This window comes from Pyrgilauda ruficollis, unplaced genomic scaffold (assembly GCF_017590135.1).
Source record: "Pyrgilauda ruficollis isolate IOZ18807 unplaced genomic scaffold, ASM1759013v1 scaffold15, whole genome shotgun sequence".
NCBI classification, from domain to species: domain Eukaryota; kingdom Metazoa; phylum Chordata; class Aves; order Passeriformes; family Passeridae; genus Pyrgilauda; species Pyrgilauda ruficollis.
The window spans coordinates 4,096,301-4,240,479 of NW_024513654.1; the positions used below are offsets into that span (position 1 = coordinate 4,096,301).

At 43.3% G+C, this 144,179-nt stretch overlaps 2 protein-coding genes across 5 annotated transcripts; both read right to left on the reverse strand.

Moving 5' to 3' along the window:
- Positions 1-37,589: 37,589 nt before the first annotated feature.
- Positions 37,590-71,139, reverse strand: HTRA1 (HtrA serine peptidase 1). The gene is given in 10 exon segments (XM_041461132.1): positions 37,590-38,318; positions 40,691-40,786; positions 42,208-42,265; positions 43,079-43,193; positions 44,573-44,605; positions 45,289-45,483; positions 55,655-55,859; positions 56,223-56,322; positions 70,213-70,701; positions 70,704-71,139. Coding segments are annotated over 10 exon segments (1,896 nt in total). The 3' UTR covers positions 37,590-38,149.
- A 4,958-nt stretch (positions 71,140-76,097) lies between these two features.
- Positions 76,098-107,261, reverse strand: PLEKHA1 (pleckstrin homology domain containing A1). Of its 4 annotated transcripts, none has more exons than XM_041461324.1 (13): positions 106,896-107,116; positions 93,521-93,681; positions 92,108-92,164; positions 91,314-91,359; positions 89,814-89,911; positions 87,334-87,465; positions 86,334-86,477; positions 85,348-85,416; positions 83,168-83,232; positions 82,328-82,391; positions 81,897-81,986; positions 80,731-80,771; positions 76,098-78,642 (listed from the first exon to the last, which is right to left on the reverse strand). In XM_041461324.1, the coding sequence occupies exons 2-13, from the start codon at positions 93,659-93,661 to the stop codon at positions 78,417-78,419; spliced, it is 1,173 nt and encodes a 390-aa protein (XP_041317258.1). In that variant the 5' UTR covers positions 93,662-93,681; positions 106,896-107,116; the 3' UTR covers positions 76,098-78,416. The 4 variants fall into 4 exon arrangements, with proteins under 4 accessions (XP_041317258.1, XP_041317257.1, XP_041317255.1 ...); XM_041461323.1 differs by having other exon boundaries at positions 80,701-80,771; XM_041461321.1 differs by lacking the exons at positions 80,731-80,771; positions 106,896-107,116 and adding an exon at positions 107,123-107,261.
- Between the last annotated feature and the right edge of the window lie 36,918 nt (positions 107,262-144,179).

Here is a 144,179-nt window from a genome sequence, read left to right on the forward strand (position 1 = left end):
ATAATAGGATTCTGCACTGACAGATTTCCCATGTATATTTAGCGTTCACTTATAGGATCGGAAATGTGCCCAGGAACTGTGGATGCAGTTGAGATTTGGAATTGTTTTATTGCCCAAACAGAAAGTGGTTTACTTACTGAATGTTATCAAACGTGAGCGCAATGAGGAAATTGTTTGTTACATGTATTTGCCATAAACAGTCTGCTTTATCTGAAGGATTCAAAGAAGGACTCTGAAATGTTCCAGAGGTCTTAAAAAGTATATCACCACAAATAATTTTTTGACCTGAAAAAGGAAAGGGAAAAAAAAAAAAAAACCCAAACTGAGGGATAGAAGTGATTAATTTAGATTTTCTTCAGATCAAACAAAAATATGTTCTATATACAGAAACTATGGCAACACAAGTTTAAATCTCAAAAGAAACACAATGATTGTGCTCCTCTCAGTTAGCTACAAGAGTGATGAGCTCTTCAGAGAATTATGACCCATGCCTGCCGTTATTAACTCTGTGGGCTTCAGGCACATGGGTATGAAATAAAGAAAAAATGGTGGCCTAAATACCATAAAATCAGAGAATGAACAAAAGGAAATCTCCCGTGTAATCAGCATACTCTGAAATCCATCCCCAGCCATAGAATCACTCAAACACAAAGGAATAATGAATAGTACATAAAGAATTAAAACCAGAAAGGATTTTTCCCAGTGTATTATACTACGCAAATGAAACAGTTCACACCTGCAAAACAGTAATCATGACACTTCATGACACTTCAAGAGTAATGGATTGGAGAAATGGGAAAAAACAAGTAAAATACAAACCTGGAGGATTTGTAACAGAGGCTGTGCTTGTGGCAGCTGTATGAGACAAGGAAAAGGAAGCAGGTGAGGTGCTGGAGGATGAGGGAGCATGGCAAGGTTTTCTACCACCCCATGGGATGTTGGTGCCACCCTGACTCTGGGCAATGGACAGCCTGGGGGTCTCAGCAGAATGCTCTCCCACGGTGCATCAACCAAACACAAAATCCTGCACTCATCCCAAATGTACATTTCAAGTCCAGTCAGAGCAGACCACAAGCAGGAATCTCCCCTCGAGAGGGCCTTGACAATGCTCTATGAATTTTAGGGTCCCATGACTCTTGGTTTCAACTGCATTCTGCTGTGCTTTTGCCAGCCTCTGCTCTCCCTTGGAGAAGACCAAACCCCAGCCTCTGAGGCACTAATTGTTTCTGCAAAAAGCAGCAGCCAGAAAATGCAGGAGAAATTCAGACCCACCTGAAGGAGCAGAGATGATGGGGCTGGCTGTAGTTGTGCTTGTGGCAGCTGTAGGGGAGGAAAGGAAAGAGGCAGGTGAGGCCTGTTGGATGAAGATCCATGACTGCATTTCTCCCAGGGCTGGGCACATTGCTGCCAGCTTGGCACATGGGCAATGGAGAGCCTGGGGGTGCCAACAGAGTGGTCTCTCATGGTGGGACCAACAAAAAACATAATCCCCAGCACACACCCATATCCAGGCTGATGGTGGCATCTGGGAAAGAAGAAGGTATGGAAAACTGGGGAAGAGATTTTAGCACTAAGGCATTTTCTCTTGCCAGGGCCTTGGCATCAGACTACGAATTTCAGGCCACCAGGTCCCCCAGTCTCAGCTGTGTTAAACTGCTTTTCCTGGGTTCTCCTCTCTCAGGGAGAAGACTAAACACAAACCTCTGCCCCACTAACTATCCAGCCAAGAGATGTCACCAGAAAAACAAATTCAGACTCACCTGGAGGAGTGGCCAACTTGAACTTGGGTGGATCTTTGGCTGTGGCGTCTGTAGGGAAGAAAGAAGAAGTAGCAAGTGAGCTCCTGGTGGATGAAGGAGCATGGCCAGGTTAGTCCCAAGACTGGGATCTGGTGCCCCCATGTAACATGGGAGATGGAGAGCTTGAGGGTGTCAGCAAGTGGTCTTTCATTGTGGGGTCAACCAAAAACCTAATCCCACACTCATTTCCAGCACACACCAAATTCCAGGCAACAAAAACCACAAGCAGGTGCCTTCCCTTGCCAGGGCCTTGGCAATGCTCTATGAATTTCAAGCTACCACAACTTCCAGTCTCAGCTGCATTCTGCTGTGCTTTTCCCTGGCTCTCCTCTGCTTTGGAGAAGACTAAACCCCAAACTCTGAGGGACTAAATGTTTCTGCAGAAAGCAGTAGCCAGAAAACACAGGAGAAACTCAGACTCACCTGGCAGAGCGGAGGCAGTGAGGCTGGTTGTGGCATTGGTGGCATCTGCAGGGGAGGAAAGGAAAGAAGCAAGTAGGGCCCTGTTGGATGAAGTAGGGTGGCCAGGTTTCTCTCAGTTCTGGGCATGGTGCTGCTATCCTGTCACATGGGAGATGGAGAGCTTGGGGGTGTCAGTAGGGTGGTTTTTCATGATGGGATTAACCAGAAACATAACCCTGCTCTCACTGACAGCACACACCAAATTCCAGCCAGCAAAGACCACAAGGAGACACCTTCCCCTGCTGGAACCTTGGCATAGGTCTATAAGTTTCAGGCCACCAGGAGAGCCACCCTTGGCGTCAGTTCTGATGTGCTTTTCCTGGGCTCTGCTGTCCCATGGAGAAAAGTGAACCCCAAACTCTGCAGGTATTACTGGTTCCTCAAAAGCACTGGCCCAAAATTTCAGAGACATTCAGACCCACCTGGGGAAAGGGAGGGCATTAACAGGGATGTATCAGTGATTGTGGCATATGTAGAGATGGAAGATGAAGCAGGTGAGTCCCTGGTGGATGAAGGATCATGACCAGGTTCCTCCCAGTGGAGATGTTGGTCCAGCCCTGTCAAATTGGAGATGGAGAGCAATGTGTCAATCTCAAGGCTGATCTTTTGTGGAAGGAGTAAGGAAACCAAGAATTTTTGGACCTGTGTTCAAAACACTTTTTCCCTATGAGTCCCAATTTTTTTGGTTGTCCTGAGATGTTGTGGATTTCCCTTCACTGGCCACTTTCCAGGTCAGACATGGTTCTGAGCATCTGTTTTAAACTGTCTCTGCTTCTTTTTGGACATTTAAGCCAGAAGATTATTAAAATTGCCTTGTAACCCAAACCATTCTGTAGTTCTGTGACTCCATGAGTCTATTACTTTCGGATTCTTGTTGCACATGGCTGCTTTCAGTGACTTAATTTACAATACATATAATAAACAAATTCGTATCAGGTATGCTTTTCCTAGAGAGCTGCATCTTCTGGGATGCAGGGCAAAGCTCTGGTCTCTGTGAAATAAGACATAATTGGTAATGTCATATTCTACAAGGGCATGGTAGCCTCGCAAAATTATCTTTTCAATTAGTAAAAGGATGCAAACAGAGACAACCGAAGGCAAATCTGCCAATTAGCAAATCTGTTTTTTATACATGCATATTTGGATTAATGTTTGGCCAGACTAAAGAGAATAATTTGCATTTTTGACTAATATTTTAATTTTTTAGTCGCAATTCTTAATGTGTGTTTGCTAGGAATAGACAGAATTTGCTGGGAGGTCAATAAACCAAGAATTAAAGTCTTACTGATAACCTAATAAAGTGAGATACTCAAAGTTTACAGGAAGAGGTGCCTGGGCATAATACAGAATATGTTTGGAACTCCCATAAATCTGTGCTTCTAATTTGAAATACCACAGCACTTTGAGTGGTTTATATACACAGGTTTATCTGTAAAATTAAATGAGTAATAAAAATCCCCAAAACAAGAACAAAGAAAACTTGAATAAATGTATTCATTATTTTAATGCAAAAAGAAATTGGTGACCTGCTTAGTCTGATACAACATTATACAAGTGCTGTGTCTTTCTCAAGCCTTTTTTCTCTGAGTAGCACACACAAAATACTTGGTTATTCCCAGATATATAGAAAGTGACTTTATACAGTGAGACAGATATCAGACCCATTTGGTTTATTTGTTCTACGATTTCATTGTTTTAAATGTCTCTTATTCAGATTTCCAAAGATTAGTTTTCATTTCTCTTTTTCTGTTTTTATAATTCAAGCATTTTGAACTGTCTTTTGAAAACCAGCAGGCAAAATTAGCAATGCACACTCTATCACCAATATTCCCATGGATGTAATGGGTGTTTTTTTCTTATTTATAGCTGCAAAAAGCAGTGAACAAAGAGGTGTCTAAGTCACAAGAAATTCCTAGCAGGAACATAAGACTTCAGACATCTTCTGTGAAAGAGGAGTGAGAGTCATACCTTTTTATTAATTTGTTGTGGTTTTGGTGTTGTAGCTTTTTTTAAAAATACTGATAGTGTTTAGAGATTTTACTCCACCTACCTGAAAGTCCCAAGTTAGTAAAATGCACACACCTGGGACTTCCTGACAGCCTACAACACAGCAACTGTGTCTTTTTGTTGCACTCCCATTAAATTATAAAAAGCTAAATAAGTATTGGGTGGTTCTGTGTGCATTTGCTAGGTGGAATCTGACGTACTATAAAGCTGATATGCATTACAGCCAAAGAAATTATAATCCCTCATAATTCCATATTGAAAGCCATTGATTTATAAGAGCAAGGTCTCTCAGTCTTTCTTGTCAGATTTCTTTTAAAATTTTGTACAAATTCAGCTGCAAGACACTACTGCAAAAAGTTATAATTTCATCACACTAAATTCACTTAAACAAAAACAATACTTAATTGTGATATCAATTGGTTTGTATTTTTAATAAGACAGCCGGATGTTATCTAATTTCAATCTGTCTTCAAATCTTTCCATGGGTTGATTAAACTGGCCTGTGAGTGCCATGTATAGACCCAGAGTAGCAAAGTAAGACACCCTTTTTCCTACCTTTTTGGGAAGACTCTTTTTTGTGTGGATTAGGTGAGATGACATCCAGGAGCGCTGCATTTAGGAGGAATAACCACAGCAAGTCCCTGGTGGCACCCATCTTGTCAAGAGATCCCAGTAAAAGGGAGCATTAGATTTTATACTCTGGTCTAGTAAAAACTGGGGCTCCCAAGGTCAGCCTGACCCGTGCTGTGTCTGATTTATTATGCAATATTTTTTATGATTACCTGATCTTTACAGAAGGATTACATAGGAGTGGTAAAGTTTCCATTTCCTAGATAATTTGTGTTGCTAGGAAGAAAAGTAACTCTATGCCAGCCAAAACCAAGATATTCCTTTATTATAAATTATCTTTAACTGTATGTGCTGGCCCAGAGTTACCTTTGGAACCAGACTGGTGAATATATGTGTTTCTTTGCCTCAACATCTCAATTTTATTCATTTATTCTTAATAGGCAATTGCTTGATTATGCAAACTGTAAGGTACTGCAGGATGAAGCAGCAAAATCACAGCAGGTTTTCTGATAAATTCTTCAGCAGAGAGTCCTGGTCTCATAAATGTTTACATTTTACTTCTCCATTTGAAACTGTAGGTTTGTTTCCTTGCTGTTTGCACACACACACACACAAAACCATAATAAAACATCATAAATGGGATTAAGTCAGGAATCAAAAGTAAATTCCTGCTAATTTTTGTAACATACCCTAAGTGGACCTCGTCTGCAGGCCTCTGTTGAGCTTGCTCAACTTTACCAAGGTCTTCCCTCAATCTACACCTATGGTCCTCAGATGCATCTGCCAGCAGGACTCCCTTCACTCCCTTCAACCACACAGTTTATAAAAAAGAATAGAAGGATGAACTGAAATGAAAAGTCCTGTTGAGCTGGTTTCCTTGGTCTGTGTGAAGTCTTAATGGAGTTGTAGATGACCTGGGGGCACGACAGCCCACAGTTCTGTCTGCTGGGGTCATTTTATTGCATTTCTACTGTTTCTGCTCACCTGATGAGGAGAAAGAGAGGTCAGCTAGGAACAGGCCACTTGTTGGTCTAATATGCTTTTCATTACACCCCATCCAGGCTGTATCTCTCTGTTTATTTTGGCTACCAGACCAACTACAACCAAACTGCAATAGTTTTGTTGGTGTGTTCCAACTCTCCCAAGCACAGCTTGGGTCTAGAACAAGGGGAATAAAGAGTGCTCTTCCTGTAAATGTTCACAGGGCTCAAATTGAGGAAAGAAAGACAAAAGGCCAGAGTCCAGAAACAGAATCAGAAGCTGTTAAAGCTGTTACTGAGAAGAGCAAACAAACTGGAGGACAATGGTAAATACAACCGATTGTACTCACATATTAATAAAGAAATGGAAGCCTGAACATTGCCATTCACAGCTCTACTGCTCCTGACTGCCTGGCAAGAGCAAAAACAATACCATGTGCTCAGTGGAGTGATCACACACTGTCATTGGGAGGGGCTCATGGGGTCAATCCTGCTTGAGGATTCTTGGAAAATGAGCCAGACTTGTCTCAGTGGTGCCTGGTGGCAGGTTGAGAAGCAATGGCATGAACTGAAGTACAATAAACTCAACACAAGGAAAGAGAATTCCACTGTGAAACTGGACAAACACACAAGGGTGCCCAGCAATTTTATAGATTTCTCAGATCTTCAAGCTACTCACACCAACTGGACAGTCCTGAGCAGCTTGTTTTCTTTGACCCTGCTTTGAGCAACGGGGTGGACTTGAGGATCTCCAGATTGTCCAGCCATAGCTGCCTGGAGACACCGTGGACAGAAAATTTATGGATTACATCAAGGAGTTTCAACAACAGAGAAGGACTAAATGCTAAATTTATCCACAGTAATTAAGCCTGCTAGCAAGGTTCATGAACACATGAACATGTCAGGCTACTTCCTGGGTCTCACCAGGTTCAGCTTAGTATTTCTGGCACTTCCAGTAAGTGTTTTCAACTTATATGAGGGCCTATGCCTTAATAACAGGCACCTTTGATTTGTAGAGGCTAAAATTGCAATGTAATCTACAAAACATGCCTCAGATTATCTGTCTTATCTATTGCACCCACTGAGATCAGAGCAGCAGGAAGTTTTATGCAAAAGAAAGTAATATAAAAGTTGCAAAAAATGTGAGTTATGAGACTGCATTCCTGCTAGCAGATCAGATATATATATATACACATATACATATATATATACATGTATATATACATATACATATATCACATCAGGAATAAATAAAACTTTTGCCTTGACTCTTGACCACTGATTAGTGAATTAAATACACGGGATCAAATTTGTCTTACTGTGGTAAAAAGCCTTGAGACACAGGAAACTTTAAGACATTTGTCTAAGAATGTCAGCCTCAATTAGTGCATAACATGTTTTTTCAGAGGTCAGTTGCTTGCTGGAGCAAGTGTTCAATAAATTGTACAGTTATCATTGGATTAAAACCCAAATGTTTTCCATGCAATTTCAATCAAAAATGCAGTTTCAAACTATTGAATTTTTCAATCACAATTGTCATTTTTAGTGGCTCTTAGAGCTGTTAAACACGACAGAAAGCTCTGCTATGTTCATTGATCAATCATTTTATTTCAGTTTCACAAAGGAATAAGAAGACTTATTTACAATAACACTCTGTGCTGGTTTTCTGTCTCATGATTCTTGCCAGGATGGAGCTTGAACAAAATCAGTCTGTCTGTATCTGCCCAGGAATGCTGTGCAGGACTTCAATTCCTGTATCTGTCCCTATTCATTTTGTGTTGTTCCAGATGGGCCATACCCTGCCTGGGGAGCACCCAGCACTCAGACATTTACTCTTAGTCTCCTTTGCTTCGTCCCCACAAAAGGAAAAATGTTCAGTTTTAAGCCTAAGAAGGTGGCAAAAATAAATATCAGATGTTTTATGAAAAGCCAAATGCGGGTGAAATCAATCTGTACATCACCCATGCCTGTGTCTGGTGTTTGGGTGGGGTCCTGGGTCTCCTGGCCTCAAAGCCCCTTGTGTGAACAGACCTGCCCTTCCCTTGTGACATGACACACGTGCATTTTTGTCACATAGTGAATGAGTGTCCCCAGCAGTAAGAACTGCCTGTATTTCAAGGGTTTCTGGGAGAGAGTGCGAGAATAACCTTGGTGGATATTTCTTACTGGGTCATATCTGCTCCTGCCTTGAGTGACCCTGCAGCTGAATTCTTTCTTACTGCATTATGTCTGATCCCAAAACCTGCCTTTTGACCTCCACCCCCATTTTATACTCCTCTGTTCACATCGCCCTTATTTCTTTGAACTGTTTTTAGCCGTAGTGTTCATTTAATGCCATTTTCCTTTCTGAGTTTTACTGAGAGAAAAACCACCTGATCTGGGGGAGTCTGGGGCAAGCGGCTCCTGAAGGAGGTGGTGTGAGCACAGAAAGCTCCTGGAAGAGATGGTGTGAGCACAGAAAGCTCCTGGAAGGGGGGGTGTGAGCACAGAAAGCTCCTAGAAGAGGTGGTGTGAGCACAGAAAGCTCCTGAAGGAGATGGTGTGAGCACAGAAAGCTCCTGAAAGAGGTGGTGTGAGCACAGAAAGCTCCTGGAAGGGGTGGTGTGAGCACAGAAAGCTCCTGAAGGAGATGGTGTGGACATGCTCCAGCTCCTCAATGAATAGTGTGAGCACAGAAAGCTCCTGGAAGGGGTGGTGTGAGCACAGAAGGCAACTTGGCTCCACCACCTCCAACTCTCTCCAGCGTGACCGTCTGCTCCTGCCCTGACCTTGCCTTGAAGCCAGCAGGACCAGCAGGAAGGAAATGATGCTGCCAGTTGCCAAAGGGAGTGGCTCAAGGAAAGTCAGCTCAAAAATGCCTAAATGCAGGAAAAGCCACTGTGCTCAAAAAAAGAGAATCCAGCAGAGGTGCTGTGCTGCTGCTGGGGGCTTTGTGGTGGACATCTGAACCCAAGGGAAGTCTAGAGGAAAGTAAAATGCATTTCTGCCTGCGTGAAAGATCTTTTCAAAGCAAGAAACAGAAAAGGAATCAGTCACTTAGCAGTTCTACAGTAATTACTTCTCATCACCACTCTGTTTATAAGGTCTTGCTCAACTTTTATGATGCTTTAAAGCTGATACAAACTGATAAACATCAAAGTCCTTCTCCAGAAAGATAAAACTGACCTTATATACCATTTTTGTCTAAATGCTTTTACCTGTTCTTTTACCCTTTCGAGAATGTGTTTCTATGTCTGCCTTTAGCCTTGGCCTCATTATTTCTTCCTCACAACTTGACAAGAATTACGTTTTTCTGAAGCCTTTTAATGACCCATGAGCATTGAAAATGTATTTGAAACTAATTCCTTGGCCACAATATTACATCTTTGTCAAGGGTTTCTGTTGATCCTATATACCTCCCAGAAATTATCAACATTAAAAAGAAATTATCTTAAAGCAATATTCCTTCTATAGTTTTTATAATGATAAAAAATTATAATTTTTATAATTCAGTGAATAAAAAGCTGAATTAAACTACTTTCAAATAATAATCTGTGTTTACTTGGAATGTTAGTGGATTAAAAGAAAAATTGTCACTAAACTTATATAGTGTTTAAGGACATTCAAAAGCTAATACAGTAAGAATTCCTTTTTGTACATGACTGTGGTACCATGTCTCACAGTACTTGTGTTTCAAGTCTATTTACCAGCAGAGAAACACCTGTGGTCCTAAAGGAAAGAAAAACCACATTCAATTTAATAATAATAATTCATAATATAGTAATTAATAATATTCTTTATCCCAAATAAGCCAACTGCACTAAAGGTCTTGATTCCCAAACATGTAAGTCCACATTTCTAGCCAAGAGTGGTTTTGATAATTTCCCCACTCAGCCCAGTTTGTGCAAAGCCTTCCCAGAAATTCCCTGGACAGATGTCTACGTGTGCTGCTCCATGCTTTGTCTCTTCTAGGAATTTTTTTTTTCAAAGATAAAAACCAGAAAAAACGCCAAAGAGTCATAAAGAAAAAGGCAGAATTACTGGTTTTGTATTTTTTCTGATCAAGGCCCCAGTAATTGATACTTTTTGTATAAAATATGTGTGCCTTGATTGTCATTTAAAGTAGAACTAGATTTTTGTTTGTATCTGTCACAAATCTTTAAACTTATTAATACTTTTTACATTCTTCCTTGTATTAATCAAAGATGTAAAAGCATCAAGCAGTTTATCTTAGGAATGTGCAGCTCTAGTAATTAAAATCTGCACCAAAGAAAAAATTACCAATGAGCAAAATAAATTTCTTCCTATCTGCAGTCCAGTACTCAGTGCAATAATTTAGTTTTCTGAGCTGCATGTTTTATTTTCTCTGAATCACACAGGTAGCAAGATAGAAAACAAAGTGTAGTATGTGCCATTTCTTTTCACATTTTCCTTTTTTCCCACCTAACTGGGCAGATAATTTTTGCCAGTGTGCTTTTTATGGTGTGAGGGATGCTCCACATCTGACCATGTGAGGCAGCAGTATTTACTGAATGAGTGGGCAATGACAACTGTAAATACATCTCACCTTACCCCACATTACAAGGCACTCTATAACGATTCATAGACAGGGAAGAGAAGTTAGTTAATTTTGCCACAGTAAATGAAACCAGTTTTACACATATATTGCTGTACTAAATATTGCATGATGGCAGATACGCATTGACATTTAACTGTGAGCCAAAAGAAACCATTAAAATAAAATATTTGAATTAGCAAATGTTTAAATAAGTTATGTGCATAACTTTTCTACTATGACTAGTCTCCCAGATTCTTTATAAACCCCTGGGGGAGTTAAGTGTTTGCCTTTAACCTCTGCATGATCAGGCCTCCAACACACGTCTTGAAACCCATCCTGAAGATATTTGCTGAACTACTCACTGCTCGAGTGAGGCTCTCAGTTTATAAATTTCACAATGATGGTGCATATTGAGGGCAAACACACCTCAGCCCCCACACTGGAAAACTCCCCAAAACCAAGCCAGACTGTGCCCCACCCTCCTGCACAGTGCACAGCCTGCACACCAGGGCACGGCCGTGCAGGTTTTGTTCTTTACCATTCAAGGGCAGAGATGAGGTCTGCTCAGTGGGCTCCACGCTGTATTTGCTGTTCTATAAATAACCAAGAATGTGTGTAAAGAGCAGAGCCCAGAATTTGGCTGCACCATCGTTCATGGGCAGGCACTGGCTGCCCAAGGGCTCACAGCCTGCTGGAACGAGCTGGCAAGACTTGCTTGCCTAAGCCAGGCACTTCAGCAAGCATCTCTTTGTTAGAGAAGATGAATTCTGTATTGGTCTATTTATCTAAATACAATGGAAAGAACACAAGGGGAAAAGGTGGTGGACACGTCTTAAAATGAGAGGATATAGAATATCTTTTTATGGCTTTCATTGATATTCAGATATATTAGACTGACTTCAAGCTCAGCAAATATGGTCCCGGAGCAGATCAGATCCACAGAAATGTTCAAAGTTCTCTGAAAAGATTCTGCATTGTGTTTGCAAGTTAGAATTTCATACATCTCATCTCTTGCTATCCTATCCTCATCCCTGACCTATATGCTTTTCTTGAGGATTTCACTGTGCTGCAGCGCTGGCTTTGGTGTTCCCTGGTCCTTGTGAACACAACAACACAATGAATCTACACTGTCCTTCATAAGGACGGGTGAGTCATCCCTTCAAAAAGAAAAAGACAATAGCCATTGACTTATTCCATTGTTCTCTTTGTAGCTGCCACCCTACAGTGTAGCAAGATTGGTGTCATTTTGAACCAAGAACTTGAGATAAAAATAACAATAATGTTGGCTTTTACTGAAGTGGCCAGCAGCCTTGAAAGAGAAATAAATGCTAGTAGAAGCCTTTTCAAATAAGATTTGGTGGAGCACTTCAGGGAAGAGTAGTTAAAAAAAGAAAATTTGAGAGTAGATGCCATTTATTAATAATCATCATTTCCATTTACTAAGAGCACTTTAATGACTACACCATTTAAGTCCTAAACTTAAGATTTTATATAGAACTGGAGAAGACTTATTATACATAGCCAGGGAATGGTGAGGAGGACTTCAGGTCTTAATGCAAATGTGACAGGGCAAATACCTCTTTGGGGACATCGATATATTTTTTATTTATTCACCAGTATTTAATAGAGAGGGGAAACATAGAGACATGTGGGGTTTTGCTGCAATTTTGTAGGTTGCATGATAACAGAAGGTCATAATAAGCCGTTAGCTACTCCACTGACTTAAGTCACAAATATTAAACCCTTGTGTGTCATTAAACTTCCATCCTCAGTCCATGTTATCTCCCAGCCTTCTTCCCCTTCAGGAGCCTTCCACTGAAAAATTTCCTCTGGCTGTGGTGCAATTATTTTATCACTGTGGCACACAATAAGTGAAAGGCACTGAAGTCTGATCTAAGCTTTTTTCCCTTGGGAAGTTTAGGAGCCATTTCCAGCTCCCACCCCTTATGTGGTCCAGACCTTTCCCCAGCTCCTTGCCCTTCTCTGGACATGCTCCAGCTCCTCAATGACATTTTGCAGTGAAGGGCCCAAAACTGAACCCAGGATCTGAGGTGCCACAGCAGCGCTGGTTCCCTGTACATGGCACATGATGGCACTCAGGGTAAGGTGTTACAGGCAGAGGGTGTTATGCTGTGCTGATCTCACAGCAGATCTGGCTGTATTTTTCACTGGCAGAGCCAAGATATCCATCTTGAGAAGATGGATTTTATAGTTCATGTGCTGTGATTAAATAAGAGAGCCTAATATTGCAGGGTGGCAACCAATCTGAGGGTTGTTAAACTTTCCCTGGTCTTTTGGGTTCCTTCAGTGTTGAGTTAGATCAAGCCCACCTCTTTTCATGAAGTGAGCCTCCCCCAAGGAAAGCCAGCCAGGCTTGGATTTTAATCTTGAATCATCAATGAAATTACTCAGCACAAGGAAATTGCTCGATCCACCAAATTACTCAGACACTGTGACCAGGTGTTTAGCAAGGTTTACATAACCTGGTATGGAATCTCTTTCTTCATTTTCTGCTCCAAGAGAAACCCCATCCAGAGTGAGAGCAGTGACTGAGGGGAGCCCTCATTATGGTCTGCAGCTTCTACCTGAGGGCAAGTGAGGGACAGCACCAACCTCTGGTGGCCAGTGGCAGGGCTCAGGGGCATGGCCTGAAGTTGTGTCAGGGGGGTTTAGTTGGATTTAGGGAAAGGTTCTTCCCCAGAGGGTGCTGGCACTGCCCAGGCTCCCCAGGGAATGGGCACAGCCCTGAGGCTGCCAGAGCTCCCGGAGTTTGGACAACATTCCCAGGGATTCCCAGGGTGGGATTGTTGGGGTGTCTGTGCAGGTGCTGGACTCAGTGATCCCTGTGGGACCTTCCAACTCAGGACATTCTGTGATTCCATGAACTGCCAGGGGCTGGCAGCAAAAATTAAATTATGCACAGGAAACATCAGATGGAACAGCAGCTGAATTCACGTTTTCCTGCATGACAAATGAATTCAGCTCTGGGAGAGATGAAAAAACCTGGTCATGCTTTACCCCTCATCGTGTTATGTCATGTCCCAAAACATTAAAAAATGCTGGAAAATATTATTCTAGATTAACAGATTTCTTGCACTCTAATACATCCAGACTCAGGTGTGTATTAATAAAACTTGTTTATAGAACCTAAACTGCAATTTCAACATTCCAGTTTTACCATTAAGAAAGCAAACAACGAACAAAAAGCTTAAAGATCACAAATTTCACTCCCCATAGAACTGCTGAGGTAGCATTTTTGTCATATGGGGATGACTGACAGGAAGTGGGATTAACAAGCAGGAGTCAGTAAGCACATTCCTAATATTTATTCTAGAGCTTCTGGCAACCTAGCAGCATGGTTTCTTCCAGAATTCAATTGGCATTTAAAGATGCTGCCCATCAAAGGAGACAGCTTTACTCAGACCCACTCTCAGAGCCAGGTTCCCAAAGCTGTATTGGGCCAGCAACAACAATCACACTTTCTAGGTCAGAGCTTGCCTCTCTCTTGGACCTTTGAAGACAGCCTTGGTAGCACCTGGAGGAATAGTCATAGGCCCTGCACACCACCAGCTCACACTGCAGGTAAACCTCTGGATTGCTCTGAATGAACTGGAAGGCATTGAATTTAAACCGGAGGATGTGTCTGTAGGGCGAGTAATAAGTAGCATAAGTGGGATCTTTGACACACCTAAAAAGGAACAAAAAAAACCCCCTCATGAATACACACTGCAGTCAGTCATTTACATGCAATAAAACACACAAAATAAGAAGCGATTTTTGGGCATAATGAAAACAGTTCAGAAAGCTGCAAGGTGGAAAACCAAAATGCTTTTCTTTGGCAGAATTGAACAACATTGCCTTTCCTCAGCCTGTCCCGTGTCTGATACTTGGTGTTTGTATGATTCTGTGAAGGTAAATTAACCTTACCTGAGATAATTATTATCATAATAGTTGCATACCTGAGGTATGCAACTATTATGATAATAATGATAATGATGATGATAATAATAATCCACCATGAGCTGGCCATAGCCATTTAGTCTACTTGTTATTTTAAGCTGTGGGGTGTGTGTGTGTGTGCTATATTTTGGGTCAGGCCACCCCCTTTTTCCCACTAAACCCTGAATGCTCATGCCTATTAATTAATTAGAAGTTGTCATTATTGTCTGCTATATTCACACTATTCCACTAAATTTTAAAAAAAATTAATAAGAGATACAGGAGTTTGAAGGTAGTTGTATCTCTAATTGTAATTCACAAGAACTCACCCATTCTTGATTATAGGATAGGATTTTGTTGTAAAATTGTGGCGAGTGGGAGATGCCACACAAGTGTCCAGAAACAGCACCAGCGATGGGTCAGAGCTGTGCAGGGAAGCTTCCAGGAACAAATTCTGGTTGATGCCAACGTGGTAGGGTGAGTCATACACTGGCCTTGAGAAGCTTGAAGAGTCATAAAATGTGAGGTTTACATCGTATCTCTCATACTGAGTTTCGTTGACTTCAAAGTTGTCGTCCGCGACGTACATCGTTTTTGCCCACGTGTTCTGGAGCATCTTGCAGTTGACATGCAAGAGAAGATTTCTGTTTCTTGTGATTAATGTACCAGAAGAGGACCCTCTAATAACGTTGGAATAGCTGATTGTGTTGTTGTTTCCCTGTTTGGCACATAAAATGCAAAATTAATCCCTATAGTCAGGTACCCTATTCTACATTCTGAACTTTGCTTACAGCAATGTGCACTGTAAAAACATTATTTCCCAGAAATTCTGATGTGGAAAAGTCTGAATCTACTAATTTTTGTTCTCAAGATAAAAATCTGTAATTTTCATGTGATATTCAGTGCCCACAATTTTGACCTAGGAAACTACTCACAATAAATGCAGACATAACAGAATTAAATACAATCCGTGCAACATTAAGTACATGAAGGTTCAGGTCCAGCACATTATTTAAGCTGAAATCTGGCTACAAGATTATTAGTCATGTTTAGTGAAAACTTTGAAACCTTTATAGCTATCACACTCAGCCTGGGACCTTGAAAATGCCAAGTATTTGTATCCTTCCACAGCTTATTCCTTTGGAGATGGATAACGGGCTGCAAGGGAATGCTTTGTTAGCAGAAGCAGGAAATGCAAGTGGAAATATCCTTCAGGAGAGAGGGAGACAACCCATAATCACCAGGAGACTCCCAATCCCTGCAGAGCCCAGGTAGCTTTCAATTTGTGCTGGTTTTCAAAGCAAATTCTCCTGTTTGAATTTTTATATCCTCCTGCTTTTGCCCCCTTTGCTGAAACGCTCAGTCCTACCTCTCTGACAGTGCCACAGCGAGTGTATGGAATGTCGAATGACACAGAATTTGATGTGATGTTGGGCGTGCAAAAGGGGTCGTTCAGGGTGAGGTTCCAAGCAGAGTAGCCGTGGGACTGAAGGAAGTATCTGCTCACAACCACGTGCATGTAGCCTGGCAAACACAGCAGTGCTAGTGGATGGCAAACAAAATGTGTTACAAGCTCATGGCAGTGACCAAAAAAGGTTGTAAGTAGTGGGTTTAATAAACACTGTATTTTTGCAGAAGCAGCTGATATGGCAGAAGGAGCTCAGAATCCAAACCATGGACTTGAATCTCCATGAAAACGCTACAGATCTGATTTAAATTTTACAGACTTAATTTAAAACACTAACAAGATTAACAATCAATGAACTGGAAAATAATTGAAAAGCATGTTTCTGCTTTAAAGACAAACTTACTGGTGCTGTCATCAGCTGGAGTGGAATGATAGTTGGCCTGAAACCCCCTGTATGTGTGTCGGGAGTTGCTGTGGAAGCGGACGCTCAGCAGGTTTGAGGACGATGTGTACGTGGGGTAATAACCAGAACAAATCTTCCCAAGGAGAGGAGAGGTGTTCAGGGGCCCATCATAGATTTCCACGTAGTCAGAGAGGCATCTGCCCCCTTCCATCCTGGGAAGCAACGTAGCTATTTAGTTTTATTCTTCATTTTTATGTTCTTTGGTTTTTATTTGCTTGTTGGTTTGGGGTTTTAGTCAGATTATTCTCTTTATAGCAGAAGAATACATTTGATTGATATGACTGTCAAATCTTTGGAACAGAAGCTACAGCTTCCAATTTCTGTCTCAGTAGATGGCAGCCACGTTTTTGACTAAATAAGCAAAAATGAACACATTTTCCCTCTCCAGACGTACTAAAAGCTTTGATAAAAATCCTTGAAATCAAGTTGGCTTTTGCTTAGTAAGTCCAAGTTGTCAGTCCCACACATCCACCTTCCCAAGTAATAAATTCTTACTTACTGAATATCTGTAAATGCAAGTGTGACACGGAAGTTGTTTTTTACTTGTATTTCCCACACACAGTTGGCATTGTTTGGATAATTTCTGGGGTAAAATGGACTCTGTAAGGTACCAGATGAAGAGGAGAGCAAGCCACCACATGAAGAATATTCTGCAGAGAAAAGTACAAGAAGAAAAATATATGTATGCACCTCTAGGGTTGCGTTTGGAGTATGTCTGTGTGAAGTTTATGTCTAAACGTAGAGATGGTGACTTCTGTCAGCTTCAGTAGCCTCTCCAATAGGTTCATATACATCTGAATGCAGGTTAGGAGATGCTAACCACGCTGAATAGATTTTATAATGCTGATCTGCAGTGCCTGCACTAGCAGGACACAAATATTTTCCACAGCACTGGACAGTATTGAGTCTGGAATTATGGAGATCAGCTGTTCATTGAAAGAGGAACCCCCTATTACAATTGCTAACGACCAAAGGGAGGAGGAAAAAAAATCAAATAATTTCTTTTTAAAAAAAACAGAATGCTGATAAATATCCAATTCATAAACTTACCCAGGTCCTCCAAACCTACCTGTGGGTGGTGACAGAGTGGAAGTACTGGGAGCTGTAGGGAGAGAGCAGCAGGTGATAAAAAATACAAAATACACTCAGTATTTTGCCTAAGAGAAACAGCCCTCGGGGGTCCCCCCTCCCCAGAAGGGCTCCTGAAGGGACACTGCAAGCCCAGAGCCACAATCACTGCCCGGACACTGCAGGACCCTGTGTGGCTCCAAGCCCTCCACCCACCAGCCCAGGGGGCAGCTGGTGCTCTGCGTGTGCAGCAGCAGGGCCTTGATCTCCTTTGTTAAAGGCCAGCAGGTGGGATGGAGTGGACCCTCAGCATGATTGCTGGTGACACCAAACTGGGAGGAGGGGATGGCCAAGCAGACGGTGCTGCTGCCGTTCAGAGGGAGCCTGGCACTGCAGGCAGAGCAGCAGCCAGCCTTGCTGCCCCACAGCTCCTCAGCTGCCAAAAGGAGTTCTCTGCACTGTGGCTGAGCACATCAGCTCCCTTTACGTTGGAAAAACAGTAAGTAGCCTTTGGGCTCTGCAGCAATGAGTGTGCCAGGGCTGAGCAACTCCTCTGCCTACAGAATAGAACAGGAAAATTGATGATAGCTCAGCGGCAGCACTGGGGGAGGTGGAGAGAGTCCCATTCCTGCCCACCAGGCAAAGAAACAGTGTCTGGCAGCAGCTTCATGGCCATCCTCTCCTGAAAAACACCCTTGAGCCAGGATCCCTCTGAGTGGGGCCAGAGGGTCTGGATGCCCACAAGGTGTTGAGAGCCTCCAGCAGCTCTTTGTGATTGCAACTGAGCTCCTGCCCTGGCGAGGAGTAAAGGACAGCTCTAGCCTTACCCACGGTGGTGTCGAAGGCAAGAAACGAGGAGTAGTAGGCGTGGAAGCCTCTCCTGGTGACGCTGCCGTCGCTGCGGAACACGACGGTGAGCTGGCTGCCCGAGGAGGTGAAGACACTGTGGTCGTTCCGGCACACGAGGCCGAGCCGCCCGCTCTGGGGGGACCCCCCGTCGTACACCTCGATGGCATCGTAGGGACAGCTGCTGCCCTCCAGCCTGCCGGGGGAAGATGTGGCCTCAGCCCTCTTCACAGAGAGCAGCAGGCACAATTCCCAAGGATTGTTCCTGGGGAAGGCAGCGAGAACCTCAGAGAGGAAGAGAAAGCAATTCGTGTCGCTGTTCACTGCTCCTGCTTTTGCACACGCGGGATGTGTTATGGAGATTGTTTACTGAAAGTGATTTGGTTAATTGGACATGGGTGAAAGTGGTTTTGAGTGGTTAGCCAGTCACTCAAAGCTGCGTGCTGGCTGTCTCAGACAGTCATGGTTTTTTTTAAGTATTCTTTAGTATAGTATCTCTTCAGTATAGTTATAATATACTATTAGTGTAATATAATAAATAAAGCAATTGTTTGTCACCGTGATATTTTCTCAAAAATCCCTTCATGAGGATTTCTTCTCCTGGGAAGTTGAGAAGCCTCAGAGAAAAATGCAAATAATAATTATCTCATTCTCTTCTCCTGTGTTTGCTGCTTTGGAATGTGGCAGGTACATGTTGGATTGGTTCCATGTGAATTGTTTTAACTTAATGACCAATCAAAGGCAGCTGTGAGTGACTCTCTGAAGACTAAAGGGTTTTTATTATTCATTCTTTTCTAGCCTTCTGATATACCCTTTTCTCCATAGTTTCATACAGTTTTAGTATATAACATAACATAACATAATATGATATATATTAGCTTTCTAAGAATATGGAGTCAGATTCATCTCTTCCCTCATCCTGGAGACCTCACAACCACAACAATTGTTCAGCATTCTGAATCATGGAGTCAGAGCACATTATTCCTGGCTGGGGGATCACCTGTTTCTACTATGAGGCGGATCTGTCTGACCAGAGCTGCAGGTCCCAGCAGCCCAGCCCCATTCCCACCTTGCCCCATTGCTCAGGCAGAGGCTGCCAAGGCCCCACAGTGGGGATGAAGCCACCCCAGAGCCCAGCAGGACTCACTCCACGTCCGTAAACTGGAGCTGGATCCTGCGGGCCGGGTCCCGCAGCCGGATGCGCCACACGCAGTAGGAGTTGTCGGGGTAGGGGTTGGGGTATCCCGGGCTCTGGATGGTGCCAGACAATCCCTGAAGTAAGCCACCACAGGAGAAGTTCCCTGAGGAAAAGAGCAGAGCCCGGGCACGGGCAGAGAGATCTTATCCCATCACCAGAATCCGTCAGAGAAGGGCATGGCCCTGCCAAGGAGGAGACTCTGCCACAGCCCCAGAGACCCTCCCTGCCAGGCACCCCAAAACGTCACCCCTGCATCCCCCCAGCCCAGATCATACAGTAACCCAATCCATGGGGTTGGCTGTCCAGTGGGACACCTGGGGAAGGAGATAATCAGACCCCTCAACTCCTCTGGACCTAAATGTGGTCAGTGACAGAAGGGAAGTTGAGCTGGAGGCACCTGGTGCTGCAGGGAGAAATCAGCAGGGTTCACTCCCAGCATTTTTCCTAAGAGATACAACCTGCTGGGAGTCAACCCTCTCCAGAAGCCAGGCTCTTTCCAGTGGTGCTCCACAAGAGACCATGGACACAAACTGAAACACAGGGGATTCCTCTGCACATCAGGAGACACTTTTTCTCTGCAAGGGTGACTGAGCACAGACACAGGCTGTCCACAGAGGTGGCAAATAGCCAAAAGCCCTCTGGATATGGTCTTGGGAAGCCAGCTCTGGCTGATTCTGCTTTTAGCCAGGATGTAGGACCAGATGTACTCCAGAGATCCCTTCCTACCTCCTCATCCTGTGGTTCTGTGATGAATAGTGGGGGGAAGAAGCTAGTCCAGCCCCAAAGCTCCTCTGGACATACCTGTTGCATTCCACGGCGTGGTGGGCATCATTCTGGAGACAGTTGGAGCTGCAAGGAGAGAACAGCAGCTGAGCAAGCAGTGTTTTGCCTAAGAGGATCATCCTGCTGGGAGTCCCCCCTCTCCAACAGGAAAGGAACCCCGCTGAACCCCAATGAAAGCCAAAGCCCACAGTCAGCACTGCAATGTGGCAGGACTGAGATGGCTGTAGTGCCAACTCTGCCAGCACTTGCTCAAGGGCATCCCCACTGCAGTACCATGAAAACCAGTGCCAACCCTCTCCCACAGAAGTGGCTGCTCAATCCCAAATTATCCCAAGCAATCCCACATCTCCCTGAATGTTAGGGACATAAGCCAGGGTCTGTAAGTGCAGCCTACACAGAGCATCCCAGAGAAAGAAAACCCCATGGAAAACCCATATATGAACAGAAATCTCTGGTTACCTGTTGCTGGAGTCACTGTTATTCCCGAGTCTGGAAGGAGAAAATCAGAGGATGTGATTCACTAGAACTGCTTGGCTCCCCTTTGACCATGTATTTAATTTCATGCAAAGTTATGGAGGGACCCACAAGGAGGATGGTCTGACTATAAAACATCCCTCTCCTCACACCCTGCTCTGTGCAGGAGTGATGCCCAAACCCCAGATTTCCCAGGTACAGTCTGCAAACCTGAGATTGATGCTCCCTCTGAAACACCCCCCTCTGAAACACCCACGTGGACTCATGAGCTGCAGCTGCTGTGCTGAACACAGAGCAAGGGCTGGGCAGCCTTCATCCCACCTCAGTCCAGACGGATTTTCTTCAGGAAAATGGCACCAAAAGACAGACACCCACCTGAGCATACGACAGAAGCAATTCCATGGTAACAGGCATTGTGCTGGTATTTGTAGGGGCAGTGCCACAGGAAGTTCTCGTTGCCAGTACAGTTCACCTCAGTAAACACGTATGAGTTCAAGTTGCCCGGAGGGAAGGGGTGCATGATTGCAAGAGGGAAGCCACAGCCCAGCTGCCTGCACACTACCTGGGCGTCTTGCATGTCCCACAGGTAGCCACACACCTTCTCCCAGCCTCCAAAGTAGTAGATCTCCACATTGCCTGCACACCAGTTGGGCCCACCGTTCAGCCTCAGGTGGATCTCTGAGAGACACAAACCCCTTGGTCAAGCCAGTGGTGCTCTGGGTCCAGGGAATGACATCCCACACCTGCTCTGGGCATGGCTGCATCCACCTGCAGCACAGCCCAGGGCTGGAAACACCTGCTCAGCTCCCACACTGTGGGATGGAGAGGTTGGGGCAGCAGGGGCAGGCACTTTGCATCCCTGTGCCCAGGGCTGTGACAAGAACCATGGCAGACAGACTCACCATCAACTATGATTGGAACTGTGGAGAACAAGCAGAGAAAAAAAACACACAGAGAAAAAAAAAACACACAGAGAGCAAGAGACTTAGAACAAATTCTTTGGGAGTTGTGAGTGCTTTCTACCCTTCCTCTAACGAGTCAAGATCCCACTGAAGGGCACAAGTGACAGAAAATCTTTTTCATTCTAGCAAGCAGGAGCATGCTGGAGGGCAAAGCTATCCCCAAATTCCTCCATCCCAGATAATTTACTTTTCATGTACATCCCCATCCAAAAGAAAATGTGAGCTTTTCAATCATACTAATTCCTTCCCAACAATAAATGCTGTGACAAAACCATAACTGTATCACTATTATATAAAGTAACCATCTGATAAATTCTACTTACAAGTTGTGGGGACAGTAGTTGTTGGGGGACGTGTTGTTTCTAGAGAAGAAAAAAATAAGATAGCATATGTGAAGGTCAACAAGGCAAATTTAACATGAAACTTCCTCAAACCCTGTTTCAGTCCCTAGCAATTTGCAGCCAACAAACTTGAGATTCAGGAGATTTCTGACTATTTTAGTCAATCTCAGCAGTGTTTTCTTCCACGAACCATCAACACTCTTTGTGAGCCCACCAAAACCTGCACCTGGCCCAGAGAGTGCCTTGAAGTGGGACCAGTTTTGGACATATCCTCAAGTCATACTGGAGATAAGGGGAAACCTTTTCCTGGAAAGAACAGGCTGCCCGGGGCACTGGTAGAGTCACCATCCCTTGGAGGGATGTAAAAGACATGTAGATGGGGCACATGTAGACATGTAAATGTGTGGGGCTGCTGGGTTAATGGTTGAACTGATGATCTTAAAGGTCGGAACAGTTTTTTGATTCTCTCTGGGGTTTCACCTGACCTGATCAGGAGGTGACAGCTCTGCTACTGATATGAGAATAGGCTGTGAAAAACTGCCTCTTTCTCCAAGCCAAGAAACAAAAAGCTCAACAGAAATGAAGATGACATAAAATATCTGGGGAGGTGCTCAGACAAGGGAGGCTGCACATCTCATTATTTTCATCGAGCACAGCAGGTTAAAAAGGGGGTCTGCCAAAGCTTGCTGTCCCAGGTTCTGCTGACATTGCCACCACATCTAAGCTACCTCTCATTCCCTTCCACCCCCAGCACCACTGATTCCATCAATGCCGCGCAGCTGGCTTCACCAACTGGGTCAAAGAAGGTTTTCCCTGCTAGGGCTGATGGAAAGCCTCCAGGTGGCACTAAGAGATCAGAGGTGTCCCGCAGGACAGGGCTCTGGCACGCCGAGAAAGGTGATCTCTTTCCCGGTGTTTTTGGATGGGGTGACAGCACCAAACCTATAATCAGAATTAATGACGGCATTTCATGTGAGTCCTGCTCTGTCCCTGTGCAGATCTCTGAAAAGCAGTCTACAAACATGTATTCAGCCAAAATTTTTACTATAAACCTGTATTCAGCCAAAATTTGTACTACAAACCTATATCCAGCCAAAATTTGTACTACAAACCTGTATTCAGCCAAAATTTTGTCTGTTTAAGCTGTGGATGACTATGCTGTGGGATTTCAGAGACACTCAGGAACTGCTGCATTTATTCAGCCCACACTTTTAATCTGGCTTTATTACCCTAAGCTTTTAACCCAAGCAGTGATTTAATGAAGCTCTTCATTGCAGTGATGACTCTCATCCTTTCTGTGAGAGGAGCAACAAATATTCAATTATATGCTGTGTTTTCAGTGCACGTATGTGCTGCCATGTGGATTCTGCATGGGTGCATTCAGCATCTGGGACCCCAGCCTGAAGGACACTGACTACCCTGGTGTGTTGGCTACCACTGGACTAGAAGAGTTTTCATCAGCCTGGGAGAGAGAATATTTAGCAAGGCCAACTCTATAAAACAATGCACATTTTTATATAACTTTAAAGTTATCTGTTAGAGGCATTTTTGTTGGAGAATCTGCTAGTGTTAACACAAGAAACAAAAACAAAAAAAAATGTTGAAAGAACATTCCTCCATCCCAGATAATTTTCATGTACATCCCCCATCCCCACCCTTAAGAAAATGTGGGCTTTTTAATCATACTGATTTGTTCCCAACAATAAATGCTGTGACAAAACCATAACTGTATCACTATTATATAAAGTAACCATCTGATAAATTCTACTTACGAGTCGTGGAGTCAGTAGTTGTTGTGGGAACTATTGTTACTAGAGAAGAAATAAATAAGATAGCATATGTGAAGGTCCACAAGGCAAATTTAACATGAAACTTCCTCAAACCCTGTTTCAGTCCCTAGCAATTTGCAGCCAACAAACTTGAGATTCAGGAGATTTCTGACTATTTTAGTCAATCTCAGCAGTGTTTTCTTCCACGAACCATCAACACTCTTTGTGAGCCCACCAAAACCTGCACCTGGCCCAGAGAGTGCCTTGAAGTGGGACCAGTTTTCTCAGCCCCCTGAGCTGGAAGACAAGGACAGGGAGCAGAATGAATCCCCCATAATCAAGGGGGAAACCTGTAGACCACCTGGATTTTCACAGGTGTGTGGGGCTGGATGGCTTTTTACACCTGAAAGAGGAAGGGATGGAAAGACAGCAGCTGTGGCAACACTTTTTGATTTTTTTTTCATCCCTGCATGCTGCTTAAAAGCAGCAGCAGCTGCTTAAAAAGAAAGGTTTTGTCTCTTCCAGCACCAGGCTGACACCCTGCTCAGTCAGGGAGTTCTCACCTGGAAAGGGGGAAAGTGTTTTTGGAATACAAAAAGCCTATTTCACCCTGTTTGAAATATCCCCCTCCCATTAGACACACCAATATTTGGTGTATTGGTCCCCAAAGGGGTGGAAGTGGCTGGGCAGATCATTGACTCTGCAACCAAATTAAATTACCATCCTAACAGGAATTAGCCTCTGGGAAATTAGACTAACAAAAATTACAGTAATTTCCATTATAATCTAATCAAACACAAACCCCACAGTTTGTACACCTCACTTTCTTTAAAATAAACATGTATTTAGTCCAGAAAATACTTATTAGTCTTTAAATCCATTATCCCAATATAAAGGATAGGAAAATGTTATTACTGGCTTTGCAGTATATTAATTTTAATTTCCTTTACTAGGCTCTTTACAAAAAATGGTGGGTAAAAAAATTAAATTCATTAATCAGTTTTGATAACATTGATTTGCTCAGCTCATAGGTTTGACCTGCTCATGGTTTTCAAAAGAGCTGAGCCATGCTGGTAAATTTATTTTTACCATTAAATCCCAACGTTAGCCCAAGGTGAAATAAAGCTGCAAAGGTGATTGGAAGTGAGGCTCTTTACCTGCATCCACCTGAATGTGAAGAAATACCATCACCATCCAAGACAAGATCCTGGTGGCAGCCATCTCCTTGGAGCTCCCAGAGCAGGAGGACACCAGAATTTATAGGCAGAGTCCCCAGAGGGTGCAGCTCAGCAGCCCAATCTCTGGTTTCTGTAGCTCAATACCACATTCCCCTCTGCTGTCACTTCCCCAACTTCCATTGCCACATGTTTGATTTGTAAACCAATATTTACAGCTTCCTGGTTCTACAGCAGGACAGCACCTGGCATCTGATCCAGGGAAAGCAGAGACCAAAAGTGGTTGCAGTGGCTGCTGTTTTTCCATCCCATCCCTCCTTGGCTGTGGAGTTCTCTTGCTGTCACTTATGTAAAGTGTCCCTTTCTTGGGTTTGAGCTGTACCTGAGCCAAAGCTGCTCTTCAGGCTGCTGCAAAATGTGCTTTTCTTTTTGTGACTGGACACGTGGAAGGGTGGGACTGCAGTGGGAAACAGCCCAAGGGCTAAAGGAAACCTTTGTACCCTGTCCTGGTAGATGTCACAAAAACCTGCAGCAAAGTGAGTACATTCTTCTTTTTCTGTTCTCCCCCTGTTCATCCCTCAGTGTGCTCTATCCTCACCAGGGCAGCAAGAGTCAGGATGTTTAAGCTCTGCAAGTTCCTCAAAAGTAATTTTTTGACTTTTGACACAAACCCAACCCAAACTTCAGTGGTCTTATTTAAACTTTTTAAACTGCACAAAACCTTCCCAGAGACCAAGGGCTCTGAGTCTGGGGGTAGGGGCAAATGTAGAAAATAAGTGAAAACTCATCCCAAATTCTCTATTTCTGAAGCTCTTAAGAGCTTGGCAGAACTCTTGGCACAGTTTTCCCCCTGAGATTTACAACAGACTTAAGGTAATAGAAAAGTAAGGGCATCCAATGGAACTCACAATGGATTTTAATGAAAATAAAGTATCTCAGGTCATGATGAAGTTTCAGTGAGTCCAAGTGCTCATCAAGGATCCCACATTTGCACAGCAAATTTGGCAATGTTTGAACACTATTAAAACCTCAGAATCACAGAGCTACTTAGCCTGCAAGAGCCCCTGGTCCAAGCCTCAATTCAAAGCAGGGTTATATTCAAAGCTCAATCAATCTTTAAAAAGTCTCAGGATCTTAGTAAGTTGTGTAACTCAGAACTCTGCATTTTCTTTTCTAGAGAGAACGTGCAGAAACTTCTAGTAGATAAAAATTTGACATCCTGCTTGTTCCTGCTGTTAGTTTTGGATTTATTACTGATTGGCAAACAAATTACCTCTCAGAAAACCAGGGACAGGTTTCTTGTGCCTCCTGAACCATGCAATGCAACGGCCCTGGACAGAAAATGACCAAAGTCAACCTCACACAGCACAGGAGAGCCAAAGGAAGATCAAAAGGAGAAAGGAGGCACAAACTCCACTGTGAGAATGGGGGGAGAAATGAAAGGATTAGTTTGTTAGATATGCAAACAGGTTGTTGACTCTGTAAACACTGGGAGACTTTTATTCTCATGGCTTTGCAAGGCAGGTGGAGGAAGTGGTCTTTTGGAGGGCCTGGAGGAGGTGAGGGTTGTGGCTTGGTAAACAGTGGGGCAACTGTTGCAGACCTGGAGAGATGACAGAAAACTACAACCAGGCTAAAACCATTCAAAAATCAATTTTTGTGTTACTATTGAACACAAAAGGAGAACGTGTGAGACAACCCCACACTCGGGGTGATTGGTCCACACAGATCCCAGTGGCAATCACCACTGCATGGCCATCCCACTCCAGGAGTGGCGTTGTCTGTGTGGAGCCCAGCTTCTCAGTGCCCCAGATAAAAAGGAAGTGTGGTGGATTGCCTTTGGCTGGCTGCAAGACACCCACCCAGCACCTCTCTCATTCCTCCTCCTCCTCAACAGGGCAGGAGGAGAGCATAGGGTGAAGAAGTTAATGGCTTGAGATGAGAATGGGGAAATCACTTATTGTCACATGGAAAACAGATTCAGCCTATAGAAAAATAACTTGATTGCCAGTTAAAATAGACTTGTATGGAGAGAAACACATATAACTTAAACAACACCTTCCCCACTCCCTCTTCTGCCAGGCTCAAGGCCACCTCATTCCCCTGCTGTACCTTCCCCTCTCTGGGTGGCACAGGGGCCGTGGTCAGTCCGTGGCAGTTTGTCTCTGCTGCTCTGTCCTCCTCACCCTTTTCTCTTGCTCATTTGTAGGTACTTCCCCTGTGCTACAGTCCTTCAGCATAAACCAGCAGGTTATCCTTCAGGATAATCCAGCATCAGCTATCCATGGCCACAGCTCTTTCAGGAATTGTCCTCTTGCTCCAGCACAGGGGCCTCTGTGGATTGTGGGGACATCTCAGCTCTGACACAAGGAGAACCTCCTCCTCCTCCATCTCCTCTAACTTTGGTGTTCACAGGGCTGTTCCTCACATTTTCTATCCCAAATCCTAATTTCCTGCATGGCATTTCATACTTTCTTAAATACAGTTTAAAAATTAAATACAACTCAGCCATGCCCTGAGGTGGGACAGCTGCAGAGCTGGCTGGAGCACACCAAAGCACCAGAGTTGCTGGGTCAGTAGTCAAGACATCAGCTGGCACCTGTTGAGCCACCCCCTCCATTTAATTTCATTTGCTTCACTTGCAGTGGTCACTACCTTGACGTTGCAGAAAAAAATTCACAGAATTCACAGAATTTACAGAATCACAGAATGGCTGGGTTGGAAGAAACCTTCAAGATCATCGAGTCCAACCCAGCCCCAACACCTCAACTAAACCCTGGCACCCAGTGCCACATCCAGGCTTTGTTAAACACACCCAGGGATGGGGACTGCAGCACCTCCCCAGGCAGCCATTGCAGAACTTTATCACCCTTTCTGTGAGCAAAAGAGCCAGCAGCAAAATGGTGCCCTAATACTGACCTGGTTTTTTTACACCAAATGACCTTTCTTCCCACCAGGTGGGATGGCTGATGGAGTGGGGCATTTTCTTGACTCTTGGCTCATTTAACCAGAGCTGGAACTTGACGAGAATGTGTGGAAACATTAATTTCAGTTTCGATCCATGCTTCCTTTAAAAGTCAACTATGCAATGAGATGCTTGCCCTTTGGATAGGAGAAAGGATGCAAGTTGTTCACACTTTTTAATTGATTGTTATAAGCAGTCAGCTCCCACCAACTCCTTCAAATTCAATTGATACTGTAATTCTACTGTAGCATCAGTGATGCTTCTCCCCTACAACAGGGCATGGCAAGGGCCAGAAAGCAGGTACCAATCACTCATCCCAAGCTGAAATAGCCCCCATGGCACGCAGTTCCCTGCTCCCTGTCCACTCTCCCCATATGTTCACTTTCCTTGCACCTGTGTGCTAAGCTTTGTTTGCACAAGTGACACCAAAGCAAATTGTAAGGCAGGAATGGTTTCATTGAATCAGGAAATCAAGATTTATGATTGAGCTATGTTTGCTTGGGATGGGGAAGATTAAATGATTTAATCTGACGCTGGACACAGCCTTCCTGCCTGGCCGTGGGAACACCTGATTTATTTTTTTTTCCCCTCCTGATAGGCCTCCTGGCATCCCTCTGCTGCACTTGGTTCCATTTCTCACTGGCCATTAAGTCACAAATGTGTTCCTTAAGTACAGTGGTGCATCTAGCAAGGAGAGAAAACAGGGTCAAACTGACTTTTCCTGTAGAAGGCTTGCTGGCACTGCTCTGTCCCTGTCGTCTCCGGCTGCTTGGCTCAGCCCTACGCCCTCCCACTGACCCTCTAGAGATTCCCTCTGCACCCCTTCAGTTCTCCTGCTGTTCTCCTTGTTATCCAGCTGTGCCTGTGTTCACCATGGACGTCTGAGAGCCCGTGCACAGCTGGAACAGAACCAATGAAAGGTCTCATTTGCAAGGTACCAGCAGAGAAGCCACCCCTGCAGACAGGCACACGGACACTGAGCTCTTTGTGGGGTCTCCTCCCTTCATTCCTCTTGTGCCCTGTCTCTCCTGGCTTGCTGTTCCCTCTGCTCCCCTCGTGTCTCCCTCAGCCCCAAGAGGAAATGCATTTGGATCCACACCAGCAGCTCACAGGAGGGCAGAGAGGGTTTGTCCAAACAACTCGTGCCTGGTGAGTTACGGGTGAGAGCATCCCGTAAAGCGGGTGGGGACTGGTCTCCATGAGAGCCAAGAGCTGTATAAGGAAGTAATTTTATTGTTCTCATGATACTTAGGATCTACGACATTCCAGAGCAGTAACCATACTCCAGCCAGGAGGAGAGTTGAGAAATAGGGAGAAGAAAGGCTCATCACAAATTCAGGCTGGATTCAGCAACGAATTGCATTTGACCAAAATACTAAAGTGTATAAAATTTCAGTTCTGGACCTGTCATAGCAAGATGTTTCAAGTAAAGTCATGGAAAATGGAACCACTCTATTACTTAAAGCTTGAAGAGCCTGAGAGACTGAGACACAGCTCCTTTGAGCCAATGAAAGATTGCAGCTGAAACATTTATTAGGCAACCAGCTCTGCTATGTTGCTCTCCCATGTTTGGAAGAGATGTCAAGCTGTTGAGGAAATTGGGATTATTTGGGAAAAGCACTAGGAAGATGGAAGGACACTTGTGCCTTGTCTCATTTTGTGCTGCTGTTGTTTGCACCTCATCTCCCTCTCCCAGACCTTCACTGGCTCCAACCCACCCCAATTAATGAACACCAACCTCTTGGAATGCAACAAAATTTGTTTACCTAATAAGAGATAAGAGAAATCTTTGACCTTACAGCCAGGGGACATCGTGCAGAACAGGAACTCCTTGATCCCTGTTTGCTTTCTGGTAGCAAATACCCCAATATTTTACACACCATGTCAGAGCACAACATATTCCTTTGTATGAACATAAAGTCACCACTCCTTAAACCAACACGTTCAGGCCTGCAGCTGTGAAGATTGATAAAGGGTCAACGGCAATGGAAAAATCAATAAAAATTATCATTTTCGAGAATATCCTTGTCATTAGGATGTCTTAATACCCAAGATCTACATAAACAGCTGCTGCAACAGAGACAATAATGAGACCTAGAGTAGGGACTAGGACTGAGGTTTCCACACTTTCAAACAACCTTTAAAATTGCAGAGAGGTGCTCCTTACCCTGCAGTTCTGGCACCACAGAGGTAGAGGCAGAGACCTCTCCCACCCTGGGTGCCTGGTAATCAAGTGTTTAGGTTGGTGTTCTGGGATGAGATTGATGGATTTGACCTGGGGCATTTCTTTGCTGAACAGAATAACTCTTAAGCCATTTTAAGATGGGAACCACCCCTGCACAGAGAGAAAATATCTTCTGCTTTCCTCTCTTAGGTACCCTCACCTGGCACTCGCTGATATCTGCCACCATTTCTGATCTTTTTGACAGTTGCTAAATGTCCCAGTCTCAATAATTAAATTTAAATACCTCCAAGGTTTGTGGCAGCTGATGCCAGCAAGAGATAAGGGAAGGGCAGTTCAGCTTCCATCCGTCCCAGATCTCCCCTGGATCTTGCCTCATGTTTGTTGAACAAATTTGATTTGTTACCCAACAAACAGCAGAAACTGAAAAATGCACTGCTGTGATTTTTCCTGAGGAGGAGGGTGGGTCTGAAAGATTTTATTGTTTGCTGAACCAGGAAAGGAAAATAATTAGTGGAACGATCCATTAAACCACAGTCCCATGAAATTTCACTGAAGAATAAAAACATTACCATAAACTTAAGGATAACCAGAAGCACTTGACAGCTATCACAGCTTGAAAATTTATATTTACTTGTAACTAAGAGTTCCAGACCCAAAGTTGGTGCTCATGCTCACAACCTGTCATGAGTTCCTTTACCCCCAAAATGCTAAAACATTTTGTTTTGTCATTAAATAAAGTTTAACGCTGCTATCAAACAAATATTGACAATCTTCCCACGTAGTCACCCCCTGCATAAAGAAACAGTGCTATGTATTATTAACACATACTTTTGCCTATACAGTTTGGCCAGCTTCCTAAACAATCTATCCCACCTTGTTTTGAACTTAGAACAATGGTTTTATTAATTCAGCTGGGCTGATTGCTACTGGTTATAAACCTTGCAGTGCTGCCTCCTATTCCCAATATGGCCTGTAATTGCATCAAACACTTCTGCCACCCTGACAAAATAAATAAGACCACAGCCAGATTAAAAAATTTCAAAGCCAAGGGCACTTGTATTAAAAAGGAGAGATTTTATGGTTGTATCCATAAAATTGTTTAAAAGACAAAAAGGAAAGCACAAAATTATCCTTCATGAGGGGAACAGCTGCTTGACCGGCACAGACGCAAGACTGAGTTCTGCAGTTGTATTTGAAGGCAAAACTGACTTCCAGCACCAAATGCCAGAGATTCAGAGATTCAGACATTTAAGGCTGTATCCTGGGAGCCTCCCACTCAGAGATCCAAGCAGGACCAGGCACGAGCCCCAGCTGCAGCCTGGCACTGATGCTGCCAGGGGAGGCAGCCCCAGCTCTCCCCTCCTGCACTGCCCTTCCACAGGAGGTTTGGGATCACATCAAGGCTCTTTGCCTTAGGTTTCTGTGCCATTTCCCATTCCTTGTTCTTCAGAGCCACTGCCCAGTGTCTGGAAATCATTTTCTGTGGCCATTGTTGTAAATAGAACAATTCTACTTCTTTGCTGAAGCAGATTCTCCTGGAAGCACAATTTCCCTGCTGTGGCTGAGGTTTGGCAAGGATCTGATCCAGAAACAGAAAATGCCCTAAAGCAGATCCCAAACAGATTGCAAGACTGCAAGAATTACAACCTCCACTTTATAAAATACATACAGGCAGCTCATCACAATAATAAAGTGCCAGGCAAAACTTGGAGGCAAAATCCTCTCAGAAAATGGTATTTCCTATCAACAGCCAGCCCTGCCACCTTCCTCAGTGCACCAGCCATCTGTTCAATCCTTACTTCACTTTCAATGACACCTGAAACAACAGGGCACCTTTTCCACATTCCCATTCAGGATCTCTCACAGAATGGCTCAAACAACAGAAAAAGGAAAAATTCCTTTCATAATAAATGCAAGCTCAGCGCTGACTGTCCATCTTGTTGCTTTCTGAGCAGTGCCCACCTCCATAGGAGACCCTAAATACACTTCTCTAGGACATGTGCTCACCTTAGAAATCCTCTATTAACCCTTCTGAGTCTCTGTGGGCCAGGAGAAATGCAGGCAAAGAAAACAGACTTAAGGAAATGAATTGCCACAGATCAGATTTAATGTAGGCAACCTGAAATCCAGAGGCTAACCTCATCTGAAAGACTGCATTTTTATTCAAAACATTAATAATTTTGTTAAGTGCAAATGTTTGGTAGGCTGCTGTAATTTTTCTCCTGTAATGAGTGCAAGTTTCAGCTTTTAGTAATAACAACATCGTTAATGTCATGTAATTTGTGTATGTCATTTTGGATCAAGGGGTTTGCACAGGCAATTGTCGTATTTGAATGTAACAAATAATGGTTGATTCTAACCAGCAGGATTTACAATTACATAACAGGTGGTTAATAGAATGTTATAGTCACAAGACAGTTATATTAAATTTATGCAAAGGTTTGCCTGTGGTGACACCTGGATATGATGACATCTGGATTGGGGTAGATGAAATAATCAACCCTTTAAATTTTGGGAATAAAGCTTCTCCCACTTCTCTTTAAGCAAGTCTGAAGCACTTCAGTGACAAAGATGAGAAAGTACCTGATATTCAATATTCAGGCTGCAATTTCAAACCCTCCCATACTGAAAGCAGAGCTAAAAAATGAATATAATCCTATATAACATCACTCCATGCTAGTTACAGATAGATTAAGTGCTGTATCTTCTGAGTGTCTTTACTTTCTCCATATGCTGCAAGTGATGCCCTGTGGCCAGACTGGGCACCTCTAAAAGGATCTGGACCAGCTGAAAAGATGCTCCCAGTAAGGGGGCCCAGGATAGAAAATGTGACCTGAGATAGAAAGAGAATAAAACAATCCCTGAGGACAATTGTCCTCTGTCTTCAGAGGTGCTGTGCCAAGAGTGGAGCTGCAGCATCCAGTATTTGGGTAAGGAGGCAAATGACACTGTGAACATCTGTGGGCTGGGATTTGCTCTTATTGTTTCTTTTTGTCCTGGGCAGAGACAGTGTTGAGCAGAGACCTTTGGCTTTTAATTGAAAAGGAAGAAAAATACTGCTCTGTTCTCCAGGCAATAAAGCCAGCCCTTTGCAGGAGTGAAAAGGTTTGCACCTTTCAGTGCTCACAGGAACTCACTGTACAGGCTGGAACTGATCCCAGTGGAGCTTTTCCTTTTGCACAGCCCTACCTTCCCTGTGGAAATTCTTCTTCATTTAACAAACAAACATTAAAACCCTTTAGCTGAGGATAAATGAAAGCAAAATTATTGGACTGCAAAACAAACCCAAGATGTGTGTCCTAGCTCCAGTCTATCATTATCCTTTACATAGCTGTTTATGCAAATGCAACATTTTCATGGCTGTAAACCCTTCTCTGTTACATGAATAAAATATTGATCTCTCACTAACCACACTGATGAAATGAAGCATTCTTTTGCCAACTCCTCTTCAAAAGGAAGGTTTCCTTTCAGGATCCCGACCTCCAAGTCAAATGTTGATTGAGATGTGAGGAAATGTACACTTATTCCTCTGTTAATTACACTTGGGTTTTATTACAGTTTGTTTTGTACCAGGGAGTGACAGCTAGAGCTCCTTTTCTGTTATATTTGCCTGTTTCTGGTTGATTTGCAGGTTGGTGGGTTGGTTTCTTTTTCTTACAAGTGCAAAGAACTTTCAAACAGTCACAGCATGCTGAAACATTCTGATTTTCCAAATCAGACAGTCGACTCTCCTTCCTTGCCAGACACACGAACTTACCGGAGATGAGATGCAGACAAAATCTACTTTTTCCTTGCCAGAACTGCCCAGTTCCTTGGAAGATTGGAATAAATTTTTATGAGGACAGCTTTCAGCACTTCTTCTGGGCAGACACTAAGTTCAGGCTTCCATGGACTCCTTCCTCACCCCCTCCTCCTGCAGGTCACCCCCTGAGCACAGCCACGCACAGCACCAGCAGACAGTGCCCAAATCACAGTGACACCTCCAGACTCAGTTCCCACAGAGGCTGGGATGGGTTTTTAGCTTCAATTCGCCCTCTCGTGGATTCACCTGTCCACAGGTTCTTAAGAACAGAAGCTGTGGCTGCCCTGGATCCCTGGCAGTGCCCATCTAGGACGGGAGCAGCCTGGGACAGTGGAAGGTGTCCCAGCCCCTGGGACTAGATGGTCTTTAGGGTCCCTTCCAACCCAAATCATTGTCTAATTCCATGAAAAATACCTAATTTTTTTTGCAGCTGTGGGATCAGGCCCAAGGGCTGCTGCTTCTCTCTCTGCTTTCAGGGATTTTGGGAAAGGGGCTGTCCAGGCAGACACAGCAAATCCTGCAGTCACTGCATGAACACATCCTGGATCACAATCAATAACACCCCACAAATGTACCCTCTGTGGAGGGGTGCTCTGCACCATTAGCTCCATTTCAGAGGGGAAAGGAAGATTACACTGCACTGCTGCTACCACAGTCCATCTCCCTCAAATATCCACATGGCAAACTTTCTGAAAATCACTGTGGTCTCTGCATAAACACTGAACAGAAAAGGAATGAACAGAAAAAATATTTAATTTTCTTCTCCAGCATGTTATGCAGCATTTTCAAGCTCCTAAATTGAATTCTTTACCACATTAAGTAAATTTGACTCGTATGCTTTAGCTCTGACTCATTTTCCTTCTAATCAGTTGCTAATTATTACCCATTTCCTCAGAAAGTTTATGGGGATAGATGCTGCAGTGCCATGACTACTAAACAAAACCCTGAAAATTGGAGGAAAACTTCCCAGCAGATGTAGATAGCTTAAATTGTTATTTCTTTCTTTACTTTCTCTGCCCAAATAGTCAATTTACATATGCACTGGTTTTAGCAGTAGTTTTATGCAATAAACAATCCTTAACTCATCTAGTTGTTGCATATTTACAGAGGAATGGTACAAAGAGGTTGAACTGGATTAAATCCTGGGGCCAGTGTCCAGCTCTGGCTTCTCTGCCAGCATCTTGCACAAGAGATGGGGTTTGGGGGGACCTGAAAAGGACTCACAGTGACCTACCATCACACAGAACTGAATTCTCACTGCTCTCATCGTTCACTGCTCTGGGTGGGTGACTTCTGCCTTTATCACTTCTGTTTTCGCTGGGTATTTGCAGCTGCAGTTTAATCAGTTCAATAGATAATCAGTACAGTTAAGTTCTGCAGTACTTTTCTGACATACAATAAGAACCTGTCTATAATCTAATCATGCCTTACGTCCCTCTCACCATAATTTGGAAAGATGTGGTTTTAAAAATATCCTCAGCTACCTTAACACGAATACAAAATAGTTCTAGGTAAAGAGGGGGAAAATAAAAGAAAAAAAGAAATCCTCTGGCAATGAAATGACAGGATTTTACTTCTTGGCATCTAAGCCACAGAAACCAGACAATTGTTAGTCTTGACCATTTTTTATAGCTCAAGACCTTTCCCGTATGGAATAAGTGAACTTGCATTTTGAAACTACCTCCAAGTGCAGCACACGTAGCCATCTACTCAGCATCACACAGCAACTCCAGTTTCCATTTCAGATGCTCCAAAATACTGAAAATCCAGCCAGAATGTCCAATTTCCCTGATTTGGCATCCAACACTTATAAAACTTCCAGGAAACTGATATTTAAACAAACTGTGCCAAAGGTATTCTGTACAAAGTATTTTCAAGTGCACTTTGGAAAGAACTGTCTGCTGAAATAACAAAGAATAGAAACTATTCCAAATCTGTAACCCCACAATACATCAAAAATACATGGTAATCAATTGTATTTAAAGAAAAACTTTGTTTCCACGTCTCTGCTTATCAGTAATCTTAGTTCAAATACTCAAAAATCATTTGGAGAATACTTTGATTGTAAGAAACCATCTGGGTAGCTGCATGGTTGGATACAAGGAAAGTAAATTCTAAATATTCATCCTTATGATATTCATGTGGTTACCAATATCCACTGCACAGAAATTAATTACAAATTAAGAAAAGGTAAGTCAGAAAACCACTTTCAAAGTGAATGGCTGCGATATGAGACCATCTCACATCCCACTGGATGGAGCTCAGGGCTAGAATTCTGGTCAAATATTTCACTAATCCCAGTGACCCAGGGAAACCATTTACAGAATTTCATTTGCTTCTTTCCTAATGCCCACACAAAGAAAATTAATGAGTTTGCATATTAAGAGGCCACAACAACAAGCAACAGCAACAAAAAGAATCAATCAGCTCTGCAAATTGTGCAAGCGCTTGTTTTGAAATAAAGAGGCAGATGAAAAATAACTTTGGTTTTAAATACAATTTCCTGGCTTTGAGGCTTTAGTTTAATTTTTGCTAGTTGGGGTAGGTGGAGTACTAGAGAAGGCAGGTGATTTTTAAACTCATTTTTGCTGAGAGCTGTGTATCACCACTCTGTGCTACACGGGGCACAAACAGATTCCAAAACATATCACCACTTCACCAGCAAGCTGGAACATTAATCAACATCAGCAGGATGAACTTGCAGTGCAAAGATGCTACAAAACACTTCTGCAAGATCATGCTTTGAGTTTTTGGGGCTGGAAAGGATTGCAGCCTGGCAGTGCTTGGCACGGCAGTGTTTTGGCAGATTTTCACACGTGTGATTTTCCACAGCCCAGGCACAAGGTGGTAATGAGGTGCTCCATCCTGCCAGGAGTCAATACTACACTGAAAGGCACACTGCAATAATTAATGCTACACAGTCTGCACATTTACAGTGATCCAGGTGAGCAAGGGCAGGCACTGGCAGCTGGGGATACAGAGGCCCCTCAGACTGGGATAAACTGAACCAGAAAACACAGCTGGGAGGAGAAGGAGCACTGTCAGGAATCCAGCTCTCGAGGATTTATTGCTGCATTTGGGTGGAATACAGCCCTTTCTTTAAAAATCATAAACTGCCAGCTACCCAGCTGGAGAGGTTTACTAAAACATTCTTTTTCCAAAAGAAGAGCCTGTTGAGGAATGAGAGTCACCAAAACTTGTCTACAGCCCTTGGATTTATTCTCTGAAATACATGTTACAACAGATCAAAGAAAAGGCTGCTTAGCCTAATATTCACCCAATGTAATTACCTTGTAATTAGGTGTAGCAGATTGTTCTCCTTCACAGCAAGACAAACCCACTCACCACCCCCAAGCTTCAAGGGCATCAATAAACATATGTATGAAGATTAATGCCCATTAGAGGAATGCCCAATTTCCCAGAGACAAAACCAGGTCCATATACACACCAGCACTCCAGATTTGGATAAACCAGGCCTGTTTTAAAGAGCTTAAGGCCAGGTCTAAATGGTTACAGACACCCTGATATCTGAACCAGAATGGTATGAGATCTGTGATCCACCATGTGGCAATCTCTACAGTGGGCAAACAGATTCCAGGCATTGGTGGAGCTGTAATTAAAACAGTAAGGAAAATGCATCAACATCTGGAAGACATAGGCAATATGACAAATTCAACCCAGCCTTGCTGAGGGGAACAGATGCACAAAAGCACAAACAAAAGGAACATACTGAAAAAATAAGTCATGTGATTAAATGATGATTAAAAGGAGACCACCAGGACATCTTCCCAGGCAGATATGCCATGCAAAGAAAACCACTCCGTAAGGGGAAGCAAAATGAGTCACTCACAAGAAATACTGTTGAATTCTTTTAATAACACTAGGAAAATATCATAGTATTAAAGTCCTGCACGGGATCCTTGGGAGGTTATTTGGGTTGGGATTCCTTTTGTGTTTATAAACCAAACTTTATTTCCCAATTGTGTTTTCTTTTAGGCTGACTACTCCTTTACAATGGCATTTCCAGTTAAAACACAGCTAACCTATAAATACCTGAATGCCACAGCACACATTGTGTGCGTGGGTTTTGTTTTGTTTAAGTCTTAGAGGAAATGACAGGAAATCTACTCAACACAGGGAAGCAAACGTCGATTTGTTAAGCGGGGGATGTAAAAGCCAGTAAAGAATACATTGCATACATAATACAGAAGGAAAAAAAGTTATCATCTGGAGTATGTGAAATTACACTGATTTTGCACCTTAAACCTAGTAGAAGTTATTCTGTTGGCCAATACTAATCCACTGAACAAGCAGAATGTTGGTCAGAAGTCTAACGTTTTCCTGTACCAGCACAGAGAGAATATAAGCAGTCCATTGCTGTTAAAAGAAAACATGAAATCCAGCTCATGTTTCTGGTTAGGGGTCGATTTCCTCGGGAACTATTGTTAACATCACATCTTCGTTGCCCCTGCGCACGACCATGTGCAACGTACTGTCCTTTTTAATAATGTCACTGACATCACTGGCTGAGCTTATCGACTGTCCATTGATGCTTATAATCACATCGTTGTCCTTCAGGCCACCACTGGAAACACAAAGCAGCAATGTGTTATTATAATTGCAGTTTTACTATTAGGGGGGGAGAAAAGAAAGAGCGCTGGATTATTTCTATTTCCCACCCAACAGCAGCTGTGCAGACATGGCAGCCATGAGGAAAGCAATCAGAATTTAGGAAGCAGTGAAGGTTACAATAAAGTGCAGAAACCTCAGGATCTGATGGATGTACAAGTTTGATGAATCCCGTATTTCACTGTATTCAAAGGAATTCGCTGTTACAAATGGCAGTTAATTCTGCAATAAAGATCCTAGGTGTTGATATCTGTCTTCTAAAATAATTGCAACAAAGCAGATTCATTTTAGAGGGGAGATTCCCCAAGCTTTTGTTCCTGAATGCATAGAAGCAACCTGAAGCATAGAGAAGCAACCTGAGTGGCACTGTGTGCTAACAAGCAGTTCCAGCCCCTGTTCTGCATACAGGTTACTGGCAGCCACTTCACCCATCCTTCATGTTTTAAACCTGAGCAAAGTAACACATGTTAGTGTGTTACATCTTGTTTGGTCACCAAAAATCAAATGTGTCCTTCCTCTGCTGCTCATAGCAGCCAAAATCCATTTTTCTGACCTCAAAATCTGAACCTTTCTGATTCAAAGCAAGACAGGGCAGAAGCAGGGCTGTGTCTCTCCCCAGGCTGGCTGGAGCTGCTGCCAGCACCAAGAAATGGCTGGTGAGGGATGCCACAGACCACAACATCTTGCCCAGTCTTGCACAACGATCTGGCTCCAAGTTATGGAAAAATTACCCGACACAGATCAGACATGATTCAACCCTTCACAAGCATAATCCTTCACAAAACCACAGACCACTCATTGGCCCCTTCCACCCACAGAAGGCGCCTGACACGAGTGTCTCCTGCAAGCAGGGTGCCCTTGGCCAATGTTTGCAACAAATCTGGTTGCCTACAGAAGGCATGGCTCAAAACGTGTCCGTGGAGGGAGTCACTGCATGGTTTTTCATGCAGCCTCTGCATGTGGCTAAAAGGACAGGTCACTGCAGCTCTGCACATCCACAAAAGTGCTGGGCAGATCAGCAGAAGGAAACCCCTGAGGCAGGGATGGGAGTGGGGGAGAGCCAACATGGGCTGCATTTTGACTGCCAGGCCAGCCTTTGGATGGAGCACCTTGGTTTGGGTCTTCCTTCACGTTAGGTTACATTGCCTCATTTCTTCTCCCTCACAAAGTCCCTCTCCACTCTCTGCTATCACCCACACTCCTAAATGACTGTTCTGCACCTTCAGACTGAACCTGAACACCAAGGCAGCAATTCCAGCCCCACACTGAAGCAGCCCAATCATTCCTGCACATTCCTTCACACTGCAGACACTCAGCAGTGCTCTGCCTGACAAGCACTGCCAACAGGGATCATCTACAAACACAGCAGCAGTTCAGAGAGCATGCTGGACAGCTATCACTATTTATCTTACACCCAAACTGCCTAAAAACACACCATCCAACCATCCTTGCAGTCTTCCCAAAAGGCAATGTATGCCTGCCCCAAGCAGCTTTCTGCCTACATCCCTTTGGTGCCACATAAACCTCTTTGTTGCCACTAAGATTTACTCCTCTCTTAAATGGTCCCTAGCTTCAGAAAATGAATAAGGTTTCCCATTTCCTGCCCTGGATTACTGAGCAGTTTCCTATCAGGCAAACCCTGAGAGAAAAGTGTCTCCAGCAAAAGCCAGCCAGTGACCACAGCCCAGCTGCCAGGCTTCAGCCAGACGTGGTACCAACCAGCAGGGCCAGCTTCTGAGCAAATACTGAGTAATAGGAGCAAAAAAAGTCAGTTGTCCAAGCCCAAACGCTCTTCCAGTAATGTGACTGCTGACAAAGCTCTCACATGGAAGAGTCTCTGCTGCCAAGAGAGGATTTCAGCCCCACGGTGTGCCAGGGGAGCTGGGTTTGGCCAGTGCTGAGATGGACATTTCTTCCAAAGTGGACCCAAAAGCTTCTCACTTGCTCTCCTGCAGTGACCAGCAGGGCCATGGAGAGTGTGCAGGAACAAAAGTCTTTATTCAGCACTGGCACTGGTACAGCAGATGCCTTGGAAGCAACTGCTGAGAAAAACGAAAAAGGAGTTTTCACACCCCCTGAATCCCTTCCCTTTGGGCCTGGAAGGCTGACAGGGCTTCCCTGCAATACCCTGATACAGTTACAGTATTGCCCATCAGGGACCAGAATAAAACCACAAACCCATTTCCAGCAGACAACCTAACAGCAATCAGATGGTCACAGCCTTGTTAATTTAGCCTAATGAAGAAAGCCAGTTAAGCAGGAACAGTCTCCATCGTTACCCCCTTAAGTCAGTGGCAGTGGTTTTGAGAAAAAAGCACTTCAACCTACGCTTCAGCTGGTGTTTCTGGAATGACTTCAATGACATAGGCCCCAGAGACAACATCAGGGAAGTCTTTATGGCGATCCTTCAGCTCTCTAGCTTTGCTGAAAAATGAAGAAATAGCAAAGAAAATATTTTGTCAAGACAGGAAAAAAACCCCCCACGCATTTTGCTGAAGTCACTTAACACGAGTTGAGGTGTTTTACACACACTGGTATGTCACCTCAGCATTCATTTTAACCCTTAGATGTGTATTTCAGGAATTATTACATTTTTTTGCATGCATACAGCTTTTTAATGTCTATTTCTGGTAAAGGCAGCCATTTCAATAGACACAGACAACCAGAGTTCAAACATTTCAAAGCTTTAGAATGAATGCGCAGATTGTTGAATCACAAAATGGTTTGGGCTGGAAGGGACCTTAAACCCCATCCAGTCCCCATGCCTACCATGGCAGGGACACCTTCCACTATCCCAGGGTGCTCCAAGCCCCATCCACCCTGGCCTTGGGAACTTCCAGAGATCCAGGGGCAGCCACAGTTTCTCTGGGCACCCTGTGCCAGGGCCTGCCCACCTTCACAGGGAAGATTTTTTTCCTAATATCTCATCTAAACCCACTCTCTCAGTTTGCAGCCATTCCCCCTTGTCCTTTGTAAATAGTCCCTGCCCATTTTTCTTTCAGGCTCCTTTCAGGTACTGAAAGGTCACAATTAGGTAAAGCCCAAAGCTTCTCTACTCCAGGCTGAACAATCCCAATTCTCTCAGCCTTTCCTCATGGGAGAGGTGCTCAACCCCTCTGATCATCTTTGGGACCTCCTCTGGACTGGCTCCAACAGGTCCATGACCTTCCTGTGCTGGGGACCCCAGAGCTGGATGCAGAACTCCAGGTGGGGTCCCCTCAGAGCAGATTAGAGGGACAGAATCACCTCCTGCAATCCTGAACACCTAAAAAACCCCAGCCCCTTGTGTTTCAATGCTCTGCTCTACCTGTGGATCCTGCCCAAGGGAAAACTTCTGGTTATTTTTACAGGACATGGCATTACCTGCTCATGAGTCTCTTGTAGTCTGAGCATGAATAAGCAAGTCCACACAAAAGCTTCATTTGACATTAAGTGAATTGTTTAATGAAAATAACTTTATAGGAATGGAAGAACGCACGTAGCTGACGTAAGCCATGAAAACATACAACAACATGGATATAACCCAGGACAGAGCCACAGGCACTAGCTACTCTCTTCTGAAGCATTAAGGAGAAGAAAAAGCCAGGAGCTGTTTAAGAACTAGCTCATAGAAGAGTCTAGAGGAGAGTCCCACCAGGTGGCAGATGCAGAGGAGAAGGTGGCCAGGGTTTGTCACCAGGGCTGGCTGGGTTTGTCACCAGGGCTGGCTGGCTTTGTCACCAGCACGCACAGAGACCCTCGGTGCTGGCTCCAACCTCCCGGGCGCTGCTGCACGTCCCCAGCTGGATCCAAATGCATGCAGAGACCACGCTGGGGAAGGGTCAGGAGCCACCCTGGTTACTTACCTGGGGCTTAGTGACATCATGCGTATGCCAATGTATTTCTTTTTGGTTACAGCTTTTCCTGCAAAAAGGAAAACGAGTTGTGATCAGTTGTTCTGACCTAAAGAGCCTCACGGGCTGCTGGCTTTCAAAACTTTATCTTTCACTTCTTCAGACTTTTGATATTTATATGTTTTTTTTTCTATTTTTTACTTGCTTTATGGTAGCACACATTTTATAGTTATGGATAACTTGAGGAATACCGTTTATGGTTAAATTTACTTTTTGGTTTTGTGTTTATTTATAGGTGGCATTTTTATTTTGATCATCTGAGGTTCAGGAATAATTTCTGAGGTTTGATCATCTGAGTTAGGAATAATTTTTTTTATGTTTTTAATTTAGGTCTATTTTTGACAGTCTTATTTTTGCGGCTTGGTTTATTTGCTTATTGTTTTGGTGCTTGTTATTGGTTGTATTTTTGGAGATATGAGCATTTATATGGCAGACTTTTATAAGTAGTTTTTTTATATTTTGGTAGCAATGTTCTTTTACTCTTCAGCAGTTTAAATTGGTTTGGTTTTTTTTGTTTGTTTGTTTTTGTTTTTGTTTTTATTTTTTACGCTGCTAGTTAGCTTTTTTTTACTTTCTTAGCCATTCTTACAGAGTGTTGGCTACTATTTATGAATTAGTGTAGAGGTAGAGTTTTGGCTACTTTTTTTTTTTTAATCTTAATGCCAGCCAGGCTGCTGACTTTCTGGTTTATCACTGTTTTCACAGAATGGTTTGTGTTGGAAGGAACCTTAAAGGTCACTTATTTCCAACCCCCTGCCATGGGCAGTGATGCCACCCACTAGACCAGGTTATTTTCTGGTTTTCCTCTTCCCAAGTACAGTACCTTTAGCTTGTCTGTCATGGGATTCAGTTAGGAACTTCTTTATTTTATCCGATGGGATAGCAAATGAGATGCCTGCTGTGACTTTTAATGTGTTGATTCCAATGACTTCACCATCCTGGAGGAAAAAAAAAAAAAAAAACAAAATAACAAACCACCTTATTAGCAAATATGGAGCGCCTCAAAGAGGAATGGATTATTTCTTCCAAGCAGTCACAAAGACAAATTCACATTTTGTAGCTGGTCTTCTATTTTCTATGTTTTAAGCATAATGTTTTGAGTCTATTGATAAAACACTACTTAGGAATTTTGAAAAATCAATGTGATTATTCATCTTGATGCAGAAGAGATCCAAACTGGGCAATTCTCATGCTTGCAGCAGATGAGCAACACATTCTGCAGCTATTCTGTGTTTATTTCAGCATGGCACCGACTGCTCCTGAGCCACTATTACATAACAACATAAAGAAAAATACAGTTTGCCAAAATCAAAAGTTTTCCTGGCAATATAACTCCAAGAGCTTTGGATGAAACATCTCTGATGTCATCTCTTTTGAAACCTCACCAGTTTCATTCTCTGGTTCATTCCAGACAAAAATTGTCTAACTACAGGTGTTTTTAAGTGAAGATTAAGTGTGACTGAATGTGTGCTGTGAATTGGGTGGGAAAAAAAAAATTGCCAAATCTCCTCCAAGGCAGAAACTCTGAGTAGTTCTGAGTTTCAGTCTGTGCCATACCTCCTGAGGACTCAACCCCATGTACCCTCAGGAGACCTGAGAGCTCTCACACAGTTTTGCAACCTGCTTCAGTTCATTCTACAATATTGGCAAATAAACCCTAATATCCTGAAAACATGTGGAGTTTTTTGGTGTGATTCAAAATGGAAGGGTAGATACGTTTTAGAAATATTTAGCTGAGCTTCTGTGTGAAAAGAATTTTTTTTTTAGTGTGATTCAAAACGGAAGGGTAGATACGTTTTAGAAATATTTAGCTGAGCTTCTGTGTGAAAAGAAAATAATTGCCAGCTTCATCCTGAAAACATGTGGATTTTTTTTGTGTGATTCAAAATGGAAGGGTAGATACGTTTTAGAAATATTTAGCTGAGCTTCTGTGTGAAAAGAAAATAATTGCCAGCTTCAGGGTAAACAGCAAGGGCAGACACCTCACTGTAAAATGTGTTTTTCCCTTTTTGAAAGGCTTGAGCAAAAAAAACATTACACTTGTTTGAAAATATGCAAACCATAAACATCTTAAATATTGAAATCCAAATGTAGCTTTTTGCCAACAAAAACAGAGACAACTGATTAGTAAGAGCCATGTGAATTTTGTGTAGTCAGCCAGATATCGAAAGCTGCAAATCCCACATCTGGTGGGGGGAGTTTGCTTTTTTTTTTTTGTTGGTTTGGGTGGGGTATATTGTTTGGTTTTGTTTTTTTTTTTTTTTTTTAATTAAACAGCAATAAGCTTGACACTAAGCAAACTTAGAGAAACTCTTACCAGATTTACTAGGGGTCCTCCAGAGTTCCCATACTGAAAATAAACATAAGTTAAACACATTTTAGTATTTACCTCCCAATTTTTTGCAAGCAAGATATAAAAGAAATTTTTGCAATATTTCTGTAGTATTGTTTCCATTGTCTATTAAATCCATGCAATAGAACTGTCTTAAACAGCAAACCCATAAAACTATACTTTAACATCACCCATTTTAGCTGAGCTTTGCAAATACTTAGTTTTTCTTCTCCTGCCAGAGTAAGTTAAGACAGCCAAGGTTTTCCTTTTGTTTTCTTAGTGCCACACTAGAAACTGAGAAGATTTTAAGACAGCTCTGGGAGCTGTTAGTGAAGATTTCTTACAAGGACAAGATCTGAAGTACAAAAACTATTGTTTTGCCTTAATGCAGAAACAAACTTGAACCCTAAATGAAGCTTGGCTTCTTTTTCAGAAAACAAGCTGGATTTCCAAAAGATATTTATTTGCCAGAGCATACTGCCTCCTCCCTTGCAATCTGCAAGGATTTTGAAGTGAAGGCAGATATTGTGCCTGGTGTGGCTCCTTGGGGGGGTTTCTAAGTAACAACCAAGTGATGCTGCGGTGCAGATGTCCAGATTTACAGGGAGGGAAATGCTCCCTGCTCCTAAGAACAGCATCCCAGGAGGGGTTTCTGCTGGGGAAACATCAGGGCTGAGGGCAGCAGCCCAGAGGGGACGTACATTGATGATGGCATCTGTCTGGATGTAGTCCATGTCGGAGTTGCGCAGCCCCAGCTCCTTCCCGCCGCGCTGTGTGGTGCTGACAATGCCCGTGGTCACCGTGTTCTGCAGGGAAAAGGGACTTCCAATGGCCACCACAAACTCCCCTGGCCTCAGGTCTGCAGACTGACCAAGCAGAAGGACTGGCAATTTACCCTGAAAAAAAAAAAAAGAAAAGAAAAAAAAAAAGAAAATTCAAATGTTAAGACCCTGCTCCGCTGGCAGAACAAATGTTACAGAAGGATGAATACATTCACAGGGTAGAGGAAAAGAGAGAGGCTTTTATCCCTCAGGGATTTTGTTCTGTTTTCTTTGAGTATTTTTTTGTGTGGGTTGGTACAGAAACATCCAGTGTGGGCTCTTTACACTGGAGAACTTTTTCCACAACAGGTACCCATTAAATCAAGAACAATTAAAAGACCAAAGGAATATTTATGCTCTGCTGTACAAAGCAAACATCTGATGATACTAGAAATAAGCCACTTCCAACAGTTCTTGAAATAATTAGCAAACAGCTGCTGAAGTAAAAATATGATATTGTTGGAGAGTGAACACTAAAGAATCATGAAAGCAACAGCCCAAGAGTTTTAAGCATGCATGTGTACAGTTAAAAGTATTTTATATTCTCACAAGACACCAGCCAATGATTCATCTTACTTTCTTTTAATGAAGTATCTCTTGTAAATAATTATATTTCCTCCTACATACAGTGATGTCTTCCTCTGAAGATGTTACGATTTAAGGACCTGATGTGATTTTTCTGTTATGACAGTAGGATACCATTATACTTTCCTTTCAAGATCTTATCTCTAAACATATTAAATATCACATAGTTGAAGACATTCCCACTAAAACATTCTTAAAATCCAGCAAACACTGCATTGTACAGCAATTAAAAATAAAAAAGGGGAGGGAAGGTTGTATCCACACTTGCCAATGAATCAAGGGTGTTCTGAAACAGATCATACTTCAAATAAATGCTTTTTTTTTTGATTCATCACCTGCCTGTACAATACACATTGAGTGCCATTTCTCCCTTTCCTCACACTTTTAAAAGTCAATCTCTACGCTTATAGTGATGTGACATGTTTTTAAATATTTTTTTTTTATCTGTTGTCTAAATGATCCTGGTCCTCCCCAGGTAATTTAACCATGTATTTAATCATGTCACTAGACTATTTCTATTAGCAGCAATGAACCTGGACACGTATAAGTGCAGGTTTAGACTTAAGGATTTGGAGGGTTAGGTTACTGAACCCAAAAATCAAAACAGAATTCTGGAGGCATTTATCTTTTGCTTGGCAAAGCTAACTTGAACCTAGCTTTCCTCCAGCTTGACCTACTTCAAGTTTTGGCAAAAAGAGAAAATATTGCATGTTTAATTTGGAAGCTCACTGCTGGCTCTGAAGGGGTTTTTTACCAGCAGTTTGAAAGCCTGACTCAATAAGTCATCCATAGGGACAAAAATTCAGCATTATAAACTAACCCTAATTCCCATCACTTTGTACTTTTCACCTACAGTTTATATCTAATATCCTAAGAGACAATGCCTGCAAAGTAGAAAGCAAAAAATAATGGCATCAGTTATCTCTATATGCTGCTGCAAATACAGAAGTTATGGTTTTAATGTTTAACAAGACTGGTCTTGTGTATCCTTTATCCAGCTTTGTTCCAATCCCACCAGGGAAGTTTCATTCAGATGAGCAGATTGGTTCAATAAAATTCATTACCAGCTCCCAGACAGGGTAAGATGCTTTATGGAAACTTATCTTGCAGCCTCCAGCAGAAAGAAAATAATTAAACCAACTGCTTGTTCAACAGAGGGAGCTGGAAGAGCAGCAGAACAGGCAGCACAGAAAACAGAAAGCATTTCCATGTCTATTTGCTTTCAGAGGGAAGTTATCACAACCAGCAATGCCCTAGTAATGACTATTAATAATAATGATAAAATACAGCCCTTATCAGTGCCACAGCCACAGATAAACCCAGCTGTGGCTTAGCTCTGGGAAGGATGCAGCAGCTGTGCCCTGTTTCCCCATCACTGCTGCAGCACTGCAGAGAAGCAGCAGCAGCATCCCAGGGCAGTCCCTGCTCCAGGCACAGCCAGGGGAGGTGTCCAGGCCAGGGAATCAGGCAGTTGTGATCAGCTAGCACAAACAGCCCCATCTGGGTCATGTTTGGACACAGGGAGCACCCTGGCCCTTCCTCCTCTCACCAGATGCTATTGAGCTTACGTAGCACGTGTTTGCAAGATGTCATTGGTCAAAACCAGCATCTTCTTTTGGCACTGCTTTCCAAAAAAAACAAAACCAAAAAAAACCCCAAAACCCACACAAAAGACAAAAAGTGGTGTTTGTTTATATCCCAGTGCACTGAACACAGACACTTTGCAGAGAAAGAGGACATTTATCAGCAAATGAAACAGAGACAAGCAAAAGAAAACAGAATACTTTTTATGTTTCATTACCAGGAAAAAAAAAAAAATAAAGGCTGGTCATGTACAAAGTTAAAATATTTATACAAAGTTCCTGAGTTGTAACAACAGTCACAAAGCCAAAATTGCATCTGGCAGCAGAGGGAAAGTACAGGAACGGCCTGTGACTAATACAATTCTGATTGTGCTGAGTTTTCAGGGCTGTGCCTATACTAGCCAGGCTCCAGTTCAAGCTCTGATGCTGTATGGATTGGCTGCAGGTCACCCCTGTGATTCAACACTCCTTCTGGAAAGTCTGGCTAACCTTTCCCTTGCTAGAAACAAAAATCCATTGCAAAAACCTCCTGGTCCTGCACACATTATGAAACACAGCTTTGGAAAACGTGTCCTCTCTTCCTTGTGATTTCCTGGTGTGGGCAGAACTGACACACGGACAGCACTGCATGTAAATGTGTTAGTGCCCCTACAAAACAATGCCATGAAGAATTGGTTATGATGAATATATGTGTTGTCATGGCTGTAAATTTGGGGAGTTCTCTAAAATAGCTTAAAACATTGGCACGCTCAGCATTAAATTTTCTATTATAAAAAAACCAAAACTCAAGTATTTTTTTTACATTGTGCAAGTGGTTTTGAAATGAAACCAGTATAAAACCTATGAAAATCCCGTGATGGAGTGGGAAAAACATCCTTTTTCAGCCCAGGAGGAGCCCTGGCAATGGCAGGCAGGCAGTGCTGTAACCAGGATCGTGTCAGAACAGCCTCTCTGTGCCCTCACACCCTGCCACTGGTCAGCTCATCCCCAGGAAGTTAAGGAATCCTGGTAAACTGAGGGTGAGCTCAGGGCTCTTAATAACTGTACTTAATAAATGTGCATTCTTCAATCTTTACATAATGTCTGATGGCCGTCAGGATGACATGAGCACCACTCCAACTCGTGATTCTCCTGCTTTAACTACAGATTTGCCACAGCAGTTAATTAAAAGTGCCAGGCAAAGGACCATGCCTTGCAGCACCAGCAGCAGGGAGCCAGGAACACCCGAACCCAGCTCTCCCAGTGACTCACTGCACGGCCTTGGGCAACATATAATACCTTTTCTACCCCTGTCTTTTCTAACTCCTCCTTTGATGAAGCCTTGGGGCTCTGCTGGATCCGTGTTTACTCAGTAAAACAAATCTGCAGGCAGGCATTCTGCAAGCCCACAGAAATAGGACTAAACATGCAAAGCCCTAAGTGGCACATGACTCACTGTTTACACCCAGCCAGAGAAGGAGCCATTAATTAGGGTTAATATTTTAAGGCTTTTGCATCCCAAAGGGCTTCAGACATTTTTATATATGGATTTGACTCGAACCCTGGATAAACACAACTCCCACGACATGGAGAGGTGCACACCACCACAAGAAATGTCTCCAGCCACAACAGGACACAGCTATTGTGGCATGAGGAGAGGTAGAGATCAGCATCACCAGCCAGAGGGACTCGGAGAAACATGGAACCATTTAGGTTGGAAAACACCTCTGAGATTATGGAGTCCAAACGCTAACCCAGCACTGCCAAGGCCACCAGTAACCCATGTCCCCAGGTGCTGCATCCTGCTTTTAATTCCCTCCAGGAATGGGGATTCCAACACTGCCCTTCTGTGAGGAAATTTGTCCCAATATCCACCCTGAGCTGCCCTGGCCCAGCCTGAGGCCGTTCCCTCTGCTCCTGTCCCTGTTCCCTGGAGCACAGCCCGACCCCCCCGGCTGTCCCCTCCTGGCAGGAGCTGTGCAGAGCCACAAGGGCCCCCTGAGCCTCCTGTGCTCCAGGCTGAGCCCCTTCCCAGCTCCCTCAGCCCCTCCTGGGGCTCCAGAGCCTTCCCAGCTCTGTTCTCTTCCCTGGACACGCTCCAGCCCCTCCATGTCCTTCTTGCAGTGAAGGGCCCAAAACAGACCCCAGGATTCAAGGTGCAGGGACAGCACAGATGTTCACCTGGTGTCCTCTAACAGCACAACTTGAGTCAGATAAAGTAAGTGAAATCTGGACAAAACAGCTAAAAAAGAGGAGGAAGCACAAACCCACCACCAGGCACAGCCACTGCCATGGAGAAATGGAAGCCCAGAGACAGACGGCCATAAGCAGGAGGTGTTTTGGTTTGAACTTTTTCATCCATGAAATAAGTGAATGTGTCTCTGTGCTGGCACAGAAAGCAAGTAAATCCCTCCTCTGTTCTGTAATCCCCTTCATTTGTGGATGGAAAGTCAGGAATTTGCAGGAAGCACTTTGCAGTTCAATAAACGGATGAAGAGGAGACAAAAGTTCTGAGTTCAGTCTGTGTTAGCCAGCGACAGATCTCCTTCATGCTTCTTATTTTTAGGTGGGAAAGGCACAGATGCTGGTATGGAACACTAATGCAGCTGTTAGTGTAACTCTGGCAAAACATGTAACTGCCCTGGGAATTGCATTTGTGTTCTGACTAATTCAGCTTTCAGAATACGTTATGGCAAAATAAAAACACCAGTCATGAGCGTATAAAAATATAGAATATCATCTACAATCTAGAAACTGCTTGACAGAGAGTCAAAGAAAACAAAAAACTCAGGCTGAACACATTACAAGCCTCCAGAAGTATTTCATCTATAGTTAGAAAAGCAAAACTGAGTCTCCTTATCTAAATATGGAGCATGGGAAGCTTGCAGAAAAAAAAAGAAGAGGATGAAGTGTTGTTTTGATATGTCACCAGGTTTTCAACTGCCTGGCAAGGGTGCTGCATCCTGCTTTTAATTCCCTCCAGGAATGGGGATTCCAACACTGCCCTTCTGTGAGGAAATTTGTCCCAATATCCACCCTGAGCTGCCCTGGCCCAGCCTGAGGCCGTTCCCTCTGCTCCTGTCCCTGTTCCCTGGAGCACAGCCCGACCCCCCCGGCTGTCCCCTCCTGGCAGGAGCTGTGCAGAGCCACAAGGGCCCCCTGAGCCTCCTGTGCTCCAGGCTGAGCCCCTTCCCAGCTCCCTCAGCCCCTCCTGGGGCTCCAGAGCCTTCCCAGCTCTGTTCTCTTCCCTGGACACGCTCCAGCCCCTCCATGTCCTTCTTGCAGTGAAGGGCCCAAAACAGACCCCAGGATTCAAGGTGCAGGGACAGCACAGATGTTCACCTGGTGCCCTCTAACAGCACAACTTGAGTCAGATAAAGTAAGTGAAATCTGGACAAAACAGCTAAAAAAGAGGAGGAAGCACAAACCCACCACCAGGCACAGCCACTGCCATGGAGAAATGGAAGCCCAGAGACAGACGGCCATAAGCAGGAGGTGTTTTGGTTTGAACTTTTTCATCCATGAAATAAGTGAATGTGTCTCTGTGCTGGCACAGAAAGCAAGTAAATCCCTCCTCTGTTCTGTAATCCCCTTCATTTGTGGATGGAAAGTCAGGAATTTGCAGGAAGCACTTTGCAGTTCAATAAACGGATGAAGAGGAGACAAAAGTTCTGAGTTCAGTCTGTGTTAGCCAGCGACAGATCTCCTTCATGCTTCTTATTTTTAGGTGGGAAAGGCACAGATGCTGGTATGGAACACTAATGCAGCTGTTAGTGTAACTCTGGCAAAACATGTAACTGCCCTGGGAATTGCATTTGTGTTCTGACTAATTCAGCTTTCAGAATACGTTATGGCAAAATAAAAACACCAGTCATGAGCGTATAAAAATATAGAATATCATCTACAATCTAGAAACTGCTTGACAGAGAGTCAAAGAAAACAAAAAACTCAGGCTGAACACATTACAAGCCTCCAGAAGTATTTCATCTATAGTTAGAAAAGCAAAACTGAGTCTCCTTATCTAAATATGGAGCATGGGAAGCTTGCAGAAAAAAAAAGAAGAGGATGAAGTGTTGTTTTGATATGTCACCAGGTTTTCAACTGCCTGGCAAGAGATTACTGTTCTCCCTTAAAAATAAAATAAAAATGAAATTACAATAAAATAAAATAAAATAAAAATAGTAATAAAAAATATGCTGGTGCTGGCAGACCCACCCTGGAGATGTGTTTTGCTGCATGGGAAGCTGGAGCAGCACATTGTCCCCACAGTGAGGGCTACTAGAAGCAGAAGATGGCAGGAAACCACTGCTGCCTAAACTGATGAATAAACTGGAGTTAAGATCCAAGCTTTTTACAAGCTATTTCATTCCTATGGGTCCTGAAGGCTTCTGGAAGCAATATGTGGGCTTCCTCAGGCTCTCAAGAGGAAGCAACGTATTACAGATTTCAAAGTGAAATAGCATTTTAGTAAAGCCACTTACATCTGGTGTCCAAGTGGTTTGTTTCTTCAAAATGTGGGCTATTAAAATATTGATGCATAAACAGAGAAGTTTGCTTTCCTGCCTCCTCCAGTTTGTACACACAGGGGAAAATCAAATCCCCTCTGACCACAAAGATACAGACACTCATTGCCTCAGGAAACCACCAGGGGAACGAGGGCAGAAGGTCTTGTTGGTTTAAAAGTGTCAAACAAAGTGTTTATTAACAAGATGCAGGAGAAACCTTAAGCTGAAGGGTTCAGCTGAAGGGCTGAAATGTCACCACAAATTAGAGACGGGTCACAGCCCCACTGCTGCTGCACCATGCAGGTGCCAAATCCTCTCTGGGGAAAAGAGCCGGGAACTGGCCACACTGAGGAACAAAAACCTTCAGGACCTGGCCTGTGTTCCCTGTGTGATTTCAGGGTCAGTGTCTCATGGCTGGTTTTTAAGCATGTAGAAAGAAGGAACACCTCAAAATAAAGCCATTCACCCTGCTCCTCCCTTCAGTGCCAAACCACAGGCATCATTTTTGTGGACAGAGCTCGATTTCCAGGGCTGAAAAGGGTCTCCAGGCAAAAGCCACCTCCACCTTCCATTGCTTTGGGCATTCAGTTTCCATTTGGGTTGGGTTCTTTTATAATTCTGCCCCCACCTTAACCCTGATGTTGTCCATTAAACCGGCCTGAAATTTCCTCCCCTTCTGCTGGTGTTTATTTTTCAGCAGCTGTATCACACATTCTGATTTAACAAGGTAGTTATTTGCCTTGAGATGAATTCCACAATGCAGCTCTGCCAGCAAAAAAGCATCTGCTCCCTTTGGAGTGTTGTGCAACAGTTTTGATGGGTTTCACACTCGCCGCAGCATCACACGTGCCACGCAGGACAGATTATTTATTTCACCAGTCCCTGCCTATGCTGCCAAAATCCAACTTTTTCTAGGGAAGTCGTATAAATTTTGCATGCTCATATCCAAACTGTCTGCAACTGCACTGCTCCTTTCTAGTGATGTGGTCTCCTCCTTGCATTTGGAAGGATATTTAGATTGGATTCATGGCTAGCACACTGATTCCAATCTTACTTCCTACTTTCAACACTCCAGCAAACTGCTCTGTGTCACCACAGACATGAGAAACACTGGTGCTCTCTTTTATAGTCTGTAAAAACAAGCACATTTTAGGACTGGCACAACTGCTCCAAGGTTTCTGTTCCTCACTGACTGCAAGATGTTTTTCCACGGAGAAGAATTTAATCAGGGACATGGTTCATCCTCACTGCTGCCCAGATTTTACCACCCTCTTTCATTTCCTACTGCACTCAGCAAAGCCAAATTAGTTCTAGTAATGTCTTTGGCCAGATGTTCACACCTTAGAGGAAAACAGCATGCAGGCTGCTGCAAAATCTGAACAGCTGTAGGAATACCAGCTGACAGCCTGAGCCCACACTGCAAGACCAGCTCTGTTCCTAATCACAGAGCATTCTTCACCCTTCAGATCATGCCTTAACATGCCACACATAAAAAAGAAGAAAAAAACCCTTCTGCATCTTTGATGTCACCTTCAAATAATTTATTCCAATTTAGGAACTTTGCCTCTTACTTCAGAAAAATTCTTAGGGATGGTTTTCATGCCCTATCCAGATTTTTAAGGGGTTATTTGTACCACCCCATTGACTTCTTTAGCCAGCAAATACATTTCAAATTCAACAAATTATTACCCCAGTGATTTTGAAGTCTTTTATGCATCTGAATGACTGCAAGGCATTCCAGTACAAAAAGGAAAGCTCAAACACTGAACTTGAAAGGGTATATAAAAATGCCCCATAAAAGTTCAGTCTGAGAATCAATTTCTCAGCTGACCATGTTTCCATTTTAACTTTTTTTTGTGAACACGTAGAACATTGTTTTTAATTCTCAAATGCAAAGCAACACCTGCCCTGTGAGCAGAGGTGCCTCAGGCCTCACCTTGCACTGGGGTTTCCCAGTGCCACGTTACCAGAGCTGGCTGGGAATCTGGGTCTCCCATCCCTTTACATTTCCCCCCAGTCTTCTCAAAATTATCCTGAGGGGCTGGAGGAGGCCAGGAGGAGAGCACCACCCAAGGTACTGCCTTGTACAGCTGATAAGATGCTTCCAAGGGCAGCTCAGACCAGTTCCAGCCCTGCTGAGCAGTGGTTTCCACCACATGCCCATCTGGATGAATTATCTTTTTCCCAAGCTGCTTCCAGGTTCCCCCTTCCCACAAGCAGCTTCCCAGGACAACTAGGAGCCATTTCCTCGGGGTATCAAATGCCATTCAAGCCATGGCTGCTCTTTTCCTGAGTCCCCAAACTGACCATCACAGCAGTTCAGTGTCTCCTCTCTGACTGCCACCTCTCTGCTCTGAGTTCTGCTTCCTGCTGCTCCAAGGCCTCTCCTTCTCACCCTGTCTGCTCTCTCCTCCACGTTGTATTTCCAATTTTAAAGCACTTCTCCAGCTGCCCTTCAACCCCTGCCCCATCCTAATGCCGCCAGGGCTCATGCTGTGGACATTTCCCTTTGTTTCTTACTGCTTTTTCTTACTTTAAGATAAAAAACGAGAAAACAAGCGATGCCATGAAAACAGAGAAAAAAAACAACATGGCAGAAACATTATTGGTACCATTAATTTTTCTGTCTGGTTGCTGTTCAGAAGCTTTTAAAAAACAAAAAGATTTGAAGTTTAAAGGTGGTAAGGGAGCAGCAGGAGCACTCCATACCTCGGGTCATCCAAGAGCTCTGCCTTAGGCGCCTGGCTTAGTCATGAACTCTGGCACAAACACTTCTGACCTCGCTGGGGAATAGCTCTGAACTAAAACAACGCTGCAAGATCTACACATTTCTGAGTCATGCGTTTCAAATGAAGCATTCCTGCCCGTTAAACTTGGAGGTCATCGACTGACAGACCAAAGGAGGGGAGCCAGCGTGAGCAGCACCCCAAGCAGCCGCGTCCAGCTCACTGCAGCTCCATTACACAGCATTTCCACACAATATCCTTCCTGCTACGTGTGCAGAACCTCCTGACAGCTTTTCTGCTGTGGCAGGAGGCACAGTAACGCTGACAGAGGAACATTTGATATGGAGGGACATCACAGATGGGAAGCTGCTCAGAAAACCCTTGCAGTGTGAGAACATCTTTCCAAGCTGGCTTTGATTTCCATGCTCAAGACGCTCCCTAAGGTATTTTCCACTTTAGCATCTACATCAGCGAGGGACAAATGTATCCTCTAAAAGCCATTTGTGATTTCAGTGTAGCCACTTGAGACAGAGTAGCACAAGAAAAACACCCCCATTTCTTCTCTGAGACAGAGTTATGCCAGATAAAGTATGTGCAAACCAGCCAGCAAACTGGGGTGTTGTTTTTTATTTTGAGGATGCCTAAAAAAGTGCTATGTAAGACTTTCACTACACCGAGAGGTGACAAAATTACCACTGCCACCCACAAACTTGGCTTCTAAAAACATGTATCCGCCTAGTGCATATATTCTCAACAACCCAGCCCAACAAACAACTTGTTTTTCCTTCAAACCTGAAAATCAGCAACAGTTTTTGGAAAGGAGTACGCTCAATTAGAGGAACAAAATGTGTCTTGTTTAACAACTCACCTGAGAATCTATTTTAATTAGTGCAATGTCTGATTTTTCATCAACATCTTTAATTTTGGCTTCGTAAGTCTCCCCGTTCTTCAGCTCCACCTTCACCCTGTTCTTGTTGGTGACCACGTGGGCGTTGGTGACTATCAGCCCATCCTCAGAGACAATGAACCCCGAGCCACTGGCAACAGGAACTTCCCTCTTGGAAAAAGGAAGTCTAAAAGACAAGGGAAAAAAAAAACTTTTATTGCCGCAAAAAAGCTGAAAGGTCACAAATCATTCCAAATTACACACAGCCAAAAGGAGTTTGGTGAGTTCTTAATGTTTTAAGGTATCTCTTGTTACTCTCATTAAGAAGATAAAGCACATCCATTACTTTAGCTAATTATTTTTCCCTGACTCTTAAATTATTCTTAATTCTTAAGCATGACAAATATTTATTATCTCAAAACCTCTTTGCTATTTCATACCATCAATCAACATGTCTGCCACACTGGCAGCTGTTTTCAAGAATTAAATTAAAAATTTTTAAAAAAACAAACAAAAAACAAAAAAACCCAAGACTGGGCATCTTGTTTACTTGCGAAATAATTCAATGTGAACCACAGCAGGAGCGATCTTCTCCACCACATCTGCAATAAAGTTGTATTTGTGCCTCAGGCTGTTCGGATGTTCTTGGCCTGAAATAGAAACAGAGGACGTGTCATGAGTTCTTCAAGTGACTGCAGGAGGGTCATTGCAAAACACCTGAATTAAAAAAAGCTCTGAGTGGGTATCTTTCCCTTCCTTAAAAGTCATCTGCAGCATGACCCTCGGCCCTGGATTTCCTCCCTGCTTCTCTGCACAGAGGTGGAGTGCTTTATCCTCAGGGAAAGTGACCCAGGAAAGCTCCTGGTGGGCAGTGCACCCCACTGGGCCGTGGGGCAGCGTGGGCTCGTCCCGCTGTGGTGCCCAGGGATGGGGCACAGGAGGAGCACAGGGTTTATTCCCTGCCTGCACCACCCACTCTCCCTCTGTCAGAGGCATTTTGTACTCAGATGCCTCCATCACTGCCCTCCTTTTCTGGATGGTCTACTTAGCCTGCATGGTCTTCCCAGATTAAACAAACCAGCTCTGTTCCTCTGCCAAAATACGCCTTCTTGGAGGGTTCTGAAGTCTCAGGCTGCTGCTTTTGAAAAATGCCGAGGACACAGAGGTCCTGACCCCAGAGCGAGCCCTCAGCAGCTGCTGAGAAAGTTTAACTTGGGTACAAAGTTGGGCTTCCTTTCCCACCAGTGTCCCCACACAGCCTGGCCCAGCAGCCCCTGCCTGGCACCTGGATGTGGAAGAACCTTCCACACACTCACTCAGCCCCACTCCAGGCATCCTTCCCACCCGTGCCCCCTGAGGTCCATCAGCTGCACCCAGGGGTGGATCCCCCCCTGCTTTGGAGCCACTGAGCCACCCCCAGGGCCATGGAATACATGTGACAACACCATGGGACCACAAAGCTCTGCATGCCTGGGCAGTGCTGCAATAGAAGCTCATGGGCACTGAGCATTCAGCAGGGGCCAGTGGGGTTTTCAAAAGCCACTGGATACTCAACTCCCATTGTGGCCAACAGAAAACCTGTCTGCACCAAGAGAAGTTTGAAAATTTCTGGGAAAAACTCACAATTCTGTCACAGCTTCTCCTTCTCAAGCCGTTCAGGGGCAAAGCATTGCTTTTTAAAACTGGGAGCAGCTATGCAAATTGGGTTATTTTGTATTCCTCCAGAGGAGAGAAACACCTTTGTTTTCATTTCAGTTTTATCTGGTGCATCCATCTCCTGTTATACAGGCACAAGCCAAGCCTGTAACAGACTTTCAGAGGAGTATTAATGGGTTGTGCTGCTCCCATCCATCTTTGCCATTTGGCTTCTAAATCCATGCAGAGATTAAAGCAATAAGCAGCTTGTGGATGCTGTAAGTGCCTTTGACGGTGTAAGAGGACGATTTATTTGCAGAATCATAGCAGGACTATCCCATAAAACCATCCCAATACCAAAACCCCAAATGCCCTTTGCTATTGGAAAAACCAGAGAGGAAAACCATGCAAATCTTTAAGTACACACTGGAGGCAATAATGATTTGGGAACAAGATGCCCCTGGCTTTTAACACTAACCAGACACTGCTTTGGGTGAACACGTGCCAGGTGACTTCCCAATGCCAACAGCACACACTGTCCCTCAGGAGAGCGCTGCATGCTCCACCCTAACACCATCTGTCACTCAAGAACGGGTTTTTTTCTTATTTATACCCTGTGAGACATCCCAGGGGCTTTTAAAGGCAGCCAGTCACAAGCAGCAGCCGCAGCAGTAACCACAAAATCCGCTGTGCTGTTTCAGAAATGTTTATCTGCTTTAGGGAGCAGCAACATCGACCAGGAAACTTTTCTCCTCACCTCAGTTTTTTTTAAGAGTATTCAGTGCTTTCTGGTTTACACATGAGCTGTTGCCCTTGGGCTTTCACCCCACAGAGGCATAAGGGCTTGCTATTGAGAAATATCAATTTACCAAACGAGTTATATTCCCTACTAGAAATATTCCATATCAAACGAGTCATGTCATTGCTGTAAAGCTGACAATTATAACAAGGAGAGTTTTGGGAGACTGCTGCAATAAGAAACGCAGTTTGGAATTATTCACTTGCATTAAATAGGTTCTTGGACAGATTATCAGTTGGGATTAAGGTGGTGCTGGGCTAAAACTCCACAGGGCACTGCTGCAGCCATGGATATGCTTTTTGATCAGTGCTTATAAAATGATTTCATCTCAGCTGCAATGCTGTAGACATCCAAAGGTCACATCCTGCCCTTGGGAAAAAAAAAAAACCTCCACGGATGAGGGAACTACAGAGGCAAAGCACAGCTTTTTTTCATGCATTCAATCTTTTTTGCTTTTAGCTATTGAAGAAGAAAAAAGGATGCCCAGGCTGTACATGGTGAGACTGCTAATACCTCACCTCAGAGCTGCCTTCCCTTGGAACTGGAGCCTACAAAAGCCAGGATTTCAGAGGCAACAGTATTTTGTCCATGATCCACCCCCTCATGCAGTCCCAAACTAAACTGCAGAACAAAAAAAAAAAAAAAGTTCAGAATTTCCTACTTTTGAAAAAGTTAGATAATAAATACTAATTCATGGCATACTGACCCAAAAAGCTCCCAGCAGCTGGCCACTCCTGCCTATTGCTTATGTATTAGGAATTCCTGCATTGTGTAACACAGTTTTGCAACTGCTCTTGAACCGCTGCCCATTTAAATGGAAAACATACCTTTTAAAGCAAAAAAACAACAGTCAAAGCACTGATTTGATGGATTCATCCATGCATGTTAAATGTTAAAATTCCTGTAAACTGGTCTTTATCATCAACATGAAATCTCAAGGCTGTAGTAAAAGTATTGATGTAACTGAAAATTCTTTTATCACTGAAATAAAGAATATTGGAGGGCAAAAAAAAAAAAAAGCTGATTTCTCTTTGGGATTACTGAGCTGCACAGATCTTTGCTATAAGAAACCACCTCTGTGTGAAATGTTATCTAACATTTGAACCTAGGCACAAAGGACCACGTGGAAGTTTAAATGGCCATAAAAACACCAACATTACAAATTTAATATGGGCAGGTGCTCATTCCTCAACCACCACAGGGCAGTTTCCAGCCACTGCAGAAGACAGCAGTGAAACTGAGAACTTCACCAGGTATACTTTCCTCTTCTCTCTGACACATCTATTTTCCAGCTGTACCAATAGCTCAGGGCCTTTTAGTAACAAAGATATGTTTTTGGTTTTGGTTTGGGGGGATTTTTTTTTTTTTTTGTGGGGGTGGTGTTGTTTTGGTTTGCTTCTAAATCGTTGAAAGCTGGGCTTGAATAAAGCTCTAGTTCCTAAATACCTTCAGGCTCTGATGTTCAAATCTTCCCAGACTGCTCCTCTTTCTATTTATATGCTGTGATTATTGTGTTTTGTAATGTTTTCATTGAACTATTGCACAATGCCCTAAATGCCCACGAGCACGGCTAAGAAACCTTTATTAATTACATTATAAAGATGATTGCAGGTTATAGCATGAAAAATTCCCAAGGCAACTAATTCTTCAAGGACTTCAAAGGTGTGCTGGCTGCCAGCCCTGAAATGAGAAGGCAAATCTCTGCCAACTGGCATTAACAGGGCTAATAATCAGTAAACAGACTGCTAGGAGAGCAAGACAGAGTACCAAGCCATGAAAAAAAGCACACCCAGCTGTAAACAACTGAAGTAATTTGGTTTCATAAAGAGGAGCCAAAAAGCAAATTAAGATCTGGGTTCTGGTTAGGTCATTACTCAAAGTGGCATCGATGCAATGATGCTCACAGCTCACACATGCTGCTTTTGGTGGTTATTTTGAGCTGAACTGAAGAGATGCTTTTGGAGATAGAAATCTCACCAAAGTAACCTCTCCCCTTCTGCTGGGAGAGCTGCCTGCTGCTCTGGAAGGGCTGCTCTTGGCACACAGAAGAGAGCAGGTCCCCCAACAAAGCTTTGGGCACATCTCAGTCAGACGTGGGGCTTTTCCCCACCCAGTTTTCACCCCTTTTCAAAAAGGGGGTTCAACTCTCCTTCCCACTGACTGAAGGGAGGAGCAAAGTAATTATCCCATTTAATGGGACTTTTTGTCTTGGACATGGTGAAAGGGGGAAAAGGCACATCCCAGCAGCTCTCTGTGCCACCCTCACTGAAGAGCTGCAGCTTCTGGGGTAACTAAGGATGTTAAACTACCCAGGCTGCTGGAAATAGGTGAGATGATTTCCTCCTGCACTCAGCCACTTGTTTAGACACACACAAGGGTTTGAAAGCATGGCTTGGGCTTGGGATTCTCTGCAGAACGAAACCAAAAGAGCTGCAGCACTCACGAAACCTCTGGGCTGCCAGAACCGGTGACTACTGACACAAACCACAAACCAAGTTTTGCTTGGAGAACTTCCACCCTCCCAAATAAAACTCCAGCCGCTGGTGTTTGTACAAACTTCCATTCATGCCATAAAATCCTCTGAACCTCTGACTATGGAGACAAAAAAACTCCAGCAAAGGTGCTCAGCTCACTGCAAACAGGGGGATCAGCAAGCCCTGCTGGAGAGAGACAAGGAAAAAGTGTGGGAATCTGCTGGCACACTTTCTTTTTTTAAATTACAGAAAGCTGCAAGCCTAAATATTCCACTTCCTATTCAAGGATAAGTTGTGTAATTCACCAAAAAAAGGGTATTACGCAATGAAAACACTAAGAAAATAAGGAACAACACTCTACGTGTCACAGGCAATTTGCTCAAGAGCAACTCTTAGGTCATTGGAGTGAATTTTGAGAGGTCTAAACCACAGCACCTTGTTAATACAGATCCTATTGCATCAGTTATTTTTCCCCCTGTATAATCCACGCAGAAACTCAAGACACCTCACAGATTTCTGGGAGGAAAGTCTGCATTACTGTGACGTCCCTAAAAGCAAAAATACTTTCATAGCCCTAAATAATGGTAGAATAAAATGCTTGAAATCTCTCCAAACAGTAAACTGCACAAATCTGGTCTTCACTTAAAATATTTCCTGCAGCAAGAACCACTGCAAGATTAAAGTGAGGATTTTAAGTGAAATTGCTATTTGGCATGAATGCACACGTGCAAAGGGAAACTGAATCCATTTTCATCACCATAATATTTAGATGATCAATTCCTTCTTGGCAGTCTTCAACAAGGACTTTGTATTTTCCCTGCTAATCCAAAAGCAGAAACTCATTCATTTTAATCAGTGATTTTAAACAAACCCCAAAGATCTGCCAAGCTAAACAAAACAGGGAATCTACAAAAAGTTCATAGAACAGAACAGCTCCCAAATTAATGGTAACACAGGACAGATTTCAGACCAGTGTGTGGTCGCTCATAGAACAAAAGCACGTTTGAGTAACAGAGGTGAAAAACTTTCACGTTTTAATTGATATTCTACTCATTCACTACTGGTCACAGATTAATGCTTGCCCTGAGAAGAGCTTGGAAGGGAAAGGTATTGAGAATCCAGTTGCAGGAATAAGTAAAAGCAGATGTTGGCAACACAAGAATGTTACAAGAATACCTGATGTCCCATCCCTGGAAGTGTCCAAGGCCAGGTTGAACAGGACTTGGAGCACCCTGGGTCAGTGACATGCCATCAAGAGTTCTTGTGTATTTATAAAGCAACAACAAAAAGTATTTGAAGATAATGAAATTGCAAAGCAAAACCTTCAGAGAACTTTGCTCCAACCTCTTTAGTTCAGCTTCTTTCTTAGTGGGAATCAGACCTCTTTGGCATCCAGTACCAAGTTTGTTCAGGATGTTCTTGCCACTGAAAATGGTCGGTGGGCAAACTCCTTATGTAACATGCCCACAGCTTTCTTCTAGGAAGTTCCTATATAATTTCAGATTTACACTTTCATTTTTAGCCAGACAGGAACTTTTCCTACCACTTATCTACAAGGCAGAGTAAGTGGGAAGTTAACCAGATACAGAACACCTTTGTTACAGCTCAGCTGCTGAATTACTGCAGATCACAGGACTGGAAGGTTCTGCAGAGAAGGAAGGAATGCCCTGGATGTGTGCATCTTGGTCCAGGCTGTGTTACTCAGTCTCCATGCAACTTGTAAAAAGCAATTTGTGCTTTACTGTCTTAGATTTAGCTCTAAAATGGGCATAACCCTATTTTATCTGATTGGAACAATCTCAGCCCTTAGCAACCCTTGCAGAACCTCACAGGGAGAAAATATGTATATAAAAACTCTCAGGAATGCCAGAAATTCCTTTATAAACCAAGTGCACTGGCTTGAGTGCAAAACAGACTCACAGTTACAGCAGCAAGGAACAAAAACCATCAGACTTTTGAGCTGATGAGGCTCAAGAGCAACTGGGTGTCAGGCAGGAATCCAGAGAGGAGCGACAGCTCCATCTAAAACAACAGGAAACTGCAATTCCTTCTGTAAACAGCAGCGGTGAGGTGGGAGGAAACCCAGCTTGGGCATAAACAGACAGCCCTGGGAAAGGAAAGGAAAGGAAAGGAAAGGAAAGGAAAAGAAAGGAAAGGAAAGGAAAGGAAAGGAAAGGAAAGGAAAGGAAAGGGTGCAGCCCTGGGGGCAGGAACGTTCCTGCAGCAGCATTGCCATATTCTTACAGTGCTGAGGGGGGCTTGGCCAGGATGACAAATTTTTTGGGAGCCAGAAGCCCTGTGACAAAGGCACAGAGCGCTGGTGGCCGTGCCAGCAGTGCCCTGCACAGGCAGCAGGAGCAGCAGGAGCAGGAAGATGCTCAGACACACGGAACAAAGGTGAAGAACAATTCAGGGCAAGGGCAAAGAGTGCTGAGCTAGAAAATATCATTAAAAAACATTCCAGCAGCACTGTCTGAGCTGGAAGCACTAAGAAATATAAGTCAGGTAGTTATGGAAAAGAGTCTGCCTTATTTCCTGCAGACAGAGGAACAGAATATTTCAGCCAACAGGTTAAAGCAGACATTTCTCTTCTCTGCAGAAGGCTGAAAATACAACAGATGAGTCAGGAATAATTTCTCCTCTTCTTTTTTTTCAGCCCTGCTCAGTTTGTGTCCCTTCCAAGTTGGGTCATCACCCTGCTTTACCTCCCAGCTCCAACTCACTGCAGGCAGAGAACCAGCAAAACAACCTCAAAACTCCCAAAAATTAAGTACCAAGGACGTGGTAATTCCTGTATCCCACATGCAACCAGCAGCTGCCTCCTGAGAGAGAGAGCTCTTGAGAGCTCTGATCTTGAGAGCTCCTCCTGAAATTAAAAACCCATTAAGATCTCATTTTAAGTATGTGAGAAACTTTCACACTGCATCTTCAGAAGAAATCCCTGCTTGAGAGAGACTTAGCTCCAATTTCCAGGAACCCTGGTATGAGGACACCAGGGAATAAAAACAAGTTCTTGTTTTCATGCTTCTTAAACTTCTCTCTGGCCTAAAAAAAAACCTCTTAAGGGGAAAGCCTATAAAAAAGCTTCCTAAGATGCTGCTTTTCTGCAGCTGGAGAAGGCATTGATTTCACCACTTCTCTGTGGCAGGACTTAGAAGTGACATGGAGCTGACACAAATAAGGGTCAAATCTATAGGAAAAAATAGATAGAAACCCCTCAGAACAGTAACAAAACAGACATCACTCCTACTCTGGGGTGTTGTAATTGTGCAACACATGAACCCAGCATAATTACATTGCAAAGCCTCAATAGCCTGAAAAATCTGTCAGCCTTTGGCAGTGTTTTCTACATCTGTCTCAAGAATCACTCCAAGACCACCCAGATTTGTGTTAATGTGGACATCAGAAATCACTGAGTGGCTGGGAATTGAACGTGGAGAGATGTGGATGTTCCTGGAGAGCTGCAGTAAGGGGGTGGCACTGCCACTGGCGAGGCAGCCACTGTCACACAGCCCTGCTGCTCCTTAGTCCCTCATGAAAGGTTTAGAGGACAGCAGCTCTCAATTTCACTCTCAAATATGTATTTTCCGAAGACATTTAGAGTCCTAATTATTATATTCACTGCTCCCCTATCAACAGCAGTTATTGATGTTCTTATCCCCACACCTGTCCTGCTTTATTTTATGGATCATCTGAGTATTTTTCATATTTACAAGTGGCTTCTGCTTGCAAACTTTCAGTGTGTGAATACAAAAAAAAACCCCAAGGTAAAGCCAAGCTTTACCTTCATAGATTGAGGTCTACACAGAGATAGAGAAAGGGCAGACACTCCAAACAGTGCCTGTGCTGTCCTGGAAAAAGGAGTGAATCATCCCTCTACCACCACAAACGTTGAAGCATGAGATTCCTGGGGGGGTTGTGTTTATTTTGGGGGTGGGATGCTGGGAGGGGAGAGACTTGTTTGGGTTTCTCTTCCTTCCTAGTGCTTGGGCCACCCACTCCTTCCCTCCTCCAAGGGGACTCTGCGGATGCAGATCGACAGATCATCGATGCTGCTAGCAGGGCAAAGCCAAAGCTGCAGCCTGAAAGTTTGAGAAATAGAGTAATGGAAAAGAAAAGTAATGGAAAACGGAGCAGCAATGCTGGCAAGGTGCAGAAAACTGAGCAGGGACTCGTGAAAGCTCAGTTTGCTCTCAGCTCTGCTGCTGGCTGACCTTGAGCAAAGCTCTTTATCTTTCCCTGCCCTAGATTCACTATCTGTGACATGGGGCAATGACAGCGGCCTCTGGAAAAATATTGAGAGCTCTTCCTCATGTTACCCTCTGCTACAGAAAATATTTCAAATTTTAGGCCACTGGGTAACTTCTGTGCATGGCTACCAGTTTTACTAAGCATTATTTTATCCATCTGCTGTCTGGCAAGAAAAATCCCAGTGCTACCAGAAAGATCTGAAGCACCACAGCTCTGTCTCACTGGGATTTCTAGCAGCAGGTCTGCAAAAGGGGATGCAGGAATTATTCACTGCACATCCCTCTCCCATGTCTCACCAAAAAAAGGCTTTACAACAGCGAGGAGATGGAAAGGCTGAGAAACCCTGATGGGGAAAAAGTGACAGAGACAAGAATGAGGTTTGGTTAACCAATACCACAGAGTTTTAATAGCACTGCTTGCAGTGACAGGGCCAGGTACCAGCCTGGTGCCAGCCTGCAGGAAAGGCAGAGGAAAATGCATCTGCTCACACATGAAACACATATTTGCTTTGTTTTTCCACTTTTTTCCTCCAGAAACAAGCTCCTGGCAGAGGACTTGTAGCAAATTGCATAACACAGCTGACCTCCAACCTTGTGCTTCCCCTTATCAGTGCACCAGGGTGCCTGATATTAACCCAGAAATTCAAGAGCTGCTCTGCATAATTCACCTCCAGTACTAAAATGTGGTAGCAAAACATTAAACTTTAAAATAACTGCTCCCTGTGTCCTGTCTCACAAGCTTAAGATATCATAACTCTCCTGTTACCTACAGATATAAGGTCAACATCCATTAGTAAAAGATCAATTATTTTATAGCCCTTTGATATAAGGGAGTGGAGGCTTATTTTTCAGTTATATTCTTCTCTTTGAAGCAGGACAACCAATATGGGAATCACAATGACCTGAATTCAGAAGGGAAAATAAAGTCTTTTATTTTACATCCTGAACACAGACTCCAAAATAATGTCAGGTATTCACTTGGGCCCGGTGACAAAGGCAGTGGGACTCAGTGCCAAGTCCAGCCAGGGATCCTAGAGGCCCCAGCAGCTCCTGGCAGTGAGGAATGGCTGTATTTACAATACAAGTTCCACAGTACCCCAGTTTCTATTTCTGACGTTGCTTTCTTTCACTCCAAGCACACGTAAATTCACATTTGAAAAATATTTTCCAGCTTCTCCTATTTCTTGGACGGCAGAGCCCGAGAGCTGCTCAGGATCTGCTGCCTCCCTCACATCCTAACAACACTCCTGCTGCTTACTCATGGCCTCAAGTATTCCTGCCCAGTCCACAGGTACCTTTAAATTTCAAAGCCCAGAAGATGAAAGGATTGAATCTTTCCTGGTTCCAAATCTGTATTTACAGACTTGACTGTTTGAAGTTTGGAGACTGCAAAATTACTGCCTGCTCCTCGGGAAGGAAATCTAGATGTGGAGAGGAGGAAAGGTGAGCTGCTTCTGACAAACCACTTCTTACAGTTGCCTCCTCTCCGAGCTGAATACTTGGCTTTGGAAAAGCTTTTTAATCCCACACTTGGGAATTGGTTCTCTTCTGGAAAGATGTTGCTATTTATTTCCATTGCCTTCAGCTGCCTCTTCATTTCCTCCCTCCCTTCTCCTGCTGCTGCTGCAAAATAGACTTGAGGAAAAGTTGGAAAAGAATGATCTTCAGACCACCCAAACAGCAGCTGAGGGAGGAGATGACATTTAGCAGCACTGGAATGCTCATTTGTGCACTCAGACCCTAAAAACCTGCTGCTCCTGGGTCGTTTTTAATAGACTTGGCACGTGCCAAGTAACCTGCCAAAGTCTCCCAACACTTCTTCAGCACACAAATAACAATAATAAAACCACCACCGTGTGCCTGTTATTATCTTCGGGGAAGCAGCTGAGAGCCTTGTTCATAACAACAGTATCAACTTCCCTCTTGATAAATCTCTGGCCGAGTTCCCAACCTTCACAGCAGATTTCCCAGCTGAGTTTCTCTCCCTGCCCTGGTTGTTCCTCCCTGCCAGGCTCAGCACTGCCAGCCCATCCCACTGCCAGGCACAGGAATGCAGGCAGGTCCCTCTGCTGCCCATCCTCACTCTCAGGCTGCTCTGGAAGGACTCAGTTAATGACAAATGGGTTATTGACCACAGAGGTTCTTTTCTCCTGCCAGGTAATGACACTGAGACCCTTGGATGCAGTTGTGCCTGGTGCATTTCAAAACACAAAGTCAACCACTTTGCAAGAAACTGATTTTTTTTTTTTTTTTGCTTCCACCTTGCTGTCTGTAGAACTGTGAAATCAGATGATGGAGTAGCAAAGCCTGTATCTCAGTGACACACAGCTTTCTAGACTGAAAACCCCTCACCTCTGCCTTCTCCCCAGGCAGTCCAGCTGTAATATCCTGCTCAATCCAAGCCATAAGAGCTCCCATCAAACCCCAGATGTGACATCATGGTGTGAGCATGCCTGGGACCGTAGTGAGAGCCACCTGTGGCAGATGCCAGCAAGCTGAGGACTGCTGAGCTCACTGAGATACCACATTAGACATGGCAAACCTAATAAAAATACGAAAACATAGAAAACCAGCTCAAAACCAGGCAGAAAATAGTTAGAAATGGAGAGCAACCACAAGGAATGCTCTCCTTCCTTGGGTTGATGAGGAAAGGACAAATCCAGGTTAGTTTACATTTTACAGTGTGAGGAGCACAACGTGGAGACAAGGGCACAGTGTCCCAAAATGCCTGCCAACACTTGTGGGAAAAACGAGGAAGGGAATAAAGCCTGGTTTAAGTCGTGTGCTGAGCCCTCTTCCCTTGGTCAGCAGGAGGGATTTAAGGCCACCAAAAACATATTTGCAGAAGAAAAAGAAAACATCCTCCCAGCAGGCTGAACCTCACCACTGAACACCGAGGTCTCGTGGCAGCGACCTCGCTCCTGGGTGTGGGATGCTCCCACACAGCCACAGCTCCTGCCCAGGGGACATTCACCTCTCTCTGTGCCTCTGCATTTTGTGTCAGCACACAGAGAGCTGCAGCAGGCCTGAGCACCCTCTGGCAGCTCTGATGGAAAGGGATTTCTTTAGCGGCAGCTGCAGCTCAGGAGCCCTGCCCGGGCTGGGGGACAGCAGGAGGGGTGGCACTGCTCCTGCTGCCACAGCACAGCTGGACACTGCTGGGACGGGCTGGGGTCTTTTAAGGCTCATTTTGCACAGGGAATCATCCTCCTTCTGCACACAGACCCACAGCAACCTGCTCCTGCCTCTACTGCATCCTCTGAAACACTGCTGGTATTAGAAGAGATTCCCTGGAATCACTGATGGACAAAAACCAGCACTGGGAGTGAACTGTAGGAAATGAAATTTGAAAATGACAGAAAGTTTTGCTGTATGTTTTAAGAAATATACACACCATTGTACTTTACCAGCTACTGAAATAGTGTGAAGTTTAAAAACAACAATAAAAAGTGCCTTCCAAACCCTTTCTCTGTGTTCCCATTCCTTTGTTTCCCAAGGCTGTTGCGTTGTATCGACCAAATTATTAATGTGGGTGTGTTACTATGAAAAAAATGGCTAGAGATAACTCAATCTTTAGGTAGAAAAAGCACTCCTGATGATGAACTCAAAATAAAATTAAAAATTAATTACTTTAAGGGGCCAAATATTAGGCAATGCTTTTTCAAAACATCGATTCAAGCACTTTACAGCCTACGCTCCATCCCGTTTTATTTCAGGTTCTGTACATATGAAAAAAAAAGCTTTGCTGGTAGCAATGTTTGCTCTCATCCAGAAATAAACATGTGCTACTGGTTGGCTTCTCCAGCACTTTCTTTTTGTTCCAGAGGTGCAACAGGGCAAAATGATTGTCTGGAATTGCTCCTGATGGATCTACAACAGCAGAGCTCTCCCAGACAGGGACTCTGTGCAGCCCGTGCATTTTCTGTACCCCCCAGCAGAGGCACGTATTGCTCCCAGCTCAAACACAGCTCCAATTCTGCAAACGTTCAGCAGAAAAGGCTGAGAAAACAATATTGGTTTCATGAATCGAGAATAAAAATCACAAGGCATTGTCTTACACTGGGCATCAGGAAGCTGTGGGGTGAAAAGTTTGATTGTCTCCAGTGACAGCAAATGGCAGCAACGTGCCATGGAGCACAACACAGCTCTGACACCGAGGGGACAACCAGGGCTACAAAAATTTGATTGTGTTCACACCATAGCTGTGAGCTGGATCTGTAGGCTGAACACACAGCCACTATACATCAGACTGTTTTTCTGCTGGGGAGATGATGGCCAAGTGTAGAAAAAGATGTGTTTTAAAAGAAAGGAAGTCCAGAAATGACACAACTTAGACCAAAAGAATTAATCCTCACTAAAACAGCGCCGACTTACTAAAAAGTGACTACCGCTCCAGAAATAAAGTCTTAATTCATGCTAATTTTTACACGTTATCCCCTAATGGTGCAGAACGGCTTGGAAGGGATACAGAGCCTCGGCTTACGGGGTTTAATCCAGCCCGTATTAGGGGCTGCATCTTGTGACGATCATCCCCTGCTTATCCCAGCACGGCTTTGCTCCTCTCTGTGTCACCTCCTGCACACACCGCTCCTGCCACACCAAACGCTCCTCCGGGCTGCTCAGCCGCCGTTTCGTAACCCGGCAATGCCCCTTCACACCGTTTACAGATGATTTGCATCCGTCCTGCACTCTGAGTACTCGCATTACATTCGGCCCGACTACGCTGACAGCTAAAGAATGCAGGAGAAACGCCACGCATTGTTACTTATCGGCGTCCATCTCCATCCTCAAAAAACCTCAACAAAAACAAACACAAAGTTCTAAGCTGAGTTTAACACGCTGTTAACAGGCTTCTCCCTTTCCAGCAAGTCTTTTATTAATCAGAGCACATCCGCTAAACCGGGCCAAGGCAGGTAGCAGCCTGCTCTGCGCACCCCTTTGCTCCATCACATCTGAACGGCTCCTGCATTCCTGGCTTTATTCCCCGGGGCATTTCGCTGTGACAAAGCGCCGGGACGGGAGCGCGCTCGAGTTCTTTCTCCAAACTTTGCTGGAGCCGCATCGCCGGCCCCGGCTCCGCAGCCGCACCCGCTTCTGAGGGTTTGCACCAGTTTCCCCCAGTTTCGAGCCGGGTATCACCCCTCTGGTGGGGGTGGGAGACAAGTTTAAATCGGATACAGTGTTTTTCACCCCCCTGCCGCTGCCAAACCTCATTCCTGCTCCGGTTTCTCGCCGAGCCGGAGGAGCGGCCGGCTTGAGCCGCGGCCAAGCCCCGTCTCCGGCTCCTCCCGGGGAACCGCATCCCGACCCGGCATGAGGATGCTGGGGCCGAACCTCCGCGTTTCCCCCCGCACCCCGGGCCATCCCCCCGCGCATCCTCACCCTGCCCGCAGGCTCCGCGCTGGATGGCGATGATGGGCGGCTGCCGGAGGCGCTCTGCGCGGCGGCTGGCGGCCCGCAGCTGGCAGTGACTGGCGTAGGTGACCGCATCGCTGCCGCACACGGGCTCGCTGCTGGTGCACTGGCAGCGCCCCGCGGCCGCCCGCTTGCGCACGGTGGCCGAGGCGGGGACGGCTCCGGGCGGCAGCACACACTGCAGCCCCTCTCCGCAGGGCGGCCCCGCGCCCCCGCACGCCTCGCCCTCCTCCGCACCGCACACGCGGCAGCAGCCGCAGGCGTCCAGCACCGGCCCGCCGGGACACGCCGCGGGCAGCGCCGGGCAGCGCGACCGATCGCAGCGCTCGGGGCAGGCGGCCGGCGGAGCGGCCAGCAGCGAGGGCAGCGCGGAGGGCAGCAGGGCCGCCAGCAGCAGCGTCCAGCCCCGCAGCGGCATCGCGGCGGCTCCGCGGCGGCGAGCGCGGTGAGCGCGCCGGGGCCGGGCGGCCGCTTTAAGGGAGAGGCGGCGGGGCGGGGCGGGACCGCGGGCACGGCCCCCCCCGGGCTGGGACACCCCCACACCGCCCCCTCGGGACAGCGACAGCCCCTCGGGATAGCGATACCTCCCGGGATAGTGACACGCCCCGGGATAGCGACACCCCCCGGGACAGCGACAGCCCCTCGGGATAGCGACACCCCCCGGGACAGCGACACCCCCTCGGGATAGCGACACCCCCTCGGGATAGCGACAGCCCCCGGTACAGCGACAGCCCCTCGGGACAGCGACAGCCCCTCGGGATAGCGACACGCCCCGGGATAGCGACAGCCCCCGGGACAGCGACACCCCCCGGGATAGCGATACCTCCCGGGATAGCGACACCCCCTCGGGATAGCGACACGACCCGGGACAGCGACAGCCTCCGGGACAGCCATACCCACCCCCCCGCCACAGGTCCGCGGAGAAACTCGGCGGTGAAAGCACCGAAATCGCGACCGGCGATTAAGATAGGGGGAAAGGCTGATGAGGCGCTCCTGCGAACAGGAGGAGGGGGATGTGAACGCTTCCCCGGCTCTGGAATTACGGGAAAGCAACCCAGAGGAAGCGCCGATAAAGCTTCCAGCTGATAAGGGGATGGGGGGAGCGCGGGGCCGGTGCCGTGGTGGAAGGAGTGAAGGGATACATCCATTCTATGTAAATGTACGCAAATATCTGGCAATTTATATCGACTCCCCGCCGGGAATGGCCGGTATTCCAGAGATCCCCTGCTCGGGAGGCGCTGGCCGGGGGATGGGAGGAAGGATGCTCCCGAGCCTTCTGCTCGGCCCCGCGCTTCCCCCGGCACGCTCAGGCCGCAGGGCGAGGTGGATACCAGCAATTAGCAAAAGGTTAATCAACCGGAATAATAATAGGGGGGGGGGCAAAAAAAGGAAAAAGGAGTTTTCCACCATCTCGGGCAGGCTAATCCCATTTATCCGGCAGCTGGGCACCGGCCAGAGCCCATGGACAGCGGCCTCTGCCATCTGCTCTTCGGGCACATCCAAGGTGCCCTCCGAGGGACAGGGCATCCCTGCCAAAGCTGAGAGGGAACGCTTTAACCGAGCTGGAAACTAAGCAAAGCCTTTTTTTTTTTTATTTTTTTTTTTATTATTATTATTACAAGCCGATTAAACTTTTGAACTGACTCCCAATCTATAATTATTTCAGTGTACCTTTATCAGGCGCCGATAACCAAGCAGCTAATGAAATTTACAACTCATTAGGCAAGAGGAAATGCTGTTAACTGTTAGATGAGCTGCGACCAAGGAGTTGAACTTGTCAGCAACTACAATAATGCAAAATAATTCAAAATATTTTCTCCCAGGAAAAGTTTAACAACGAGCCATTTGAGCGTCCCGAGCACCAGAATTCCAATTGTTCCAGGGAACACCATAAAAACTTACCAAACTGTGTGCAAAACTTACTAAACTGTTGGTTAGTACTTGAAGCTTGGAAACCAAGTATATTCCAGTGTTCCCAGTTAAAGTTACAGTGTGAACTCTTTATATCTGCAGTTTTCCAATGACTTCTGTGCTCTGCAAAAGAGATTTCGGGAGAATCACCCGATTTCAGAAGCGACCCAAGCAGAAAAATTGAACAATTTACAGAAAATTGTTTTAATATTAAAATCATTTGTACTAACAAGTCCAAGAAAAAGCTCGAAAATATTTACAAGTTAAAAATATTTTAAATGTTTGCATATCCTTATACATACATATACCCCCCGGTATATATGGGGGATATATATATATCTCCATGTATGTATATATGGATAGATATAATGGCAAAATGTTCCCAAGTAATTAATTATCCACTGCTTATCGACTGCTTTTAATAGGCTTTGTGGCTTTATAAGCTTGGGGGGTTTTTTGTTTTGTTTAGGCTTTGCCCCTTTTTAAATAAAGATAAGTCTTTAAGGAAAGGTGATGAGCTTTTAGCAAGAAAGAAACAAACAACAACCCCCACCAAACAAAAAAAAACCCAAAAAAAACCCAAAAAAACCCAACCAAACCCATTAAAAAGAAACAAACAGCAACCCCCACCAAACAAAAAAAAACTCAAAAAAACAAAAAACCCAACCAAACCCATTAAAAAAAAAAAAAAATTCAAAACACATCCAAAAAAAAACCCAAAAAAACCCCCCCAACCCCATAAAAAAAAAAAAAAATTCAAACCACATCCAAAAAGAACCCCAAACACAGAAACGGGTTCGGTCAGATAACTTACTGCCCGGAGCCACTGGAGCCTTATCTCCACAGGCAGGAAAAAACTACCCGCAGTGGGAAAGCTCCAGGTTCTGTCATCCTCTCTCCATGGATGGTTGTGTCTCTTTTTATCTTCACCTTTGATAGTGGTTGTAGAGAACAAAGGTGTACGGTTGTTTTTTTAACATGTCAGCCAGCACTATCAGCTCCAGACTCTTTTTGGTAAGAATGTAAATCTTCTATTGAGTATTAAAAATATAATATTTTATTATGCTAATTTTATAGTCGTCATGTTAGTACATAAAATCTGAATATAAACGTCTTGCTTTCCAGAATAACCGAGCTAAGGCTTTGGGGAGGTTAATAAATTAGCTCACTGAAAAACAGATTTGTTAATTGTCTATCTGATCTGTGCAGAAGTGCCTTAGACCTGAGATGGGCTGCAATTATTATTTCTCCTCCACCTGTCACAGAACAGTTCCCCAAGCCAGCAGACATTAACCACCAGAAAAGCCAAAAAAAAAAAAAAAAAAAAAAAAAAAAAAAAAAAAAAAGACTGAAAAAAACCATTCCAGAGTCTCAGAGGTAAAATATCTCATATATATCTCATACATGAATAATTTAATATGAAAAAAATCTCACATATGAATAATTTTCACACGGAACTGGGTGATAGGAGGCTCCACCTAGAGATCACACAGTAGAAATTCCCCTAGAGGTATGGAAGTGTGGGCACAGCCGCCAGGGATCCAGGGATGCTGTGCCAGCCTGCCCAGCAATGAGACCCTCGGAGCACCTGGGCACACACGGAAAGGGAGGAGAAAGGAAAGGATGAAAAAGGGGCACACTTGGGCAGAGAAAAAAGGGTAAAGTCTGAGTCTTGAAGGGTCCCGGCCAGAAAAGAAGATGAAAGAGGTTTGGGAAGTTTGGAATGCTGATAGTCTGAGCAAACTCCAACATCTTGGATTTTGCAGAAAGCTTTTCCAGCTTTGTTCTGTTTGCTTCGTTATTATAATTTTGATTCATGCTTTAATGGCTTCCTCTCAGATTTTTTGGGGGAAAAGTGTAACAACCCTACTCCCACCTCCCAAAAGCCCAGGACTTCTCCACTTTAACATAACAAGAGAAATCTTACAAAAACTGAAAGGAAAAAACCCAAACCTTTATAAAAACTACATTCATTGCTACATACAGAAAAAAAAAATGCCACTGCCTTGAAAGAGAATGGCTTCAAACCAGGGAATTTAAAACTCCACGTTCTTTTCCTGATACAATCTAGCCCTGGTGCTTGACAAGCATTAACTGCTGGCATAATTTACAAACGAAACGAACCATCGGGGTGTCTTTTGTAAAGGCTGACACGAAGCCAAGCGACCTGCCCCAAGAAACAATTGCTAATCTGCTCCCAGCGTGTCTTTGTGGTCAGGTGGCATTTCCTTCCTGGCGGAGGGCAGAGCTACCAGCAGGAGCGCACGTAGGACACTGCAGGCTGTAGAACAACCCTGAAACTTTGTCGTTTACAGAAAAATACCCACTGCCCCGCCAAATGCCACCCCTCTGAAGGGTCACAGTGCACAGCCAGGTGGGGACAGTGGAATCTGGGTAATTGGGGCCAGGCTGGATTTCAGGAGAGCATCTCTGAGAGATGCCATCCGTGTAAAGAGAGAAAAATCCATGTTACGTTTCCTTCCCCTGGGATGTTTTTTTTTATCAGTACCCTTTGAGAGCAGAGGTGACTCAGGTGTGCCTGGCTGCCATCAGAACACAGAGTGGTTTAAATTCCTGCAAGATGCGTTCACTGTGCATCCTGATAGGCAAAATTCCCCTCGTTTGAAATGCAAATCCCAAATTACAGTGTCAAAAGTGACACTTTGAAGGGCAGCGTTCAACAGCTGCTAGGCCATTAGTAGTGCCTTCACAAATGAGCACCAGTTTCTTTTCCTCAGAGGTTGCACCGAAAATCTCAAGTGAAAAATCCAGGCAGACACAAGTCCCAGGGCAGGATTCAGGTGTCAGTTCTCCAGAGAGCTGCCTTCAGTATTTCACTGTTTCACTTCACCTCAGAAGGGCTGCAGCAGCTCACTGGCTTGGAGCATCAAATAATTTGTAGGCTGTTCTAGAAAGTTCAGATGACTATTAAGACATTAAATGAAACTGTTAAAAGGTAGAATTACACATAGCACAGAGGGCTTCACTGCTTTAGTTTCAACTTATAGACTGAAATTCCCTATCCAGTATTTCCCTTCTTTCATTTCTTCCCTCTCTCTCACATGTATTTAAAATGGAATTGTTAAAAAGACAGTAATGTTTCTGTTCCACACCTTCAGAGTGTACATATTAGGTGCACTCTGTAATTTCTCCATCCATTATAATACTTACTACAAAACCGAAAAAAAAATTAGCCTAAAAAAAGAGCAAAAATAAAAACAACAGCAGCAAAAAAACCCAACCTGGAACAGTCCAGTGACTTAACAATCACAGTCTCTAGATCAGTTTTTAAGTAGGAAATACACTTTAAAAGCAAATTAGTACTAGACTTGACTGATTTTTAAAGCTAGAGTGTGACCCCTAGGTGGTGCTGACATCCTGATATTCCACGAAGTTCAGGAATATTCCACTTTTTTAAACTGTATCCAAACACATCACCCCTCAGCAGCTGCCCCCGGGAATGTGCACTGCAGTCAGCAGCTCCATTTTCTGTAAGTATTTTATTTTAACACAGTGAGTTTAAGCCTGTGGCCATACAGAATAATTTCATTTCCTCTTCAGCGAAGGGGCAGAGTGCACAGCCAGGTGGTGGCAGTGGAATCTGGGTAGCTGTGGCCAGTCTGGGTTTCAGGAAAGCATCTCTGAGAGAGAACCCTCCTGATCCACCCGTGTAAAGACAGAAAAATCCATGTTACAATGTGGTTATGTCAACATCCCTTGCCTAACATGTAAAACTTCCACAGAAGAAACTGAGATTAGCACAAAAAAAATCAGCTCAGTCTGTTCAATTTCATTCTTAGGCTACACAACCTGATGAGATTTGAAGAATTAAGAGATGCTATGGCTGGATAAAGGAGAATCTGATCTCTTACCTGCTGAAAAATAATATATTGCTCTGATCAAATACTTGTCATGGTGCAAAGAAACTCAACCAGATGTTATTTTAAGTTACCCAAACTGATTTATTGACAATTTAAATGTGACATATTTACAGCACTGTTTCTAAAATAATTTAACAATTTTCATAGATTTATAAAAGTACTGATAAATAGGAGACCCTGACAGTGACCAACCACAAATATTTCCCTATGCTACTGAACTACAACAGTAGTTCATTTTTTTTTTCGTTTTTCTCTTTTTCCCTCTTTTTTTAAAGTCCCATAATGGAGCTGCTTTACCTCCACCCATTGTGTAAAATTGCCAATACCAAAATACAATAAAATGACCATGCAGTGTGAAAGCTGTACCAGAGCAAGTGATTTCAGATGTTAGACTACAGTAAAAATATTACAATGCAAAGTGTCTTCCACACAGAATGTACTTGTGAAAAAAATAAGCTTTTAAAGAGCTAATGGTTTATTTTTATAGAAATTAAAACCTACAATACTAGTACAGACATTTACAGTAATTTCCAATTTGTGCTAGTTTTCACATATATCTAAAGTCAAACAAAACCAGTAATTTACAGACACCACTGCCTTAAGACAGTGGTTAGTTAGCTTATGGATAAAAAAAAAAAAAAAAAACCAAAACCAAAAGAAGGTGCTGATATAATTTAAGGTTTTGAAATCATTATATTCCATTCTTATATGATACCAATTACTCTGTCCTGGGATCAACAAATTGCTGTGGTAAAGCCATCCACATCTCTCAAGCAGGAAGTCAGTTTGGAAGTTGGAGAGAAGATGGACTTGCCTGATATGTATCTTAGGTTCCAGCAGACCAAGTCTCACAAAGCTGGACAATCAGGATCACAGTAAGCAGCAGCATGAAATATTTGTGGGGTTGGGATTAAAGCAAATGGTTTTTTTTCCAAAAATGATGAAGAGTACACACCACCTAATCCAATACTTGAAATGTAAAGGTTCTCCTCGCTGGCATCACTGATGCCCCATAACACAATGTACACAAACAACAAATACTCACTTTTTAAGAACACATATTGCACAGCAGTGGGTGCAACACCAGAACACTGGTACCCCTGGCATAAATCTTGTTTTAAAGAGCTGTTTCAAGCTATGCTATCCAGAGCAACTCCAAGCCAACACTCAAATCCAGTAAGAATGGTCTGTGTACATCACTAACCCAAAAGTGTTTCAACAATGTGAGAGAAAACACAGGCACTTCAGATTCTTAGTGCACCAAAAGTTATAGGCCACGATTGCAGGACTAGGAACAGTTCAGTACCAATAACAACACAACTAAAGGAGCTCTTCCATTGATCAATACAGAAACAAGAACTGCTCACAAAGCGCTGGGAAGGAAATCATTCTCAAAACAGTAACCAAACAATACATTTAAACATTTAAGAAAACGTAATTGCTGCAAAGCCTAATGTAACACAACATAAACTCTACTTGGTTAAAAAGATCTAAAGTGTCCAAATTCCAAAGTCCAAATTCTCTTCTCCCCCCCTCCAAAACACCAATACATGCAGTCCATGAAAATCCAAATGTGCAAAAGGTTATAACCCACCTTTAGGAGTGCATCAAAAATAGGCTGACTATTCAAAATATTATTTTAGTGGAAATTTTACAGCACCATAACTAGAATTCCAAGGGAGTTCAGAATTCTTGTTCTGATAACTAATCAGTTGACACTGTTGATCTTAAAGAACAGAAGAAACGTTTTGTGCATTTCCTGGTATCTGAAAGTCACGGAGAGAAAAAATTCTCATATATACCTAAAATCTTACTGTAGTTTAAGATTAAATTAAATCATCACATTTGTTGGCAACAAGTTCTCCAAAATAGAGCATTAGTTGCAAATTTAGTAAACCTGCCAGATTAGGAATTAGAAGTTGCTGGTACCTTGCTTACTTGCAGAAGTATTTTTTTTATTTGTTTAATGCGTTTTGGGTTGGTTTTTTTTTCCTAAGCTGTGCAGTTTGGCCCCTCCCTAGTAAGTGATTTACTATCAGGCTTTGAGAAAATGCCTAAGGTCCATCTCTGACCCTCAGCTGAAAGGCAACACACAAACACATTATATATACCCATGTGTGCACAGAACACACACACACATATATATAACAGCAGTGCTCCGGTTTGTAGTTTTTTGTTTTTTTGTTCTCATTTCCTGGAATTTTCTTTGGTTCAAAGTCCCAGCAAGGAAATTAAAGGACCGAACAAATGGATCATTCTCCAAACGCTTCCATCCCTACACATCACTAACTGGAAGGCTTGCATCATCCAGATCCACAAGGCCAGGATCCTGTTCCTGAGTGCCATTTTTGCTCCGGGGTTCCCAAGGGCCCCGTTCAGTCACTTTGGAAGTTGATTCTCTTGGAGCGACAGCCTGGATCTTGTAGCTCCTTGGCCTGGCCTTGGTAAAAGACTCGTGAAATCCTCGCTTCTCCAAGGCAGGGGGTTTGGGGTGAGGGGCTGGGGCCAGAGGGCTGCCGTGAGGGGCTGTGGAATGTGAGCAGGCTGCGGCTGCGCCGGCAGGACGGACAGCATGGCCGGGTTCGGAAGAAGGCTCGGGATGCTCCTGGAAAAAGAAGGGAATGCGTCAAATGAAGTGGCTGACGTCACGTTGGAAAGACGCAGTTTCAGATTTCACACTCACAAAAAAACCCAAAAAATAAAAATATCGAGACAGAAAATACACAAAGCGAAGCATCAGCCACGGCAGCAGGAGGCAGGTGCTTTGTGAGGCACTGCTTTACTGAGTGCGAGCTCACAGCAGCGTGTGACAGCAACATCAGCTGCTGCATTCTAGGAAATTCAATTCTTAAATCAAGCACAGCAGCTCTGTAGACTTTAGTCCAGCAATTTAGGCTCCTCATTTTACTGAGATGTTAAATAACCTCTCAAAGATGCACACTTTAAAGGCCATTGAAAGTCACATCTTTCCAAAAGAAAAATGTATTCAGACCTATTCATATAAATCAAGCACTCATATCCTGGATCCTGAAGCAATGCACATTTTACTGTTCCCTGTTCTTGGAGCACCAAATCTTCCCAATTTCTCACAAGGACCAAACAAAAATTTTAAGGTATCAAGGCTATCTAAAAATTTTCAAAGTTAATGACCTAGAAAAGAAACTGATACTTAAGCTACTCCTTCCATGCAAGTTATTGTTTTGTGTTTATTATCATTATTCTGCTGGCCTTTACATAACTATCAAAATATCTTCCACCATTTACTTACTGACAAAAACAAGTCCCCAGACTACCCAGGAATGATTTAGTTGTCTGAAGAACAGGCATGGAATGCCATTTGGATGTCCTGGGATAGCCTGACCTCCTGAACAGGAACAAGAAGTTCCTTGGGCTCTGCACTGCATCCATCAGTTCTGTCAGGATGTCTCAAATCCCTGAGCAGTGCTGGGTTTGAAATGCTCTGATCCAAATGCTGTGTAATGTTGCAGTGAACTGTGTGTGCATTAGGAGCTGCAGCTGCTGCCAGGTCTGCCATCACCAGTGTTAGTCCAGGAACTAAAGGAATCTGCCAGCCCATGTGCACACACAAATCAAGGCATTTCTCAAGCATATTTGTTAGCCAAAAAAAAACCCCAAACCCATCACAGATGTGTGTCCAAGATGCAAATATAAATCCTAAATTAAATACTTCTTTTTCCACTGTAGTTTTTCAAGTTTCTTTTAGAATGTTATGACATTCTCATGACATATGAATTAATAAATTTAATCAACATGGATTCTGCCAAGTACTACCATATTTCTTTTTATAAATGAGCTTAATGTTATTGGATGAACCTGTGCAACTTTTTTTTGGACTTCAGTTTGGTATTTCACATCATTTACATTGCCTTATTTCATACCTGACTTGATACTCCTCTTAAGGAAAAAAGCTTGCTTTAGCAGAACTTATGATTCACTGATTTACCTACTGTTCTTATTAATAATTTTACTTCACCAAATAGGACAAAAGGGATATTAGGACAAGACCTCTGAATTTTTGCTAAGCTGCCCTGAAGGATATCCAGATTTTACTACCCACACTGGCTGTAATTTCACGGTTAAGAGACTGTGCTGCTGCACTGCTCCTAAGGTGCCCTGCTTTGAACAGGGTATGGGTTACACATGATTATATAATGCTTCTATGCTTGAACTAATCATTTCATGCAGAGATTTCATAAGCCATGCAGATCAGGCTACTTTAGACCCTTCCAAATGCTAGTTACAATGTGCATGTTCTGTGTGCACTCATCTGTATTAGTTTGTGGGCAGCTTCCATTTAATGTCACTTTGGCGCAGTTTCAAAACAAATGTAAAGTAAAATGGAAATATGAACTCTCATGCAAATTAGTTTTAGTGCTTTCCTATTAAAGTGACATCACTTATGGTTAAATATTTACTGTGCTTTAACATATAAGCAGTGGTTTTGGTGTTTTTCATTTCCAATCATTTTAAAAGCAAGAAAAAACAGTGCAAACCTGTGAGTGAACGATATTATTGATGAGTTAGTTTTCAGTAATGATAATGACAACAGGCAGCATTATTTTTTAGTTTGTTTTATAGTGCAAATTAGTGTCTAGTCCTAGCCCTCTGTTAAGAAGGCGAGTTTCCATGAGAGCCCACATACGTGCTGCATTCACCAGTTCTTGATGTATACCTCTGTATACAAGGATTCGACAGCCTTCTGGCCTGCCGCATCTGGAACACAGTGCAAAGCTAAGATTAGAGTCACCTGGACTTGGGAGAGAGGACAACAGAGGGAACAAGAAGTGATGCAGACAGTCATAGCTACATTGCTCAGTTAGCCCCACACGAAAAAAAAAAAAAAAAAACCACAGGGAAAAAAGCATACAGAAAGAAAAGTTACCTGCTGTTTTCATTGCCCCCACAAAGAGAAAATTTGTATCAGGAAGTTTTATTTAAAACCATAAAGCAGATACCAAAAACTGGTTGAGAACTTAGGCTGAGTTATCAGAAACACGGCATCAATGCAAATTTGTAGTCAAAAGCCAGGTTTGAATGATTAGATTTCAGATTATGGGGGTAATGATGTATCCAGTTTATTACAAAACATCCCAGAGACAGAAAATGAAAAACACAGCATGCAATACCTGAACTGTGAAGTATTCCTGGTGCTACATCTGGACATACTTGGAGACACTGTGACACCAGAGTAACTCCCACTACTTTTCACAAGTTAATGACCTTTGTGCTAAACACCTAATACAGTTGAAATGCTAGTAGGTATGAAATGCTGGCATCCACGTGGCTACAGGAATATTAACACTTGTCACAGTGCCCCAGTTGAGTGCTGCAAGATGCTGTTCTCACTGCATTTCCAACAGCAAGAACTCATTCATGTGAGCACAGATCTTAGTTTAAATTGTCATCTGTATCTGCATATACAATAAACTATCAGCAATAGAGAATGACAATTTAGCAGTGAGAGTTGTTACAAAGAAATTAGGATATTGTCATCTGATTGCAAAACACAGCAATTAGCAGAAACACCTCACAAGAATTAGAAAGTTTTAATTTAACTCCCAAAGTAGTAATAGTGACAAATCCTACTGGATTTCTCTAGGTTAGCACTGCATTATCCACGTGTTCAAGACAAACAATGCACAGAAAGTCACAGGTACGACTAAAAAAGTGCTCCATTAAAAACACAAAGTATTTGATGTTTGAAAGTTCATGCAAAGAGGCCACGTTACTACAGGACAGGAGAGAGGAAGGGCAGAAGGAAGAGCCAGGACTGAATGGCACAAGTGAACAGGAGCTAGTGGCATCCCCTCTGAGGTGCAGGGTGACAGGGTGACGTACGGAAGCCGCTGATCTGCCCGGTCCCCGCTGTGCTACGATGGCCCCAGAAATGGCCTTGATCCAGCTGTGCATGTCCTCGGGGCTGTCTGCCTGCAAACAACAACACCACCACGGTCAGCAGCAGCCCTCAGCCTGCCCACTGCCCCAGCACCTGCAGCACAACCTAACCCTGCTGCTCAGTGTGCTACTGAAACCCAGGGGGACCTTATTTCTTACAGGCGGACTTTATTTCTTAACCCAGACGTTTCTTACTTTGAAGTTACTACAGAATGTATACAGCTATATAAAGCAGTAAATGAAATATCCTGAAGATCACATTTCCCCTGAAAATCATGCCACCGTTAAAGTGAAGAAGCGCTGCTTTCACTTTTAAAGTGTATTTAACTCTGGCAGTCTCTTGGGTTTGCCCGAAGTTAAAAAAAAGAAATTACCTGCACATAAAAGGTTCGAGAAGTTGTTACAATTTCAAAGAGATTGTCTCTCATCATTATATCACTGCAAATGAAATACAAAAATACTTCAAAAGCAAGTACTACTTTCCTACTGTATTTTAACAAGACTGTAGAACTGGCAGAGAATCAGAGCATTTGCTGTCTGACTTTTGCATTCCTTTATCACTCTACTATTGTTTTTTTTTACTAATTTTAGCCCCAAGATTCTTTAGTTTACCAGTGGCACATGTGCTACTACATGTATTTTTAATTGGAACATTTAAAATCACATAACATTAAGGCTAAAAATATTTACCATACATTTTTAATTGTAACATTCTAAATCATATGTTAAGTTTAAAAATATTTATCATTCTAGTCAAATTCTGTAAGTAGTCTGCTAGAGAAAAAACAGAAAAATCAGTATCTCTCAAGTGCTACAAAAGCAATTGTTCTTTAGTATATTGCCATTTGGTAGGAGGGTGAAGAGTGTTCTCAGCCAGATTCATCCATCTAAGATGAGTTAAAGTTAAGGTTTAGAGATTATGTAAGCAGAGTAGAGACTCCTGAAATTGCTGCCTCAGACAGCACCCACACATCTCTAACTCTTGGTTTCATGATATTCTTTTGTTCTCCCCTGGTGCAAATTTGCAAGTTTGAAACACACAATACAGAACCCTCAAACCCCATTTAATGCACAAAACAGTGTGCTGCCCCATAAAGAACACCCCACATGCACACATCAAGTGAAGTTATTGAACAGTTCTCCAAGGAGCAGCCTGGCCATGACCCAGCAGGGAATTCCATCCCATGTAATGACATCAGTGCTTCCCTCCTCACCTCTGTTTGCATTCCTGAACTTTATGGACCTCCTTAAGTGGTATAACCCTGAGGGGTTCCTTTTCCTGAAAAAAGAAACATGTTTTAGTACAGTGCATCTAACAACTAGAACAGAAAGCCAGAAGCCAGGACAGCAGCAGTCTTCCTTAAATGAGACTTTCAAGGCAATCACTATGAAAAAAGTGGTGTCAACCAAAATTTCATTTGCTTTTTTAAGTATTAAACCAACCATGGCACTTGCAATGAAGAGGAGGACAAACCAAGAAGCAAAACCTCCCAAAACATTAATTCCATACTACAATGAAGACAACCATGCTGTCCTCTTCCCCTAACCAGATCAGACAACTGACCCTGGCCTCAAGCAGCCCATTTCATTAAAATTTTGATTACATTAATTTGCTATGAAATGCTACCATAGAAGATGCTATGTTAATGGGACTGCATGACATGGTTTTAAGTAAGATTTAATTGTATTACGTATAGGATATAGTTAAAGTGCTACGAAGAAACCAGTCCTTAACACCTGCAAAAGAACAAGCACTCTCAAAGCATTCAGAAATTCTGTTACCATGGCAAAAATAAGTGTTAAAGTTTCACACAACAGGAAAAAAGTGAGAACATTCAAACAGAAACACTTTCACTTTTCCCATGACAACATAATGTCACACATACTATTATTTTCCAGTGGCTGTTGCACTAAACTACAAACAAACAACAACTTCTTTTACCTCCTACTGTGATTTCTTTAAACCAAGTTACAATGGATTGCTTCAGTTGGCTACAACTTACAGACAAAACAAAAGCTTTCAGCTCTGGAACGACTTCCCCTACCATTTCTGTGACAGATACTTAAGAGATTTATGCTGAGCAAGCAGCAAATGTCACCCAAATGTAATCATGCTCCAAGAGCAGTTTCCATTAGATCATTTTGCTTTTCAGCAGATCAAATGTAGAAAGTTTAAAACCCAATGTTTGCAGTTATTGTGCTCCTCGTACCTCTGCTATTCTTAGAGTCAATCATCCACTAAAATGCATTTTCAAAGTAATACATCAACTGTGGAGATCATCTCTGGAGTACAGACACCTCTTGGAGGGAAAAGCCCAGCTCAGAAATGATAATTTTCTGAGTTTCACATTGCCTGTATTCCACTGTGCTCCTGTGGCCTGGCACAGGCTCAATGAACACGACGAAACACTGAAAGTGAGACTATTTCCACCATCCTTCCCTTATACTGTCCCACAGTATAATTCTTCACTGGGTTAGAACTTGTTTGTGAGCAATCTGAGCTCAGATTTGTTTTTAAAACAAAAATAGAGGGTTTCTTATAGGCAATGAGTCAGAATTGTTCTGCTGACAGCTTAACAAAGATAATGGTGCAAGATCAAACCCCTGCTACTGTTGCAGATGCCCTCATTAGAAATGAAATCAAAGTTAACTTCAGAAACAGCCTGAAATTTGGGTTCTTGACATTTTACATCTTATGTTTGGCCTGTAAACTCAATTCTCCTTAATTTATAGCACTTTACAACTCAGGTTTCATTCGTTAGGCACAGATTTTCTTACATTTAGTCTGTTTTCCCAAAAAAGGAATCCCACACTTTACTGTCTTCAGAACCAGCCATTTAATTTTAAATGAAGCCCAAAGGCACTTCATATCTGGCCAAAATCAGCCAAAAACTTAAGAGCAACAGGGGAAGAAGAAAGGTCATGAAACTAAAAGGAACTCTGCAAATATTGCTGTTGAACAGAAAATCAAAAGGTTTTTGTCCATCTTGGCTGCCCTGGTGAAACAAATGTGTGGGAGAAGATTCCATCATCTGGATGATAAAGCATAATTCTAACTTTAAATGACAAATTGCAAGATTACAGTTTTGTCTTTCTCACAGTGATCAGCTATTTCAACAACACAATTAATTATATGAGAGTGCAAAATGACAAAGTACTAATACAAGAATCAGGGTGACTGCAGAGGAGCTTTTATTACTGTTCTTCAGTGCCCTACAGGCAGGCTTCTCAAACAGATTGAACAGTTGCCCCATTAATTTTTTTGTTCACCCCAATCATGAAAAGTTATTACAGTACAGAATCAAGAGCTGCAGGAGCAGCAGAGCACATTTCTCAAACACAAGGATATTCCTTGCAACTGTCACTGGAAAATAACACAGAATTGGAAACTTACCAGTTCAGACTTGAAATATCCTATTGTGTTTTCATCTAATTGAAAGTATCTTCTCTTCCAGTTCTTCATCTGTTAAGGGAAAAGAAATAAATATTTATATATTTTACATATAAAATAAAATAGACTTACATGTCATGAATTATGAATGTATTAAATTATATTTACCATTCTAGTTTTTATTTATAGTGTATGGTACTTTGTAATTCCTATTTATTCATAACTATTAATTTTGAATAATGTTTTCATTACAGTTTATTATAATTACAAATTCTGCATCTTTAGTGTCCCCAAGACAATTATGGATGACTTTGCACAATTAATAAGTTTTTCGGGAAATATTTTAAAAATTAAAAATTCTTAAAGCTACTATTTTCTGAGATTTAGTCACACTGTAGAAACTTAGCAGCAGAACTACTCTATGGGAAAAATTGAAAGACAATACATCACAGGTTTCTAGTTTATTTTTAACTAAAAAAGGGATGTCACAAAAAGAAACTTCATAATCCAAGATAAAAAGAGTCTGAGAACTCAAAGATGTGTATCTTGCTTAATCTGAACTATCTGTTCCTTCTTCTAGCAAGGCATCACATGAACAGCTCCACTTGTGTTAATCAGTCTGATAAGATGTACAATTCTTCCTCTGAACTGAAAAATCAGCTTTTTCTAAACATTTGACTGATTTAAAAAGCAGGCGCTGAACTTCTGTCCCAATTTAGATGTTTTTAGTAAGCAAAATAAGGATCTCTACAGAATGCAGAACAGGAGAATTCCCAGCTGCATGCACCAACCATCACATGGAAGTCTGGGCACACGATTTGCCTCTCTAAAATATCTTCAACAGCACAACACTAAAGAAAGTCATGAAAAGAAGTAACACAGATCAAAATTAAATGCTACTGGAGGATAAATTTTATCTTTAATTAATCCTTATTACTGTCAGTAGTAATAAAATCAGTCAACTACCTTTTGTTTTTAATAACACTTACCACTGCTCCTTGTTTGACACAGTAACCAGCTTTGATAATGGCATTATCTGGGGGATGCTTAGCAGCAAAATAAGGAAGGTGACTTTGTGACCGCTTCAAATAATTCCTGTCAGCCCCTTCACTGCCCTCACTGACCTCTTCTTTCTAGAAAAAACATGAGAAAGAATACTCTCAAAGAAGAAAAACAAAAAGAATACTCTCAAGTTTTTGGGTTTTTTTTTCTAAAGGTCAAGGAATAGCTACAGTAGTTACAACAGGAAATAACTTTATCATCCCATGCTCACAAATCTCATTTCCAATTTGAAAGAACAAAATATTTTAACTGATTTCCAGAGACAACTGAGATTCCTCAAGGGCTGAGTGCTTGTAAGCTGCTCTTAGATACTAAACCAAGAATGTGCTGAGTACTTTCAAATAATATTGACAAACACTCAGTAAAAAAAAAGGTACAGATTTAAACTCATGCATGTATTTAGTGCAAACTTTTAACATGGGCAAAACACTAGAGGTGGCTACAGCGAACAAAAAGTTATTTCTAAAACTACAGGACATCAGAATTCACCAAATTTTTAAAGCATTTTGGGAGCATACATATAATTTACATGATATTCATCTAATCTGTAACTATTTTCATCTCAGGAAACTTTCAGCAACAGATTCAGTTCTATCTTTAGCACTGCACAGATTCTACTTCCATAAGCTTGTTCAGCCTCTCAAACTTTTTTCCCCACTTTTCCTTACAACTTTTTGTCCTTTTTTCTGTTAAAGGGACAAAACTTCATCACTGTTACCACCAACAATTAATTTCACACAGACAAAAATACTATTATTATACTAACAGGTATTTGTGAGCAAAAAAAATCAGTACTCAAGCAATTCTTTAAAATCTTGTATAAAGGGAATAAAATCCTCAGAACCCCCAATCAGGATGAATAAAAGGTGCATATAAAAGTACAGCTTTGTGTGTAAAATAATAACCCACTCGTTTGGAGGGTATTACCTGGGTGGGTGTAATGATGGGAACACCACCAACAATTTCTGTCCTGTAAGAGACTTGCTTCTTTCCACCTGGGCTTTCAGCCTGACGATTTGCATTATCCATTTGGCAGAGAGGATCAGACTGCTTTGGTACCTGCAGTTGGAATGTGAGAATTGACATCAGTTTCATGAGAAAAAGCCCTGGCATTACTCAAGAATTTTGAGGCATTTTCAGTAGGATTTAACAAATGGTCACTAACTGTAAAAGGCTAAAAATGGCTTACACAAAAAAAATTGTTGTAATGACTATGCTTTAGGGCTCAAGAGGAAAGTGGTGCCAATAAAGACATTTCAGTGCATGAAATCAGTTGCAAGCTTTGCAATAAAATTGACATTACTCAATCTTCACAAAGCACTGCTAATTTATAGAACTGGTTCTTTATTTTTCAGCTGCTTTCAGTTTTAGTAAGAAAGTGGAGACACCCCAGTGCTTGCAGAGCCAGCACAGCAAGGCCATAAACACTGGGACTTTGGTCACACAGGGTGTCTGACCAGTGTGACATTTGTCCTCACATGTACTAGGCATGAAGATTGTGTTACTGCCCCCATTAATCATACATATATTGCTAAATTCTGGCCAAAGTGACCCTGCCTACCTAACTATCAGTAACTATTAGATAATTCAAACGTGGAACTAAGGCCATCAAAACTCCACAGGAATTTGATTTCCCCATAAGTGTTTTGATCTAAAAAGTTTACTCAGCTTCCTGAGTAAATTTCTTTAACCTAAGAAATGCACTGACTACAAGACCTTTTTAATTTCTAATCTCCTTCACCTTTAATATTAATATAGCACATCTGAAATGACTTCAACAAGAAGAGATCAAGTGTCACACCCAAATACCCCACCCAGCAACCTACTGGCTATTTACAGAAGACATCCAAACTCCAGAAAGAAGGACACACAAATTGTCCATCCAAGACTGTGACACATTCAAAACTTGGAACTGAACTGATCTAGACAAGAAACCAAAGCTACTTTATAGTCTGTGATTCAAGTTCCTGTGCCCAGCAGCGCTCATTTTACAAAATGCAGCCTGCAGAGAAGAACAGACAGTGCTGAGAGCAATGTCAGCCTAGGACAGTGTCCTGCTGGCCACCCCTCTGCCAGGGACTCCCTCCCCAGCCAAGTCCAGCACTGAAGGATAAGCCACTCGTGAGCCTCAGCCTTCCACGAGCAGAGACTTGTAGATACAGTTTTGTGGGCAAGTGCTTCAGCTGTCACAAACTCCTACTGAAAATGCTGCAGCCAAGCCCACAACCACCTCCTCACACAAAGGCATTTTCAAACAGCACTTGAAAACGGGTACACAGTGTGCTAGGCTGCAGAGGTTCACAGTCATTCTGACATTATCAGCACTCAACAGGACTAAAACATGCAATGAATCTTGGAGGATTACAATCTGCAGCAAGTAATGCTCCTATTAAAATTAATAATTGAGTGATCTTAATTATTTGATTCAATAATTGGCTGTACTTGAGCTGTTCAAAGGCTTGTTCCTTCAAAGACAAAATACTAATGATTTCACCAGCCACTTAAAATGCAAGCTAAACAGATAATAAACAGTATTCACTCTAAATTGATGCAATCATTTATTTATTTATTCACTTAATTTCTTCAACTGGGAACAGCTCAGGCCTGGTTGTGCTGCATCCTCCTTATGAAGAACACAAGTGAGAAGGCTTTGTGCTTCTGGTTTTTTACAATTTATTAATAGCAGTAGCATTTTTATAACTCCAAAGAATGGGCTATATTAAAACAGTGCAAAGAACTCATGTGAACATCCTTAGATAACCCAAAAATGAGAAAGTCACTGACAAAAACCACAAAAAAGTGCACCCATGCTCAGAACCCCATCTTTGCTGCAGTGTGCTCTCAGAAGTGTTCACTGTCATCACTTCCCCAAAACTGGAGAAAACAAAACCATAACTTCTGCCTCCTGAAAAGACTGAGATAACATGTGGGGGTTTCTGTCATGAGATAACAACTTGTCCTGGTACAACCCAGAAAGGTAATTTAACATTTACCAGAAGAACCATCAATGTTTCTTTGCATGGATGTTACTCAAAATCAAGCTTTAGGGCTTGATCAATATTTTAGTGATACTTTAAGAAATACCAACTTTTGACAGCAGGTAAAGTATGTGTATTTTTCATTGTTTGCTAGTGTCTTCTGTATATTTAAAATAATATCAAGTATGCACAGTTAATTTTAAATTATTAGAAAAAATCCTAAGCTGTAATTAAAAAGATTATCTTTTGTTCAATTTCCACAAAGTTAGTTAAACTCAAATTTAGGAGTTCTGTATAGTTTCTCCAAGTACTGCAAAGTCAAGCCAAGACTTGTTTGTGGTGATAGAAATGGGAGGCAAAGGTTACATTTAAGCACCTTGAGACAGTCACCATTTGAAAGCACTGCTAAATATCAACTCAACCACTTACTGTGATTTTGGTAGCTTTGTTCAGAACATTTACCCATTCAACTAGGTCCTGCTGATCATTGGCTTGTAGAAAGTATTTTCTCATCCCTGCATTCATAACTGTTAAAAACCATTATGAAAAGTTAACAACACTGAAATTTAAGAGCAAACTTAATATCATTATGAAAAGATTTGATTTCAGATGAGAATTCCATTTAAAGTATTTAAGTGCTCTGTTGTGTTTCATTTTAGAAAGTCATCTTAAGGCACATAAATCCACTTGATTGCTTAATTCTAAAAAAAAAAAAAAGTAATTTAAGCTCTCCACTTAAATAGCATGATACCAACTTTGAAAATTGATTTTCCGACATAGAAATGAGGTCTTGAATGTTATCAAAATATTCTACAGTTCCATTTCCTCTTTCTCAATTTCCCCATGCAACAAGTTTTATACCTGGGGACTTCTACAATTCCTCCTTTTAATCCTCTGCCCAGAATCTGTTATCCTTTGTGACATTATGAACATGACTATGATCACTGATTTACTTTTTAAAAAAATTTTTAAATTTCTGGGAAAATCAGTATTAATTACAAAGTATATCATGCACAGGACCAAACAACTTTAAGACAGCTACAACACAAATATTATTTTACTTTAGTGACTTGGCAGAGAAACATATTTTAATGAGTTTATATCTCTACCTCACAACCCCTGGCATTCCTTTATCAAAAAAGGACAAACTCAGCGTTAACAGCAAAAAAACCCCAAAGAAAACCACATGGCTAATTCTTGAAATAGGTTTTATGGTGATTAAAACCATCTGAATATAAAGATAGTAAATTTGTATTTTTCCTCTACAAAGTATTAAAACTCTTTAATAAATTAGAGATATTTAAGCCAGCGTCTTGGATCATTTTAGAGGTGACCAACTGACAGGAGAAACTTTACAAGTGCTGAGGACAAAGCCCTCCACAGATGTGCAGAGGAATCTGTAATCTGTAGATGGCACTGAACTGACACACCAGGTACTTGCCTAAAACCAGGAAGAGCTTTAGGATTATCTAAAGCTTCAGTAAATTTTGAACAAATTTAAACCTAGAAGGCCCCAAGAATTGTTTTTTTGTGCAGCAACAGAAGCTGAAATTTGACTTAAGAGCATTGGCTGACAGTATTTTTAGATCAATGAAATCAACTCTTTCATCAGTAAAACAGATTTCAATAGTTAAATTTCTTGTCTTCCCAGCTGACAGGCAGACCACATTTCTGAAAACAACTGTCATTACTTATTAATGCCTCAAAAATTTCAGACATCTGAAAAAACAGCTCTCACCTACTCCTCATTAAGCTGCAGTATGAAAAAACACAAAAACACCTTACGAGGAAGCCAACATTTCCATCATACTAAAGAAGAAAGTGAATACAAGCTGTTTTTCAAACGCTCCCAGCTGTAGCTGGTACCAGAACTGCAGAATATTATCCTTGTTCCAAATGCCTGAAAAACACAGCACAAGCCAAACTTACCAAAACAGAACTCTGCCTTTGGCCTCAGCTTAGTTGCATCGCTAACCTAGAAGGGAAATTAAGATTATAAATGTCACAAAATACACAGCAGATATCACAAGTTTTATTCTGTTTCAAGGGGGTAAATTCAAAGATTAGCAGAACAGCAAGGTGGTTAGGCACAATGATAAAGAGAACTAAAAACAAACAAAAATGAAAGACAAAAAAGGAAGGTGGGAAAATGCAGTACTGACAACAAAGAATGCAAAGGAAGAATGAGAAATGAGCAGAAAGACAAGAAAAGGTCAAGTATTTTTCTCCATTTATTTGTTAATGCAGTATCTGTTACAAATTTAACCACAGAAACTTTCTTAGTTCACAGTTCCCTTTCAGACATATTTAGAACTAACTGTATACACAGTGTAAGGACTAAATATTTTTTAGAAATTTTTCTGTCCTGTCTATTACAAGTCATTATTATTTGCAAGTTATGACATCCAAAGACATCTTCCCCTTCATAAATGACCTGTCTTTTCTCCAAGACTAATGGGAATTCAAATACTCATAAAGAACTGAAATGTCAATTTTATGAGCACAAAGAACTGCTGTTTGAAATCACTAAACAAACTCAGACAACACAGTAATTAGTCTGTTCTTATTTTAACATGAACCTATTGAAGTGTTTTAACACTTCTCTAATTCAGGAGTATCACAGAAGCAAAAGGAGTAAGTGGCATTTAAATTTGTCTGAAGTTAAGGCCCTCAGTAGTTACCACCAAGAATTTAATGAGTGTCTCACATATTAATTATCTTACCTTTGAAATATAGGTAAGTTTAATGGCCCCAACAGGTGGAGATCCAGAGGGAAGATTCTGAAACAAATCACATATGTTACAAAGTTAAACTAGTTTATTCTCATGCCACAGTCAGTGTTTATGCATAAAAAGCAAGTAATTCCACAAACAAAAAGAAAACCCTACATATTTTTATAGACAATGCACAATGTATGCTTGAAACAGGATCTAAACTACTTGTTTATTATACACACATCTGTTAACTAAAAACAGAAAGACTGCTAGAAACAATACAAATAGTAATTGTTTCAGAGGTTTATGTATTTTACTAGAGGAAAAAGGATTCTTGTGGGTCTGCATCCAGGAAATCCGGAAAGAATACTTTTTCCTTAACAGATGTTGGAGTCTCATGTACTTTGACCAGGGCAGGAGGAAGGGACAAGAAGTGACATTCATCTATTATGTCAGACACTTCAAAGGCCATCTCACATATTTTCCAATCACTTCAGGGATTCAGAAAGGCCTTCACATAGTTACAAGAACTCTGAAGTTCTTCAAAATTACAGCAGTGGCAGAAAATCAAGAAGTTTCAATTTGTCTCTTGCAAGAAACCCTTTCATTTGTGCAAGTAAAATAAAAGGCCTAACCTAGGCCTGGGTGTGCACTGCAAATATCATTAAGTCTTAAAACTTCTAAGGAACTGCAATTTCTACAGCACTTCAAGATTTTGTCCACATGCCCTGAATTGCTTCTTTTCACTCAGATCAAATGTTTGAAGTCTGTGTTACTTGCAGAAATTCTTTTTCTCCTCAGTGAGAACTGCTAAACGCTTCAGTCACAAGTCACATCCATCGAGCTGCACTTCATTTACATTTTGTTTTTGCTGGTTCCTTTGATCAGCAGACTGCTGGTTTTTAACTCTGCTGCTCCTGGCAGAAGGGTACATGGATATTCTTCTGGCAGGCAGCTGTCAGCTGACCTGAATCCTATGGTCTCACTGTCTCTGTGCCCAAACCTTGAGCAATTATCTGTTCTTTCCTCTGCTAGGAAACACAGGGATGCAGGCACATTGTAAAAGTAGCTTTTATCTAAAGGCTGCTCTCCATTCCAATGCATACAAGCTGCCCTCATTCATACACCATCCATGCCGGACTGCAATGCAGGTTTCATTAAAAACTGCTTTTCAGTCACTGATTCTGTTGAGGGAAAGGAATATGTAATGCAAGGAAAACCACACGCTGCCACGTAAGGTTAAAGGTGAATTAAACACCAGGGTGTGTGATTTGCCTCATCTGGTTATACCAAACTGATATACAATTATTTTTTTCCTCCAGCTTCCAGGTCCATAATACTAAACCCCACTTTTCTTTTGCAAATTCGTTAGAAAATCCAAAATTGAGACAAAGCAGGAAACTCCTGCCAGGAGCAGCTCACCTGTGGGTTATCCATGTACCACACCAGGTTGTCCTCCTGTGTGTCCAGGATGAAGTAGCGCCGCAGGAATTTCCCACTATTCTCATTTTCCTCAATGTCTAAGAAACCACAGATGCGATTCTGGCGATCCACATAAGGCATTTCTGACCCTGGACATCACACTGCACAACAAAAAGCGCAGGAGGTAAGCAAAGTTCCTTGTTGCTAATTTTAAGGCTGCTCAGTGCATGACATTTTGGGCAGTTTCAATCAGTAGCTTCAAGAAGTTTCTACGGAAGGGTAAGTGAAGCGCAGCTGCTCCCCACACCCCCACCACTGCATTTTCAGACAGGACTTTCACACTTTGTAGTGTGTGTTTAGCAGATCCAACAGCCTAAGTGTAAAGTTACAAGTGGTAAGCAGCAGAGCATCAAGACTTTGACAAGATCACTGAAAAATAAAGGTTGTCCTTCACAAAATTGAGACAGCAGTGGGGTTACACTTCCTCCTTTGACAATGCTCTCACAGCCAAGAATCTCGGTCAGGAGCGCCACTGCCCAATGCAATTTTTCATATCTAGCTTATGCAAATGCAATAAAAAAGCGTTTAGAAACATTGTTCTCATTTTTCTTCTCTCCTACAAAAAGCACTTCATGTCCAGCTGTGTCTAAGAAGGCATCTTTTCATTCTTATACATTAAATAGGGAAAATGAAGCTGTATGTGCACCAACAGAGACGTGAGCACCCTCTGCTCTTAGTACTGAGGTCTGAGTACACCAGGCTTTTATTTTGGCTTTTGGGATATTTTTTTAGCTTTTAAATTTTTTTTGCATTAAAAAAATTCAATTAAAAGCTGCATTATGCCCACCTATTACCATTTTACCATTCACCTTTTATGGCTCTGCCTTTTGCACCACGAGTTTTGCTTCCTTTTGTTTTGTGGGACAGTCATTTTATTTTAAGAGCCAACCTTGTTAAGACCAAAGATAAATTTGCATACTCATCTAAAAATGATAAAAATCAGGTTGATGCCAATCTTTCCCAAGGCAGGAAAGAAATGATTCAGTTTTCACATTTTGTTACAAATTTCAGAAATAGTACATATCCAAAAATACTAATGTAAGACATAGGAACGTTGAAGCACTTCACATTTTTAATAATTTTCCAACTTTTCCAGCTTTAACCGTGTAATATGGAAGTTTCATTTCAGTATTTCTTTAAATTCTTTACCTTTAATACGTTTTTAATGCTACTCGATTTAAACACATTTACATACACATACAATGAGCCAGACACCTGATAATTATTTGTAATTAGATACTGATATACCACACCAAAAAATGAGACAGTTTTTCAAGTGTTGTTTTGGGGAGAGAATCGGTGTTTATTTTAGGGACTCAGATATCCACTTTTTTTTTTTTTTTGGGGGGGGTCCATATACAAATATGGAAATGTATAATTGTATTACAGCTGTCGTTTTATGACTAATTAGAACACAAGCAAGTTTTTGACTCAATTACTTTGAGAAATAGTTTTTAAATAGTCTATCACCAGCAACAACAGTTTAAATATGCAAAGGTTTATTCTTCAATAAAGTAAGAAAATTTACTAAAGTAATCTCAATTTTCTTGGTGTGTGCCTCACAATATAAATATCACAGATCTAAGTCATGTTCTGTAACCAAGTTATATTTATAAGGACCATGAAAATAAACACTTGAGCACTCAGGACAATACCATTATTTTAACAAAGTTTCATCAGTAATTCAATTGAGACTCTTGGGATCACTTCATTCTGTAACAACATTTCCCTATAAACACTGAGGGCAAGCTCAAGGGTAGCTGTTCTCTACACCTCTAATCTGGCACAACTTGGCATCACACCTTGTTTGCATTTAAATGAATATAAAAATTGCCATTTACCAGTATTGCCCTAATTTGTGCCAGGTGGTCCCTCAACAAAATCATCCAGCATTTCCAGAACACCCTTTAGGCTTCTTATCAACAGTTTATGAAGCCCAGAAAAGCCCTGTGCCTAAAAAAAAGCAAATATTGGTGGCTGGTTTCCTGTCTGAGCAGACTTAAAGCTGTGTTCTCTGCAGATGTGAGGAAAACGAAACAAGGAAAACTTGTTTTTCAAACAAGATACGGATTGATCAAGAATCCTTGAATAAAACCAACTGAATTTTCAAAGCACTTTTCCCTCATAAGAGAATCTATGTTTCAGAAAACCTTTCAAGGAAAATGAAAGGAGGATGCTCACAATGCTCCATTATGAACATACAATTAGCTAAAGCTGAACTACTCCAATACTTGAAATTTTTTTTTCCACGGCAAAAGACAAAACTCAGAAGCTTTTTCTTATTTGTCAGTAAACTAATTCTCACAGAAGAAAAAAAAAAAACCCCAAACATAAATCAATAAAGATTCTCTATTTCTGAGTACTACCAGCTAATTTCTAGCCTACAAAATGATACTATTTGCATCTACTCTATGCTCTAACGAAATACAGCATAAAGTAACACTAATGCTAAAATGTAAGTTGTATAACTGCTGTTTTCCTCAAATTAGTTTAAAATTCCTCATGGGATTACAGACCTCTACAGGACTGATGGTCTTAAAGAAGAAGAGACAAAAAACCCAAACCCTTTAACTTCATAATAAATTGAAATCTGACACAGTATCATGTAACTGTTTCCCATTTTTAAAGCCTGCTTCCGCCCATTACACCCTGGCAAGATTCCCCTGTAAATTAATAGCAATTCTATTCAACCTTCATTAATGAACCACAATTTGCAATGCACATTGAAAAAGAAATCAGTTTGCGCCTTTCTTCCAGTTACTAAAGGGACTGAACACATGACAAAACCACCACCACGATGATCCCTTTCCTGACAACTCTAGACAGAGCCAGAAAGCATTGATGGAATTGCCATGATTCATACAGGGAATTGCAGAAATCCAATTCCTCAGCATAGGAAATCTGGCTGGAAGACCACCAGCCTAAGAATTCATCAGAATTTCAACTTAAAAATGTCTTCAGAACACAGATCATGTCTTGCAGAGATGAGATTTTTCATTAAATTATTTGAAGCAATTAGAAAACAAAAATCTCCAAGTCTGCACCCTTAGTTATTTTCTGCAGCAGAACCTGCAGCACAGAACAGTGCATTAAATATTCTAGAATCAAGCATTATAAAAAGATGATGAGTTCTTAGGAAGGCTGAAGGCATCAAACCTGTTACAGACCACATACAATTTCATTTTATTTTGCCTTCCCTCCCTGCAGTGGAGATGTGGGTCAATGACATTGTGCTACTTCAGGAAAAACATCCCAGTGGCCCATTTCCTCCTGGTTCTTGCCACAATCCTCCAGAAACAAAGATGTTCTTGAAAACCCATTTTGTGGTGTATAGTAACACCCTGTAAGAACTCCCAGCTCCTTAAAATTCTTTCCTGGAGGGCTGTGTTATAATGCAAACAGGAGGTGTCACTTATTTTTGAAGCCTTACATCCCTCTTTCCAGCAGCAGGGTACTAATTTAGGAGGTCCATACCTCACCAGCCCAGCTTCTCTCAGATTTCCCCTCTCCCTGCTCTTTTCCTCTGAGGTACAACACACACTGACATTCCCCAACATTTATATCCCACACTGAGGGCTGCCTGGCCTCCTGGGCACCACTATAAATAAAAATCCCAGATCACCTTCCCCAGTCTCACTGTAAATGCATGACTGCACAAGCAGGACCTGCAGAGGCACACGAGCATCTCCTCTGCACCATTTATAACATACAGCTCAAACTCTCCCACATTAATTCCTATTTTTAGCTTCCCACCAGCACCTGTTCTTCAGTTCACCTCCATTACAGATTGCTTGCAGCTTTTGTATCTTCAAGTACAAAGTCTAGACAAGACTGAACTGAGGTGCTAGATAACATTTCTGTGGCCCAGTCTCTCCCTTGACTTGATTTCCACAGGTAGGTACAAACCATGGACCACTGGCTGACTAAAGCAAGTGGAAATTGGTCTTCATAAAAAAAATCAGGCTTTGCACTACGACAGGAGAGCTTGATTAAAAAATACAAGAAAGGCACTTAATACCTCTTTATTTTACATGTATTTTCCCCAAGCTTTGGGTAATACTTGATTACTTTTATTTTATTACTTGGGTAATATTGTATTACTTTTATTTCTTTAATTTAGAGGAACCGTTCTACTTCCTGCTCTTTAACATTTGGAACTTTGGATTTAACTCACCCCAGGAGATGACTTTGGGGTTCTTTTTCTATCAGCTAGGAAGATTCAGAAACATCCATTACCTACTTACTCATCCCTATGAAATGAAGAACAACATTCATACACCTCCACTTGATAAATATAAAATGATGCCATGAGTCATGCCCACCCCTCCTCCCCAGCTCCCTTTTTAAGCTCTGCTGTTTACAGCAGCTCCAGCAGCACAAAGGGAAGGTAAAGCAGCATCCCCAGCGATCTCCAGTCTTTCCTGCAGTTCCAGGGACAGCTTCATTAGTGAGGGCTCCTGGCTTTTGCCTAGGCAATTACTCTCAGCTTCCTGCTGTAAATCAGCTGCTCTCCAGCTGGTCATCTCTTTTACTGACCATTTAGTGCCTCCCGAGGGGAAGGGATGAGTTCAGACTGTCCTGCTTATCCCCTGAAGAACACAGCAATGAAAGCTTTCCTTCTCTTGTGTACATCCAGGACAAGGAAAGGGAGCAGGGAGGGGGAAATTCCAACCCTAAGACAAGCAGCTCAGAGCAGCCTCTGAAAACAAGTCACATAAATCTTCCAGAGACAGTAGTTCAAACTTCTTTTCATTTCCTTGAAAACATTCCAGCACAGGCAGCCCACCAGAGAGATACCTTATACTATGAGACAATACTGTAAATCCCTGCTCAGCTTTCATACAGCTTCCAAAGTAACAAAAACATAACAAAAAACCCCCACAAACAGCTAATCCAGGAGTTGGAGAGCTTGACTTGGCTGCAATTCTTTTGACAACAAAAGATAATTTAGGATTGATGGATTTAAAATTACAAGCCCAGCTTTTCAATTTCCCAAAGATCCTCCACTGCCTCATTTTTGTCCTGGAGGGTACAGCAGACACTGGATAACAGGAAAGACATGACAGATTTGTGAGCAGCCTATGACACTATGATCAACTTTTTAACTACATCTAAAAATGAGAACTGCAAGTCTCCAGAATAAACTGCCCCCTAAATTCAGATTCCCATTCTAAAGTAGTCAAAAAGAAGGAAAAACCAGCTGCAAAAGGCTGGAAAGAAACTGGAAAGAAATTCCTAAGCAGAAATCAATTTTCCAAATTAAAAAAATATTTAGCACAAGTGGCATTGACCTCTCCTATCCCTGACCAAACTATGAGGAATGTCAAAAGATACATGCCTCCCCCAGCACCTAATCCAACTTCCAAGCAGACCACAATATAGCAAAAAAATCATGGTTGCAGTGATGAATCACCTAACAAAACCAGCAGCCTTATCTTGAACTTCAGTCTTATCCAGTGGTGATTCTGTGTTCAAAATGCTGAGCTGCTGTTTTCCAGGAACACTCGTTAAATCAGGGTAAGCCAACCACTCCCATCTCTACCAGTGCACCTCAGCAAGTCAAATGATTCATTTTATTCAATACCATCCTCTAATGTTACCTTCACCTCAGGAAAAAAAAAAAAATCAGTATGTTCTAAAGGAAATCTGGACTTCTATGGAAAACATTCTGGAGTTATCTGAATCCATCATCCTCTGGTCTATTTCAAATACTGATCTACAAATTCCACCATGGGACAGGCTGGTACCTCCTCAAAAATCTCTGCAGAAATGTCTCTAAGTGATGTTTCCTGTTCTTAACTGAACTATTTTCCTCCATTTTAAGGTATTTGCAATAGCAGCCAAAAGCTTTGGGATATGATGGAATGAGGAAATGCACTGCACAGGATGCAAAACTCCTCTCTATCACTGATCTTGCAAGTCAAAACAACAAAAAAACCCAACCTCACCTATTAATGGTTTTTGCCCAGCTAAAGCAATTATTTTAATTGTCCTTCTAAATGCACTCAGCTAACACAAATAAAGGGAAGCATCCTGTGCAACAAGGCCATTATAAAAAAAACACTCTTTAAATTAATCCATTAATAACTTCTGAGTGATGACCAGCTTACAAGGCAATGAAGTAAAATAACAAAGCTGAAAGACAGTGACAGAGTATGTTCAATAACACAAAATCTTTACGACAGCCAGATGTAATTTTCATCACTTTATATTAAGCCTCTAGATAATATAGTTATTCAAAATGAGATATAACCAGAAATAAATGCAATAAAACAAAATATAGTTACTCTAATTCACTTTGACTTATATCTCACACAAGCCTCCACACATGTTTTTTAATGCTAATTAATTTCAGTTACATGCTAGTTAAAATTCTGAAAAATGCAAGTTCAGAGTTGATTCATATTTACAATTATTTTAATTTTTTTTTATTGGCCTTTTAAAAATTTTTAAATAAGTGCCACCTACAAAACTCCAAAAATGAAAATTAGATCCTTGTTCTTGAAGGTGCTTACATGCTTAGTCTATAGAAAGTGTCCATTCACGACAACCAAAACAATTAAAAATTAAGCAGGAAATAACCACATTACTTACTAGAATTACTTATTATTACTAGTTAGTCATTAGAAAAAACCCTGTTTAATTTCAATAATAAACTAATAACTGCTTCATCCAGGCCAACCACTCCAAGCACTTGAATTCCACACACTCCCAGCTATTTCAAATTCCCTTCTGAATCAAACTACAAATCCTGGTGAAGCTTATTTGACTTTAGGGAGTCCAATCCAAAAAGAAGGTGAGGCTTGTTGAATAATGAATTTTGCCATTTTTGAGCCAGTTTTGCTGATTTTCACTCAGAATCCTGGCTATAAACTCAGTACAAATAAACACAGACCTTCTTCCTGGGAAGCATGTAAGAAATGAAAAGGCCAGCTGCTAGGAAATCAGCAATACCTTCAGTTTTCACAGAATACTCTTATGCTGTTAAAGAAAGGACTACAAATAACTGATTTTCCAGTTCATTTCAATATCAAATAATCAAAAGAACATTTTCAGGTGAATATTTGGTTTGACCTCTTTTACAGATATAAAAGGATTTAATGAAATCAAAGCACATAAAGCAAGTAACTGTTTATCAATTTTGATTTTATAGATCTAATTTAGCAAATTCAATGCAGAATAAAGAAAAATGCAACGGTTCACCTACATTCAATCTTTGGAAAGGAAAAAATCATTGCTGCTCAATTTTAATCTAATTTATTTTAATATTTATAGAACAGACTGTATTCATTTCACTGTATAATTAACTATGCGGGCCAAAATTTCCTCTGCTGCAAAGATTTGATATTTCCTCCAGAATCCAGCTCACTTGTCAGTTATATCAGAACTACACAAGGATTTCCAGAGATGAGGACTAATCTCAGAGCTCTCCAGTAAGTGCAAGTGCAGTGAAAGCTCTTTAGGAAGAACAGGGCTTTGCCTGTCTCATGTAACAGACAGACAAATGTGCATTTACAGATGCACAGCTCCTGTTTACCAAGGTGGGAGGAGAAAATTAAGCTCATCAAATGGCATTACCCTCCCCCTCTCGTTTTTTATACACCTTAAATTAAGAAAATCAAAAGCCACTCTGGCATATTTAATAGAAGTCTCACCCGACACACAGATAAACCCCACGAAGTGAAAGTTGCTCTGTTTGTAGCACAGTGCCATTTCACTCAAAGCACATCACTCACTGTAACTTCTCACAGAATTCATTTCCAGCAGCCTTCCTCCTTGGAACCAAGCCCTAAACACAGGGAATCATCCTCATGGCAGGTACAGCCCATGCCTGGTTGTGGCTTTCTGCCTCACCCTCCTTGTTTGTGGGATGACACAAATACCAGTTACTGCCCAGCTGCTGCTCTGCACTGACAAAGGTGTTTCTCAAAACCTCACTTATGCTGTGTAGGGACAATAACAGCCCTCCACCCACAGAATAACCCCAAAAGTACCAAGCAGGCTCCTGGCATTTTGTGGGATTGCTGTCAGATCTACACACAGCGAGGCAGAAACACTCCAGAAGAATCCCAAGTCCTGTACACATCCAGCAGCCTGGAAATCCTGGATGGACCATGAGCATGCAACAGGCTGCTTTTCAACACCCTGTACTGCTGCCTCCCACAAAAAGGCAGCAAATAGACCTCCTGAAGGAGCCATTCTCCTCCACCCAAAAATCAGGGCATCAGCACAAAGTAGGAAGACAGTATAGATAAATTACAGCATCTCCAGTGAACTTAAGGAAGAAACACAAGAAAAAGGTTAATGATAAAAAAAAATCAAGATAACCAAACCCCAAAGTCCTGAATCAGCAGACACACTTTCAACATCCTTTAAGTGACCCAGCCTTCCCTCACTGCTGCACACACAGGCATGGCCTCCTAGATATAGGAATAACTTGCCAGCTGAATTATTAGCCTAGCCTAAGTTCCCATTTGTCATTTTCAGGCTCCCTAAAGAGTTAATGAACATATTGAACAACACCTTTTGAAGTGCAGTTTTAAGAGGACTGCTCACTCTTACAACAAACCTGGCATGTAACTGTTTTAGTGCTTAACAGAAGAACACTTAATTAAGTCACTAGTCTGAAACAAGTCCCAACACATTTTCTTGGACATGGGATGTAAATGTGGTGGGTACCAAAGCACCCAGGCAGAGCATACACATCAAAACAATTACATATTAAATGCATTAATTTATCACCTATCTGTCAGTATACAGAGACTGTTCCTGGGAGTGTTGACTCTCAACAATGAAAACATGTTTGCAAAGCTTGGTAATTGCTGTCTAGTCTACACTTTCAATTTACAGCAATGACAGTGCCCTGTTTTCACCAGGAAGATTTTAAATTCAAAATACTTTTAACTCTGCAACATTAATAAAGACACTCCTCACTAGAGGTGGCTGCAAATTCTTTTTCCCTTTAGGGGAGTGGAGAGGTAGAAAAGCTCAGCCTCTTTCACATGAAAAGTCAGTAAATCAGGCCAAATTTAAGGGATTCTGCCTACCATGCCAGCAGAAAAAAATGAGCTAAATTGATATCCAAAACATCTGGATGCAATGTCTAGCTAGAATTAAAAGCATCTTCAAGAAGAGAACAGCCAACAAAGGAACAGAAAGAGCTTTGCTACTGTCCCCTGTGTGGCAGAACCATAACATAAAAGATTTACATGTTTGTGTGGGTATTTTAAGCATTGTTTTAAAATTCTGTTAAACAAACAAGGCCATGCAGTGCTCCTTAAAGTTTTAAGGATTTGCTTTCTCTAAGTGACACCAGAGATTTCCAGTCAAAACCTTGTTTCCACTGTATTTTTCTGGTTTTCTTCCTCCTGCCTGGAGCTCACCCCTAGTTTTTTTAACTTGGGCAGTGTCTTCAGCCTCTCCCCCCCAGCACTAGGGAGCTCCCCTGGCCACATCCAGCCTGACTTACCCTGACCACTCCTGTGATGCAGAGCTGCTGCTGCTCAGCACTCTCAGCATGAGAATGGAGGGACACAGCAGCAGCTTGTCCCAGGCCACACAGGAAGCTTTTTGGCAACACACTGAGCTGAACCTGTTTCCCAAGTCCCAGAGCAGCAACCTCACTATTGAACCACCTTTCTTCTACATAAAATACCTGAAACTATTCAGATTTTAAGGCAAAGGCATATGTTCAAACCTGAAAACTGTTTAAACTGTTGAATGCCACAAATGTCTACCAGACCTGCAACTCCCTACTTGTGCAGATAACATCTGTTAAGAGTAAGTGGCTCATACAGTTCTGCACCAGAAAGCTTAATAAGTTCCTTCTCCAAGATTAAAGAAACACCTACACATTCTAGATGCTTCTGCAAGTCCCTGGAGGGAGAAAATGCTGCTTAGTGCTGAGACAATGAACCAGCTTCCTTCCTCAACAGCAACAAAACCCTGCTGCTTTACCTAGCACTGAGAGGAAAGTGTTATTTATAGAACCGAGCCCTATACTAACACGTACCTAAATACTTCTCACAGTTGGGGTACAGCATGCATCATGATGACCTTAGACCTATATATTTTCAAAGTCCTCATTTGAAAGACCAGTGTAAGAGCAGAAAAAAATTGGAAGCAGCTCAGCCATATCCCCCATTCCAATTCATTTCAGTGATTCTCTGCATTGAAGTGTAACTTCAAAACCTGAACCATTCTTGTCACTCAGAGCTCTTCAGCAGGTGACTTTTTAAAAGCAGTTACATTATTTTCATATGTCAAATAAGCTCACTAGGATTATCATATTTAGGTTCCTTATATAATTTTATAAATCATTGACAGCAATGCTTCTAGCCATGTCCCATTGCATTTAGTTTCAAAACCAAAAGAATACATGCACTGACTCTTGTGTTTCTTTATATAATTTCCTGATGACTTCTTAAGCACTTGTTCCACACTGCAAAAATGTTTTATGCTAAAGCCAGTTAACTAAATTCCCATTTTAGCACTGAAATAACTTACTATTCTGTATTTTCATGCAATTATACAACTGCACAAAGGTTCACTTGGCTGCAAACCCCAGTATTTTCTAAGACTGTTCCTATTCTTCATAATTATCAGTGAAAAAAAAAAACAAACCTGCCAAAACCCATCTTGCAAGACAGATACATGCTCTCACATCACAAATTTTAATATTGTTTGTCTAAACACTGATGCAGAGCTGGATACATCCAAAAGCACTGTAGAGCATGCAAGGAAAATTCTCATTAGACCATGTACTCACTCCCCAACACTGCTGGTTTGCTGCACTTTGGAGGAACTGCATTTACTATGATAACTGTCAGCTTAAATAACCAGGAACAGTCAGTAATAAAGACATCGATGGAATTCTAAATCTACTAAAATAGATTAAGAATTTTGCAGGCCTGGCAGTTTGGGCTACATCCAACCCTGCACTGGAGACTGTGTTACAAGCAGAGACCTGTTCTCATTTCAGTAATGTCCTCAAGTTCTTTCTAATCTGTTACAGTCAATAAAAACTGACTTCTGCACTTCCTCTCTTCTACACCAACTCTCTGACACGCCGTCAGCCTTTATTTGAGCTGAGATAGCTCTGCTGCCTTCTGGAACAAGTCCCAGCTACCTGCAAAAAATGCCTTTTCCTGCATTCAGGTCTCTTCCTCCTGCACATGCCTTCTGTACTCCCCATGCGTGTGTCTGTCTTCTGTCACTCAGCTACTACTCCTGAGGAAAATAAACACAGGAGGAGAGGAGGAGGAGGAGGGAAAGCATGAAGACGCTGCCTGCCTATTTTCTTTACACAATGGTTCTTTTTTGCCTGTTCTCTAATTTGTGTGAAAGCATCTGCTCTCCTGAAACATCTCAGCACTGCACTACACCTGCCAGTGACCCACTCTGCATCTTCTGCTTTAATTTCACCCCTGAAATGCAGAGCTGTGCAATGGAACATGAGGCCAAATGTAGTTTTAAAGCAGAGAAATAGCTCAAGAAAATAGATTTCTTTAGAATTTATGAATTTGGAATTAAATCTTCTACAATCACAAAATCAAATCACAACGTTTGATAACTGCAGACAGAACTCACTGAGTCACACAAAGGTTTATATTTTATGCAAAGCTGACTCCAGCAGTGTAGCACCCAGTGATACCCAGGACACATCAAACCCCCAGGTATTATTTCTTGAATTATCACTTTCTGCATCAGTGCTTATCTATCCCTGAATTGAAAGACTCTCCTCCAAATATCAGCCAGGCTCAATATCTCTCCCTACCACAAAGGGATTTCAGCCCACTTTTAACACTTCCTCATGTGACAAAGGGGAAAACTGCACTTCTACACTTCTGTGCTTCACAAACCTGACAGCTCCATGTATTGTTACTGCTGAGACTCTCTCAACTAAAAATAGCAAGCAGGAGGAAACAAGACTGAATGGACCTAAAATGCAAGTTCACTGTTCCACAAGGCAGAGTAACTCATGAGAGAGCAACCACTCAAAGTAACCACACACACTTCCAGCTCAGTTAGGATTGCGTTTGTGCTGCATCAAAATGAATGCAGCTCAAATACAAAAATAAAACCAAAACAACAGAACAACAAAAAAGCCAAAAAATCCAAAAAAATCCTGTTGCTTTGGTTTCAACAGTGAAAAGCCACTCCTCACACATCACAGGCCCCGAAACTGTAGGAGCAAATACGGCTCTGTCCTGCAGGGTCATGTATGGGATTGGGTAAGGAGAAGAGAAAATTTATCTTTACAGACATTACAGCCTCTGTCAGGAAAGCAAGGAATTCGTCAGAAGGCGTCAAAAAGGTGATGCTGTTCAGCTTGCTCTATGCCTAGCAGTCTCTTTAAATGTACTCTGCTGTGAGAAGGAGAAGCATGGAGGGATGGAGCTCTTAAGAATCTAAAAAAATTTCTTAAGATTCTACCTCTCAGCTTTACTCAGGTAACACCACTCTGCTAATGCCTAATTCAGGTGCTCAGTGGAACAAAAAACTGTTTCCCCACGCAAAGACTGTTCGTTCTGCTCGATTATAAGCACAATACACTGCCTGGTGAAAACCAGACATTTTTCTTGCAGAAAGCCTCAAAGCAGCAGGCTGCCAAAGAGAAAACTGCTGTCCTCTCGCTGCTACTTTGAGAACATTTGATGCAACAACATAATGCCTTTTACGAAGGTCATGCATTAGATCCTCCCAAGGGAGCTGCACAACACGTATAGAATTTAAATCTTCACACTACTTATAGAATTTAAATCTGCACAACACGCACAGAATTTTAAATCTTCACAACACGTATAGAATTTAAGTCCGCACAACACGTATAGAATTTAAGTCCGCACAACACGTATAGAATTTAAGTCTGCACAACACGTATAGAATTTAAGTCCGTGTTAAGTTCAGCAGCATGTCAAATGCCTATCTGGAATTTTACAGGTGATAAAACCCGCGCATATACCAACAGTGGTTACAGTTTAACATTCATTTATAGTCAAGTTACCCATTGAAAGCCACTCTGGCTCAGTAAATAACCAGCCCCGGTTACAGCTAAGCCAGACCACGGCTCGGAGCGTGCCAAGAGCCCCCCCGCACATCCCTCTCCAAGCCAAAGCGGGCACCACCCGCTGGGTCCCCAGCCCCCCGAGCTCTGCCGGGGATCCCAAGGGCACAGCCGGGGAGCCCCGAGGCACCGGGGCTGTGTCTCTGCCCGCTGCCCCCGCCGCTGCCCGGCGTGCCCGCAGCGCAGAGCCGAGCGGCGGAGCGGAGCGGAGCGCACCGTGACGAGCCGTGAGATCACCTCTCCTCTTACCTCCGGGGCCGTGACAGCGCCCTGCCCGCGCCACCGGGGCAGCCCGCACCGCGCCGGCCCCACGGGCAGAGCCCCCGCGCCGCCGAGCGCCTTCCAGGGAAAGCGGAAAGGAAAAAAGGAGGGAGCGGGAGCAGGACAGTGCCCTGCGCGGTCACACACCGGGCAGGCGCGGAAGGAAGGGCATCACCCGGGGCGGGCCGAGCCCCGCCCCGGCCTGAGGCACTTACTGGAGTGGTGGCAGTGCGGGAGCCCCGTGAGGAGAGCCGGGCGCTCCCCGGGCGCGCTCCCGGCCCCGCTCCCGCGCCCCGCACCGGGAACGGGCTGCTCCCGCCGCCTCCGTCCGCACCGCCGGCACCGCACTGCGCGTGCGCCGCCACACCACCACCCGCGCCGCCCCGCTGCCTGCCGGGACATGTAGTGCAGCGCGGGTGGGCAGGGGCGGGACTCGGGGCATGATGGGAGTTGTAGTTCAATTGCTGGGGTTTTAATCGTGTATTTGACGGGGAGGCCGCAGCAGGGAGGGAAATGTTGAATATTGTGGAGAAATTTTTCCCTCTGAGGGTGGGGAGGCCCTGGCCCGGAGAAGCTGTGGCTGCCCCATCCTTGGAAGTATCCAAGGCCAGGTGGGACAGGGCTTGGAGCAGCCTGGGATGGTGGAAGGTGTCACTATCCATGGCTGGAGTGACACTGGATGGGCTTTGCGTCCCTTCCAACCCAAACTGATTTGTGATCTGTGATTCTATGAACTGCCATTCACCAGCCACACGATATCTAGCAGGCCAAGTGCCAGATTCTGCACCTGGGACAGATCAACCCTGCGTGTCTGGAGAGATTCTGGAATGGCCCTGGAGAGCGAGGCCCTGGAAAAGCACGGGGGGTCCTGGCTGGTGGCAAATGGCATATGAGGCAGCAGTGCCCCAGAACACAGCACTGCTGCCTTCCCCTACTCGAGGACAAGCTTTAAGGATGTAGCAAATCAAGATGTTGATATATGTCTGCGTACACTTTGCTAATGTGGCAAAAAAACTCGAGGTCTGTGTACCCCACAGCTGAGCTGCCTTCACCTGGAGGCCCAGGTGCTGCCTCACAGCCTTTTGCCATCAGTCTGAGCGGCAAATGACAATTTCCTGAAATGACGTTTAACCAGTTTTACCAGGAAGTTGCTTCTTTCCCAAGCAGATATTAAATTTATACTGAAAAACTTTGTGTTTTCTGAAATAGCAACACAGATTTTTTTTTTTTCCCTTGCTTAAAGCAGTGATATCTCTAATTATGGAAATCATTTGAACTCTGCTGCTGCCTGTAAATGCATCTTTGTTTCAAGCTGGCATGTAACAGCCCTACTTCACAGTGAGACAAAAGCTGTAATCAGAGCACAACAATAAAAGCTGAAGTCAGCCACAAACAATGCTGCACCATCCCCATGGCAACTTTTCCCTATCAAACCCGGAGAGGTCACACACTCTGCAGCTGCACCAGCCAGAAGCTTTTCAGTTTGCACTTCATTCACGATTATTCCTACATTTTTTTGGTGGTTTTTCACTTAGCAGTGTTTTACTGGAGTTAATACAAGACAATTAGCAGTGGGCAGCGCCACGTCTCTCCCCCATTAGAGTTCAAAAATGACATTTCTCATCCTAACAGAACCATCGTGGCTGTGGCAGCTATTAAAGGAGTGCAGGATGTGTCCTGCCATCACACTGCACGTGGAAGAGCCTTTTACAAAATCGTGCACCCTTTCTGCTCCCAAAAATCCATGCAGTCAAAAGCCATTCCACAACACACGAAAGCTACAGCAGCCTGAAGTCTGATATGCCTTAACTTGCAAATATTTTCCCCAGCCTCCCACACAAGGTTTGAATAACCATGGATTCTGACAGTGGGACTCAGGAAGGGCTAAATAGATGATGATTACATTGAAAAGGAGTGTATTTTATTGGAATTTGGTAGCAAACCTCATATTGTACTCTTCCATAGTTTCTATCATGGAACACTACTGCAACTTTGCTTTTAGGGCGGCCTAATTCTCCTAATTTAGTGAGGAGACAATCAGGTATGTAAGGAACTATCTTTACTTAAACTGAGACACAAACACTTTAAAATAGCCACATTCTGTCAGCTGTGATGTTCACAAAAGCATTTTCACGAAATTCACATGTGGAGAACCAAAAGATGAAGAGTTCTGAATCTTTGATGTCCAAGACATAAACAGAGTTATTCCTAATGCCACAACTTAAAGCAAAACTTGCTTTCAGTAGAAAGCTTCTCATAGTTCTGGTGTTATGAACTGTGGTGGTGCGGAGGCTACTTAAAGCTCAGCTGAGCTCCCTGGCTTCAAAACAACTCAATATTTTCAGTATTCCTCTCTGTGGAATGTGCAAATGCAACAGTTGAAAGTGACTGTGATGACAAACAGGTAAACTTTGGGTGTGAAGTGACTGGGTGGCCCAGGGACTCTCCTATCCTGCGCTACAAAGTAGGCACACAGAGATTGCAAAGGACAGAATCTATCTTTTACCCCCTGTCTAAAAATATTCAAGCACAAGATCTGCACTGGCTTCTTCTCCATGCAATGCCACTTGACTTCAGAGCAGGAATTGGTTCAGAGCCCGGTATATTCCAGCAGGATGATGAGACAGACACTGATTTCCTCTCCAGTTGTCTCTATTCATAGTTTTCAAACGCTGGCAGGTATCCCCACAGAAGTCTTTGTGGCTGGCAAAAAGTGTTGGCAGAGCCCTGCTGTGCCAGTCCTTTACTCAGAACCTGCTTGTGATTCTCTTCACTGAAACAGCCAGGAGGGTTTGGACATCAATTCCTGCTGGGATTTCAGTTACTCAGAATACAGATTATAATAAATAGCATTTGGTGAGTGACCTGCAGCAATATGCACCATTAAGAAGTGTTTATTTCACAAGGTGTAGAAACTCCCAGAGGAACAGTAGTGCCAGAGGAGCAGCATGTATCTATCCATATAAATCCAAACACTCAAATGGAAATATGCAAATCACATACATATCTTGTAAATATAAATACACAACTTGCAAAGAAGCAGAAATATCCAAAAATTCCAAAATACAACTTTCTAGTTGTATTTTCATGATGGATAATTTTCCCCAGCAGAGGAAGTTCAGCAACTTTATAGACATGCAGAAATAAAGAGCTATGAACAAAACTTCACTTCATTGCTCTAAAGAAATTAATTCGGCCTGGGACAAAAAGGTTTTGTGAAAACTAACAGTTATGTTGCCGTGGAAAACAGGAAAAAAAGCCTGGCCAGTGAATTACTGAGTGCAGAGCAAAATGCTGTCACTATATTCTGTTTTTATGGGTTCAATATTGCAAATTCCATCCACATGCAGTATGCCTCCTGTGCACTATTTTAAGAGGGGTGTTGCTGACCTTAATGGGACTGCTTTTCATAGAGGCTGTGGCCAGGCAAGGTCATTACTCTGCTGACACCTTCAGTGTTAGCATCCAAGGAAAGCCTTTCAGTCATTAAACTCCATGCCAGAGGATGAATGTCTGAGTTTACTGCAGTGGCATGGGGCTAATTAGGTAGTATTTATTACCTAATTAAATTATTTGCCATAATGGAGAGAGAGAGAGACCAAAAATTCTCCAAGGCTGCAGCCAGGTGACCTGGGGAAGAACAACCCTTGCTGTTTCAGGGTTTCCAGTTCTGAGCAAGACAATCTCTGAGAAACGAGGTTGTCCTGTCCACCTCAGGAGCAAACCCTTGTTTGTGGCCAGCTGCTGAAGCTGGAGAAGGTGACACTGATTCCTGAGCGAGCCTAACAGGTGATGTAGGAAAAACATCCTCTCCAGCCCTGCAGGTAATCAGCTAAAGCCTGCAGAAGGTTTCCCTCCCTCCTTTCAGCAGAGCTCTGCATGTCATGGGCACCTTGAAGGCAACACAGGAAAAACCTCCCTGTGCCTCCCACGGGGAGGAAAGGAGCAGCAGATTTAAAATCCCTGCACGTATCAGCAGACAGTTTCATTCAAAAGCTGCTTTAAAGCATATTTGCAATATGCATTTTAAGGCTAAAACTTCATCTCTTCTGATGAAATGATGTTGACAGAGCTTGGAAATTTAATCTCACGTGGAGGTTGAATCCGTTCAGCTTCAGCTGCCAGTTGCTGGGTCTTGTTATTAATTTGATGTTGAAATAGAAAAGCATCCTGATGTAGCTGCTGTGGATATGCACTGATATACAGTGATGAAGTAATTTCCCAGCCCTTTAAATATTCTGTTTCCCTGAGAGCCATATTTAAACACTTTGAGTTCGTTAGGAGTTTAATATTCTTATGTTGCAGTTGTTTTCCTCATTCCTATGTGCATAGCATTATACTAAAATGCATATGGTGATTCCTCATATTCCACCAAACAGTGAATTTTTATTTTGCTTCCATCTTTCTAGATATAAAGTTTATTAGCAAAAAAACCCCAAAAACCCCACCTTTCCCCCCTTTTGTCTATTTTAATCTAAAACCATTCCACACTAAAAAAAAAAAAAAGTGAATTGTCTTTAAAATACAGTGTCCCTGCAATAAAAAAGATTGAAATGCTTTCATTTCATTTCATTTCAAAGCTTAAAAGATGAGAGCTTAATCTTCCTCAGAAAAGGGCGTATTCTGCACTGAAATGTATGCAAAGCGCCTGGGGGAATTTCAGCTCACCCTGCTGCTGCAGTCAGGTCAGGACAGTGCCTTGCTGCTGTCATGGGGCAGGATGGGAGGCAGAGGCTCACTATTTTGTGTGTTTTATTTGTTTAATATTTCACTATGCACTGTGTTACAAAGGTAATTTACATTTATATTAGCCAGTACAGTGCAGAGTAAAGCTGGGGGTTGAAGCTGCTCTCATTTGTGCTTTTACCAGCAGCTATAACATTATACTTTGCTGCAAGTCCCAGTCCTCAAAGGGCTGGAGATTGTACTGGATGTGCCTTTTAAATTGTTATAAGCCACGATTTGAGTTGTATTTCACAGGAACTACTACAGCAGGAACAACCTGAACCAGGGGAAGAGAAGCAGTTGCAGGGCAGCAGTGGCCTGGCCTGAGCTGGCTTTGGGGCACAGGAACTCCCTGCAGCCTCTCCTGTCCTCAGTGACCCCCAGCAGAGATGGAACCCAAAGTCCTGCACTAAATCAATTAAACAGACTTGCTTTTACCCTTTGGATTCCCTCCCCTGTCTCTCTGCTGGGGAGTGAGCTGTGTGGGGCTTGGTTGGTGGCTGGGGTTAAACCACGACAGAGAGAAAGGAAGAAAAGTTTTATTCAGTTATAGCAAGATCCCAAATATCCCAAAGGTCCTTGCCCTTGGCACACCCTTCTGCCTTAGCTGTGGCTGGTATTGCCCAGGGTGGGAAATCCCTCGGTGATGGCACTCTGGGTTTCTCCACCTGGTCACAGCAGTGTCCCACATGGTGACAGTCTCACTGCTGGTGCCACCAGCCCTCAACCCCTCTCTGGTACCCCCCTGTGGATGTTCCCCATGGGGATGGCCACACAGGTGGCCTGTTTTTCAGGGTTTTTCATAGGAAGAACAGCTCTGCAGGTGAAGATCCAAGCAGAAATGTGATGTTTTACATCAGAGGAGGAATTTCAGGGACTCTCAGTGCAAGGTAAAAGCTGCCACAGGTCTGTAACACACAGGACAGCACCAGCACAGCCTCAGCTGATAATTTCAGATGGGGTTAACATTTTTCCCAGCCCACTCTTGCCCTGGCAGGTGCTGTGCCAGTTCAGGTATCACCTGGAACTCTGAGCTGGCACAGAGGCAGCGTTCAAGCCCAAAACTGGCACAAGCTCCAGAGAAAACACCTTGGCTCATCCACTGGCATGTGATTGTGTTACCCACACAGCCATCAAAAAAATGTTCAAGAGCTGGAGTGTATGGAGGCTCTGGTTAACAGCTAGCATTGCAACTTTTAAGCTCATAAAATAAAGTAAGCTATTAATAAATATTTATTAAAAAGATAAGAACATCCCTATAAAATCCACCACGTTACATTACACAACTTGAAGGAGATAGCAAAAAAAAAAAAAACCAAAAAAACCCAAAAAATCCAAACCCCAACTCTGTGCCTACATTTAAAAAGGAAAATAGAAATACTTTTTATAATTTCAGAGTATGTATAAGGAATGCAAAAACCTTTGAATGTTTAGATTTAGGAAATATGTGAAACAATGAGGCTCTGGAGACATTCCCAAATGACTTTTTAGCCTGTTGGTGTTCTCTTCCCAGGTTGTTCCTTGAGTGCTCTTCTACATCTGCTTCAGAGAAATTATTTTGTAATCTCTATCTCTTAGATTGGTTTCTGATCAGAAAAAACTGAGCAAATTTCAGCCCTAATAATTCCTGTTTCTTGGGTGAAATGCCTGTCACCCTTTTTGGGCAATCCCCATTTCTCCTGTCTCATGGTTTCTGAAGAGCTCCCAGGAACTCCCAGCATTATTTTCTTTTTATACCTCCCTTGGTGCCATCCCAAAAACTCTGCTGCCTTCAGTAACGTTCTTTTTTATTTACGTTGGAGAAAAGATTAAAACTGACCATTGGAATTAAAACAGCTCAAAATCTGATCCCACACTCGACCAAATTTTGGTGCTTGTAACTTCCAGCTGCTCTGGTTTTTAGTGTGGGAAGCCACAGCCTTTGCACATGGTGCACATTGCACAGTGGGTTGCTGCTTGTAAATCCATTGAGAATATTTTGTCATCAAAAGCTACCCAAATTGGGTCTTACCAATTTAATTTATTTTTTGTCTTTATTACATTCTCTCTTGTATTGATACTTTTTAAAGCCAGTGTAAGAATGAGGCTCTCTTGGTATGTTCTTATAGCAATAGATGCAGTTACGACATGATCTGTAAAATCCCCTGCTGCCAACAGTTCCTATCCAGAATGCACCCTGGATTTATCACTGATGGGGACAAACCTGGAGCCAGAACCAGGAAATTCCCAGGAAAATACAGAACCAGCTCCAGGCCTGCTGAGGTGGGCATTTTACAGGATTTTACATGGAGATAGCAGCCCCTGTGGCTGGGGCACAGCCAGGGCCTGCCCCAGGGCATGAAGGCAACCCTGGCCTCTCCTTTTGGTCCCCAAGGATGTTTTAGGAGACAGCGTTTCCTCTGGACCCCTTTTTCCAAGCCATGTTGTCATCAAGGAGTACACTCAGCGCTGACCATGGCTGAAATTGAACTGCTGCTGAAAATTATTTCACTGACAATGCGCTCCAGATATTGCTCCAGCTTGTCTGGCTTTTCAGCATTTCCTTGCTCTCCACAGAGTTTCCACTCCTGCTGAAACCAGCTCCACAGGTTGTGGCAGTAGCTCGGAGGGGTTGTGTAAACAGCAGCACTGCCAGGTCAGCTGCACCTCTGCTCCCTGCCATCTGGCATCCCAAGGGACACAGATGTTGACAGCTGTTCCCGTGCCAAATGCTGCCTTTGCCACCCAGCTACTGTGCTCATCCAGCCATAAAATTTATCTCTGTTAGCCTGGTGGCTTTATATTTCAAAGGTAGAGATATATATTATATCCATATGTTTCCATGGCAAGGGCGTTGGGTTTTTGTTTCTCCTGATTCCTGGAATGACAACACTTCTGGAAGGTGCATTGGGCTGTTCTGTGGCATTTCAGGGTTTTTTATTATTATTCTGTAGGTAGCTAAGCTATGAAATGCATAATTTGTCTTTTTTAGTGCAATTCTGATATTAATGATTAAAAGATTGCTGCTTATGTCAATCTTGCTTTGTCTTGGGAAATAAAAAACCCCAGAACTGACTTTTCCATTAGATCATTCTTTAGGTTCATCACACCTTAGAAACCTTTACAAGTGCCTATAGTGGCATGAGGCATGTGCCTGACTGGGAATGACTTCACTTCTAGGAAAAATACCTCTGCAGATGTTAAATAATGTCTTTGGACCTCTAACACAAGGATTAATTAAGTTTAGAAAGGACAGACATAGAACTGATTCAGTGTTAAAAAAAATGAAATAAATATTTGATGGCAATTAAGAGGCATAGCTTCCTTTTTACAGGGATTAATTGAGCTACAGTTTTGTTAAAAGCATCCTTCAGTTTTGTTAAAAGCAATACAAACCCAATAGAAGTATCTTATGGTCCTGTTTTAATTAATTATTAACCAGCAAGAGTAATCAAAATCATCAAATAACTTTGTCTCTCTCCATTAAAAGCATATCAGTGTGGTTTGTAGTGACAAACCACAGCTAGATCTGACATTTCTAAGGGAAAAAAGAGTGGCCAAAAGAAGGACAAAACAGAGCAGCTGTTTTTTGTGGCTGGGAGAGAGCAGAGGAGAACCTTTGGTGGGGAAAGCCCCAAGCTGTGCTGGGCACAAACCTGCCCTTTAGGGAAGAGCCCTGCAGGGTTCCCTCATGTAGTTGCAAGTTTATCTCTGGGTCCATACATTGTTTTACAGCTTTAGGGATATATTTTGTTTTATTTGTAGGATATAGGTTTTGGATTAAAAAAATCCCAAAATCTTAACAACAAACAGTTCCCTTGTTTGGAGTTTGGAGTTAAACTATATTTTTTTTTTCCTTTGAGAAATCAGGAACTGTTTTTTTCTGGAATTTCAGTGCTGCTTCTCCTGGGTGAGGGCTGGGAGCAGGTTGTGGAGTTGGCTCCTGGATCTGCAGGAGTGGTGGAACCCACAGTGAGGGGAACCCCCTGGACCAGTGCCTGTCTGCTGGGGAAGCATCCTCCTCCTGTGGGGTTATGGAGCCACCCAAGCACTTCCTGACTCCTGTGTCCTTAATTTGAGTTCTTTAAATGAAGAGGTTCCTGTGAATGTTATAAAACTGCGGTTTGAGAAATCAAGGGCCAGTGGGCCGTGATAGGGAGCCAATTCAGTCCACAAAATGCAATAAGGAAGAACAAAGGACAAAAGGAAAAAAAGGCAGAAATCACGGCTAACAATTCCATGAGTAACCCACTCGCTCCTCTGCAATGATTAAACATTAAACTCCCACAAGCTAAGCAAACAACAAAAAAAAAATATCCTCTAAATTCCCCCAAGGCTTTTGTCTTTGTAGCAAGGTTTGAACTTAAGGGTAAGTGCAGCTGCATCCTGAGTTGAGCTGAGCTGCCTCTGCCCTGGAGGTGCTCTCTGGGTGAGGTGTCTGCACAGGGGGATCTGTACAGGGGTGTCTGTACAGGGGTGTCTGTTTTGGGGTGTCCCTGGCCAGGCTGGCCTCAGGTTAGGGTGATGAGCACTCTGTGCATAAAGCTCCTACACCATCCCTACAGATGCAGCAGTGTCAGACTTTCTGTCCTCCTGCCTCACCTTACCTGCCTGAGTTCAAGTCCAAGGAGGCAGAATTGCACCTCTTTACTTTCCCTACAAAGGAATAATCTGTGTTTGCCTCCCCTTAGCTGTTATAACCCCAGCAGCTTGTCCTCCTTTGGCTTTGCTTCATTCACCAGGCAAATCCCAGGCACATGCAGCCCAAAATTTGCCTTTTGCTACTTATCACCTCTCTGCAACTTTAATTGTCCCAACTAACTTCAAAAAGCAGAAGGAGATTTTAAAATCATCCCAGCTTACACAGCAGGGAACTCAATTTACTTTTGCAGAGCCGCCTTGCCAAAACAAAGACCGCAAAAGCTGCGCTCTCCTAGGTGGACTCAACCACCGCTTTATCAAAGACAGGAACGGAGCAGCAGCTTCCCACACGGCTCCCTGGAGCCCAGCTTCCCTGGGGAATGCAGCACAAACGTGCACAGGCACGCCAGGGCGAGCAGCACACAAACAAATCTTCCTTTGCAGGGTCCCACAGCGTTCTTGCTTAACGCAAAGCTCGGCTTTCCACCTCCGCTCTGCTCCGTGTTTGCCTTGCTGGAGGCAAATGGGGTCAGCAGAAGCTGCTGGGGTTGGGATTCAGGGGGCTTTTATCCTGTGGGCAGCACAGGATGGTAGGGGGTGAGTTTGAGGTGGTGTTATCCCAGGGGGCAGCTGGAGAAAAGGGATTGAAATCCCCAGTTGCTGACAATGGGATTTTCCCACTGGAGCATCTCCCCCAGCAGTGAATGCCAGGAGGGTCTGGGGCCACAGTGAGAGGCTGTGAAGGAGCTGTGATATGATTCCAAGAGCTACAATATGATTTTGGGCATGTAAAGTAGGCAAACAGAGGTGCCCTGGCTGCACACTTGTTCACAAACACCAGCTTTGTGAAAACACCAGGATTCATCCAGACACGCCAAAGGTCAGATGTGCAAAAAGGATTCCTGTTTGCTAAATTTGAAAACAACCCTCTCCTGCAGCTCAACTCTGTACTCATCTCTTGGAAGGGAGTGAGGCATCTGAAATCAAAATTGGAAGTATGCTATCCTAGATGATTATTTATTCAAAGCTCTGGCCAAAACAATAAGACACTCACAGTCTATGCCTGGCTGAAATAAATGGGGCTTTATCCTGGTGGGGCTGTTCCTCAGCAGAACTAAAGGTAAGGCTAGGAAATTGCATCTGGTTTTGTCATCACGTCTAATATATTAATTCAACCATGTGAAAGGCTGAAAGACTTAAAATACATGTGAGGGGATTTTTTTTTATATTTGCAATAGGCTATGTTTGTAACTGGGGAATATGATACAGTGAATGAGAAGTGGCATATTAAACTCAGCTGCTTCAACAAATGCACGTGTAAGTAACACTGGTGGATTAAGGACTTAGTTTTAAGAAGTACAAATGTAGCGCTCTAAGGGAGTTAAAGAATTTAACAGAGAAAAATTAAATGAAAATGATAAAATTGGAGGGGAAAGGAGGAGAAAGGAGAAGGAAAAACAAAACAACAAAAAAAAAAAAAAGGAAATGATGGAGTAGACATAAAAACAGAGGAGATCACCAGGAAGAAAACAAAAACAGAGACTGGCCTGTCCCCTTTCAGATGGTGATTGTGAAATGAAAAAGCTTCACTGGAACCCAGAGCGGTCACTTGGGTTCGTCTCCCCTGGAGAAGCCTGCAAAGCCAGCACAGCGTACCCAGAGATACGGAAAACCGTGAGTGCTGCTGCTGCTGCTGCTGCTGCTGCTGCTGGGTAATCTGTTTGCTTTCATCTGATGAAGGTCATGACTTTGATATTTTCCACCAGACTGGCCCGATTTGGGTGTCGGGCTGTTTGTTTGTTTACAGATGGAGAAATGTTTCCGACATCTGTCTGCATTCTCCCAGCAGCTACCTCATGTTTCTTGCAACTTCCCAGCCTTGCCCACGGCCTGTTCTTGGAAGGTTAGTTTAGTTTGTGTTGGTTAAAACACTCTTTAGCTGAACTCACTTAACACAACACCACACTGAGGACTGTCTTAGCCTTTATGTAATGTTTTGCTAATTTTAACAAACAGGCTGAGTGGTAGGAGCCGCTGGGGTTGCTGAAGAGCCATGGAGAGATTACTCAGTCAGATATTTCTGGAAACGTCTAGATTTCTAGAAATACAGATGAAATCATACCGAGATCAGAGCACAGCTGTGCACAGAAGAGGCAAGTCATTTATCACCTCCATTGTCAAGCCCAAATTAGTCCAACACTGCTTGGAGAAGTGATGTGGTCACTTGGTTTTACAGCAGCTTGAGCAGAGAGCTGTGAGATGGGCACAAGCTGAAATCCCCTGGAGCTGGGGATTAACGAGTCCCCTGAGCTCTTGGAGCAGCTCTTGTGTGCATCACACAGCAGGGTCAACCTGCATCTCATTTCCTGGGACATCCCTTGGGCTTACCTGGTGCAGGAAACCAAAATAGTTCTGGAAATACACAGAAACCACAAAGTCAATGCCTCAAGTGGAAATCTTGTGAAAAGCCAAGCTGTTCTCTGCACAGCCAAGTAATCAGGCTTACAGAGTTGTGTCTGGCCCTTATTCCCACCCCCTGTGGGGCTCCCAGCTCCTTCCCACGTCCTCTTGGCCATCCCCTGGGGCGAGCCAGGGCTGGGGTCAGCTGCCCAGTGGGCAGGACGGCAGCCAAGGACCACGTGTCCTCTCCACCAGTGTCCCCACATGTCCCTCCTTCCCTACCCCTGCTGATTTTTATCATATGGGCAGGCACATCCTTGGGTTTCTTAGGCTCTTTCAGATTTGATTTTAATTAGCCAGCAGGCTCTGAATTCTGACAAAATGCACTTTAGCCTTAACTCTGCTTTAAAATTGACTTCTGTGTAAGAAGATGTGAAAAATCAATGTTTGGGAACTTGGAGCTTATTACCTGTGCAGTTTATCCACTAATGGCTATCCCTAAATGTTTTACACTTCCTACAGTATATCAATGTTATAACTGTGCAACTAATTGAACAGGGCTTTCATTGAATTATCCCTAGGAACAGTTTACAGTTAAACACTCAACCAACCATTACCTAAAGCTTTTACAGAAATGATTACCATAAATTTCCTTTCAAAATGGTGATTTAGTGCAAGCATACTGCCATTTTTTTTAACAAGCAGAAAAAATAAACTTTATGCTGTAGAAATGGTCGTTGGCAGACTGGCTCCTGACCTCAGAATTACTATGAAACATGTATTTTAAATACTGAGAAACTAGAGAGTAAATGTATTTACAGGAATGAAAGGCTGACCAGAATGATAAATGAATCAGGCTTAATCAGAAACAAACAGTGACCTATTCATAGCTCTTTCAAAAAGGCAAGAATTTTGCAGATGTTGTTGGGTCAAGTTATATAAAAAGACAGTTTATAATGAGCAGAATGTGTGTGCTAAAGTCAAGGCAAGTCTTCACAGACACATGTTTTTCCCATAGCTACGTGACTTTATTCCCCAGCGGCGTGGTTTCATTTTGATACATGCTCCTTTTCATCTCTGACCAGGGCTCCATCCCCGTGGTGGAGGGATTGCTGAAGAGTGTAGTGAGAGCTTGGAGAGACATCAGAAACTGGAGTTTTAGGCTTAATTCCCTTGAGACATCCCAATCCATGCTGGTGGGAGCCGTGCCCAGCACCAAGTAAAACCTGTGCCGGGAACCTGGGCCGTGGGCAGCACTGCCCAGATCTTGGGCAAGGTCAGACATTGCTGTGACCTGTCCATCAGTGCCCCTGGGGTGCTCACAAGTGTGTGGGAAACACTTTCTTGGACAGCAGCTCGAGCTCCCATGGGCCAGGCTTCTCCTGGCTGCGAGTGAGGTTTGGAGAGCCTGGTGTTTAGAGCAGGACTAAGGAGCTCATCAAGAGCTGGAACCCATTTTTGTCCCGTCTCAAGTGGTGGGAGAGTCAGGCAAAGGGCTGCAATTCAGCCAGCAGAGGAGCTGGGGGAGAGCCAAGATGAGCTTTTAAAGGGTTCATGAGTTGACACTGATTTGCCTTTGAAAACCCTGAGAATCTGCACTGAAGCCCAGAAGACCAGAACCCATTCACTGGCCTGGAGCCCAACACACGCTCCATTAAACCATATTTCATTTCTTCTAAATAAATAATCAGCCTCCTTTATGGCACCATAATATATCTGAGGTAGTGTCTCTGCTGCTATTGAAGTAGAAGAACAGGGGAAGGAGATTGATAGCCAACGTTTCATGTGATGAAAGGCAGAATTAATCATAACCCTAGTACAGGATGGCACTGCTGCATCAGTTCTGGCCTGAGCCTGTCTCTCTGTGTATCACCTTGTTGCACAATATTTCATAAAACACAGAAATGTTGAAATAGAGTCATCCTGGAAAGAACTGTTTATACCTAAATTGTGGATCTGGTGGCATTAAACAAGATCCCTTGCCTTGAATCAGTCTGTGTTTTGTCCCCTCTGTGACTGAAGAAGTCAAACCCACAGGGTCCAGAGGCTGCCAAAAGTTGTGCACTGAAATTTAAAGTGCAGAAGTGGGGTAGGACAAAGGAACATAGGCTGGAGGGTCAGAAAGAGCAGAGTAGTGTGTAAGCCCAGAAGGATTTAAAAAAAAAAACATTTGTGCAACTGATCTAAAATAAGCTCATTCATGAATTGTGTAAAATTAGAACCCATTCGGAAAATACTATTCAATCAAACAGAAATTAGAAAATGTATGTGAATATGCTGGAAATTTGAGAGGTGAACACCCCCAAACTTTCTCTTCCTATAATCTAAAGCCAGGTTTTGCCATCTAAGCCCATGCCTTAATGCAGTGGAAATTGCCAATTTTAAGCAAGAACTGTGGGTAATGGAAACAAGCTGCTGATTGAATTTACCCTTCCAATGAGCATGACAGGAGGAGAGGCTGCAGTTGCTTATTTTCATTCTGTGACAAACATGATTAATGGGCTAAATGGGTCAGTCCTGGTCCAGTTTCATGACCTCCCCCAGGTGCTAAAATCGAGGGAGGAAACACCAGGACTGACTCAAGGAAGAAGAAGAGCATGTGTGGCATGACGTGGAAGGAGTGCTAGCCATGTTTCACCACCTACACCCAGACCTGAACCAGGATCCATATTGGAGGAGTCAATCTGATTTTTAGTAATTTAAGATTCTCAGATGACTTTTGGCCAAGGTATGGCTTGGAGAATCATCTGCAATTTCATTGTTGTGAACTTTTAGCAAGAAAGACATTTTCTTCTTAAATGAGGAGGGGTAGCTCTAAGTACTTTGTTTTCCTGCTGTGAAGCAGACAGTTTTTATCTCTACCTGCAATCTAAGCTTTGCAGACGAGGTGAAAAGAGACATGTTTGACTCCTGTGTAACTATTCAAAAGTCCCAGACGCACAGAGAACCACAGACATCGTCTCTTAAATAACTTCTTGCAAAAGCTGTGCAGGCGATTCACAGGTCTTCACAGGAACTCGGTATTTTGCTGGGGAGCATAGTCTTTTCTAATAGTGTTAATTTTAATAAGCCCTTTCTTGTCTGGTGGTTAAACCACAGGTCTACAAGTCACAACACAGGCGTGTCGTTCCTGCTCTTCCTTGGCCTTGTGTCTCACCTCCAGCGAGACACAATTGCATTGTTACATTTTTCTGAACCTTGAGCCCTAAAACGGCGAGATATTTGCCCATCCATGTTGCTTCACTGAAATAACATTTGCAGAACACTTTGGGTTGTCAGAGGACAGACATTATTTATTAGTGTAATTTCTGATTTCGGCTACGCCCACGCAACCTGCTTGTTCATGTGGAACGGCGTCATTTCTCTGACTTCCTTTCTGTGCAAAGGCTTGGTGTTATCTGCATTAGGAAGTGTGATTAAGGAAAGAACTATGCTTCTTTTTAAAGGCTTTTTTTTTAGATAGATCAACTTAACATGTGCTTTTCCCTTCACAGGAGCAATTTTACTTTTTGTTCTCTGAGCTGAAAACCCTGCGACAGCGAGCTACGATCCTGAGATAACAATGAGCATTTTCTGTGATGGCTTGAGTCCACGTGCCACCAATATTTTCCTTGAGGTGCTAAGCCTCTCCTTTCAACACCAACGTCAGTAAAATTCAAGGGAACTCCAGCAGTTCAGAACTGAACCTTGGCTGGAACAATTCTTGTGGAGGCTGTGCATGCTCAGGCATCACTTATAGGAGGGGCTGGCACTGATGAACGAATATTTTATTTACAGAATCTGTGCTAATGAACTCTCTAGCTAGCTGTGACCCTTGAAACACTCTGCAGCTTCCAGAAAGTGCAAACTGAGTTAATGCTCATGTGTGGACGTGAAGATCAGTGGGTAAAGGCTGAAGAAATCTAGCAAAACCCCATGTCAGCAGCCTGTTGAATCAGCTCTTTAAACAAGCTGCTGGATGTTGATGTAGGGTTTTGAAGTCTTATGTGCTGACAGGCCCTTGTATTTGCTTACTGATGGCAAAGGCATTATATTTCTCATCAGCTGCACAGCAATAGTTGGAGACAGCATTTTTGTCACAGACTCAATAGGTGTTGCAACAAGCCTGGTGTGTTGCCTCTGTGTCTGTCGCCACATTTTAAAATTCATGGACTATGCCTAAATTTTTTGTTTTCCTGATATGTCATATCAGAGTCCAAGCTGTTTCATGAGCAGTAAGCATTTACTTACCAGAAATACCACATCAGCATCTAGACATAGCAGGAATAACTGTGGTTGAGCTCATCCTTTCCCAAATGCCCATTGCAGGAGGACTATGTCACTCCGGATTTTGGGTGAGCTGGTCAGCACCCATAAGAGATAACTAATAAAATTCAGGCAAAAACCTGTGATTTATGTGGGAAAACCAATGGCCAGATATTGCTTGTGTCAACTGGTAATTGCAAGTCAGGTTGGGAGACTGTAGCCCTTGGTTGTGTGCAGCCTTTTTCACGTATAAACAGAGATAAAGTTCTCTGAGATTTTCAGGAGGAGTGAAAATACCGAGTCTCATGTCAAGGTTTGCACAATGCATTTGATTTCCCTCCCATTTTTGCTGTTAGTTCAAATGAATGGGATGCTCTGGAGTTTTCACCCAGAATCATGGAGTTCTGTGAAATTGCTTGATGCAGCTTAAAGCAGGCTGTGTTTCTGTGAAAGTAAAGAGATCCCATGTAGGGGTGGCCATCCCTACAGCAGCAGTGGAAAACAGGCAGGAGAGGACCAGGCAAACACTTTCTCTGACATCCCAAATGAGAGCTGCCTGCTCCAAAGCTGGACCTGGTGGTTCCAGTGCTCACACCCCACCCAGGCTTGGCCCTGCAAACTCAAATTATTAATTGTTTGGGTGAGAAGAAAGATCAATTCTGCTTCAAAATCTCCTCCACACTGCCTTGGTGTACAGTTCTGAGGGCACTTTCCAAGCTGCTCCTGGGCCAGCCCAGCCCTGGAAGCACAGCTTTTGTCTGAGAGCTGAGGCTGAGCCTGGTGAAGCACCAGCAGTTCTGGAAACCCCCAAGCAGCAGCAGCAGCAGCAGCTAGGCAGCACAACCTGTGTGCTGCAAAAAAACCCCTCTTCACCACCATCCCAAATATTATTAATCAGCCCACAGTTTGCTCAGACAGGAAATTGTTACCGACCACTTTAATTTTACTAAACAAATGAAACCACCCCATTACTCATTCAAATCTAATAAACCGCAGCACACAGAGGAGGAAGTGAGCACTTCAAAATGGCTTGGAGAAAAGTTCTCACTTTGTTTTGCCATTTAATTAAAGCCAGGCTCTTTACAGGAAAGGCCATAATTAAATGGCAGCATGTGTACCATGATAACTTCTTCATTGGCATCTCAACATGCAGCTTGCTGCTGAAGGCAGACAGACTCTTTGTGCTGCTCTTCACACTCCCAGAGCCTCACCTGCTCCTCAGGAAGAAAATACACTGGGTACCAGCACAGCTCTCCTCTTCATTCCTTGCTGGATGATACAGGGCTTCATTAGGAAGGTGCCAATGAAATAAATTTCCTTATTGCCTAATGTCTGCAGATGTTCAGAAAGCAACTTCCTGAAGATGGGCCCTGCAAATCACCTGGCAGCCGTCGGTTCTATCAATGCCTTGGCATTTCCCGATCATCAGGTCTTTAAAACATAAACAAAATAGTCCAGCTTTAATATTTGCAGTCCTAGCACTAGTTCAATATGTGATGTGATTTGTGTGCATATGTAAATATTGTCTTTGCAGGCAGAAGGCAGACAAAGCATGAATGTACTTGTACCACAGAGAGGGATTGCTGTAATTGTTTGCCTTTCTTCTCAACATCAAATTACTGCTTTAAATGAAGGGAATTTCACAAACAGGCAGAAATGCCATTTTTGCTATGGGAATTCTACTTACTGCAGCTGCATGATGAAGTTTCACCTGAGAGAAGAGCTCATAAATGGGAATTATTCCTTTGCTGTGTTTTGGCTCCCAAAAGATGATTAAAGAAGAAAAACACAGATAATCTCAATAAAGGGCAAATATCACAAAGAAACTTAACACCCAATGTGTTTTTGTAGCACTGCAAAGGCCATGAAGGCGTTTTCAAGCACCCACGAGTTTGTTCCTGTCTGTACAACACCCCCTCCTTGGGACTGTTGGCGTTTGGTACCTTCACACTCAGGGGATGGACAGTGTTTGCTGGAAGGTCCTTGCCAATTTCTTTGGTGTCTCACCTGGTTTGCCCTAGACAATCCTTAATCCAGTGCAAACAGGACTAAAGTCAACAGGAAGATGTATTAAAGCAGCCTGCATACTTCATAAATCCCCTATCAGTCACCATCAGAATGAACTGGTGTGTGATAAATCCTTTTTGTTACCGTGCTCCAGTCCCATGCATGGACCACATGAAACCAGCCTCTCTTCCCTTCCCCATCACAGATGTGCTGCAAAATCTGCAGCAATCAACGTGCTCTCCTTCCCATTCTTCAAAATGTTCTCCCTACCACTCTCATTAGTCTTACTTAATTTGTTTTGCTCTATGGAAGGAATTACAGATTTGCCATCCTAGAGAACAGCTGACATTTTTACAGGAAAAGAAGTACGTGATTCATAATTTTCCAGAAATCTGCACATTACATATGAAGCACATTAGGACCTTCTGAGAAGCAGGAAAAATTCTGAGACTTGTACTATATTGTTGCTGTTTGTCTGCTTTATGTACCTGTTCAAGCACCACAACAAATCTCCCAGGCAGCAAGGAAAAATTGCTGTGCCCTCTCGTGCCATCATCACTCAGCTGAAAGTGGCTGCACCTTGAGGAGAAAATTATTTTAAGCAGTGCCATTTTGCAATGGCATTTTCCAGTAGTGCAGAGGACTGTGGAAGATCCAAGGAAGTGGAATTTTGGGAGCTGTAGGATAGGCCTTTTTTCTAAGCCAGAACATGCACAAGAAACTCTTGATTCAATTCTGATTCAGTCGTCACTTTCTACTGGTTGGTTTGGTTTTGTGGGATTTTTTCCTCTTTCCTTTTTAAAAGCAGCATCCTCAGCTTCTCTTATCAGGAACCATGGGGGGAAAAGCTGTGATGAAACCAGGCGGTCACAACAAAGGTCCTGAGGATAGCTGGCAAGAAATGCTATGGAAAGGTGCCATGGTCAAGGGGACATTCAGCTCCATCTTCTTGTCATTTTGAGGGGTGAACTTGCACGTGTTGTACAGAGCAGAAAAAACTCTGAGGTACTGGAAAAATATTAATAATTCAATCCAGTGAGCGTTTTATGTCAGTGAACACAGTCTCAGGAGGAAGAGCTGGATGTTTTGAATAATGTACTCCTCAGAAATCTTCAGAAACTCAAAAAATTATTTATGAAGTGCATGTGAGGACAACAGTGGTCTATCTACTAAACTGAAAGTGTCTTTCTTTCTGTCCTCTACTTTTTAGCATCATTCACAGGTACCTTATATCCCAAAAGATGTACCACAAAACCTATTTTATATGTGCAACAGGGAAGCAGAAACTTTGCAGGGCAAAGGTTGTTTCTCACACCCTTCTGGCCTTACTCAGAGCAGGACTTCCAAGGCACTTTTTGGGATGTAATGCCCTGACTGGAGTGCTGCATCCAGCTCTGGGCCCTCAGCACAGGAAGGTCCTGGACTTGTTGGAGCCTGTCCAGAGGAGGCCACAGAGGTGATCAGAGGGATGGAGCAGCTCTGCTGGGAGGAAAGGCTGGGAGAACTGGGATTGTTCAGCCTGGAGAAGAGGAGGCTCCAGGGAGATCTTAGAGCCTAAAGTGCCTACAGGGGCTCCAAGAGAGCTGGAGAGGGACTTTGGACAAGGGCATGGAATGACAGGACAAGGGAGAATGGCTTCCCACTGCCAGAGGGCAGGGTTGGGGGGGATTTTGGGAAGGAATTGTTCCCTGGGAGGGTGATGAGGCCCTGGCACAGGGTACCCAGAGCAGCTGTGGCTGCCCCTGGATCCCTGGCAGTGTCCAAGGCCAGGCTGGACAGGGCTTGGAGCAGCCTGGCACAGTGGGAGGTGTCCCTGCCCATGGCTGGGAGGTGGAACTTTAATTAAAGTCCCTTCCAACGCTAACCATTCTGTGATTCCATGATTACAAAAAGCAGCAATCTGAGATTCAAGGAATAACGTCCCACATTTTCTGTGTCTGTTCTGGAAGTGATCTCTCCAGCTCCCTGCAGGCTGAGGCACTGGAAGAATTCATTCTTTGTGCCCTTCCAGCTGCAGGAGCTCTTCAAGAGCCGCCGGTCCTGCCCGATGCCACCCGCAGCCCCGTGTCCCTACCCACAGCGCTGCTGGGACAGTGGCATTCCCTGCTCTGGAACTGCACATTCCCATTGCTTCCTCTGGAAGAACAATCCTGGAGTGGGTAAACAGCAGCCTTGAGAGGGAGGTTGCTCTGCAGGGCCCTTTCCCTTGGCTCACCACAGCTCTGGAAGTCCCCGGCTCGCGGTGCCGGCTCCTCGCCGGTTTTTCCCTACAGATCCCACTTCCAGCGAAGTGGGACAGGACCAGCCCTCCTCTCCAGGGCTGATTTCTCCCCATGCAGGCTTTTGTGACGTCCCTGGGCTGCAGGAGGCTTTAGAATGACAAATTCCCTGCAGGAGCTCCCCAGCAGCACAAGTAGCTGCTAGCCAGTAAAAAACCCTTCTCATGCAAGTGCTGAGGTTCCTCTTTCTTCCCCAGCACCTTCCCAGAAGTTATATGAAATGATGGTATAGCTCTGTTAAACAAAAAAAAAACCACCCCAAAACACTGAGCCCTAACTTTCAGAGCATTTTTAGAATCCTTTCCAGTGTACCTCATCCTTCAGGTTTGCTCCAGCCACTGTTTAAACAGTTTGTGTTTGCTTAGGCAACGAGATTTATATCCCGGATCAGTAAATAACCCTGTCACTGTGTGCTTTCCTACAGATACTCCTACCTGGTTATTGCAAAACACAGCAGGCAGGAGAAGATGACATGTGCACAAAGAAAACTGGTGTCTTTAAGGAAAAAGAGCAGGAATTACAGCTCTGGTTTGGTGTATGGAAGCAGACACACAGGCAGTGGTGGCTGCTTAGCCCCAGGATTTAGATTTAGAAGTGTCTCTCTAAGCAAAATGATGTCCAAGCAAAAATGTTAGGGTGGATGATAAAATATGAATCCAGAAAGTCTGTGGGTTAGATTTCACTGAGCTTTGGCTGGAGTTGCTGGATTGAGGAGCTCTGTCTCCTCTGGCTTAGACATTACATAGCAAAGCTTGTAATTTTTCATCTCCTCTGGAATGCAATTTTGCAAGAAATACCAATTCTAACTACTAGGTGCAAAGGAATTTTTTAAAAATAAACTTTTACCTTGTCCACCTGAACCACTCTGTTCAGAGTAGGTGAGAGAGTGGAAGGAAGGTGCCCCCCTATTCAAGAGAGAGGACTGAGGGGAGCTGGGCTGCACACAGACCTGGCACTGGCATTTCAAATCCTTCCAGCTGAAAACAGGGGCTGGTAAGGTTTAAATCACAAACACACAATAAAACCCACTTGAAATGAGTCCATGTAAACGAAGGGATTGAAAAACAGCTCTGTATCTCTGTCCTATTTCCCTTTCCAGGAAGGAACATCTCTTGGGTAACCTAAAAACAAAACAAAGTAGGAGAAAACTTTACTTAACCTCCAGCTAATTTCCTATCCGGACTAAATTTAGCAGGTTGGATTTTGTTTGGGGGATGTGCCTCCAGCACAGTAAATTCAGAGGGATGTTGCCATTCCCCTAAAACAGCTCTTGCAGTGCTCTGGTTAAAACTGGCTGAGTTAATTCCACATCACAGCATAAATTTTTAACATGAAATGTCACTTCTGGTTTAAGGGGTCTGGTGGAGCTGTGGCTGAATTCTGCTCCCTGGAAAAGCCCAGCAGGCACCCACACAGCAAACAGCTGCTGGGAGCTGCCTTCCAGCCACTTCTGCCTCTCAGAGAGCACAGGAGGATAAAAACATTATCATGAAAGCTCCTCCACGCGTGTTTTGAAACAGACAGTCCTTAATTGAAGGAAGATCAAGTCAGGGACCAGCCCAAAACACTTAGATTATTTTTCCATGAGTCAAGGGTTATACTCAAAACAAAAATTAGCCTACAAATACCAAGGCCAGGCTGGTGCACTGAGCATTTCCCAGCACAGGTCACTGCTGCCAGCCTCCTGCTACAGAGAAAAAACCATCTGACAAATGACTTGGAAAGTTTCTGAAACTTTATTCACTCTGTCTGTCTTTGCCTTTCTAAAACCTTTCATTTCAGGGCCTGCAATTATTTGCACTGCCGTCAGCTCGAGGTGTAGAAATTGTGGAAGGAGCATAAAAGGACAACAAATGCATTTAGAAACTCTCTAAAACTGACAGCAAGTGTTTCTGCTGTGTGTATGGGGAAGCTGGAGACCAGAACGAGGTGCTTCTCTTACCTAACTGAGAATTGCATCTTCTCTGTGGTGAGAATCTTTCCAGGGTAAGGAGATATCAGGTTACAAAAACTGTCACAAAAACCATGGCTAAGAAGTGTCTGCTGCCCACCTCAATCCTCAGATACTGGAGGAAGGGAAGAAATAATTTTTAAGCAAGTGAATTTAAAAAAAACCAAAAACCACAAGAACTTCTGCAAATAAAAAGCAACACCTTTATTAAAGTGCTTAATGTTTGAGTAGACGCTGTCTTTGATGCCATCAAAGTGAAATGATTGAAAGGGAATGACAAATGCACTGGCAGGCTGGCTGGAAAAGGTGATTTCAGGATACTTCCCTGCACCACATCCCCCCCAGAGCCACCAGAGCCCCTGTTCCAGCCCCTGCCAGCCCCAGCCCTGTGCATGCAGAGCTCCTGTGGCTGCTTGGTTTCCCAGACTGGCACCCAAGGTCCCTGCTTTCTTACAAGCCGGGAATCTGAATGCTTGAAATGCCATAAAAACCCTATTTGTGCTCATAAATGCAGGGGCAGAGGCTGCAGCCGTGTTTTCCTGCTCTGCTGGGAGCAGCAGCACCTGGCACAGCACTGGGAAGGGGCATCTTGCTCCTGACAGGTCTGTGGTTTTTTATTTTCCTTTTATTTTTTTTCCTTGTTTGTGGGCAGAAAATAAAATTAAACTGCATAAACCACCCTTGTTGAATTGGACCCTTATTTTCTCCATGAACTAAAAGGTGCATTTGAGATTTTTTTTTTTACTACTCACACTAATGAACTGGATGTAAATGAAAAAAAAAGCTGTCTTACACATAATTTAGCATTTTGTAATCATTAACACTCTTTCCTGAGTCCATAATTGATTCACTTTGACATTTTTTGTGGGATTTACAAACCCATTTAGCGTCTGTTTGACAAATGAGGCCGTGCCAGATGCAAGCCAGGCTGAAGATGATTTAAGATTGTTTCCACTCTTAGAGCAGCAGTTTCTCCTTCTGTCTCTAGCATTAACAAATAAACACAATTACAGGCAGATGAAGAACAAAAAGCTGCTTACTAGCATGAAACAAAGCAGCAAACTTTTAGGAAGAAAAAAAGGAAAAAATAGTTTTGGAGTAATGCTTGTATTTTTCATCTGGTGACACTCAGCTCTGGCAGAGATCTGAGAAAGCTGATTCAGGGCTGGTTTGCAGAGCTCAGTGCAGGTGCTGTCAACGACTTTTAAAAAAACCCAAGGCTATGAATAATGAATAATACATAACCAAGCTTTTGTTGTGTAATTATTAATAGGAAACACACCATTTGAGATAATGGAGGCTCTTAGCTGGCAGAAGGTGGTAGGGATCACCATACCACTGAAGTTGGCCATCCGTGGGGTTTTCTTGGCACTCAGCAGAAAAGGAAATGTATTTTCCCTGCTATTTCCCTGAATAGTTGAGAGTGGAGCAAATCACCATCCGCAGAAGGGAGGAGAAAAAAAAAATCTGTTTCTGGTGCAACTTCCTATGTTTTCAATCAGCATTTTCCATAAGCTGCCTTTTGGGGATGCATTTAAAAGTGATGTAAATGCTCTGATTGCAAAGAGTAGGCATATATTAAAAATGCACAAATAAACATAAAAAAATATATTATGTATCTATATATACATACGCACACACACACACACACACACATATATATATATGTATGTATATATTATTATGTATCTATATATACATATGCACACACACACACACACACACACACACATATATATATATATATGTATGTATATGTATATATATATCTGTAGGTATGTGTATATGTGTTGGCTGAACACAGCCACTGCCATGGCTTCTGGATGAAATGGAAGAGAAAAATGAATTAATTTGTGGGCCCTGGAACACAAGTACTATTTTGCAAAGGGCTCATTGCAAATGAGAAATGAGCTCCAACTCCATCATATCTCGTCCCCCACGCTGTGAAAGGTCACAGTTGGCTGAGCTCCACTCTAGCTCCCCTCAGAAAGTGGTGAAGGAGTTCAGAAGTTGTTTTTCCCACCAAAAATAAAAAAGAGAAAGAAAGAAAAAAGAACAATTGTACAGCATTTCCATTTTCTGAAGAGGAAATGGTGATTTGTCTCAGCCATGCTATTGCCTGGGAATTCAGCAGCCTCTGGTATTAAAGGAGTTAAACAGCAGGTTTGCCTTGAATCTTGAGGAAAACATGTTGTTTGAATTGCTTTTTTCCATGGTAAATGGCATGGAGTTCTTCCTAGCACCTTCTCTGTTTGAGGTGCACCCTGCCTCTGGCTTGGCTGGTTTTTACTGAATCCCACCTCAGCTCTCACCCAAGCAATGTGCCACACCTGAAAGGTGCACCCACGCTGGAAAATCTCAGCTTAAGGAAAACAAGAAATGCACTGAAATGCTCTGAAATTCCATCTCCTGAGCAGACATGAACTCCAAGGCACCAAATAATTGTGTTCTGTGGGCTCCCTCGTCCTGTGGGCCATGGTGGAAAGCCAGATGAGGATCCAGCAAATGGATTTTTCACTGTGACCTTTTAAATCATCCCAACAGCGTGGGTGCCACTGGAAAAGCCCCAGATCCTCTTTTGTTCTGAACCAAACCATACTGCAAAATTTCCCTCCGGGTCTCGTGTCCAAGCACAAGCCTTTCCTGTCTCCTCAGCATGAAATTCTGCATCACAGCTGTGCTTTGGGTGAATCTTTCCCATATTTTCTATTTTTTCCTGCTGGTTTCCCTCCCTGCAGAGGATGGAGCTTGTCTGGGCACGACCCAGGCTGATCAGGGAACGAAGCTGGGCTGCCTGTGACACTTGGATGGTTTGAGATAATCAATTCCTCACCAGTTATTAGTGGGCTGCTTTCGGGAAACTTCTGATTCAGAGCTCCAGAGCTGTCAAAAACTCATTCTGATCATTTATTTTCACGTCAAATAAACAAAATGCTGCCTGCCTCTAAGTCCTCTGACAGAACCCCAAGTGGAGGCAGCATCTGAGCAGAACAGGGGACACTCTTGAAATGAACACTTTTGATGTTCATTTCCCTCTGTCCTTCTTCCCCAAGAGGGTAATTCAGAGGAGCTGAATCTTCACACCTCGAATTCCTATAAAATCAGATTATTAATAAATTATGCTCACTGGGTGAGACTGAGATGAGAATCATGACAAACCTGATGGTGACATTTACTATCACAACTTTAAAAAGCTGTTTTCAACAGCGCATTGCAGGGCGCAGCTGCCAACAAGAAGACAGAACATGCAGACACCTCATTTTTGCATGGTTTTCCACTCTGCATCAGCCATGTGATGACAGAAGTGGCTCTTATAACTATTTATTTAAGGCTTTATTATAATGCTCATGCCAGAGGGCCCTGGATTAAGATGCATTGCAAGTTTTAATCATGTCATTTCATTGTTTTTGTGGACCTGACTTGGCGCTTGCTTGTGGGCAACTGCTGGCTTTACAAAGAAAACTGTGTGAAAAGTCTGCCTTTTTCCCTGCACTAACAATGGACAAAACCCCAGCTCGCAGGAGCAGCGTATGTCCACTGTTCTGCACATTGTTCATGCTCTGAAAAGGAAGAGGAACGGGGCTGGGCTCCTCCAGAAATGAGACAGAAATGCCATTGAGGTCTCGTTTCCTGCGCGGCGCTTGCGAGAGCTGGGCTGGAGCTGTGTCGTGGTTTGCAGGAGCTGCTGCATCCTCCTGAAATCACTCATCCAGGGTGAAAAAGGCTGAGAATGGCTCTGCTTTTAATCAGTTGAACAGACCCAGCTGGGGACAGTCCCTGTCAGTGGGGAGCAGGGGTGCCCTCATCTCCACGCGGTGAGGAGTGGGAGCGGAGCCTCGAGGGTATCTCAGCATCCAGAGCAGCCCCAGCGTGGCTGGGCACCCAGAGACCACCCCTGACATGTCCAGGGATGGTCAACAGGGCTGCTCTGGCCACCAGCAGCACCACACATGCCCAGCTGGGCTTCAAACCTGCTGAAGTAATTGTTTAAAGTAGTCACAGCCAAGCAGAAAGTGGAAAATGTTAGAGATGTTTTAGGTGCTGGTTGTACACACTGCCACTCACACTCATTAATCAGACTCCAGAAGTGATGGATGCCTTCAAATGTTGTTGCTTGTAAGTGAAAGTTTAGGGGCTCTGGTTGTTTGACACTGGCTTTGTGCCATTTGAGGTTTTTTTGGGTGGTACATGATGATCCAAGCTGCTTCCAGGGTGTGGGGCTTTCAAACCCATTCTTCCTCCCTGCTAAAAATCATGGATTTGTGAAAAAAAAAAAAAAAAAAAAAAAAAAAAAAGTAGTTTAGCAACACTGGGCATATATTGTGTGGCTTTTATGGGACAAGAAATCATTGGTAGCTTCTCCTTTCCCCTGTGTGCTTGAATGGAGCACAGAGAGGCAGATTCATCTCTTTGTGGCTGCAAGAATTTCAGTGAAATTGGAAACACCAGCTGCACTGCAAAACCCCTCTGCACTTCCAGGAGCTATCCTGGGAGAACAACACAACCAAAAGAAAACATTCTGAACAATATTTTATATGTATATATACATATAATTACACATATATACAATACATGTATATATATATTATATGCATAAATAAATAAATATATATATATATACACAATAGTTTATATGTATATTTTAAATATATATTGTGTTTTTTTCTGGGAAATTAATTTCCTCATCTCATCTTCCTCCTCCTTCCCTTTCACTTGAAGTGATGGACACCAAGAAAGACATTTCTTGATCCCAGATGTGTTCCATCTCCTGCAGCTGAAATTGAAATCATTGCCTTCTTCATAAATACCTGCCAGGGATGGAGATGCACTTCTTAAGAACTTTCTGCAACTGCTTTGGTTTGAAACAAATAAATCAGAAGGATTTGACGAGGTAGCCAGCATTTTCTAATTTATTTCTACTGGCAGAAGTGCTGCAGTGAGGTTACATCCAAACAAATTTGGTGGCAGCATCTCCTTTAAAATGACCTAAATGTCTAAACCTAACTTTAGAAAGTGACTTGCAGCAGGTTCAAGCCAGGCTTTCAGAGTTTTATTTTCACTGCTTTAAGCAAGAGCTGGCCCATGGGGTTTGTGATTTTGGGATCCCTGGAGGGACCCTGAGCACAGCAGAGCTGCTGTGAGTGGACCCAGACCCCCACGGGAGGAGCACATCAGTGCTGTTTGTGCTGCACCACAAAGGGTTGGACGCACCCAGAGATGGCCCTGGAGGCAGAGAGGATCTGTTTCAATACCCCACCTGACAGCGCTGGATTAAAATGGGCAAATGTGGGTGAAATGTAGAAAAATTTCAGCTGATTTATGGTCCAGATCTTGCCTCTGGGCAGTCTGTAACTGGGCTTAAGTGCACAGGACTGCTCTGTTTATAAATAAATAAATAAATAAATAAATAAATAAATAAATCTATATGATTTTTTCATCCAGGTGAAATAGATGTTGGACAAAAAATGCTTTATCATGTCATATCGTACACACATTAAAAAATATAAATGTGTAAAGAATGCCACATTTCTGAGCTGTGCCAGAAAATACGCTCTTTGGAGGTATTTTAAATTTAATGTTTAAATTCTGGAGTGGAATTAGTCACATTAATAATCCTAATAAAATGTAAGATCAGTGTCCAGAGATGTAAGGGATTATTACTGTATATGATGTGAAGAAACAATTAAAGAACATGTAAATGCCTCCTGTCCCATGTAGCTTTGGCCTTTCAGGTATTTTACTGTAAGATTTTCTTTTCTCTTAAAGTTAGTGGTAAAAACACATCTCAGGTCAAAATATTAAATAGTGAATCACCCACAAATGCAGCTCATTTCCTATCTCTCACTGAAAAAATGTTGATTCCAGGCATGGGAGCAGAACTTTGAGCCAAACAGTAATTTCTTTATGGTGTGGATGACTCAGAGGAAAGAATGCCTCATGGGGATAGCAGGAGAAAAAACTAAAGAACAAGGAAAAAAATAGAGTAAACTTTCTTTAAAGAAACAGGCAATCAAGTAAAGGGCAAAAGGTCAGAACAAGCCCTCAGCTGTTTTCGTGATGCTCCTGTGATCCTCCAGCTGCTCTGCCCTGGAGTTCCCGCTTTGTCCCCGGAGCTGCCAGGCAGGGACAGCCCTGGGGGGAAGATGTGGCACCCCTGGGGCAGCCCAGGCCAGGCTGGGCCATCCCCCTCTCTGGTTCAGAGCCCCAAAGCAGCGTTGGAGCTCATTCCACACACCCTGCCAGGCTCTGGGAATTGGAGATTTCTTCCCAGCGCTGCTCTTGGGGTGGAGCCCTGGGAGCTGATCCTGCACCAGTGGGAGAGTGAAGCAGAGCCAGCCAGGTACCTCTGGTTTTGGGGAGGACTGTTTAATGTTTTCAATGTTCAATCCCTCTTTAGTAACTCTACTTAAATGTCTCTTTTGTTTGCCACTCTTTCCTTATTCACAAATGTGAAGAAAAGCAGTTGAAGCTCCTGCATAAGCTGCTTTGTGATCTCTTGATGGGCCTTTAATTATTACAAATATTCCTTGCCCTCCCTGGGAAGTGTCTCCTCCCCCAGGCAGATTTATCCAGTGGGGTGAATTGATATTATCAAGCACATTTCATGAAGGCTGATTGAGAAATGAAACAGAATTTCAGCTCAGCTTTCAGCACCAATATCTCATCTCATTGCCATTCCTTTTTTTTTCCACAGTGATAATGAATGATTAATTTCAACAAGCATTGCTATCTACATTTACATAATTATTTATGTGCAATTAAAACATCTTGCCTGCTGTTCCAGAGTCAATATCACGTGGCCAGGAGCACAAAACAAGATAAGGATGCAACATTAAAATGTAGGGTGGCTCGTCCCTGTGGGGGAACCACGTGCTTCTTTAATGTCACATATTTAAAGCCATGCTCAGGACCAATTAATTTCAGTCTGTGAAGACTAAGAAAATTATTTGTGTTATCTCAGTGCAGATCATTACCCTCTCCCACGCATTTTAGGAGCTTTCAAAAAAATGTGATTCAGGTTCCAGCACGATATAATTTGAGGCCTGAGGCAAATTTCCTCTTCAGCACCTTTCCTTCATAGGGATGCTACAGCAAATGGCCTGACATTTATGTACTGTGATTTCTATAAGGAATAAACCAGATTTCTCTGTTTTCCATGGACACTTAAAATATGAAATAGAAACGTGCCTTTTGGAAGAATTATTTAAGAGCTAATTCTTGTCAGTGTAGGAAAATGCATTAAAAAATTAAAGTTTCTATTTAAAAAAGCTTGAATTTGAATTGAATTAACTTCTTTCCACTCAAATTCACTTCCTCACTTGCTAAAATGTAGTAGAACTGTTTCAGGAGTTGGATTTATCCCTAGGAGTTGTTTCCAGAAGGTGAAATTCACGGAGTGTAAATAATCTGCAGGAAGAAAAGAGTTGTTAACAACAGATTGGCATAAATTATTTATTCCATGTCACCAGGCCAGGCAGAGCTGGGCCCTGTGACAGTTTCCAACCACAGCAGGTTGGGAAGCGCTAGGTGTGGAGTCAGAGCTTCCACAAACATTGGGGAATAATGAGACTGTAAATCCGGAGCGACCTTTGCTGCTGGGATGGGATGGAGATCAAAGGCTGATTTCCCTCTGCCTGGTCCCTGCTCAGGGCTGGGCATCTGAGCTACCCCTGGTGCTGGGCCAGCCCTGAGCAGCTTCTGACAGGTGAGAGCCAAGTGCTTCCCCTGCCTTTGGGCTGTCCTGGTTTTGTCTGGATTTGGGGCGGCGATGACCCCGAAGGAGTGGGATAACAAACCTGGGCTTCAGAAAGCGCTGCAGCCGTGTCACTTGTGCCACCCCTTGGTGCCCCCAGCAGCTCTGGCAGCCCGCTGGCCCTGTCCTGCATTAGAGCTTGAGTTGAGTCCAGAAGTGTTGGGGTCTTAGTTGTGATTTCTCTGGGTCTGGATTGAAGGCACTTGAGACAGTAGTTCCCACACAGAAGGCTGCTTATCAAATGTCCTTATCAAAATGATAAATGCAATAAGTCCATGCTGGGCCTTCCTAACTAGAAACACGCTGACATTCCTCACTTACTGTGTTTTCTTTCAACATGAGAAATAATGTCTCTGTTGTGCAGATCTGCCTGATTAACAGGGAGGAGAGAAATGGCAGATTATTTACTCATTAGAAGGCAAACAGCTGGAGTAGGGATACCCACACCATGACTTCCCGTGGGCTGGGAGGATTTTGGATCAGCCAGGGACCACCAGCAGCTGGAGGACGAGTGCGGGCCGGGGCTCACCCATTTTGGCATGGGTAGGATGGAGGGAAGTGTGGAACAGAGGTTCTGAAACAACCTTGGGCTGCAGGAGATGGAACACCAGGAGCCCTGTGCTCCACACCCACACTCCTGCAGAGGCAGAGCCCAGGATCCCACCTGCTGAAAACCCAGCAGGTTTTCCAAGCCAGGGGACGGAAATTGTCCCTGGCTGTCCATGGGGAAAAACCCTGCCAGGGACAAGGTACGTGTGGAGGAGGCTGCTCTGAAAGTGGTCAAACATGTGGAGGGATCCACTGCCAGGGGTGTTTGTGATGACAGCTGGGGTGAAGGAAAACCTCCAGGTGTTCCAGTGGAAAAGGCAACGTCAGGCGGCGTTGCCTCAGAAGTTGGGAAAGCACAGGAAAGCACAGTTTGTAGTGCACAGCCCAACAGGAACAGCTGAGATCTGGTTGCACTCAACACTTGACATGGAAATTGGAAAACTCGTTTTGGGAAGGACAAGACAATCAGTGTCAGAGGTAACTAACACCTCAAGAGTCCAAAAGAGAGGGTAACTCCTGCAGAGGGAGTTCAGGAGGTGCCCAGCACCTTGAGGGTGATGGTACAGATGTGTCCTGCTGAATTAAACATCTCTTCTGGGCTTGCCTGTGATTACAGCAGCCCACAGAGGGTGCCCCCAGCACGGCAGGGGATGGTGGGACACCCACACCCCTAAACACAGCAAAACACCAGGGCAAGGAGAGATGGGATGAGTGAAGGAGCCAACTCGGCACCACTGAGAGGTCAATGAGCAGCTCCACTACAGTTCTGTTCAAGTCCTGCAGCCTACTCTTTCATTTCGAGTTAATTAACAGTAATGAGAATATTACATGGATTAGTGGGTGGCTCTTGTCTAGCAGAGCATCGACTTTGTTTGTCTATCAGGACTATTCTCATTTTACTGGCTTTCAGATCCTCATTAGATATTAAAACCAGAAACCTGCAGGGGAAAAGCCCTTCATCACATTTCTACTAAGTCAGTGTTTGTGTTGTGCAGGCTATGATACTCTCTAATTATTTCTAACTTTCATTAAATTTGAGGTTTCTTTCTTATTAAAACATAATTAACTGGATGGGATTGGAGAGAAACTGTGCTTAATATCAAAAAATTGAAGGTGGAAGCGCTTAGGAACAAAAGCAGGGAGGTGAGACTGTCAATATTTTGAACTTTCTGACAAATCCCCAGACTGTTTCTTTTTAAAAGGGCAGCAACAACAAACCTTCCAGAAAATTTGCTTTCATGTTTTCGTGCCCATCGTCATTTCTTTGCTGTTTGTTTGTTTTAAAATGCTCCACTCCACTGGTGGCCATGGTATGCTGGGTTACAACACAGTGTTTCCAGACATGGAAGAATGTTTATATATCTGTGGGGAAACATTTAGCTATCTTTTAAAAATAAGCTATTTATGTATCTGGGTGTAAAAGACTGATGTTCAGTTCAGAGCCTTGTCCCATCAGCCTTCCCTCTGCTCTGGGGCACTGTGGTCATATTCACAGGGCAGATCTGGAGTTATTTTTTTATGCTTGTCCCTGTAGCTGGAAGACACCATCATGAACTTCAGAGCCTTCATAACAAGTAAACTCTTAACGATGCCAATATCACATAGAATATTTGCAGGAGTTTGAAACAGATCTGGATAAAATAGCTAAACAAAAAGAGGTTTTAATATTCTTTTTTTAAAAGTGATTTTATTACAATTTGTGTTCTGTGTAAAAGTTTTTACTTAGAGCACAATGCATTACACTAGTCTTACATATTGATTTTTTTTTTGTCCATTTCAGAGTGCATTTGCCTGATTCTCCTTTCTGCATTGGCATAAAGATGCAGTCATTCTGTGTAAGTGAAAAACTAGAGCATAACTAGTCCAGACACCAGCCTGGTGTCTCTGCAGGAAGCAGAAATTCCAAAAAGGAGCAGGACAAAGCTCACAAGTCTGGACTCATCCCACAGGAAAGGCTGGTGTGTGCTCACAGCGCTGCTCCTGAGCTTCCCGAGTGCATCCCAGAAAAACTCTGTCCTGCCTGTCCTGGGGCAGGAATGGCAGATCCAGGATTGCACACAGGGACAATGGGCAAGGAAGCAGCTTTTACCTCTGCAGAGACTGACAGGACAAGGGGGAATCATTTTAAACCAAAAGAGGAGAGGTTTAGGTTGGATGTTGGGAAGGAATTGTTCCCTGGCAGGGTGGGCAGCCCTGGCTGCCCCTGGATCCCTGGAAATGTCCAAGGCCAGGCTGGATGGGTTTGAGGAAACCTGGGACAGTGGAAGGTGTCCCTGCCCTTGTCAGGGGGCTGGAAAAAGACAATCTTTAATGTCCCTTCCAGCCCAAACCATTCTCTGATTCTATGAATAAAAACAAACCTTCAGGCACATGGTTTGGGAAACAGATTTTTGATTTAACTTTTGCGGGGTAGCTTGTAAGCTGACCCAAGGACAGCACAAATTTGGCTGCTTTGTGATGTTATTTTCATTGCTAGTGTTATCACCATCCTCCTAAAAAGCATGAACACCTACAAATGCATTTTAGGGTTTATTTTGTGTAGAGATGCAGCTTGCACGGGGCTCTCCCTCCCAAATTCGGCCCGGGGTTGAACTGGGGATTTTTTCACATGCCCGAGCTCCTTCTGCAGCGCTCACAGAGCGCCCGGTGCTGATGGACGCAGCGGGAAGCACTTTTGGGAGGACGGGAAAATAGTAAATAATGTCACAGCCAAAGAAGGGGGACCTGCCGTCCTGTCGCACCTGGGCACGGAGCACGGGGGGCTCTGGGGGTCGGGAGAGCTGAGGAACACGGCGGGGATGGAATTGGAATTCCTCGGAATGGGCTGTTTGCTGCTGGAGCGCAGAGCGGAGCTGTTCCTAAATGCCGGGTACCATCTGCTGGCGGGAGGGAGCAGTGCGGGACCGGGACAGGACAGGGATGGAGCGGGGACAGGGACAGGGATGGAACGGGGACGGGGATGGAGAGGGGACAGGGACAAGGATGGAGTGGGGACGGGGATGGAGAAGGGAGCAGGGATGGAGCAGGGACAGGGATGGAACAGGGACAAGGATGAAACAGGGACGGGGATGGAGCAGGGATGGGGATGGAGCAGGGATGGGGATGGAGTAGGGACAGGGATGGAGAGGGGACAGGGACAAGGATGGAGTGAGGACGGGGATGGAGAAAGGACAAGGATGGAGAAAGGACAGGGATGGGGCAGGGACAGGGATGGGAGAAGGGACAGGGGCTGGGAGCATCATTTGAGGCTGGAGCAGGGACAGGGATGGAGCAGGGACAGGGACAGGGATGGAAAGGGGACAGAGGCTGGGAGCATCATCTGTGGCTGGGGAAATGGTTGGGGCTGGGAGCATCCTCAGGGTCTCTGAGGATCAGCAGGGCTGGGAGCATCACCCCAGGGGTCTCAGGGCATTGCCCACTGCCAGTGGGAGCTTAAAGAGAATCCTGGTGTCAGGCTGGGTTCAGCACATCATTCATGCCCATAAAATTCAAACCCCACAGAGAGTAAATTAATTGTCTGAAAAATTCAACAAGAGAGCTGGAGGACTTTTTGCAATGGCATGGAGTGACAGGAGAAAGGCTTTAAAGTGTCAGAGGGCAAAGTTAGATGGGATATTGGGAAGGAATTGTTCCCTGTGAGGGTGGGCAGGCCCTGGCACAGGGTGCCCAGAGCAGCTGTGGCTGCCCCTGGATCCCAAGGCCAGGCTGGACAGGGCTTGGAGCACCTGGGACAGTGCAAGGTGTCCCTGTGGTTGGAATGAGATGAGAGTTAGATCCCTTCCAGCCCAAACCATTCTATGATTCTGTGACCTCATAAATTGACCTCAATCAATGGGCAAATTAATCAGCATCTCAATTTCGCATAGGTGCCAGGGTTCACTGATTTCAAGCCCAGTTTTTGTCAACTAACACAATAAAAGCCACGTACAGAGATGCTGTATTCAGCTCAATGACTGCAGATGTTTTTTCCCAGAGCTCTGGGGTGTCCCTCAGTAGTTTGGAAGTCCCTGAACTCACTTCAGTCACTTTGAGACCTCCTACCCCAGGGAATGTCCCCAGGCCTCAGAGCTCTCTGCACCTCTCCCAGCAGCTACAGGTGCAGCTTGGCAAACTCCACATTTGTGGAAACCTGCGATGCAGAGAAAAATAATATTTTTGAAGCATATAGAAAGAAATATCTCGATTTTGTAACCAAAAGCCAAAAGAAGTGAGTCTAAAGGGCCGTTTTCACAGTTAAACCGGAGTGGGGGGAGGACTCTGGTTGCTAACAGCTGTTTGCCAACAGAACATTCTCTGGCATTTTCTTTGAGCAAAGCTCAAAAGATCTTTTCACATTAGCAGTCCCCAGAATGGGTGTTAAGTTTCCTATTATTGTAAGAACAGCCTGGGAATCTCGGTGCCCTGCGTGGGAGCCGAGCACAGGCAGCAGCTGGGGAACAGTTGAGAAGTGCCCAAGAACTGCTGCCAACTGGGAGAAAGAAAAAATTCCCAAGGAAAAAGGAGTTTTCAGAAGGAACTTGAAGTTGAGTTGGGGTGACAGGTACATGAATAAGTGATTATTTTAGTATATGGAGAGGGAGAAAATATGTTTTAGTGATTCTGAAGAGACCAGAGTGACCAGGGGTACCAAGAAGGAGCTGGGGAGAGGGAAGGGCTGCAGAGCTCCAGGACAGGACAGCTGCTCATGCCCTCCATAATCCCTGGGAAAACAGGAGGTCTGAGCTGGGAGACAGGTCTGGATGGATTCCACATCCTCAGAGGAAAAGGTTTTTGATTTTTGTATAACCTTGTTTCTAGAAAAAAAAATTGGTTTTGGTATCATCAGTAGCTATTCCCTCACTTCCAGTTGTGTCAGTAGCAGAGGCAGCACGCTCCAGCTCTGCAGCCTGCTGGGTGCCATCAGTCTGGAGAACATCAGGCAGCTGTGAAGGAACTTAAGGAGCCCAAAAAGTGACTCTGATCCCCCCAGTCAGTTCTCTGTTGCTGTTTGAGATCTCGCTCCATCACAAATCACAGGCACAAATTAAATGCAATTTAAGGACACGTAAATATTAACACAAGGGGGCTGCAGATGAAATTGTTGTGGCTTTGAATCTTCATTTTCAACATCACTGTCAATCTCTGTCATTGCTGTCATTACTTGGGATGTGCAAAACCAAATTTTTCAAATCAGAAAGATGAATAAATTGTACACAAATGCAGGTGTATATTCCTGTCTGTAAGAGAAGTTTGGTTGCTGCATGCCAAGAGGTTTTTGAGCTCTGATAATTCAAGAAAAACTAAAATGTTTAAATATTTCTGCATTGATTTAGTTTAAATGGCCAACCAAGTGGACTTTTATATTATTTATATAATATATATATTATGTATTTATACTTTTGTATTGTTTGTTTATAATATTTGTTTTCGTGTGCTGCAGCAAGATAATAGAGAAATTTTTTGCTGTTCTCTGTCTCTGGAGATGCTGTGGGGAAGGGAAGGGAAAGGAAGGGAAGGGAAAGGAAGGGAAAGGAAAGGAAAGGAAAGGAAAGGAAAGGAAAGGAAAGGAAAGGAAAGGAGGGAAAGGAAGGCTACAGAGGGCCATGAGTGTGATGGTGACCACATTTGCAGCCTCCTGGCTGTATTTCAGTTGGAGGAGCTGTGACAACTCAAAAATCAGAGAATACTGATCACACTCTCTTGGATTTACGTGGTTTTGTTGAAAAGCACCTCCCCACTCCTGTGACAGATTCCTTCCTCCAAGGCCCCGCTGCTCCTCAGCCCAGCAAGGAGTTCTGCAGATGCTCTCATGATAAGCTATGCAAAAATAGGCTGGTTCTCAAACTAATTCAGGCATTAGGATAAGCTGAGAGTCTAAAGCTTTATCTGAATCTGCTCACTGGATTCAGAGTGCACAGGAGCAGTTTCCACTGATACCTGCACACTTCAGATCAGCTCATCCCCTGCCCTGTGCTTGACATAATTACCTTAAATCAAATTGCTAACAAGATGCAGATTCTCTTTCTAGTGCTGCCACTTATTATCAATTTAAAATTGTAATTTTTTTTTTATTTAATTCAGAAGGTTCCCAGCTTTCAGAAACAAGATATTTCATCCCCACAATTCAGGAAATGAGGTGCTGAGAGGAGCAGACACTGTGGCAGGGGGTTCTCTTCCTGCCTGTGATGTAGTTTGTACACTGCCCTCGTTCCTGGGATAGCTTAAACCCCCCAGCAGAGCTGGACTTCATCGTGGTGCACACAGAATTATCTGCTTCAGCTGCCTGCATTCTTGGATTCTGCATTCTTGGATGAAGAACCAAGGCATTGCTGAGGAACTGGTCCAGCCAAAGACATTTCAGAGGTGCTGATGAATGTCCTGCACAGCTCCTGCTGCCTGCCAGCCCCAGCACGGTGGAGGGAAAGTGAAAACTGCTTATTGCTGCCATAAATGTCCCTCTGTGCAGCTTTGTGTGTGTGTGTGTGTGCTGTTCCCTGGCCAGCAGTGAGATCATCTGACTTTTCAAGGGTTAACACCTGCCTTTGTGCAGGCTGCTGGCCTTGGAGGCAATGAAAAGCTGAGAGATTGCCCAGCACTCTGCTGCTCAGGGTGGCTACCCCCAGCTCCCTGTGGTGCTTTGATTCCACTGAGAGAGGCAATTCCAGTTCAAGTGGGCGTGTTTGAACTATATTTTGCTGAAAAAAAACCCAAAACCAACAAAAGCTAAGTAAAAACCAAAACAAATAGCTCCTTCTGAAAACTCC

Bases quoted from the DNA above. Each gene is read 5' to 3' on its own strand.
- PLEKHA1 (XM_041461321.1), bottom strand. From the start codon at position 93,661: ATGCCTTATGTGGATCGCCAGAATCGCATCTGTGGTTTCTTAGACATT. The intron at 83,233-85,347 runs GTAAGTTTCCAA...TTCTTTTTTCAG, and splicing joins GATATTTCAAGTCTGAACTG to GAAAAGGAACCCCTCAGGGT. The intron at 81,987-82,327 runs GTAATTTCTTTT...TGTTGTTTGCAG, and splicing joins CTCGAACCTTTTATGTGCAG to GCAGACAGCCCCGAGGACAT.